This window comes from Lissotriton vulgaris, chromosome 4_1 (genome assembly GCF_964263255.1).
Source record: "Lissotriton vulgaris chromosome 4_1, aLisVul1.2, whole genome shotgun sequence".
NCBI classification, from domain to species: Eukaryota; Metazoa; Chordata; class Amphibia; order Caudata; family Salamandridae; genus Lissotriton; species Lissotriton vulgaris.
The window spans coordinates 212,102,946-212,247,124 of record NC_141691.1 but is presented as its reverse complement, the minus strand read 5'-3'; positions in this window follow the sequence as shown (position 1 = coordinate 212,247,124).

Genomic DNA, 144,179 nt, shown 5'->3' with positions numbered 1-144,179 from the left:
GTGTCCCAACTGGCCAGGAGGACATGACAGTTCACAGACTGCACACAGGCACTGTGGTGGCAGGCCTGAGACAACATTTTAGGGTTACTCAGGTAAGTGGTCCCCACTCGCCAGGCCTAACCCTTCCCTTTCTGTACACATTGGTCACCCCTATGGAAGGCCCAAGGTACCCCCTTGGGCAGGGTGTAGTGTATGTGAAAGGTAAAGCATGTACTTGTGCAGGTGACATGCTCTGGTAGTGAATTACAGCCATTTTCATGTTTCACTATTGTAAGGCTATCTTTCCCCGTAGGCTATCATGGGGGTTGTTGGCTGCAGTGGCTACCAGCATATCTTCCCATAGGAGCAAGATAGGACATAAGAGTCTGGTATCCCTGAACTCAGAATTTAATAACACAGCTTTTAGGAGAGGTTATTTTTAAATCCTGTGTTTGAGAGCAGCACTTTTAGCAAGTTGCTGTTCTCTTGTCTGACCCTTCAGTGTGCCTTGACCTGTTTGTGAATTGGCTGTCTGGTTTGAAAGTGACAGGGGCTGGGAGCCCCCGGGAGGCTGGCTGAGTCAGCCGTAGGCTGAATGACTGCATCTGCCTCTTGAGTGGTGGGAGGGGATAGCACCTGGGCCTGAATAGGGCTGTGCCTGCCTTCCACAATGCTGGCTCCACCTCCTGCTGGGCAGCTGACGATTCTGCCCCTCTCCCTGAAAGGAAAGGAGCGCCAGGAAAACAAAGTGCTCAAGGAACACCCAGAACTGTTTCAGACCAGGCTCAGAGCCCTCCTGCACAAAGGGATCGAAAACGTTTAGGGGTATAGGTACAGGACCCCTGACTATGGAAAATTAGATCATCCTGAAATCAAAAAGGAACCTCTGCCAAGGAAAAAGCTGAAACTGAAGAAGGAAGACTGTCCTGCTGTTGCTCTGCTGGAATGACCTGCTTTTGCTTTGCTACCAAGGAGAGCGGAAGGACTTTGCTTTTGGTGCTGTGTCCCCTTGCTTGAAGAAATCTCCAAGGGCCTGAGAAGAGCTAACTCCCTGTTAAAAAGTCCCAGGAACAAAAGGACTTCACCCCCAGCTTCCCTGAACTCTGCTGAGAGAGTTCTGTCCTTCCTAGAGTGCTTGGGCCAGTTGTGTTGCCCCTGGAAGTTGTACCTGTGTTGGGAAGCTGAACACCAAGCTTTTAAAGACTTTCTGCAAGTTTTGTCACATCGCTCGTGGAGCGCATCCCCGACAGTGCGAGGAAATTCCCGCTGCTACGATTTTCATCGCAGCGTCATCGCATCCTTCACTTGCGGGACGCACCAGACCGGTGCGGGAAGATTACCATTGCTGTGAGTGTCGTCACAGAGCCTGTCGTCGCTGGGTGAGATCGTCACACTACTTGCTTGCGGACTGCATCACGTCGCTGCCAGTGTCGTCGCAGAACCATCGCATCGAGGAGCTGCGAGGGGAAGATCACCGCTGGTCTGCGCATCGTCGCCTCGGAGATCGTCGCAACGCCAAAGATCATCACATCGTGCCTTTGCAAGCTTCTTTAACTACGGAACCTCCGCACCGGAATCCATACAAGGTCGCATTCCTTCCCTATACAGACCGGAGTCACCGCATCACACCCGCTACATCAAGCGGGGCTGTCACATCGCCTCCCCAAGGTCTCAGGAGCGACGCTTCACTTGTTTTCCACTGCACCAGTTTCTGTTTTTGATTTTTGTCGCCTTTAAAGGTACCGTTGGCTAAACATGACGCAACTGTGAACTTTTCACTCAACTGTGGATTATTTTATCGCAACTTTAAGAACTCTTTTGCAACCATATTCTTGAACTGTGTATGTTGGATTTTTGTAATTTTGGTCTTGTGTAGTTTAGATTAAATACCTTTATTTTTCTAAACTGTTTTGGGGTCAGTTTGAGGTGTTTTCACTGTGTTACTGTGAGTGTTTGTACAAATACTTTACACATTGCCTTTGATAAGCCTTGCCTGCTCGTGCCAAGCTACCCAGAGGGTGAGCAGAGGTTATCTAAGAGTGTTTCCTCCTTACCCTGACTAGAAGCAAGGGTCCCTATTTGGACAGTGGTACCTACCTCTGCCAAATAGAGACCCCCAGTTCTAAGAATGATTATGAGGTTTTACATACTGTGTTATGTTTTATTTTTATCTTCTACTGTGGTTTAGGTTTGATTTATTCCCTACTGCAGTTTATGCTAGTAAGTTTATTTCCTAATGCGAGTTATGTTTAGGAGATTGTGGTCTACTATGTTTAGGCATATGAGGTTGGCGCAGAATAGATTTCTCGCTTTATTTAAGACTGCAGGAGGCAGACCCAGGAGTCCCCTGCCCAGCAACGGAGCATCGGCGTCCCAGCGTGGACAGCGGCAAGGTGAAGAGAGGCGGAGGGTAGACCCAGGAGCCCCCTGCCCGACGACGGCCGAGGACAGCTGCGAAGCATGGCAAAGGTATATTCTGGGAGCCTCTGCCTCACGGACAAGCCGGGGAACTGAATCGAGTGACCTCGGCATTCTAGGAAATCTGGGAAAGAGGTGGGGCGGAGCAGCCCTCTGAGCCCCAGGCATCGGAAAAGGTGGCGAGAAGCGGAGCAGACCGGTGGCATTGATAGGAGCACACCGCCTCCAAAGGGGGACCGGGGATCCAGTGAAGGAACGACCGCCACGGAGTGAAAGCATTAACGGTCCACTACTGAAGGTGAGAAAAACATCGGCAACTTCGCTCAGAACTGGCGGCGAGGCGCTTTTGCTATACAACTAGGAGCCTTGCTTGCTTTGCAAGGTTTATTATTTTGGGCATGAGGATGTTGATTGATGAGATCTTTAATTACTGCTGAGGATATAGATGGTCACTTCATGTAAATTACTGTCCAAGGAAAGGCAGTCACCATTTAGTGAAGCTAATTAGCTGCCTTGGTGGGTCTAGTCTTTGGAGTGTAATGGAGTATAAGAAAACAGAGCCAGGACTTGATTACCTGGAAATCAGCAGAGGTCCTCATTGGTTGCTCTAAGGGAGAGAAGTGAACAGAGGACTACACCATAGAGTAGACAATATAGAAATAAACAGAGGACTTAAGAGAAATACAAATAAACAAAGAAGTATAACACTCAGATTCGATCTCACTAACAGAGACATAGGACTGCATTTCAGGTAATACTACTGGTACCCATCTTGGAAGGGGCAAAATACTGAAGAAGAAAAAATAAAAAATAAAATTAAAAAACTTGGCCTGTAACTATGTTAGGACAACACTTTAAACTGGAGGGAACAAACTCATACACTATAATTTACCCACCTTCTATCTCTAAAAATGCCTCCAAAGCATTTAAACACAACCTGCTCAGATCAAATCCAGAAACACTTATACTTGACCCCTCCTTTAACTTAAGATTGGCACGTTTATTAACAACTTTATCTTCTTTTTGTTGAAAATGGCCAAATGGAGAAGCGCAATAAATAACCTACTGAAAATACAGGTAACTAAAAACATTCCTTATGGAACAAAGTTGATCACAACCCCTTCTAGGAATTGTAGGGCCACATTAAATATCACGTGTTATAACAATGGCACGTTTCTAATTCAAGCGGCCAATAAATATTTAGAACGCTTTGACGAAATGTTTTCTACACTATAAAACTACGTCCTCAACAGCCCCTCTGCAAAAAGAACCCATCCTAACAGTAATGCCCAAGCTAACACAGTGCCACCAGGGAATATACTGACTACAGTTGAAATTGACAGGGAATCTGAATCTAATCGACCTACCCAAATTAGTGTGAATGACTGCAGCAACACTAGGGAGGTAACTCAAACTCTACATCAGGAAATCAGGAATTCACAGACTAATGCTAATGACAGCACCTTCGCACTAATCAGCAGAAACGCCTATACGGAAATTCAATTATTACGTCAGGGTGGCAACTTGAGTAATAAGGACTCTGAATCTCATCAGACAGACCTTGCTTTGGCATTTAAAGTCATCTCTCCCAATGCAGTACAACGCCTTCGTCATGATTCTAATAGAGAAGCAGACATGGACAAAAACTCACAACTAACAATTGTTCCACCGTCTCTCGACTCTAACACCCATCCTACCCTTAACACCGATATCGTCCCACTCGCAGGTACCGACAGTAAGAGGGAAATTACTCAAGCAGATCAAGATCAAGTAAACCACAATGGAGCATTGGGAAACCTCAAAGGGAGGCAAGGAACTATCCCTAAGCATAATGTAACTTGCTCAGACCATATAGGATAACCAAAGCGAAACTTACCAGTGAGTCTCACAATCAACAACCTTCTAGAACACCCGATAGTCGAGACTCGATAAGGTCCAGAACCCCTCAAATAATAGTGATATTATAGACCTCAGATCACAATCATGCAAAACCTACAAAGCCATGCTCGCCGCCATTAAAGATATGAAAAACCTGTTACGCTTATCTGAAAAATGGCTTGCAAAAATGGAGGCTCTTCAATCTACCTCCCCTGAAAAGCACTTTAAATACTGTTCCACCCCTATGGCGTTTGCGAATAGAATTTCCCATCCTAGAGAACAACTCAACTATCTGTCTGACAGCGAGACCCTCTCCATTGTATCCACATATGAACCCATGTCTACCTCTCAAACTAAGTTAGAAGAAAACAAAAATATTCCAACGATCATAACGAACGCTTGTAGAATATCTCAGACCAACATTAGAAGGATCAATACCAACAATCTTACGAAAGTCTCATTAACTCCTCTAGAGTCTTTGCAACCATGAGCACTGAGCAGAAACATATTCGTTGTGCTCTACTCAACTGTCGCTCAGCGAATAAACATGCGGCAGACATAGCCGACCTCATACTCAACCATGAAATGGACGTAATCATTCTAACGGAAACATGGCTCTCTGACTCTTCGTCGCCCTACCTTGACCTCCTTGTCCCCCCGAACTACCAAATTATGAGGCAGGACAGAAATATCAGGAAAGGCGGAGGCATCGCTTGTGTACATAGATCTGACATTTCCATCACAAAAATACAGGCTGATCCCTTAGAGTCCTGTGAATATCTAGGCATATCTTTAAGATCAGCAGATAACCAGTACTGCAAACTCCATGCACTATAGCACCCCCTGGGTACTAAGACCTAATTCATCAACCAGTTGATAGAAATCATTACTTCTAACGCAAATCTACAGACAAACAATATTTTTAGGAGACTTTAACATTCATTGGGAAGATCAGGATGACAATCAAATCACCCTGTTGAAAAATGTCTTGGATTGCCAATCTTTAATCCAAGGATGCCATCTCCCCACCCACAATAAAGGGTCCATATTAGATTGGATCATAACTAAAGAAAAAGCTATTGAAATCATTGTAACCACACCGTACGACTGGTCAAACCACCACATAATTACCTTTGAAATTCCCTTCAGAAAATCTAAATCGTCCAGACAAGCTACTAAACCCTAAAAGTGGATCAGGGATACTAGAGGAATTATTAAGGTAAACCTAGCCGCATGCTGCAAAACTGATCTGCAGCCACCCAAGAGCATGGTTGACGTCAACGACCTCACGCTGCATTATAACAAAACTATGTCTAGCATTATGGAGAACAAAGCCCGACTAAAACTGAAAAGGTTCTCGGAGAAAGACAAAAATCCATGGCTCAATGGTGCCCTTAATGAAGAAAGAAGGTCAATGAGACTAGCAGAACGTAAATGGCGTCAACACCCTTCTTCACCTCATATAACCATACTGAGACATTCCAGGAAAGCATATAACAAAAGCGTCATTAAATCTAAAAAAAAAATATTCAGGAAAGAATTGGATAGCGCAATAAATAGACCTAGGAAACTCTTCGATCTTCTTAAAGAACAATCAAACAAGGCGGCCAAAATGGCTCCCGTCATTTCTAAAACTAACTTAAATAACGAAGATTTCTCGGTCTTCTTTTCAGACAAAGCTAACACACTGGAGAAGAAACTCAAAAAAGCAGCAGATGAAATAGAAATGGAGAAGGGCCTGGGAGATAAATGCTGGAGGTACTGGAAACAGCCAAACCCAAAAACAATGCCAGTTGGTCAGATTTTATACAGGTCAGTAAACTAGACATTTCAAAGATCATGGCGACATTGAAACCAAACAATCACTAAAATGATCCCCTACCGGCGAAATGCTGGTCCTCCATAAACCATATGCTAATCCCGTATTGGACTAAGGTCATCAATGCCTCACTTTCACAAGGTCAAATACCGACCTGCTTAAGAACAGGTCAAGTCATCCCGTTCCTAAAAAAAACCGACTGAGAACCCCTCAGATCCGGACAATTTCAGACCGGTAACCAACATTCCCATGTTGGCCAAAATTCTGGAAAAATGTGTCTAACAACAACCGAGCACACACATCTCTGATTTCAAGCTCCTAAACGATTGCCAATCCGGCATCCGCCCAAACCACAGCTCGGAAACTGCGATTCTACACATAGTTGATGACGCCTTACTGGCTCTTGACCAGAACGAAACATGTCTCTTAATCTTGCTAGACCTATCGTCAGCCTTCAACATTGTGAACCATGCATATATACTTGATCGACTGAAAAATAGGATGGGCTTTAAGGGTACAGTGCTAACCTGGTTTAGCTCCTTTCTGGAAAATAGATCCCAGAAAGTCATTGTTAACCAAACCCTTTCAAGCGCAACCAGCAATAATATATGAGTTCCGCAAGGCTCAACGCTATCTCCGGCAATTTTCAATCTGTATGTAGAACCTCTTACGGAAAAACTACAAAAAGTCAACATTGCTTTCCATATGCATGCTGATGACACTCAGCTGTACATCAAGGTCGCTTCATCGGATAACATAAAAACAATGAATCTAGCTTTAACGAGAACCCTACTATGGCTAACTAAGAACCACCTAAAGCTAAACCCTCAGAAAACTGAATTCCTACTGATCACTCCACATAAATGTAAAATTACGATTGCAGAGTGGTCCAACCTCATCACTGCTCTAAATTGCACTCCGAAGATTATTGAATCAACGAAATCCTTGGGTATCATTCTGGACAAAAACCTTAACATGTCAGCACATATCAACGCAATGGCAAAAAACGCCAGGTTTCACTTAAGCTACTTAAGAAAGCTAAAACCTGTTATAAATAAAGCAGACCTCAAAACAGCAGTTCAGGCATTGGTCATTCCAAGAATTGAATATGGTTGCACAACATTAGCAGGGCTCCCTAAGATCTCTACAGCCCCATTGAAAGCTTGTCTTAATGCAGCCACAAGACTTATAGCGGGTTACAAAAGATTCGACCATATTTCTCCTCACTTGAAAGCTCTCAACTGGCTTCCGTTCGAAGCACGAATCCAGTTCAAACTGGCATGCATCACCCATAAAGCAATACACAACAAATCTCCAGTCTATCTCACCCAGAAACTCACGCTGTTGGGAGGGTCTCGCTCCTCCAGTAGCAAAGCGGATATACTACTGAAACCTGCATGTTTCCATAAGAAAAAAAACTATGACAGAGCATTCTCAGGGACAGCACCGAGAATTTGGAACGCCCTCCCCCCGGACATAAGAAGAATTCCTTCCATCATAACATTAAAAAAGGAAGCAAAACTGTTTTATATGAAGAAATGTCTTCCCTAATACCTTACAGCTGAACTATATATATGTCATGCTCAACGTTGTTCGAATGCTCACACAAGCCCATCACTGTTAATTACTGGACCTGTATAGTCAGGTGTTGTCTTTAAGTTAATTACTGAACCTTTCTATTCATGTTTTTGTTTTATTACGTTAATTACTGGACCTGTATATCCATGTTTTGTCTAATTGTGTTGTACAGTGCTAGAGGCGTTATGATAGGTCATCTGTTGAACATTACTTAGATGACTATGCCTTTCGTAATTGTAAATGTCATTAACGAGTAATGGATCTGATTATGTATGGATCGGGATGTTTTATGGCCCTGTAAAGCGCTCTGATACCCTGTACAGGGTCATGTTCGCTCTATAGAAAACACCAAAAATAAAATAAATAAATAAATAACAATGGCTATTTCTTTATATATCCTTGTGTGGAGTTCCTTTTGTGGTGTTCCTAGTATGTTGTTACTGTGTGTGTTGTCCAAATGCTTTACACATCACCAACAGAATAAGCCTGACTGCTCGTGCCAAGCTACCAATGGGGTGAGCAGGGGTTATCTTTGGCGTGTAACGCCCAAGCCCTGATTAGAGTGGTGGTCTCTGTCTGGCTTTGGCGCAAGCCTTAGCCAACCAGAGATCCCCATTTCTAACAGGGATCATTTCCAATAGTAGTGACTTATTGATCAGCTCCCAGCCCTTCGATTGTAGGCAATAATGGAATTCTCTGAAGAGGTTAGATTTCAAAGGATCATCAGGGAACCTGATTTTACCTTCACCGACAGGGATTCCATGTCCATGTGAGTGAGTTGCATCGTCCTGCAGGAAACTTTCCGGAATATCAGGTGGAGCCTTCTCCAGACTGAATGTGCTATAAATTCGTTCCACCTTGCTTATAAAAAATGTAGCCAGTTTCTGGCATTTTGAGTTTGAAGATATACTGCTATTGACAGCTGATGGTATTTTTTGTATTCCTTTCATAAGTGCAAAATATATTTTGGTTGGGTTGCTGCTAGTCGTGATCAGATTGGCATAGAATGTCACCTTTGTCATCCAGACCAATTTATGGTGAGTTTTAACAGCATTTCTATAGACTGTCTCAGCAGTGGAATCATAAGATCTTTGCCAGGCTCGTTCTAGGATCTTACATTTTTTCCTTTCCGCAAAACTTATACATGGATATATGTGCATGAAACTTGGTAATTTTTTAATGGCGTATAGAAAACCTCTACATATAAATACCCATATATGCATATTCGAAACAGTAATATTTACATGGTCTGATGTGCATATTTATCTTGTGGTGAAGGATGCAGATGTTTTCAGGGCTTTTCCTAAATTTTTAGTTTTAGGCATAAACTCCTCTATATACGCACCTATAGGTATCTTGAATCAGTAATATATCATTGTCTGATATACACATGTATCTTGCTGTGTAATATACGTTTTTTCACTTTTATCAATATATATACTTATAACAGAAAGCATAGATGAATAGTACAATGACACATGAATAAAACCACTCTCTATACAGTGGGAAGTACAGTATGTCATGCCACAGTATACTGTTGTGGTGCATGCACAGATGTGTTGTGAATGTAGTTGTAATGAAGGGAAATGCCGGCCCTTGAGTAATCTTCTGAATTGAAGGTGGCTGTCAGTGATATGCAGATAACTACAAAGTGTAGATTTTTAGAATTATAATTGTTAAATTCATTATAGCCATGGTCTCAGTTCTGACTTATCAGAGAGCATTTATATTAACATAAGTGCTTTGTCATTGCAATTACATGGGTATTTGTGTTGGCCTTTCATCTAGTGCTCTGCTCCTTGACGTAGCACATAGTAAAATGCACTCCGGGTGGCTTGTCAAAATGGCCAGCAGATGTGCAAACCATCATCACAGAAATTCAATGGATGCAAATTTCTCTAATCCATATTTGTTTTGTATGGATTAAAAACTCGTCTCGGTTTCACTACTCACAATGCCATATTATATGTTCTACCTAATATGTTTCTTGGATCCCTACAAACTTCAGGAAATGAGTCAACAGATGTCAGCTAGGAAAAGTCATCAGAAACCATGTTTTTGGCTTCCGTTTATGTAAATGAACGTGAGCTCGTTAAAAAGTGTCAAATGTTTGCCCTTAAGGCAAAAACATGTATCCTAGAGGAAGACATTGGGGCTGTTTCAGGATGCTTATAACTCGGTAACAGAATTTGATTTCACCACTTTCAACATGGGTTTGATCGCATTTGTCAATCCCGAGTTGTAAACTAAATGACCATTTTTTTTTTAATTAACTCAAAAGTGTAAGTTTGCCTCTGGGAGTCAGGCCCAGAATCAGCACTGTGGTAGCCCCAGCAGGAATTCTGCAAGTGGAGATAGCCGAAGAATTCAATGAATGTATCTAACAGGTTGTATTCTTGTTGCAGACCCCAAAGGCAGAATCCATATCCACAAAGAACTTCTTTAACATGTTTTGGGTTGTAGTAATAACAAGTGCACACGGCAAAGGCAATGGTCTGTGAGCGATGCTTTGACTCATCTCAGGTGCGCTCATTTTACCAACCCCACAAATGGGTATCCCTGAGTGAACATGTTGGGGCGACGGTAGTGAGATGGTGCTGAACAAGTGACTTCAGATCAGCCACTTATCTATGCAGGTAAATCATCCACTGAATAGATGTACTTTCAGTATTAATCTCTTTTTGATTAACAAAGAGGATTTTGCCTGCTCCAAATCACAAATATATCTGTAATATTAAAGTGTACTAAATGGAGTTAAAATGCTTGACTCATGTGTAAATGGAAAGATTCTTTCCTAGTTTGTTCTGACGTTTTACGGTCATGTGTGCTTGAATAGCTCTCGCATGTTTTATATTGTACCCGTTCGAGATCCATAGGTCATCCTTTCTCTAATGTCATGACTAATAGCCTGCTAACATTTCCATTTTTGTATTTTGCAAAGCATGACTAATGTACCGGGGTGCGGTGTGGTGTAATCGAGTAATTATTTGCACTTGGAGTTTTCAGTGATCTGGATAATTTTAGATGAAATCGCATCAGCAACAATGAAGGAAAAAGGGATATTTCATTCGCTGTCGCATTAGAAATTAGATGTCTGACACATATACATGTTTTCTCAGATGGTACATAATGGAGACTTCAGGGATGAGTAACTCTATTTTCTCTCACAAGCTTCATACGGATGCGGTTCTGTGTGCGCGCCGCATGGCCGAGCACAGAACACATTCCTGCCTTTTAAAGTCTGATTCACGTGAGAGTACATGAGGGATAACACACCTTGCCAGAAGTAAAATGGTTCTTCCTTTCATACAAAAGAAAGAAAACATTGTGTGTGCATATCAGTACAACACACAGAGGACGTTTCATGATGGGCTTTGCGGCGCAGCTCCGAGCCGAGTGCCTGTTTTATGCGCCTGCAGAGCTTAAAGTGAATTCAGGGAAAGGAAGAAAAATATCCACAGCTATGGCGAAGATCATAAAAAACGTAGTTTTTCCTAGAGAACACTCACCCAGCAGGGTTGCCCCTTGATAGCATGCTTCATCATTGGTGTTCATCCCGATCCTCTGCGGATAGAGGCAGGCCCGGACTGGCCGTAGCGGGCACCGGGCAATCCCCCGGTGCACCGCTGCAAAATCGGCCGAAAACTGGCTCTGGCAAAGCGCTGGGCGGACCCCACCCCCTTCCCGGGGGAAGGGGGGGGGGATGGGGGAGGGGGTTGTGGGGGGGAGGGGTGGGGGCGGTCAAGCACTTAGCCAGGGCCGGTTTTGGTTCCCAGTCTGACCCTGGATGGAGGTGTGCTACAACCAAACAGATACGCGGGAGCATTGTAGAGATAACGTCTATGATGAAGACTTTATTTGGTGAGGGGAGTGGAAAAGATGTGCTATCAGGTTAAAAATGTCTGACTTGTAGGACCCTTACTCTATTCCTGCCTCTAGTCGGTATAGATAAAACAGGTGGTGATGTTTGAACAGGTATTTGTAATGGGTTTAACTCTTCAAGGTGGTCAACATGTTTCGAGGCTTTCCCCCAATGGCTCTTCTTCTCCGTGCCGTCCTCTAATAGGATAACTTAGTTTTTCATGCCATCCGCAATTCACATAAAAATTGTGAATGAACCCTAATGATGAAGCATGCCACCAAGTGGCACCCCTGGAGGGGGAGAGTTCTCTAGAAAAAACGATGTTTTTTCTGATCTTTTCCATATCATTGGAGATTTTTCCTTTCTTTCCCTGACTGTTTTTTTTTCTATTTGTTGAGTACATAATTGCGAGGAGGGTGAACCCAGTCTTTTTCCTTTTCCTCCCCTTTTGGACAAGTAAAGTGAATTCAATCAATCCAATATTTTTCTGTCCCACTGCTGTTTTTTTTTAGACAGTAAGCACAGCTGAAAAAGTGAGAGTCAAGCCTTACTCACTGTTTCTGAGCTACACTATCTGAAAATAAAGCAGTAACTCATAGCGATATTGGATTACATTAATGTCCTTTAAGCCATGTTAAGAGTCATATCATGATGGGCTTTCCTAACTCAGTGCAAAGCCAAGCTCACCTCTGTGCATAAAGTCAGTTAATGTGACCTGCTATTCCTCCAGGTTAGTGCATTATCTCAGGCACATCAGTTCAGAAAGAGACAAACCATGCTCATACTTCCAAGCTATACTATCCGACAAGAAAGCACTCATTGTGAGAAATGTTGGTTAAATCTGTATATTTAACTTATTGTGATGTTTAGTGATAGTTATATCAAAATATTCACCTTCACAATGGTCAGTGATTAGTAGTAGATGACAGTTACTCTCAATGTCATTTAGCATATTTATACAAGGTGTCTGCTCTCGCTCCCTCAATCCCAAATCAAAAAAAAGACCATCTACCATAGCACCGGAGCAAGGCATTGATATTGAACTTCTAGCATCCTTCAAATCTTGCAGTAGTTCCTTCACAATGACCATTGAGGTTGTTATCACAAAGAAAAAATAATTATTATAATCATGCCTGGAAGAGGTTGCAACGTCAGAATGACTAGATATAAGATGTACAAGGAATCTCTCCCCTCTACTGATGAGGACAATCTTCATTCCAGCCCTCGAATATTCTCCTCAATTTATTCTGCACACCCAAACAGGATCTTTATTCAGCTTCAGATGTCTGTTTGCTTCCAAATAAAGTCAGTGATCTTCATTATTTGTGAATGATGATGGTCAAATCAGAACTAATGGAAGTCAATAGTTGTCTTTGATACTGTGTCAAATTATGACTTGCTTTAGACTAGAGCATTCTGTTGTAACTAGCATTATGGTCTTTACATTGCCTATTCTGAATAGATTTTTGAGTCTGGCTCCTTAATTGGAAGGTGGCAAGTTAAGCTGACCAAATTTGATCACAGTAGTTTTGAACAAGAATTACATTTTGCCCATTTAAAGATTGCTTGTGCTAGAATATCCACAAACCAATCACATTGAACATTTTGTATACATTGGAACCATAGGAGTTTCACACAACTCTGTAATGCCACTTCATCATAAATAGCCTCAAGATGAACTTCCAATGTAGGGTCCCTCCAGAAAGGTATCCAGAAGGTTACTGGTCCAAAGCACATTTGCCAGATGATATACTTTTGACCCAGTCCTAATTAGAGGTGGACCAGTGGGGTCCAGCTGCAAGACATGACTTATACCTTGTGGAGTGGCGTGGCTCACTAGTGGAGTGGTGTGGCTCACTGTTAGAGGCGGCAGACCCGGAAGCAGAGGACGGCCTGGGACCAGGGTTCAATTCCTGACGCGGCAGGGTCGTGGACCAGGGTCAGCAGACTCGATAATTCTCGCCTCAGTGCCTACTCTAACCAGGGATCACACTCGGCAACATTGGGAATTAGCTTGCCTCATCTCCACAACGGCCCCCCACATACGCTGGGGATGCCTGGTTTCACCTTGGAGATACCCAGTAGAGACCATCTCACAGGGAAAGCCAGGACGGGTTCCCCAGTGGTCTACAGCGCGGAGATACCCCATGTGGGGTGATTCATGCGCTTTATAAGACATCATTACTTTACTTTATATCTTTGGTGTCATATAGTAGTTATGGGGTGCATTTACTATTATTTCATTCAACGCAGCACAGCTAGGGAATGTGCTGCAATGTGTTGAAAGTACAGAAATGCTCTAGATTTTCAAAGATATTTATGATTTCTGCTCTCTCCTTGCAATTGCGCACTGTGTGCAGCCTAGAGCCAATGCAGGCACCACACTCTAACCATATTGGCTGCGTTTCTGCTACCCAATAATAAAGAAGCTAATCAAGGGCATATCAGGTAAAATTTACATGCCCGTTATCTCACATGACAATATTTGGTAGTTTCACCTAGTTTGCCAAACGCCACCCTGTTGTGAACCCTATTTATTTATTTGGGGTCACAGCCATATAGATCATTTAGGAAATCTCCTAGGAGGAATAATATGTAGCATACCTTCTTTGACAAAAGAAGAATGGTCAGTTGTTTCTCACTCTTCACCACAATAAGTTATGCTTATTCGGATAAGTAGTGTGAGGAATTAGACAACCATGTCAGAGTAATGCATATCTACAGGAGGATACTGTGTACAGGTACTGATTCCCACACTGGCCACTGTAACAATAGTAGTCACACATTTGGGGGGCGGAGCTTGCTCAAGACAGAGATGGCTGCCTGAGTCTTGAGCTCCGCAATACCGGGCATTTATCCTTCAATTATCCAGCAGCTCTCTGCTATTACATAGCTACTTACTATAGAATCGGATGTCGGAACACTGCCGCAGAGTGAAGGGCTGTCCCAGAACTTCCCCACCCCAGTGCTTACTGTGGTATGGTCAGGCTCCGATGAAGACCCTTCAGGCCTCTGATCCCCGACCTACCTTGCAGTGCGGGGCCGAGTGAAGTATGTGTGGGAGCGGCGGCAGGCCAACCAGATAGACTGGCACCAGGACCCCGAGCTCCAATACTCGCAGTGGCGTGAGCGCTGAAACTGAGGCATCGAGAGTGTAGGAAAAAGCCTCAGGCATAAGCAGGGTGAAAGGCGGGCGGCTGAGGGACCTCCTGGCCGCTGATCCCCGGGCTCCCTTGCAGTAGGGGGGGAGCACCTTCAGCAAGCGTGCGGCAGCAGAACAATAAGACTGTCCGGAATCCTGGGCCTTGAGTTCTGCTGCCGAAGCGACGTAAATAACACTCCCGGGGTACCGTGAGCACAGGAGGGGGCCCGGGCTGAAGTGCGGAGCAAAACGAGCTGCACGAGGGCAGATTGCACTGACGGAGGGAGGTCATTATGAGAGAACAGCCATTTTTCCTCACAGCGTGAGGCCCACCACTGATTGGGACTGGCTCCCCGGGTTAAAAAACAGGCCGCAACCTGTGGTATATGACCGTGTTTTTTATGAGAACTGAGGAGGGACCTGAGCTGGGGTACAAGTAAGGCAGAGCAACTACAGCACCCACCTGTCTTGCGCTGAGGATAGTGCGGTAGCCCGCGATACGAGACAGGGCACCTCTTAAGAAGAGTGCTGCGGGGGCTAAAAGTGTCAATATCCGGTGAGATCACCCCGTGAGTGGCACTGACACTGAGGGGACTGGGACCAGAAGACACAAAGCATTGCAGCCCTTCACGATGACAGGGGACCGCCAACTGGTGCGCTGGTGACTACTCAGTGCTGGGAGGGAGACAGCAGGACGGGATCTATATTAGCGGCCCCACATCGCCCGTCAAGGAGGAAAGTAAGTTGTAGGCGCAGAACAATAATCTCAGTGAGAGGCCGCGGCAGACCCAACCGGTCCCCCTTGGGTACACAACTGCACCACCGGCTTGGTTCTTTGGAGTAGGCACAATAGTGGGATGTCCCCTTGGTGTGAGACAGCAGCTGAAAATTTTTGCAGACCTGTTACTAACACGTCCAATAGAGTAGAGTCCAGCAGAATTAGAAAACAGTAAGGAGTGAGACTGGAAGACCACTTAGGGGACCGGCACCTGCGAGGAGCCTAGGGGCAAGACGACACTAGAGACTGTGCAGCAGGACGGTTTGGATCTGGGAACTGGCGGACTTCTAAGCAGCGACATAAATAGTCCCCCCACGCTGGATGCAAGATAACACACTGGTACAGCAGGGTCCTTCCCCCCGATACGGGATTGTGGCAAAATCTGCAACTGCAGCAGTGACAGACCTCAACTCGGCCTCCTATCGATTCGGCCCCTTAGGCAACACCATGGACAGTCCTACTACGATTCACGTACCTGTGACAAGAGAAGTCACTAGGACCACTGCTCCCATGGAGGACAAACCGGATATCCGCAGTATGCTGCTGTCCATGGAGAAAGGCCTACAGAGCGGTATCACCTCACTGGGCACCAAAATCGATGCCCTCTCATATCGGATGGACAGATTGGGAGAAAGGCTGAATAAGCATGCCGAGAGGTTAGATATATCTGAAAGGAGGCTCACGGAAGTCGAGGAGGCGCAAACCACACTAGACACTGACCATAAACAGCTTGGGAGGGTCATACAATTATTACAAGGTAAAGCAGAGGCTTTGGAGGTCCGCTCGAGACGCTGCAACCTATAGATCACGGGGCTGCCGGAGACAATGCAAACCGGAAACATGAAACAATTTGTGGAGAAGCTGTTTTTGAGCCTTCTGGGGGAAGAGGTCTTTTCCAACATGTTTGTAGTAGACAGAACACACCGTTCCTTAGGGCCACGACCGATGCCAGGAGCTCCGCCGCATCCGATAATAGCAAAACTGTTAAACTACAGAGACAGAGATGCTGCTTTGCGGACGGCAAGGGACAAGCAAGAGCTGACATATGAGGTATTGTCTATATCACATTTCCCTGATTTTACCGCATGAGTGCAAGAGGCACGGAGACAATTCACACCCATGAAAAAACATCTGCGGGACCTGGGCCTGGACTACGCCATGCTGTACCCAGCCAAAAATTGGGTAAACAAATAGGGGCGCTCCCACATTGTTACTGATCCGAAGGCACTTCAGAAGGCCATGAAAGGCTGGACCGAAGAACAGAGACGGAGCCTGGAACGATAACTTCTGGACGATGCTACTGGCGGTTTTTTGGAAGAGCAAGACTGAGACTCATTGCTTTGCATGGTGCTTATAAGTATCACAGGGACGAGGGGGCGGGGGAGGGGAGGACACAGGGAAATGTGTCGTTATTGAACATGTTGGTGAAGGTAACCAATCTTCAGTGGCCTCTCTTATCTATGCAATTGCGCTGGAAGGACCCACTGAGGTTTAGTGGGTTATTTTAGATATTAACTCTGGGATGCGATCTTAGATGCAGCACAAATCTGAGGGGTAGCAATTTTGAATGTAATCCACCAGAGAGGAACAGAGGTCTGATAGGGGAGCATATCTTGCGAGCTGCAGGCACTATAAGGCAGAATGTGGAGGTTGAGTTGAGGAAATACCTGTGTTTGTCAGAGAGGAGTAAACAGAGCAACCTCTGCATGTGAGTGTAAACACCTGCACAGTTAACTAAGTTTGAGGGGGGAGTGGGGCGAAGGGGGAAAGTTGCAAGGGATGTCGTTCGACCGAGTTGCGGTTGGTCTACCGGGGGAGGGGGGAGGGTTGTGGTGGGTAGGCGTAAAGTTGTATTTGATGTTAGAGATGTCAATTGAGCAGATGTATGACGCACACAACACTGGTACACCTTATTAGATAGGACACGTTTCCGATTACTGGTGCGCAGAGTACGCTCCTGACACAAAGATGAAAGCTACAATTCTTAACTGTGACGCTGCCCTGCTTTCGGGATGTGGGCTAAGAAGCTGTGTAGAACGCTCAACATTGACAAGCTGCCGGCCTCAGGGTTGTAGGCGTTAAGCTGTGTATTCCAGTGACAATTTTGAAATAAACTTACAAAAAAAAATTAGTAGAAACACACAGTTGTTACAATAGAACTTAATTCATAATTGACTATTTTGCATAAATTGTATGTATCATAATTATGCTATTTATCACTCAGCAGTCACAATATAAAACAAGGTGAATATTAGATTTCCCTCAGCCATTTTACATCACACATTCCTACTCTCTCCATAAGATTAGTCTAGTCCCTACCTATTATCTATATCTATATCTATATAACTATATATATATTCACTGAAAAAACCATAGGTTTCACACCAGTTATAGTTAGGAATTAGCATTTAAAAAACCTATTAAATTCACTGAAAAAACCATAGGTTTCACACCAGTTATAGTTACCTGGAAATTTTACTGACATAAAACCATTGAAATTCCACGTTATAGTTAGTTGGACTTACTATAACTTGCGCGCCTGCAATGCACTGCTGATGACGTCACATATTACATCACTCATGACATGGTCAGTGAATTTAATAGGTTTTTTAAATGCTAATTCCTAACTATAACTGGTGTGAAACCTATGGTTTTTTCAGTGAATTTTATAGGTTTTTTAAATGCTAATTCCTAACTATAAGTCTCACTTTATAAGTAAGACTGTTAACGCTCTAGTTGTTCTTTAGAACACTCTGGTACATTCTATCATTGGGCTATAGTTGGGCAACATATGGCTGATATTTAAGCTACATTTGTTTTTTTTTTGTCTCTGGTGGCCATCCTTGGGCTACATTGGGCTACATTTGGGCTTCATTTGGGCTCTAACATATATATAGCCCAATGTAGCACAATATATATTTTTTTCAAAGTTAATTTTCGTAAAAACCACTTGAGTATAGCAAAGGCACATCGGGCTACCAGTCCCTACAATTTTTCCCATTTTTTTTTAAAATTTATTTATTTATTTATTTTTCCTTGGAGCGCTCCCGGTGCGCGCCCCGGTGAGCGCCCCGGAGAGTGTACTCGTTTGAAGCGCCCCGGTGCGCGAACCGGGAAGCGTCCCGTTAGCGCCAATGTCGCGAACGAAAACATGATCGTGACGTATCGCATAGCCACGTCCGCGTGATACGCACGGCATAAACGCACCCGGAAGCATTCCACGCGCTCACGCGACGCGCCCCTGGGCGCGCCCAGGGCGCGTAGCGTAAGCGCGTCGGGTCATGTGACCTGAAAATAACACTTTTGATTGGTTCACAACAGTTTTGTTTTCCAAATGATGAAAGACCCCACCTTTTTTCCTCATTTTCACTTTGTTGTTTGAGTGAAGAAGACCTGCATTCTGTGAGAAATGGCTTCACTGGTAGCAGCTGCAGGTGCATCTGCACCACCACCACCTCCACCACCACCACAAGGACCACCACAAGACCACATTGGTGGTCATGAAGAAGAGGAGGACGAAGAGGAGCAGGAGGAGAGGCAATATCTGCCTGAGGACAATCCCCCATACAAACCCAAAGAACATTTTATTTGGGAGTTTTTCAAAATGCTAAGGGGTGCCAAAAAAGTAAATGCAGCAAAGGTGACTTGCCTCATCTGTGACCAAGGACTGTCAAGAGGGAACCCAAACAAGAAATATTCGTTTGGGAACCACACAATGATAAGGCATATGCAGAGGAAGCACCCAAACAATTATTTTAAGAGCAGAAGTCAGGCAACTGACCAAGAACCCTCCCCATCCTTCTACTTCAAGCACCCCCAACCAACCCACTCCATCGGGTGCAGAGGCTAGGGAGATGGTCCCTAATGTCCAAACCAAGTTTTCAAAATTTACATTTGTTTGCATATATTGCAACAAAACAATATCATATGGTGAGCAGAGCATCACTTTACTTAATCGAGCTGCAGACAACCATCACTGCAGCAAGCAACCTTATTTTTTTTCGATTTTTTTACTCCAGTTGAGCTGTTTGCAATTCCCTGTCTTTTGTTTCACTCCAGAAAAACTACAAAAAAATATAAAATTGTTCTGAAAATCCACCAAAAAAAAAATGTTCCAAAAAACAAAAAAAAAATATAAAACAACAAAAAGAAAAAAAAACAGTTCTTTTCAGAACTACCTCCAATTTATATGAAAATGCTACATTTTTAAAGAACTGTCTTCCTTTTTCCCCCCATGGTACGCTCCCCGGTCCGCTCCCCAGTGCGCGTACCGGGCGCTCCCCGCGAAAATCGGAAAAAAATAAATAATTTTATGCCCCGCGGGGCCCTTTTATGAACCCACATCAAACCTAGGAGGTCAGGGGGGGGTCTACCCCTGCCCCCTTATGGTCATTTCCCCCTTTGTTTTTGCCACCTCTTGTGTCTCGATCCTACCGAGACACAAGATGGCGGCCGCTCCGGACTGTTTGGAATGTTTACAGACACCCGAGAGCCAATCAGCTTTCTGTGCGCAAGTCGCGTGGAGTGCCTGGAGCGCTCCCCGGAGCGCGTACCGGGGCGCTGCCATAGATATATATATTTTTTTAACCTAAATTACTCAAAATCCACTGGAGCACATATCTTGAGACATAGCAAAGGCACATCGGGCTACCAGTCCCTACAATTTTGCCAAATTTGGTGTAAATCCATTCAGCCGTTCGGGCTAATAGTGAGGTCGACCGCCCTATGGAAATTAACATGGGGAAAATGCGTTTTGAGACCCCCCTTTTATCTCGGCCCCCACTTGACGCATCCCCCCCAAACTTTCAGGGAAGGACCGGAGCTCGACGAGGCCATTTTGAGGCCATGGAGAAGTGGGTTAGCGGTCATGCACGCCGCTAGCGTTAAAGCCCCTGAAGAGAAGCATATGGAGCTTCGAAACGCGTCGGGCAGATCCATTACAGAGCGGCATCTGCAAGTGGATTCCCGTCCTCACCTACACATAAATCAAGCTGCTGCTCGTGTGCTACTCAAAGGAGGACAACCTTGGAGAGATCATTTACATGCGGCCGTCCAGCCGCAGAGTATGCACCACCCCGCTATCCTTGGGGGTCACGGCAGTGAAGCAGCAGCCGTAGATGGAATCAAAGACTGGCACTCTTGCGGGGTCCATACAGGACTTGATTTGTGCTTTCCACACCACACTTCCCATAATGCACAGTCTCATTCGAACCTCCCATTGGTGGGTCTGTCATATGGAAAATGGAGAAGTGGGTTAGGGATCACGCACGCCGCTTGCGTTAAAGCCCCTGAAGAGAAGCATATGGAGCTTCAAAACGCATCGGGCAGATCCATTACGGAGCAGCATCTGCAGGTGGATTCCCGTCCTCACCTACACATAAATCAAGCTGCTGCTCGTGTGCTACTCAAAGGTGGACAACCTTGGAGCGATCATTTACATGCGGCAGTCCAGCCGCAGAGTATGCACCACCCTGCTATCCTTGGGGTCACGGCAGTGAAGCAGCAGCCGTACATGGAATCGAGGACGGGCACTCTTGCGGGGTCCATACAGGACTTGATTTGTGCTTTCCGCGCCACACTTCCCATAATGCACAGTCTCATTTGAGCCTCCCATTGGTGGGTGTGTCATATGGAAAATGGAGAAGTGGACTAGAGGTCACGCACGCCGCTTGCATTAAAGCCCCTGAAGAGAAGCATATAGAGCTTTGAAACGCGTCGGGGAGATCCATTGCGGAGCGGCATCTGCAAGTGGATTCCCATCCGCACATACACACAAATCGTGCTGCTGCTCGTGTGCTACTGAAAGGTGGACAACCTTGGAGCGATCATTTACATGCGGCCGTCCTGCCGCAGAGTATGCACCACCTCGCTATCCTTGGGGGTCACGGCAGTGAAGCAGCAGCCGTACATGGAATCGAGGACGGGCACTCTTGCGGGGTCCATACAGGACTTGATTTGTGCTTTCCGCACCACACTTCCCATAATGCACAGTCTCATTCGAGGATCCAATTGGTGGGTGTGTCATATGGAAAATGGAGAAGTGGGTTAGCGGTCATGCATGCCGCTTGCGTTAAAGCCCCTGAAGAGAAGCATATGGAGCTTCGAAACGCGTCGGGCAGATCCATTACGGAGCGGCATCTGCAAGTGGATTCCCATCCTCACCTACACATAAATCAAGCTGCTGCTCGTGTGCTACTCAAAGGTGGACAACCTTGGAGTGATCATTTACATGCAGCCATCCAGCCGCAGAGTATGCACCACCCCGGTATCCTTGGGGGTCACAGCAGTGAAGCAGCAGCCGTACATGGAATCGAGGACGGGCACTCTTGCGGGGTCCATACATGACTTGATTTGTGCTTTCCGCACCACACTTCCCATAATGCAAGTCTCATTCGAGCCTCCCAATGGTGGGTGTGCCATATGGAAAATGGAGAAGTGGGTTAGCGGTCACGCACCCTGCTTGCGTTAAAGCCCCTAAAGAGAAGCATATGGAGCTTCGAAATGCGTCGGGCAGATCCATTACAGAGCGGCATCTGCAAGTGGATTCCCGTCCTCACCTACACATAAATCAAGCTGCTGCTCGTGTGCTACTCAAAGGTGGACAACCTTGGAGCGATCATTTACATGCGGACGTCCAGCCACAGAGTATGCACCACCCCGCTATCCTTGGGGGTCACAGCAGTGAAGCAGCAGCCGTACATGGAATCGAGGATGGGCACTCTTGCGGGGTCCATACAGGACTTGATTTGTGCTTTCCGCACCACACATCCCATAATGCACAGTCTCATTCGAGCCTCCCATTGGTGGGTGTGTCATATGGAAAATGGAGAAGTGGGTTTCCGGTCATGCACGCCGCTTGCGTTAAATCCCCTGAAGAGAAGCATATGGAGCTTCGAAACGCGTCGGGCAGATCCATTACGGAGCGGCATCTGCAGGTGGATTCCTGTCCTCACCTATACATAAATCAAGCTGCTGCTCGTGAGCTACTCAAAGGTGGACAACCTTAGAGCGATCATTTACATGCGGCCATCCAGCCGCAGAGTATGCACCACCCGCTATCCTTGGGGGTCATAGCAGTTAAGCAGCAGCCGTACATGGAATCGAGGACGGGCACTCTTGCGTGGTCCATACAGGACTTGATTTGTGCTTTCCGCACCGCACTTCCCATAATGCACAGTCTCATTCGAGCCTCCCATTGGTGGGTGTGTCATATGGAAAATGGAGAAGTGGGTTAGCGGTCACGCACACCGCTTGCGTTAAAGCCCCTGAAGAGAAGCATATGGAGCTTCGAAACGCGTCGGGCAGAGCCATTACGGAGCGGCATCTGCAAGTGGATTCCCATCCTCACCTACACATAAATCAAGCTGCTGCTCGTTTGCTACTCAAAGGTGGACAACCTTGGAGCGATCATTTACATGCGGCCGTCCAGCCGCAGAGTATGCACCACCCCGCTATCCTTGGGGGTCACGGCAGTGAAGCAGCAGCCGTACATAGAATCGAGGACGGGCACTCTTGAGGGGTCCATACAGGACTTGATTTGTGCTTTCCACACCACACTTCCCATAATGCACAGTCTCATTCGAGCCTCCCATTGGTGGGTGTGTCATATGGAAAATGGAGAAGTGGGTTAGCGGTCACGCACGCCGCTTGCGTTAAAGCCCCTGAAGAGAAGCATATATATATATATATATATATATATATATATATATATATATATATATATATATATATATATATATATATATATATATATATATATATATATATATATATATATATTATCAGTTTAAATTGTTATTACAATTCCTTAACTCTATATATGCCTTGCTATGTAAGTAGCCAGGAATACCTCATGGAGCCATCAAGTCTGCAGTCCAATAATGGTATTTCAGTATGTCCCTCTACCAAGCAATCCTTGTGTCTGTCCAACCCAAGTTGTATATGCTCTTTTTTACCTTCTCCTCCAATGATAGTCATATCATTGCTCCAGGACACTAACAGTGCTTTTGTAAGAAAAGCATGTGGAAGGCAAGAGAATGCTGCCATTTTATTTCTTTCAAAACTCGATTTGTGGGCCGGGTGGTAGCAGTTAAGGTGGCTATAGAGACCAAAGATACTATCCCTTTTTTAAGTTCTCCCAGTGGAGCCCCCTCCCAGGTCTCTACACTCTACTCAACTAGAGATTGACCACTTTGTATGAGCAGACAGGAGGCCTCGCTTACAAAGAGACCTTATTACAGGCACCCATGGGAGAGGTCTGGAGGTGCCAAATCTGCAGGAGCATTACAGGGCAGTTCAATTTGTGAAGTGGTCATGCCCTGAATCTGATGAGTGGTGGCTTTTCATGGACAGGGCAGTGGCAAGACAATTCCTATGGCAGATTCCGTTTCTTCCCAAATTGGCACACCCCAAAAGCTTATACCTCTCACCTATCACGAAGGCCCCTCTCACGACATGGGAAAAATTTGCTGGGAAAAGAGGCCTCACTTCATTTCCCTCACTGCTGATATCTGAAATATTCAGCCTCCTTTGCCCCTCGGTGTCTATTAATAAATCCACGGGTCAGAGGAGATGGAAGTCCAAACTGGGTCGTTCCTTTCCACAGTGGGAATGGGAGAATATTTATCACCATGCACGCCATACAGCATGTGCACCCCATACAGCCTGCATTGTAGCAAGCATAAAGACAGCCACTAAAGCAGCCACTTATTGGTATCTCAATCCCCCCAGATTCCATTGGGGAAATAACAGGTGTAGCCCTCTGTTCTGGCATAATTGTGGTTCCCTTGGTACTTTGACATACCTGTGTGGGACTTCCCCAAGATTGCCAGCTACTGGATGCAAGTACTGGATGATATTGATGCTCAAGTCAATACACAATTGCTCCGCTTCCAAGCTTGCATTATCTTAGGCTTGCCTAATTCTCTTACATCCTCCCTTAAGTACCGTAGGGGGTGACAGATTGGTTTGACACTGGGAGGAGCCCTGCAGAATATCCTTACACATTGGGGGTTGGGTGTTTCCCCTCTCTGGTGGAATGGTTGCATTGCCTCTGGTATATCCTGAGTAAGGAACGTTTTTCTCTCTCCCTATCAGATCTTTGGTGTCCGTTGTAAACACTGCTCACCACTGAATTCCGTGAACTTTCATGCCCAAAAATACTTGTGGCTACTGAGACTCATGGACTCTCCACTTGCTGCACCTCAGAGGTAGCAATGGTGTTACAGGTGGATGGCTGGATGAGCTGGTTCGCAGGTGAGGAGGGGGGCAATGGATTTGAGGCTACGGGGGAGTTTCCTTATTTTTTTTTTATGAGAGTCCTCCTTTAGGATTGTCTCCTGCCTTGTCTTGGTTTTTCTCCCCTTTTCTTGATAAACCAATAAAGAAACTTGAACAACAAACTTGATTTGTGAGAGGTTGGAGGGCCTTGCACCTATAAACATTTTGTGAAGGCCTGCATGTTTTTGGAGAATGGAAAGTATCATTTCTGTATTTTGTTAGCATAGGTAAATTCAACTTACAGCCAATTTTGCATACACTGTAGTATTAGGGTAAGAAATTAGGTTATTGACTGGGGAGGATGGAAGCCCCAGTCAGGCAACAGCCACAATCCTTGTCAAGGTGAACCACAAAAAGTCACTAAACTAACACTGTGGTAGCTTGGCACAAAGCCTGGTGCAAAGCAATTAGACGTGACTCGGAGGCCATTTGTACAGTATTCATGCAGAACTCGAGTAATAATAAAGGGAAAAGAAAAATCCCAGACCAATTTAGAAAAATAGATTACATTTCATTAAATAAAATGATACCACAAACACAAAAATCAAATCAGTATCACTGGAGATATTCAAATGGCAATTTTCTAGTGAAAATAGTGCCTATGTTCATAAAAGCACAAAGTGCCACTCACGGTCCTCTCATCGTACTAGACCGATGGGAAGTCACAAGTTGAGGCCAACTGTGATGGAGTGCGAGTTGGATACAGGGAGCAGGTCAGTCCTGCTGAAAAAGTTACCTTCTCAAAGTTCTTTGCAAAAAATCACATTTGCTGTGGCGAAAGCCACAAGCAGAGCATTGCGGGTGGCCATCACTGTACTGTGAAAAGAAGGCAAGTCGTCGCAGGCTGTCATCTTTGTAGTGCAAAGAACTAATTGGGAGTTGCAGACAATCATTGCTGGAGCTTCGGGTTGGTGGTCACTGCTGTCTGTCATTGCTGTTGTACGGAGCCCAGATTCCATGTTCCCGGTCATCACTGGAGATTTCTGAAGTGCAAAGAGCAGGTTTTGCAGGAGCTTTGTTGGCGGTTTTTGTAAGAGGCAGAGTCTCGGTGCAAAGGGCCCCGATCATAGTAGCAAAGGCTTTCACTTTTTCATCTTTTGAGGAGCTCAAACTGATTCCAGACAAAGTTCCAGGACCTGAATGGCACTTATTGAGGATCAGGAACTCACTCCAGCAGAGGCCTGCAGGGGTCAGGCAGATCCAGTTGAAGGTGTAGTGCAGCAGGTCAGCATGGCAGTTGCAGGGAGGGCTCTGGAACTTGTTGTGTCCCTTCAGATCACACAGAAGGTTAGCCAACTGACTGCTGGAGTCACTCAGGTTAGCCTGGGATATAGATAAGCAGGTGAAATCTTCCCTCCCAGGCAGTAAGACAGTCATCAGCTGCAGGGCAGTCCTCTTGCAACAGGGCAGTCCTTGTTCTGTTATATATACAGGTCTAGAAGTGTTCTGGTGAGTGGCTCTGGAGTTCCAATATTTATACCTGGTACCAACCATTGTGTGCAGGACTTCCTGACCTACCCATCCCCCACATCTGGTTCTGGAATGTTATTTCCCTGTCCAGGTTCCAAACTCTCTAGGGGTAAAAAATGGCAGGGCCAGCCTGGTGTCAGATTCCTTTCTGTGTTCAATAGGCAAGCCCTTTAAAGTGCAAGTGGGGCAGGGTATAGTCATCCTGTCCACACCTAAGCCCCCTTTGTGTTACTGTTTGGAAGCAATACCTAAACCCCAACAACAAAGTCATTCACAGTCATGTGACCCATGACACTGGCAGAAGGCACAGATGGTGGGGACAAGAAAATGGCAACTTTCTAAAAGTGGCATTTTCAGAATTGTGACTTAAAATCCAACTTCACAATGATAGAGGATTTAAAATTACAATTTATTTGAGCGTAAACAATATAAAGATATCACTTAAGGTAACCCTGTGTTAGTCACTGGAGAGATAGGTTTTGGAGCAGTGAAAAAGCAACTTGAAGAGTTTTTCTCTGCAAGGACATGTCTACATTTTAAATACAATGCACCCTGCCCTACGAACACTTAGTGCTTAACTTAAGGATGCCTTGTATTATGAAAAAGGAAGGTTGATGCCTGGCAAAAGGTTTATTTCACCAGGTCTAAAGGGCAGCTGTACGACAGACTTCATTGGCAGACCTTAAACATGTTTTAAAGGTCTACTTTTGTAGGTGGAACAATGATTGCTGCTAGCCCACTAAATTTACAAGCCCTTTGTACATGTAGTACCCTTTATTAGAGATCTAAAAGTCATTTCAAAGTGCCATTTACCTGTAGGCAAATTGTGTCATGTTTTAAGGTGAAAGCACAAGGACATTCCCACTGATTAGCATTGAAAATGAATCAGCAACAGAAGGCGCAAAGTTGAGGGGAGATATTGCACAAAGGCCAGGACCAACAATTACCATAACATGTGTGCTTTCTAGACCTTACATCTGACACATTCACACTATATAGAGTTAGCACTCTAGTGTTGGCATACAATCAGATATGACTTGTAGGTAACATGAATTTATTACCAAGACACTCGAACCAAACACAACAGCCCTTCGAAGATTTTCCTTAAAAAAGGCTTTGGCCATGGTAAAAGTTTCCAAGATTTTCAAGAACTTCTGTCAACTACATAGTAACATGTCCCACAGGGAATCATTTTAAAGTGAAGTATTTTAATAAAAAGTGAGAAGTGATACAATTTCATTCACCCAGGCAGCTAGGTGCGGTAGTACCAATGTTTGTCTATAGCGGTACACCTCTTTATTCATAGAGGTGATGAAGAGCTTAAGAGGTGTACAAAGGTACTTCCTAAGCCATGCCTTAAGGTAGGAAAAATAGAATGCATGTATGAGGGCATGAGATGTTGGATGCATCTCCTACACCTCCCTTCTAGAAATCCTGCAACACTATAATGACTAATCTGCCAGGCTGCTGGCCTGGCTAGTCAGGCAGGAGTCCAAAGCTCACCCCATCATTGAAGAGGTCACCCTCATGGGCACTACCGCCTGCACACAAACTGATATTTTACAGACATTCGACGATTACTATTAGTACATATATAGGTCACCACTGTATGCCTCGGTGGGTCATTCTGATGAATTCCTAGCAGACATTACTCTCCCAAATATCTCGGCTTCCGCTCAACTCTCCCTAGATACGGCAAGAAAGGCAACTGATGTGGAACAAGGGATTCGTAACCTTGCCAGGAACAAAACAACTGGGACTGTACGATCTACCCCTGAAATATTACAACAGTCTCTCATCATTCTTGGCACCACGCCTTGCAGAAAAGTATGATGCTGCATTAAGTACCAGTGAGCTCCTGCATTCAGTGCAGGAGTCCCTCTTGATCTCCCTCTCTAACCCAGATAGAGACCGCACACTGCTGACATCTTACAGCATGCCCATAGCCAGTCTCGGAGCCAAATATAAAATCTTGATCAAAGTCCGCGCAGAATGATTCACCGAAATCCTCACAGAATTTGTACTCAGAGACCAAAATGTCTTTGTTCCTGGCAGTAGCACCTCTCAGAACATGTGCCCTCTCTTTCAAGTACAAGACTAAGTAAGAGGACAGGTTCTCAATCTGGCAAAGGCGTTTGATACTCTAACATGGCATTACATTTTCACAATACCCACCCGCATGGGGATCAGGCCCAGGCTCTGGCCTACACCTGAATACTGTACTCCAATCCCATCTCACGGATTCACCTGGGTCACCTTGTCACAGCCCCCTTACCGGTTGGCCGTGGTACGGGACTGGGATGCTCACTTTCCCTGCTGCTATCCGGGCTTGAAATGGAACCCCTTGCCATACGACTGTACCAGGAGGTTCGGGAGTGGGGTATCTCACTCACAGCAGGACACACTTAGTCATCCTTGCCGCACCCTTTGGGAGTTCTCAGAGGGGGGACCTGTCCCACACCCGGTTCTACTGACCATCTTCACCATGGGCGATAGCCATCACCTTATTAACTGGCTTTATAAAGCCATCCGCGAGCTGGCGGACACTCCCCTCATTGCACTGTGACAAAATTGGGAGGCTGCTGCATGACAGGGAATGGGAGTGGGTGTTCGATTTTCCCAAACTGGTCTCTCATAATTACTGTTTTAAAAGTGTACAGCTCGTTGTACTCCATAGGGCATAATTAACCCAGCTCAACTAAACCACTACTTTCCCAAGGCGCAGATTGAATGCCCATGCTGCTGAGCTCCTGACGCAGACCGCTGGCACATGCTGTGGTCATGTCCTGCGCTACAGAGTTATTGGCACTCAGTTGATATCACCCTACGAGAAGTCACAAAGCTACCAGACATGTACACATGAGAAGCATGCTCACTAGGCACATTTAGATGTAAGAAACAGCACAACTACTCACCGCTTAATGACCCTATCACTTCTCCTTGCCAAGCGTACACTCATGCTACACTGCCGCTCCCCCACAACCCCCAACAGTGCTCGCATGTCATAGAACAATACACAAACGGGATGCAGAAGAAGAAGATACCCTCTGCTATGCGGAGGCTCGCTGACAGCCGATCCTAATCACGCACTTCCTTGGAGCTCGATAACTGCAACCACCATGCACTAAACCTGGGAGGTCGAATCCTCTCAAATTTACTGTATTCTGACAACCTTGTAATAATTAGCCCCACTCTGGTTGGCTTGCAGCACCTAAAAGACACCATGAACAATTTATCTGCCAAGAATGGAATAAGTATTAATTTAGACAAATACAAAGTGATGGCACTAAATCAGAAAAAGAATGCACACAGGCACCGCTGGGAATTGGGGTGACTCCCACTTGATACTGTTGAAGAATTCAAGTACCTGGGCATAATATTGGAGAGTGAATGCACGTACTCACAACAAAAAGGAGCCATAGCAGGAAGAGAGACTGCCTTGGCGGTTGCATTAAAAAATATTAAACATAAAATATCTGGCCCAAGCCTCACTCCTTTAGTACAGGTGATTTGAGTGAGGTTCCTCACCACTATTACCTACGGAAGGTAGTGCCCAAAAGAAAGAGATGCAGGCATTTTGGACAGTACGGTATCCAAGTCAATGAGAATAATATTCAACCTTCCGAATTATACCTTGCCGGCACAAATAAGGATAGAGTTTGGTCTACAGAATCAACAAACAGCGCTCAAGGGAGCCTTCGTCAAATGCTGGCACAAACTAAAGGGAGCGGAGTCAGGGACTTTGAATGAGTATCTTTGGTACGCAGCCATGACCCCCTTACAAGCTTCAATAGACTGTCTGGTCTTACGTGATCCTTGGGAGAACGCTGGGTCCCACAAAAGCTTTAAAAACTGGTAAATAGAATGGTAAAACTATAGGGGAGATTTGCAAAAAAAGTAACCCATCTGTAGAGATGCGTCACTTTCCCTGCGCCACCCTCAGAACTCTTCAGCCACCATGCATGCACTGTATTTACAATACGGTGCACCATGGTGCAAGGATTGACAGATGCATGAGAAATTATGACGCATCTGTTGGGGCAAAAGTCATGCATTGCTGGACTCATGTAGCAAGCACGACACAACTCCAGCAATGCATTTTGAGGCCTATTCCCACTACACTGCGTCATTCCTTATGCCTGCTTCAAGCAGGCATAAGGTTTTGACAAAGTGGCATCCTAGATGTGATGCAATGAAATGTTGTAGATTTCACTGTGTCACTTTTACGATGCTTTCCTGCCTGGGAACGCCAACCCTGCATACATTACACATGACGCAGGTATAATGTGACACAGGACTTTACAACGTGATGCATTTCCCTGGATGTGTCACGTTGTAAATTGGCTGCATTTTGTACGTTGCTGCTGCCTCACAAAAGTGACTCAATGGTGCACAAAAGGGTTTCAAGGGGCTTGTAAATCTGCCCCTATGTTCCTTGTAAAGGACTAAGCCGCATTAAAGGGCACATGGTTGGTTTGTCATACAGAGTTACTCAAGATGTTCCCCCCAACCATACCTAGATGCAGGCTTCACAAGAGCAACGAAAGAAAGATTCCTGAATATTAGGCTGGGCATTCTGCCATCATTGCTGCATCTGCCCCCATGGAAACGACCACAGTCAACAACTCAGTGTTGATTACTAAAGATTTTAATATGATTTATTTGTATATTGGTGTTTTACAGACACAATGGCCAAAACGAATTGCACTTACTGACACACGACTAAAGGTTTCAATTTAGACAATTTGTATATTGCTGTTTTACACACATAAGGGTTTTTTAAATGCAAATCATGGTTGTATGAATTTGGAGATAATTTAAGACGGCTGTTTTGCTATGCAATGGTTTTATGCAATCAAGCAAATAAAGATTTTACTTACTTACTCGCGTACTTCCAACAGGAGGTAGGAAATGGTGAACACACATTGCACTCTATAAATGCACCATAACCGCTTACCCACTTGGAGGTTGCTACACCAGCACCTACCCACAGTCCTCTTCCTCCCCCCATACACGGTCATCACAGCCGCTTATGTCAATCCACCCATCCCCGTCACAATGCCAGGCTTGCCCTTCACACACTGCAAGCCCGGTCACCCACCTACCTCTCGTCCAAACTTCTATGCGTGTCACCAGTTGCACAGTTGTTACTATCTACATTTGCTTAAGTTCAATGTATAAAATGGACGTTATGTTGTTTGCTAAACACTCGGACAGAACCAGAATGGATATCCTGTCCGGCATTATTGCCCCTCGCTGTAAGTTGTCACATCCTAATATTACTATATATACTTACAATGTAAAAACCATAAAAAAAACAATAAAAATATTTTCCCCCCCAAAAATGAAAAGTTGGGTGCATTATGAGAAGCTTTTACTCGAAGAGCTGAAGTCCCATCCTCAGTGGCTTGCACTGATGAGGAGGGAGTGACTTGATTTGTTAAATTACATTGGGTCCATAGTGTGCGAGGAAATAATCATGAGATCGTACATGAATATCTTACGATTGATAAATGCAGGTGTATTTGAGTTTTACATCAAATTGAGGTATGTGTACCATTGATTAATTGTATTCTATCCAATTTCTACAGCTTTGTTTTTTCTGACTGCATTTCAGGTGTTGGAGCCGGAGTCTCGTGCTTCCCTACCAAGCTAAAATTGCAGCCAGGCTGCTGTTTTATCTTTCCTAATAAACCTTTAACCTTTAACTGGATTTCCACAGAGTGTTTTGCTGTTACTCCTCCTATTTAGGGCCTGATTACGATGTCAGCCATATTTCAACTGACGGCCTTCCGTTATGATGCGGAGGCGGTTGGAGGCAGCATGCAGAGGGAGTGGCTGCTGCTATTTAGACGGCTCAAGGAGCCCGTTAGTTTAGTGTTAGGAATGTAATCCCTTCCCAGGCACCGCTGTAAGGATTATGATGTCCCTTTTGGTCTGCCTGCTTTCAGACAAAAATGGACTTTGTGGACCCCTAGCAGGGCCACCGTCCCTCCGCAATCTCCTGTGGCACCCTTCCAAATAGCCATGCAACTTATAATGAATACATTTCTTGTCGTAGTTTTATATAGCATGATCTTGACCCGACGGTATCAGAGAGCTTTACATGAGCACCAGTTGCTTTACAGATGGATACATAAATGTTTTTGTTAGGCACAGTGGGCCTTATTTATGAAGGCCTTGCGCCACCGGTGCGTGTCTTTTTCCCATTTTAAAAGTCACGTAAAAGTGGCGCAAGACCTTCATAAATAAGGCCCAGGTAGTTTAAGTGATTTGCCAGGAATCGCAGGATGTTGAGCACCCCTGCCGAGACTCAAACCTGGTTCAGCATTGAGGTTGACCACTCTAGCCGTAAGGCCACATCCTCTCCCCAAGCACCATGACGTGTTTGCCACATGGTACATGGATGTTTGCAAACATCCATTTTCGTAATGCGGGTTGGGCAGCAGGCGTTTTCCATCAACTGCACAAGCTGCATTTGGTAAATGGATGTTTACAACCGCCTCATGGGCGGTTGCATCCAAATTTGTCTAATGGAACTACAGACTGCTTGTTGGTCAGTTTTCATTCTGACATGATGCCGGTCGGACGCTCGTCTGACCGGCATCGTAATTAGGGCCAATGGCCCTAAAGTCTGTTTGCTTTTGCCTTTCTCAGTCAGTCAGTCAAATATCTTCATTCAGCTGGCTTGCAGCTATAAAAGAATACACCATAAAAATATTTAAAAAACGAATAACAAATATGCTACAGACAATGTATGGTACACTTCATGACAGTGGTAGTTCATATTCAAAGTGCACAGAGGTGATTAATTAACTTAATATTTCAACAAAATAGTGCATGACCTATAAACAGCGTGTAACAAACTTTGTGATAAGCCCCTGTCCCATGGACCATAGAACCCATAACTAATGTATTAAAAACCAAGTAAAAGGAATCATTTCCCAACAACATTACGTAAATGGACAGCTGTAGAGATATATTTGTAGACCACTGGACAAACAAATACATTTATCATTTAAAAGCTAGAGGTGGCTGACACTTCCTGATATTTAACATTTGAACAATAAAATTGCACCTTGGCTTGGAATAAAGTTCACAAAACAGGAAGTGGAGCGTGCTCTGTGTAGATTTAGAATCACAAGGGCAAAGATCCAGTTTAGCATCACAGTAGGCTTTAAGAGGATTAGAAACCAGAAAGTGTGAGATGCCAAACCTGAATCTAATGAGATAAAACAATTTAATGTGACAGAAATCAAAAGAAAGATTAGGCTCAAGACCTGGAGAACGTACTAGAAGCAAGTTTTCAGAGATTCTCCTTTTCACCATCTCTCGGCACCGCTAGACAACTATAAATAGGTCAAGAAGGCCTTTTCCAATTTGTTTTTTGGGCTCGTTACAATGTGCACTGGGTTGTGAAACAGTTGGAGCCCCATTGTCTCCAACTCTTTTTGTATGTATTCAAACCACAGTATCTTCAGCATGTGATCCAGTTTAAAACAGTCTAGAATAATTGCAAGATTAAGGGCTGGCTCCTTTTTTGCCCAAATTGAATGCCACCATAAAATTAGTGCAGTTTGTCTGCGAAAGGACAAAGGGGTGAAACTAGGTTAACTGTGACAGATGGTAGCGGGGAGACTACTGGGGACAGTCAACAAGCTTTTCATAAAGTTGCTCTCAGCTGCTTGGAGACGAGCCGGATTGCAGATGCCCCATTCTCCAGCCCCATACAAGGTAACAGAACACGAGTGTGCCTTATAAATATTAGTTATTGAAGTAATCAGTCTTAAGCCTAGCTTCTACGTGAACCTGAATACAGCCTCCAGGTTTTGATTAAAACTACTGACCCTGGTCGGACGAGGCAAGATGGCGCCCGAACGCCGAGCGGTGTCGGACGTCTGAGCACTGCTCTCCACTGACCCACAGGTTTCCTATATGTGAGCACCCAGTGGGACACACGGAAAGGATTGTTAGCTGCTGCAACTGAAATAAATGAACACGCGAGCGGTATTTTCTCCCGTACCTGCTTATGCTGAAAAGCTGGAAGACGCCTGAAGACTTTGAAAACACCGGGCACTTAACGCTGTAACTGATTACAGCACTGGTAGAGCTGACGAGATTTGCAGAGCGTGGTGGGCGTTTTTTTCAAACAGCTGCCGTGAGTGCTGCAAGCTAGTTACGTTTCTGAACGCTGCGAACATCGTGTCCTGAGAGGCACGGAAAGAGAGAGTAACAGTAAAAAGCAAAGGAGATTTGTCATGGTTCCCAAAGGCACACGCAAAAAACGAGAACCGGAGACCAGCACAAATGTGAGTATGAGTGCTGTTGAGAAAGATGGGAGCATGGCTATGCAGAAGAAAACAGTGTGAGTGGTATCAGTGGAAAATTCTCATGCAGCTAAACAAATGATTACTACTTTGTTTATGGCAGCAGAGGGAAAAAAAACGGAAGGAAGCATTGCGCAGCCCTCAGACAGCTTTATCAGTAGTTAATGATGTCAATGGTGAGCTTAATACACTTGTAAATGCAGGAGAAGAGCTGCAAGGTGGATGTATAACAAATGTACAAATGTAGCGCCGCAAATAGTAGTAACGCCAGCAACTGCCGCACCGGTAAATCAAGAATTAGCTATCAGTCCCTCAGGAGGTGTCTCCAGCTCCGGTCAACCGGGGGGGCTATCGTAGATTTGGCAGAAGGGCTTAATATGATAAATCCAAACCAGGAAACAAAATTAATTAATGAGACAGAGTCACTGGACTTTTACTCCGTCTCTGAGAACTCTGCTTCTTCATGTGAAGATCTAGCCGCTCAGTACTCAAAACAAATGCGTTTGGAGGAAGGTGAGAGCGAAATTGACGAAGAAGATGACGCAGACGAATATGTTGAAGATAGCCCTAATACAGTGAGAGGTGAGGGAAATGCCTCCCTAACAGAGGGAGCTACAGGAGGTCGCCAAGAAGACTTTACTGACAATATCACATTAGCAACGATTTATCAGACTATTTTAAGTCATATGGACAAAACGGAGCGAGATATTCAAAATTCTTGTCGGAAGCTACAAAGCTCTATACGCAGGCTGGCGAAATTACACTCGGACTTTGGGGAAAGATTCACTGAGGTTGAGACCAGAGTGTCTAATATTGAAGATGCTCAAAAAACAAAAGGTGTGGAGGGTCGAGGGGATAGTTTAACGACCTGTCTACTCACTCCCCATATTAAGGATACATGACAAAAAAAGAGTAGACCAAGTCTGAAAATGGTGTGTATCTGAACAAGCGACCGTGTAACAATTGGATATCTATAGATGATACCAGAGACTGTTGCGTTACAGAGGTTTGAAAAAATCCCATCAGACCACCCAGTTGGCGGAATATCATCATTTGGGGATTTATAGGTATTCAAACCCTTTCCTGACCATTTAGTGCCAGGGTAACATAGAAATTCTATGTACATCGTTCCTCAATGTAAAAGTGTTGATAAAGTGCAGTGCTCAAATTATAATAATAAGTAAAATTGACTACTAAGACTAAAGAATTTTTCAGTTAGTGGTCTGAGTGTCAAAAGTTTAAAAACACGTCTGGCAGTTTGAGATGAATACTGCCCAGTGGCGCTAAGCAAGATGGTCGACATGTTTCAGCCAATAGGGGGACTACCCCGGCTTTCTTCAGGACCTTTCATATAAGCTTGCTACTGCAACTGACAGTAATATGTGATATGAGGAACATTGGAAATTGTGCTTATGAGAAGTCACATATCTACCAGGAACCCTGCGTTTCCCAATGTTCGCTGGAGGAAGGGAGACAGGGCTTCTTCCTATCGTGAGACAAAAGATAACACAATCAAACAGGACAGGGTCACCCACACACATCCGCATGAATACACATACACTGTTCAGATCGACACACATGCGTGAACAAATTATATTCCGCTTTATTAGGACAAAAAACATATTAGCTACATCACACAGAGGCATTTCCTCATAGTGATACTCACCCAGCTTTGTGTGGGTGATGACCCCACCTCACCCGGCAACCGCTCGGGAGAATGAGGCCCCGCTCTATATTTGAATTTATTTGAATTTGAATTTGAATTTGAATTTGAATTTAAAATTACTTCTAAAGCGCACGTATACCTGCGGTTTCTTGGCGCTATTACTAACAGGATCCTAAGTTAAAAAGCTGGGGGAACAGCAAGGTTATTATTCGAAAGAGTGTAGACAAAGGACATAGTAAGTGAACGACATCTTCTATGCCTAGCCAAATTGCTCTACACAGTAACCTAACAAACGTGTGAAGGAAACCCAAATATCAGACCACTAGGTTATCTACTCAGAGGTTAGCAGTGAAAAAATAAAAATATGAAAAAATGAGGGGCTCCAAATACTAAAAGGTATGCTTCCCAGTGCGCCTTATAGGCACTATTAATTATCTCTGGATTATCACCTTATCAAACACAGTGGAGGCATTCATAGATGACATGAGGATAAAATGTAAATATAATCATAGTTGAAAACCGACAGTCTATAAACAATTTATAAACAATATAGAGCCCTCCTGTTCTTAAATTGCCCATCTGTTGAGGTTCATATTAGGTAACCCACAATAGAGTGTGATGGTGAAGGCAGTTTCTGCTGATAATACTAATGGTGAGTATGGACTAAATTAACACAACAGAAGCGAACTGCTTCTTACCTGTCCGTCGGTGCCCCTTGTATTTAACGAGCGGAAGTGGAGGTGTGTCCCATTACGCCCGCCTTCATTATGTAAAGGAACCGCGTTTGGTTAATCAGTCACATGGGGACTGATTTCGCGCTAAAAGTAGCGAGCTCTAATTATCCAAAATTCGGCATGGAGGGAGTGTTTAGAAAAGCGCCTCTGTGCCAGGTCAGGAGACCGATGCTGTAACTGGCGAGTACACCTGCGCATGCGCTAAGCGGTGACCGCTGTTTACCAGCGTCTGCGCACCAGACGCGGGAATTCCCTGCCAGTCTGCAAAACCCTTGTGCACACGGAAACGCCGCCCCCCCTTCCCAAGGGGCGAGCGCTGATTAGAGGAAACAGAGAGGGCAATGTAAATAAAATACATGGCATGGAAAATACGTCGATTAGTCTTGTTGGCATTTGCGCTGTGCACGCATGCCCAAATCGGAAGACACTTATTCTTACGATATATGCAAGTCGAACGGTAAACACACTCTAATAGGGGAAAAACCATGTCTATAATGCACTAATAATGATTGTGTATCAGGGGCAAAGACTATTTCAGTCTGAACATACTGGAATCAGAGTGTGAAAACCAGGCAGCGAAACTTGTATGAAATACACATGTTAATCCTTAATGAGTGTATAGGATTGACTAATTAAAGAACAAAATAACTGTAAAAAATATATTAAATCAGTTATGGGATTAATGTGAAAAAGAGTATGTAAAGGTTGGGCTGGGTCTGTGTAGGGTAATCCTCACAATTAAGTTGGGTGAGCTACAAATGTATACGTAAGGTGTGTATACATAATACAATGACCCGCAGCAAGAAGCTGCACTTTATACTCAAAAAAACAAAAGGTGTGGAGGGTGGAGGGGATAGTTTAACGACCTGTCTACTCACAACCCCATATTAAGGATACATGACAAAAAAAGAGTAGACCAAGTCTGAAAAGGGTGTGTATCTGAACAAGCGACCGTGTATAATTGGATATCTATAGATGATACCAGAGACTGTTGCGTTACAGAGGTTTGAAAAAATCCCATCAGACCACCCAGTTGGGGGAATATCATCATTTGGGGATTTATAGGTATTCAAACCCTTTCCTGACCATTTAGTGCCAGGGTAACATAGAAATTCTATGTACATCGTTCCTCAATGTAAAAGTGTTGATAAAGTGCAGTGCTCAAATTATAATAAGTAAAATTGGCTACTAAGACTAAAGAATTTTTCAGTTAGTGGTCTGAGTGTCAAAAGTTTAAAAACACGCCTGGCAGTTTGAGATGAATACTGCCCAGTGGCGCTAAGCAAGATGGTCGACATGTTTCAGCCAATAGGGGAACTACCCCGGCTTTCTTCAGGACTTTTCATATAAGCTTGCTACTGCAACTGACAGTAATATGTGATATGAGGAACATTGGAAATTGTGCTTATGAGAAGTCGCATATCTACCAGGAACCCTGCGTTTCCCAATGTTCACTGGAGGAAGGGAGACAGGGCTTCTTCCTATCGTGAGACAAAAGATAGCACAATCAAACAGGACAGGGTCACCCACACACATCCGCATGAATACACATACACTGTTCAGATCGACACACATGCGTGAACAAATTATATTCCGCTTTATTAGGACAAAAAACATATTAGCTACATCACACAGAGGCATTTCCTCATAGTGATACTCACCCAGCTTTGTGTGGGTGATGACCCCACCTCACCCGGCAACCGCTCGGGAGAATGAGGCCCCGCTCTATAGTGTAGACAAAGGACATAGTAAGTGAACGACATCTTCTATGCCCAGCCAAATTGCTCTACACAGACGTGTGAAGGAAACCCAAATATCAGACCACTAGGTTATCTACTCAGAGGTTAGCAGTGAAAAAATAAAGATAGATGCACCTCAACAGATGGGCAAATTAAGACCAGGAGGGCTCTATATCGTTTATAAATTGTTTATAGACTGTCGGGATTCAACTATGATTATATTTACATTTTATCCTGATGTCATCTATGAATGCCTCCACTGTGTTTGATAAGGTGATAATCCAGAGATAATTAATAGTGCCTATAAGGCGCACTGGGAAGCATACCTTTTAGTATTTGGAGCCCCTCATTTTTTCATATTTTGATTTTTTCACTGCTAACCTCTGAGTAGATAACCTAGTGGTCTGATATTTGGGTTTCCTTCACACGTTTGTTGGGTTACTGTGTAGAGCAATTTGGCTGGGCATAGAAGATGTCGTTCACTTACTATGTCCTTTGTCTACACTATAGAGCGGGGCCTCATTCTCCCGAGCGGTTGCCGGGTGAGGTGGGGTCATCACCCACACAAAGCTGGGTGAGTATCACTATGAGGAAATGCCTCTGTGTGATGTAGCTAATATGTTTTTTGTCCTAATAAAGCGGAATATAATTTGTTCACGCATGTGTGTCGATCTGAACAGTGTATGTGTATTCATGCGGATGTGTGTGGGTGACCCTGTCCTGTTTGATTGTGTTATCTTTTGTCTCACGATAGGAAGAAGCCTTGTTTCCCTTCCTCCAGCGAACATTGGGAAACGCAGGGTTCCTGGTAGATATGTGACTTCTCATAAGCACAATTTCCAATGTTCCTCATATCACATATTACTGTCAGTTGCAGTAGCAAGCTTATATGAAAGGTCCTGAAGAAAGCCGGGGTAGTTCCCCTATTGGCTGAAACATGTCGACCATCTTGCTTAGCGCCACTGGGCAGTATTCATCTCAAACTGCCAGGCGTGTTTTTAAACTTTTGACACTCAGACCACTAACTGAAAAATTATTTAGTCTTAGTAGTCAATTTTACTTATTATTATAATTTGAGCACTGCACTTTATCAACACTTTTACATTGAGGAACGATGTACATAGAATTTCTATGTTACCCTGGCACTAAATGGTCAGGAAAGGGTTTGAATACCTATAAATCCCCAAATGATGATATTCCGCAAACTGGGTGGTCTGAAGGGATTTTTTCAAACCTCTGTAACGCAACAGTCTCTGGTATCATCTATAGATATCCAATTGTTACACGGTCGCTTGTTCAGATACACACCATTTTCAGACTTGGTCTACTCTTTTTTTGTCATGTATCCTTAATATGGGGAGTGAGTAGACAGGTCGTTACACTATCCCCTCGACCCTCCACACCTTTTGTTTTTTGAGTATAAAGTGCAGCTTCTTGCTGCGGGTCATTGTAGTATGTATACACACCTTACGTATACATTTGTCGCTCACCCAACTTAATTGTGAGGATTACCCTACACAGACCCAGCCCAACCTTTACATACTCTTTTTCACATTAATCCCATAACTTATGTAATATATTTTTTACAGTTATTTTGTTCTTTAATTAGTCAATCCTATACACATGTTAATCCTTAATGAGTGTATTTCATACAAGTTTCGCTGCCTGGTTTTCACACTCTGATTCCAGTATGTTCAGACTGAAATAGTCTTTGCCCCTGAGACACAATCATTATTAGTGCATTATAGACATGGTTTTTCCCCTATTAGAGTGTGTTTACCGTTCGACTTGCATATATCGTAAGAATAAGTGTCTTCCGATTTGGGCATGCGTGCACAGCGCAAATGCCAACAAGACTAATCGACGTATTTTCCATGCCAAGTATTTTATTTAAATTGCCCTCTCTGTTTCCTCTAATCAGCGCTCGCCCCTTGGGAAGGGGGCACGGCGTTTCCGTGTGCACAAGTGTTTTGCAGACTGGCAGGGAATTCCCGCATCTGGTGCGCAGACGCTGGTAAACAGCGGTCACCGCTTAGCGCATGCGCAGGTGTACTCGCCAGTTACAGCATCGGTCTCCTGACCTGGCGCAGAGGCGCTTTTCTAAACACTCCCTCCATGCCTAATTTTGGATAATTAGAGCTCGCTACTTTTAGCGCGAAATCAGTCCCCATGTGACTGATTAACCAAACGCGGTTCCTTTATATAATGAAGGCGGGCGTAATGGGACACACCTCCACTTCCGCTCGTTAAATACAAGGGGCACCGACTGGCAGGTAAGAAGCAGTTCGCTTCTGTTGTGTTAATTTAGTCCATACTCACCATTAGTATTATCAGCAGAAACTGCCTTCACCCTCACACTCTATTGTGGGTTACCTAATATGCACCTCAACAGATGGGCAAATTAAGACCAGGAGGGCTCTATATTGTTTATAAATTGTTTATAGACTGTCGGTTTTCAACTATGATTATATTTACATTTTATCCTGATGTCATCTATGAATGCCTCCACTGTGTTTGATAAGGTGATAATCCAGAGATAATTAATAGTGCCTATAAGGCGCACTCAGAAGCATACCTTTTAGTATTTGGAGCCCCTCATTTTTTCATATTATTATTTTTTCACTGCTAACCTCTGAGTAGATAACCTAGTGGTCTGATATTTGGGTTTCCTTCACACGTTTGTTGGGTTACTGTGTAGAGCAATTTGGCTGGGCATAGAAGATGTCGTTCACTTACTATGTCCTTTGTCTACACTATAGAGCGGGGCCTCATTCTCCCGAGCGGTTGCCGGGTGAGGTGGGGTCATCACCCACACAAAGCTGGGTGAGTATCACTATGAGGAAATGCCTCTGTGTGATGTAGCTAATATGTTTTTTGTCCTAATAAAGCGGAATATAATTTGTTCACGCATGTGTGTCGATCTGAACAGTGTATGTGTATTCATGCGGATGTGTGTGGGTGACCCTGTCCTGTTTGATTGTGTTATCTTTTGTCTCACGATAGGAAGAAGCCCTGTCTCCCTTCCTCCAGCGAACATTGGGAAACGCAGGGTTCCTGGTAGATATGTGACTTCTCATAAGCACAATTTCCAATGTTCCTCATATCACATATTACTGTCAGTTGCAGTAGCAAGCTTATATGAAAGGTCCTGAAGAAAGCCGGGGTAGTTCCCCTATTGGCTGAAACATGTCGACCATCTTGCTTAGCGCCACTGGGCAGTATTCATCTCAAACTGCCAGGCGTGTTTTTAAACGTTTGACACTCAGACCACTAACTGAAAAATTCTTTAGTCTTAGTAGTCAATTTTACTTATTATTATAATTTGAGCACTGCACTTTATCAACACTTTTACATTGAGGAACGATGTACATAGAATTTCTATGTTACCCTGGCACTAAATGGTCAGGAAAGGGTTTGAATACCTATAAATCCCCAAATGATGATATTCCGCCAACTGGGTGGTCTGATGGGATTTTTTCAAACCTCTGTAACGCAACAGTCTCTGGTATCATCTATAGGTATCCAATTGTTACACGGTCGCTTGTTCAGATACACACCATTTTCAGACTTGGTCTACTCTTTTTTTGTCATGTATCCTTAATATTGAAGATGAACTAGTAAAACAAAAAACTGTTACTGAAAATTTAAATGCTAATAAGGAGGATATACTTTGGAAAATGGCCAATTTTGAAAATCGCTCTCGACGTAATAATCTTAGGATAATGCAAATTCCGGAGGGCAAAGAAGGACAAGACCCACGCAAGTTTATTGTGGAACTGTTTCAAAGGGCATTCCCTAATCTGAAGAGCTGGGACTAGGATCGAGAGGTTGAACGTGCCCATAGAAATCCATTTAATATTCAACTTAGGCCTGGGGAAAATGTCAGCAAACCCAGACCGATTTTGGTGGCCTTTAACAGTTTCCGGGCTAGAGAAGATGTTTATATGAATACCAGACCAAACAGTAAAAGCAGGGGGGAAGGGTTTACCTTCTTTGCGACACCAGACTACAGTAAATATACGATGGACACTCGATGGCAGTTAAGACAATTGGTGAACCCTTTTAAAAAAAAAAGGCGCACAAGCATACATCATGAACCCTGCTAAGTTGAAAGTCATTTATAAAGAGAATACTCGATTTTTCACTAATGTGGCAGCAGCTAAAGGATACTTGCATGATTTAAAAGACTCTTAAAATGCCGTTTATATATGATTCAAAAATACCTATGAAAAAACATTAGATAGGAAGATAGTTTAGTAGTTTCCACTGGCATATGTTTAGAAAATATGTAAGGTTGGGTATAATTTTCATTTAATGATGAATGAAATGTTAACTTGTGGGGCAAGTCAGTGGAGATGTGGAGCTCAGTACCATCACCAGGACCAGGAGTCCGAAAGCCTCGGTAATGGAGGGGGGGTGAGGGGGGAGGGGTTTTTGGGGGTTGCTGGTGGAGGGGGGCACTGGGGTTAAAGGGGGAAAAATTCACGTTGGGTCCTAATGACTTTATAGAGAAGACAAAGAAATTAAGTTCTAACAAGAGAGTATTAAATAAGGGTAGGATGGGATACAGGATGGGATGTACTAAAGTAATTACTGACTACGTAGAAGATACAGAGGACAGGAAATCAATATAATGGGTAGTAATATCAAAATATGTTCCTTTAATGTCTCCGGCCTCAACAACATAAATAAAAGGAAAAGGATTGCATCTGAAGTTCGTTTTTTGAAACCAGATATCTTGTGTTTGCAGGAAACCCACCTTCCCTGTGAGAAAAGAGGGCTAGCTACCGAGTTAGGATATATAGTTTTGGCGGCATCTAAGCAAACAAGTCTGATAAGAGGGGTAATGATTTTGATAAGACCGAATCTAGGTACACTTGTACGCAGCTTAGCTGATAAATGGGGTAGATGGGTGATAGCAACATTAAATCTAGGAGGCATAAATATAACAATATGCTCTATATATGGATCTAACTTGGATGAGGGGGAAGTATTCAGCTATCTAAATTCTGAGCTGGCTAATTTGGGTTCTCCCCTAGTGTTATGCGGTGACTTAAATATAAATTTGGCAGGGGGGGAATTAGAGGATGGCCCAGAGAAATACAAGGGGCGTAAACCTAGTGTATTCAAGGCACTATATAATTTAGTTAAAGATCACGCGTTGGTTGACATTTGGAGCAAAAATTTTCCAGCACTTCCTGGGTATACTTATTATTTTTCACCACATAGAAAGTTTGTCCGGTTGGACTACTTCTTTACTTCAACTAGTATTCAATCATATACTAAGATCCAACTCTATCCCAGGGTAACATCGGACCATTCCCCTTTAATAGTTAAGATTACCAAAATCGGTGAAATGCGACAAAACAGGAGCTTCTCGTTCGATAGGAAATTGTGCTTGGATGCACAATATAGAGAGCACATGGGTAAATGGATAGTAGAGTTTCTACAGAATAATATGGGTTCCGCTAATATTGAAATAATATGGGATACCTGGAAAGCTTGTTTTAGAGGGGAGGCGGTGAGCTTTGGACTTTATAATCAAAATCTACAACAGGGGAAGATGCGGGAATTGTATGATCAGTTGGGTAAAGCAGAAGAAAACCTGATAAAAGAAATAGAGAAGAGAGATATGACTAAAATTCAGGAATATGAGGGGATAATCGCCAAATGTCATGCCAATATTACAGGAGTCTGGTGTGAGGAAATAGCTAAGAAATATTTAATTTACAGAAGATACATCCATGAGTACGGAGAGTCTATAGGAAGGGCATTCGCCTTAAAACTAAAAATGAAGGACTCTGCCCGTCAAATTAAGAAAATGCAAGATAAAAATGGGGCAACGACTGAAGACCCAGAGAAAATACTGGAAATACTATATCAATTTTATACTGAATTATATACATGTCAACCTAATCCCTCTCCTGAAGCTTTTTTTGCAGGAGGGTATATTCAATAAATTAACTACTCTTGAGGAAGAATTATTAGATCAACCTTTCTCAATAGAAGAACTGGAAACAGCAGTAAAAAATATTCCGAATGGAAAAGCAGCCGGTCCCGATTATATCCCAGGGGAAGTGTATAAATGTTTTTATGAACCTTTAAAAAACTTTATTATGTTGGAGACATTTAGAATGGCACAATTGGGGAGGGCCCCACAGTCCTGGGATGATGCTTCAATTGGAATATTTCCTAAAAAAGGGAAACCACCGGAACAACCGGCCTCATACCGACCCATATCTTTGCTAAATTGCGACAGCAAAATCTATTCAAAGATGTTTGCAAATCGAATATCTAAGGTAATAACACCATTAGTATCACTGAGCCAACATGGGTTTATCCCAAATAGAGGGACCATATCACATATTAACAAAGTGATCACTTTGATAGATATAGCAGAAATTGAGAAAAGAGACTTGGCGTTGATACTACTCGACACTGAGAAAGCGTTTGATTGTGTAGAGTGGGCATATCTGTGGGTAGTAATGCAAAGAATGGGATTTGGTAAACAGTTTTTAAGAGCTATTAAAACATTGTACCGCTCACCTAATGCGAGAGTTATAGCTATAGGAACAAAATCGGAGAAGATAATTATTACAAGAGGTACTCGCCAGGGGTGCCCTTGCTCTCCACTTCTTTTTGCGTTATCAACCCATTTTTATTAAAACTTTCACAATCACCATACATTAAACCATTTGTAGTCTCATCTATACCCCATTCAGTATTCGCATACGCGGATGACATCGCCATTACTACCACAGACCCAAGAAAGGCTATGACAGAGATTGAACGTCTGGCTATTGATTTCGGAAATAGTTCTGGCTACAAATTAAATGCTGCGAAAACGCAGGTGCTTTGTTCAGATTCTGTTCAATTTAATGATCACAGGGTCACTCACGAAGTGATATATTTAGGTATTATGATTAAATCCCATACACAAGAGATAGTAGAGGCTAACTGGGATAAAACTATGTTACAAATTAAACAATCTTTAGATAGGTGGGGGAGACTTCAATTGTCTATAATAGGGAGAGGCAATATCATTAAGATGAATGTATTAGCCAAAATCCTATATATATATCGCAGTATCCCCTTAGAGATATCCTTAAATCGTATATACAAACAGCAAAGTTTATGTACAACATTTTTTTGGACACCCGGTAAAACAAGACGAGCAATGAAATGGCTGACCCTTCCTATTGAGAGAGGAGGGCGTGCGATTCCGGATTTTCTGTTTTATTAATATGTTTGTTTTTTACAAAGAATGAGAATATTGTTGACGGGAGAACAAATTGAGGATCCGGCAGAATCCCCGTCGATATTTTATTTATTACTAGGGGAACATGCGAAGGGATGTTTGTTAAAAGAATTGGAGGGGAATTACTACAAACACACCCGATTTAAGGTGCTTGAATCTGTATATAGAGTTTTGAGAAGGGTTGTAAGGATAATGAAGTTGGAAAGAATTGTGTATCATACTCCCTTTTCTGTGGAAAAAATATTACCATCAATATTTTGGGACAATGTAACAAAGGAATGGGGGAGAAAAAGTTTGAGTAGAATTGGAGATCTATATGACACCGATGGAATATTCAAATCTTTTTCTAATATTTTTACCAAATTTCATATATTACAGTCATCTTTTTTTAAATATCTTCAAATTAGACATTTTTGCTTAAAGAAATTAAACAGACCCTGCCCTAATGGGATAATAGAGGCTGTCCAATCAAAAAAAGATAGGCATGTTATATCGATTGCTGGTGGATTATAAGCCAGATGACCTGAACAAATATAATGTATACTGGCAGAATCAACTAGAGGAAACTGATTTGAATATTGCGGATTATATCTTGATGGCCAAGGATATATGTTTGTCTGCCAATTTGAAAGCGCAGGTATATGAGACAATATTCAGATTATACTATACCCCTAAACTCATGGCAACATGGGGACCTATGTATGATGGAAAATGTTTTCGATGCGGAGGGGAAGATGCAGATATTGTTCATGTTTTCTATGAATGCTCGAAATTATCTTCCTTCATATCAAGCATAGAAGAATTTATCTCCTTGGTCATCCACCACCCAATTAAAATATCCCCAGCACTTATGTTAGTAGGGGGAGGGCAAATCGTGAATGAAAATGAAGACATTTGTAAATTTAAAAATTTCTTATTTATGGCTATGACTATAGCTCGATTATGTATAGCTACAGAATGGTTACAACTTGAAGCTCCAACGTTTGAATTCTGGAGAAGGAAAATGTTTAATATATATGAATTAGAATGGAATTTGTATGCTCTGAAGGGTATTAGAAAAAAACGATTGGGTATATCGACTTGGGGAATACTCAAAGAGTACTTAGAGGATTAATCGTTTTCTTTTCCAAAGGGAACCCATCCTTCCCACCTACCTGCCATAATCACATATTATTGTAACAGAAGATATTGATTGTTTAATGTCATATAAAGCTATGAACGAACTATTTGTATTGTAAAATGACCCAACGATGGTAATAAAATAATTAAAAAAAAAAAAAACTACTGACCCTTGTTTCAACTAGATGGTGCCAAGTGCTTTTCTGATCAAACTGGATTCCCTAGTACGAAAACTTTGGGACATAGGACAGCCTTTCATTGTTAATAAAACATGATTTTAAAACGGGGGAGATTTACTTGCCACTGTAGTGAAGGACATTGTAATGTTAGTCTTTAGGCCCAGTTCGGTCATTAAATCATTAAATCTAGTTACAAGCTTCTATAGGCCCACACTGGTTCTGGACATTAGAACACCGTCATCGTCATAAAGTAATGCTTCAAGATTTCTAGTACCGATTTTAGGAACATCCACATTGCCTTGATTAATGTAACTTTCTAGGTCATCAATATGCAGTCAAAATAAAAAGGGGGCAAGGAAACACCCTTGACGAACCCCATGGTTCATATTAATGGGAGCTGTAAGTTCCCCACCCGCTCTGTACCTGAACGTCCCAGTCATATCCTGATGCATCTGGGCTAAAAAATGGACTAAAGATCGATCAGTGCCCAAATCCAGTATTTTTACCATAATCTCCCTCTCTGCACCCAGTCAAAAGCTGATATAAGATACATGAACACAAGATAAAGGGATCCGGTCTTGGCTAATGTGTACTTGCTTATGACCAGGTGCAAATTAAGACACTGTTCAACTGTTCCCAGGCCCCTCCTGAAGCCATATGGTTCGTCCAAAAACTTCCCACTTTCGGCTACCCTGGTCTCCGAAAGATCTAGTATGACCCTGCCCATCAGTTTACAAGTGCAATCAATTAATGAGATCGGGCGGTAGCATTTTGGAACTGACCTGCCCTCTTTTTTAAAAACTATGATTATGGTGCCCAATGATTTGGGTTGAACCAGGGAAGCTATACAGCTTAAAATATTGGTCAACAGGGGGAGCCACAGGGCAGGATTGGCCCCAAAAAATCGGCAGGCACACCAACCGGGCCAGATGCCTTGTCTTTAACAGTTTGATTAAATGCCCTTTCAACTACATCAAATGTTGCATATGCCAGCTCTGAGGTCCCATCATTTATTGTGGGACAGTACTCACCATTAGCACTATATTGGCTGGAGACGTGTTGTATCCAAGCATCTGGTATAATTGTGGCATCAATGCTACTGTTGTGGGAACTTTTGAAAAAATTAGAATTAACAGTTTTCCAGGAGAGTCTAGGCTCTTTATTTTGATATACTTCATGCAATTATTCCTAGGCCTCTTTTCTTATATCCAGTTTACATTTCTCAAGGACCTGTTTATATTTATTTCAGAGATGTTTTACCACTAAGTTATCCCACATTTTTTTTTCAGTGCCTTCATAAGATTATTATTAGATTGTGAACAGTCACTATTGAACCATTTACATAGCTTCTGGGGTCTTGGTCTATTGTCACTTCAAAAAGCAGCATTTATGGCCTCATTTATTACGGTCAAAAGCCTTTAACAAGGATGGGGGATTTATACTACATTCCAGGCACTCCAAAATGTGTCTCATGTTGGTGGTCAGAATCCGTTGAAGAATGGAATCTGGATCTACAGAAGACCACTTGTGCAACAGGCCTTTATTTTTATTATAAGATATGGGATATAGAGTACTTTTCCCAGAGAGATAGCCAGTTTGGGTCTCTAAGCGAATGGCCAGAGAAAAGTGGTCACTAAAGCAAACCTAGAGGACAGAAAAAGTCACAGATTGAGGCTTAAATATTCGGAAAGGGCAATGAAGTCAATGAGAGTGCCTTGACCTCTGCCCGTAAAAGAAACATGATCTGGGCCTACTGGTTGGATGAGATATATTGTAAGAAAAAGAGAAAACTTTGAGAGCAGAAATTAAAGATGTTCCCACATGGATTATGACAAAAATGGCAACCACCATTCTTGACCCCGTCTACAAAACAACATGCAGACTGCTTTGACAGGGGACATAATTTACAATTAAAATCACCCCCCAGGGAAAAATGAAATCAGTGTTAGTTCCTGTATGTGCCTGCTTAGTGATTTCTCTAAGTCCTCAGCAATGGCAGTATTATTGGTAACAAAGTTATTATGATAAAAATTGACAATGACTAGTGTTACATTCTGTTTAAAAAGAATATTATTAATTTTGGAACGGTGCTGAGTGAACCTGAGTCTTGCCTTCTCTATCTAATAATGTTGTTGCCACTAAAGTTAATATGCCACACTTAAGATGCAATTCACATACATTCACCCCAGTACAGAGATCTGGTCCTAAATCACTGGGGTGAATGTATGTCATTGTTCTGCATTCTGTCCATCAATTGTTTTTGCATTTGTCACCCCGAGTGGGATGGATATGCTCAGACGTGAGTGCCATGCTCTCCACACCACTGGAGTCAAGCTATCCTGGCTGATAATGGCTGATAGCCAGAAACCGCTCCTAGGATGCTTGTTTCCGGTCCAGGAAAGACATGGCTTGGCAGTTCGGGCTGGACTGTTCCCATGAGGCACAGGGTCAGGGCTGATTTGCATATGGCCATATCTGAACTGGGGTGGTGTGGAGTGCAAAAAACGATGAATTTAGGCCCAGATCTCTGTACAGGGGGGAATGTAAGACATTGTTCTGCATTCCGTCCATCAATTGTTTTTGCATTTGTCAAAGGCAGACTGAAAGGGTAATCATAATGCCAATGTCAGATCCTCCGTATGTTGCCTCCGACCACTGCATCATAAAGCGGTGGGTGGAACGCAGGGGAAGATGTCAGTCTACCTGAAATTACACCGTTTATAGTATTACACACAAGCCTACAAGAATGTATCTCCAACTCCCATACAATTTATGACAATAAGAAATGCATTGCAGGTGGCGAAAAAAGGGGCATGGAAATAATCATTTATTGATCTGAGGAAGGAGAATGGTCCAATGGCAGGGTAGGTGACTTCCATGAAAGCAGTTAATGTGGACCGTAAACATTATTTCATCTTACCATAGAAGTTTCAATGATTATCAAACTCTTAAATAGCTTGGTAATCCAATGATGTCTATTTTAGTCACTGCTAATAACTAGTCTGAAAATCAGGGCAAGGAAATTAAAGCTCTAGAAACGTTTCAACAACCCAAATCATCAAGCTTGCATTGTCAAAATACAACCGGCGATACAGCATGAAGCTGTTTAGTATATAGTGATGAGTCTTTTGTAAAATGATAACTATATAACATATTATCATCCCGAGCTGTTCCTTTTGCCTGGAAATCATGGAAAGCATGTAAGTAAGCGGGGGTGTTTTTTTTTCCTTTTTTAAAAAGGCTTCCTTATTAAAAGCTAAACCCAAAACAAATTCCACAGTTTGATTAGAACACAGGAAGGATGATAAAGTGCCTAAGCCAAAAAACCTTTGAGGCAAGCAATACCACCTACAGGAAAGGATCCTATTTACAGTAAATGCATCACGTTCCACCTCAAAATATCAAACATCCATGCTAGACTGCATTACTTCCCTCCCCCCAAAAACATTCAGTCACTACAATGTTGAACATTGTGGGTTTTCTTAAAATATTCATGAATGCAGGCTGGAGAGTTTTTTGTTTTTTACTATCTCCAATGTTACCTTGCTCCCAAATAAATTGATGGAGGATCAGATGAACCGGGGTTACCAACCTTTCCATAAACCTGCTCTTACAACTGTCAGAAGGGTGTCTGAATCAAGGCCTGTTAATACTAGTTGGATCAGATGTTCTCCGTTCCCTCTATTGTTGAACTAAGCAATAGTCTCTGCCACAAAGCCTTTTCTGTTTTGTCATCATTATTAAACTTATATATTAAGAAAATTGTTTACTTTGAGGCTCGTTGGGAGAAAATGTAGCCTGCATGGCCCACCATTGGTAATCCCCTCAGTGCACTACAGTGTAGCGGTCAAGTGTGGTATGCGATGCAGACATCCCTATGTTGGTGCGCATTAGCGCCTCTACTGTTCATAGCTCCATGGGGCAACAGGAGGTCTTCTCAAACAGGTCAGCAACGTGTCTACATGTGACCTGGCAGACTTCACCGCCAGGTAATTGAGATTGCCAATTCCTAATTGTCTACTGCTAAGGCCCAGCAACTGTAAAGCACCTCTGCATCCCAATCCAGATCCCTGAAGCAGGCAAAGAGAGACCTTCGGCCCCCAGGACTGTCCGTGCTTTCAAAGTTTTGGCTGCCATGGTGTTGCAAGGAGGGCGCTATGAAAAGTGATGCATCACAGGTTTTCCTCAGCGATGTGCCTCTTTTCATGTATGTAGCCCTGATTCTGGATTTTCTCTTCCCCAGGGACTTTGGCTGGTCAGCCAGACTGTTGCGGGGTTTGAGGCGGTTGTTGATCTATGTTGCACTTGTCCCTGGCTGTGCCAGTCTGCATTCCATAGTTTTTCTTTTCTTTTTTTCATTGGAGGAAGACTTATTGGCTATTGTTGCCTCTAGAGGCAAAAAAGGTGACGTTTTGCTGACTAACATGAGTTTTTAACCTGCAAATTTGCCTTTAGTCAGTTTCTGCCAGCTAACATCAAAATTTGTATCGCCTTCACACTAGTGTTAGGTGCAGTTTTGACCTAGGCTACCAAAAACGATTGCGTTGTATTGTAAATACATTGCTAACAGGGTGATAACTTTTCTTGATAGGCCGTATTAAGAAAACTGTTGGTAACTAACGCTAACGCCAGTTTGCGGCAGTTCTTGTACATATATCCCTAAATCTGAAACTTCCATGGTGAAGTCTGAGTGTATTATCCCAAAACAAATATGAAACGATTATATCAATGAGTTATATAAAAACAAATCCTGTAAAAATGGATTTAATGGCCAAAGGATGCTACGAGCCTGAAACTGGGCTAATTAATATATTAAAGGTGGGCCCATAAGCAAAAATAGTTGAGGATTTAAAAGCATCTCGAGAAGTTGGCTCCGATTGCTTAATAGTTATTCTTTTTAAAACAGCTGCTATCATGTAGGCTCCTACTTTAATCCCTTTTTTAAAATCGGTCAATGCTGAAGGAAATCAATCTTGAAGAATGGGCAACACATTGTTACTGTACGAAATTGGGTTACAGGTTGAAGGGTTGAAACTTCAGTTCCTGTCAGGAATTAACATGAGGTCAGCATGTGCTCAGCCTCTGCTAGCTTGTCACAAAAGCAGCCAAGCTTAACTTACAGACAATGAGTAAAGTATTCATTCAGCACTGTAAATAGACAATGACAGTGCTAAGTTTATTCTGTGATTACTTAAAATCATTGCAAAATACATAAAACATATAAGTATCATACAGAAAAAAGTGCAATTATTATATTCCATAACAATATGAGTGAGTATTTATAATGTTATGGTTGCAGAGTGAAACTAGGGTAGGTGGTGGCAGCTCCTACTTGACCACGTTTGCACTACAGTGGCAGTCGGTGCGCTGGATCATTTTACTTTTAATCTGGTATTATTACATCTGAATTTTTAACTGTGCTCGAGACACGCGCTAAGGCGCTCACGCTCACTTTTAAAATATTTTTTCCTGATTGTCAACATAACCTGCTAGCCTTAGCACTGTTTACCTGTGATCCACACTCTCTGGTGTAGAAGGTGTGCCTCCCCTGCCCCGTTCCACCACAGCTTGCTTTGCCGATTGTGTGGAGGGCAGGCGGCCATCTTGGGGGAAGTCATGCTTCCCCGACCGCTGCCACATCGACTGGTGGCAGCAGTCTAGCTGGGGGAGGGAGGGTGTTGCATAAATTGCACATGTTATCCCAGACGCGCACCTCTGTCTCTTCTCCTGGCATTCGCCCCCAGAAGATTAGTCTCCCAGCACTCTCTGATGCTTTACTTCAGGCCCTTCCAATATTGGGTTCTGATTTGACAGGGGCAGTGCATCGCTTTCCCTACTGTTGCACTCTCTGGAGTGGGAATAGTAATTTTTACTCATACGCTATCCAACGCTTTCCCTACTGTTGCACTCTCTGGAGTGGGAATAGTCATTTTTACCCCTACGCTATCCAACCCTTTCCCTACTGTTGCACTCTCTGGAGTGGGAATAGTAATTTTTACCCCTACGCTATCCAACGCTTTCCCTACTGTTGCACTCTCTGGAGTGGGAATAGTAATTTTTACCCCTTCGCTATCCAACGATTTCCCTACTGTTGCACTTTCTGGAGTGGGAATAGTAATTTTTACTCCTACACTAACCAACGCTTTCCCTACTGTTGCACTCTCCGGAGTGGGAATAGTAATTTTTACTCCTATGCTATCCAACGCTTTCCCTACTGTTGCACTTTCTGGAGTGGGAATAGTAATTTTTACTCCTACACTAACCAACGCTTTCCCTACTGTTGCACTCTCCGGAGTGGGAATAGTAATTTATACTCCTATGCTATCCAACGCTTTCCCTACTGTTGCACTCTGTGGAGTGGGAATAGTAATTTTTACTCCTACGCTATCCAACGATTCCCCTACTGTTGCACTCCCTGGAGTGGGAATATTAATTTATACTCCTACGCTATCCAACGCTTTCCCTACAGTTGCACTCTCTGGAGTGGGAATAGTAATTTTTACCCCTACGCTATCCAAAGCTTTCCCTTCTGTTGCACTCTGTGGAGTGGGAATAGTAATTTTTACTCTTACGCTATCCAATGCTTTCCCTACTGTTGCACTCTCTGGAGTGGGAATAGTCATTTTTACTCCTAGGCTATCCAACACTTTCCCTACTGTTGCTCTCTCTGGAGTGGGAATAGTAATTTTTATCCCTCTGCTATCCAACGTTTTCCCTACTGTTGCACTCAGTGGAGTGGGAATAGTAATTTTTACCCCCACGCTATCCAACGCTTTCCCTACTGTTGCACTCTCTGGAGTGGGAATAGTCATTTTTACCCCTACGCTATCCAACCCTTTCCCTACTGTTGCACTCTCTGGAGTGGGAATAGTAATTTTTACCCCTACGCTATCCAACGCTTTCCCTACTGTTGCACTCTCTGGAGTGGGAATAGTAATTTTTACCCCTTCACTATCCAACGATTTCCCTACTGTTGCACTTTCTGGAGTGGGAATAGTAATTTTTACTCCTACACTAACCAACGCTTTCCCTACTGTTGCACTCTCCGGAGTGGGAATAGTAATTTTTACTCCTATGCTATCCAACGCCTTCCCTACTGTTGCACTTTCTGGAGTGGGAATAGTAATTTTACCCCTACGCTATCCAACGCTTTCCCTACTGTTGCACTCTCTGGAGTGGGAATAGTAATTTTTACCCTTACGCTATCCAAATTTTTCTATAATTAATTTTAAAAATATTAAAAGTATATTTAATTTTTTATATTTTTTACATTTTATTAATTTTATTGTTTTAGGTTTGTAAATGTAATTGTAATTTAGAATATATTTTATTAATTTATAAATTAGTAAAATTATTACAACTTATTTTTCAGTACATATATATTATATATTTACTGTATATATTTAATTAATGTATTATTATATATGTATTAGTTATTAATTTTAAACATTATTGGATACTTTTACCTATCTAGATTTTATTTATTAGTGTTATTTACTTTATTTTACATTTATATTTTAAAAGAAAAAAAACGATATTTTTAACATCGATATTTTTAACACCTATATTATTTTTTCGATATTTTTGTACTTCCCATGTTGTATATAGGATGTCGATATTCTTGCCCTCGATATTTTTGATTCGATATTCCTGTAGGTCGATATTTTGTTGTTCGATATTTTGTCAGTGATCCCTTTTAAAATGCCTGCTTGAAACATTTCAGAATGGTTGTTAAAAATCAGAGAGGGGCAGATTTATTGAAAGTTTAATGTATGCTGGGATACATTGGGATACACCTGACAGCCTCCAACATAGATGTATTTTTTTGCAGGCTTATAAAATTCAGCATAGCTTGCTCGCAGCTTTGGAGTTAATGCCTATGTCTCCTGTAAGCAGATAATATCTGCTTTGTCAAGAAGTGCAAGCGCAGCCTCACTTTGTAAAATCGAATGGGCGTGTTATCAAGAACGGCGGTAATATTATCGCTGCTTTACCGGCAGGAAGCGACAGCTAAAGTGGTGACAATAGGCTTGATAATATGCCCATGAAAATTGCAATAGAAGCCCATGTTCACACCAGAACATGGGTTTCCATGGGAATTCAAAAGGGCATATTATCAAGCCCGTTATTGCAACTTCGGCTTCAGTTTTCTGCCGCTAATGCGGCGATAGCTTTATCGCCGTTTCTTGATAATATGCCCCTTAGTGATTCCGGTCACGTTGCATTATACAATGAGGAATAAATCAATTTGGCTTGCCATGTGGTGAACTTTCCTTCTCTTTGTGCTAGGAATAGGTCGATTCCCTTTGAGCCAGTCTTGCAGCGAGCCTGTCACAAATAGCGGCAGACGATGTATGCCGGGATGCTCTACCAGGGAAGGTGGTGTCCTCCATCTGCGCATCGCCTCAAGGTTTCTGTGACCACAATAATTCTGACTAGGTGGAATGAGATGCCCTAAATCTTGATTGTGAAGGATGTTTCAGGTTAATAGATTCATTGGAGCTCGTACGTTGATTATTCACATATTTTTCAGTCATTTTGGCAAAGAAAGTCAGGAGCAGGATGGGTCTATGATTTTCCAAATGCATAGGGTCAGCGGAACGTTTCTTCCGTAGGGGGAGCACAGTTGCATGCTTCCATTTTTTAGGACAATAAATAGGGGTGGGAGCGCACACCTCTCTAACAAAAGTCGTGGTGTTAACCCTACTTTACTCAATGTTAATACAAAGGTGCAATAGAGAACACTTGCTGTCTATCAAGTGTAACATCAAAGTACTATAAATACTGCCAGACACGGCAGTAAACACTGCGCCCTGTTCAAGAAATGGTCCAAGGAGACCCTCCAATGCTGTTCAAACGTTAATCAAATGTTAATACAAACTCCAACAATTCAATGGTACTTATAGTACTATTTTATATATGCAAGAAAATACGTTTTATAAATTAGCACATGTTGTGCTATATTGCATTAGTCAGTAGTATTACATAAAAATCTCAGAATCAAAAAGGTCATGTTGTCATTACATCGTGAACCACGTGCGTCAATACATAACGAAAACAATCAATAATGTCCAAATGAAAAATGATTAATAAACAGAAGGTTCAAAACAGCCTGATGGATTTCGGGACAATCGCGTCCCTTCCTCAGTGGCAACCTGTAAAAGGAAAAGTGGACATCACACATAGCAAAGTAACATGGTAATATAGTGAGCACTTACAACAGACTACAACATGAGGATACCATAGCATCAAAGCTGCAAGTGTGATTGAGCCCAAGAATATTTGGCCATTATCAAACAAATGTATTATGCCAATGAAATAAGGGAAGAGAGAGGATCCCCCATGTGCTAAAAAGAATGTGTCACAATAGGAAACAACAACGGAAACATCATCATGGAGATGTGAAACACTGCAACCCCCAAAAAGAAGCATAAAACAGTGTAGGCCCCATGGAGTTTATACAACCCATGCACCCAGAGTCTATGAGTTATGTACCTGGCTGAAAACGAATCCTTAACTCTGTAGAGGATAAAACCGAAGTTGTAACAAGGGAACGGATACCAAACTATGAGAGTTATCATAAATATAAACGCCAGAGCCTCCTGCACCATAACCAACCTGCAGGGTAAAAGGTGTTTGCTCGGAGAACAGATGAGAAAATGCCAACAACAAGCTGCAGGGAAAAGTAACAATAATTACACAACAGAGTAGGTAAATATCCACCACTAGATGTGCTATATCTAAAGGAAACTGCAGATACATGAGAAACTCACCAGCGAAAAGACGTGGTGAGTGGGGCTGCTCCTGTAGAACAAGACTGGTAAACTAGTAATCGGGACTCTCTGGTCACAAGGAATCAAAAATTCACATCCTGAAACAATCGAAACCGACACATTAACCACCAATAGCTAATGCAGGCAAGCTGATGGTAACTAGATTTTAAAAAATGGTAGCACCCAAATGTACAAAAACTCACTGACTCAGGAGCAGGAGGCTAAAAGTGCAGCAAAGATTCAGTTGTGGGGGGAACAGCAGATAAGCAACTCAGCGGGCTTAGCTGGGGCTTAGTGGTACACCTCGTGTCTTCAGCTCCGATGCACAGTCATGTTGCAGGGGCTCTGGTTGCTTCTGAGAGCAATGACGTCAGCCAAATTCAAATAGTAATACAGTAAAGACACAACACAGGAAAATCAAACACCAATTTAGAAAAATAAAGTAAAATTGAAATAATATTTGAGACCCAAATAACAAAAATCCAATCACTAGAGCCAGAGATATACAATTTAAAAGATTTAAGGTAAGTACAGTGATAAAATGCATGTTCTTTAGAACTATCCGATTGAAGTATTTCTTCAAGTATAAACCCTTACCAACCCCTCAACCAGAAGATACTGCTTAGTAATCACAGAAGCTATCAGAAGAACATTCCAAATAGCTTACTTAGGACCTTGCAGCTGTTGCATCAGGACTTGTGGGTCAGGATCAAGATCGGAGACGGCTCACGACTGTCTCGACCAGTACCAACAAAGCAATGCCTCAAGCTAAGGAGTGTCCTTGCTCCCACACTTTTCAATCTATTCCTGTCTGATCTTCCAGCAGCCCTCAATCCAGTCAACTCACATCCACCCAAGATAGGTAGCCTTCATCTGTCAAATCTTCTGTACGCTGACAACCTGGTCCTTCTTAGTCATATCAAGACAGGATTACAATGTCTTTTGGATGCAACTGTCACGTAATCTAACAAGGATGGGCTACAGATAACAAGAAAGCTAAAATTCTTGTGGTCCATATATCAGGGCCCAAAAATACAGCATGGTTCCTAAATCAGGAAAGAATAGAAGCAACCAAATGCCATTAGTATTTAGGAGTCTTTTTTAACAACAATGGCAGATATGCGATCCAGCTGGGTGAATTGAAAAATAAAGGAATTGCGTTGTTGTTCGCACTTAAAAATGAAATGGACCAACTTTTGCACCAATCCTCCAGGTGGCCCAGGCAAAGGTCATTCCAACTCTAACCTACGGGTGCGAGGCTCTAAAACAGCTGAATAGTGAGCTATTAGATAAAACAGTCGCAAACATTTACAGAACTATCTTCCAGCTACCTCCTTACACGTCACCAGCACAAATCAGATTGGAATTTGGAATCTGTAGACAGTCACTGGACTGTATGGCGTCTTTTTTAATAAGCTGCCACAAGCTGAGGGCGTCAAAGGAAGGCAGCTTGGCGAATTACCTTTGGAGCCAGCTGGACACAAGTTGATGGCAGGCAGGGAACCGCTATCTGTCCTGCTGCCTTAGCACTCTTGACCTGAGCAACCTCTGGGCCCTACAAAGCCAACACGAGTTCAAGAGGCTAGCAAAAGTCAGTGTGAAACAACTTTCTTCAATAGAAGACAGGGCCAGCCTGTTGGCACGAAGTCACAGTTGGATAACCCTTCGCACCTATCCCAGTTGAAACCTCAGAGCTACCTAACGACCACCTTCAATGCACATATTAAGCTCCAGTTCTTAAAGCTGAGAATGTGGGTGATTCCTATGAACTGCCATCTCCCTAAATTGAAAAGAGATTGTGCTCGGGAAACGTGCCGGCTCTGCGGTCGACATAGGGAAGACATACTGCATGTGCAATGCTTGTGCCCTAATCTCCTAGAGGATAGAAGAACCCTATTACAAAGGGGTTGGATCGATAAGGATGTTAGATCTTGCAGGGGAGCAGTGCTAGCCTTCTTCAACCCTGGGAACACCATACTAAACTGCGCCTTGGTCAGGTTTATGGACCGCTTCACAAAAAAGCTAGAGGTTGTAGGATGTGTCTAAGCTCCAGTCTATTTGGGATTGCCATCTCCTTGTCTGAACACAATCTATCAAAAGCCAAGGACAGTGCATTTGTAATAGAGTTTTACACGTCATGATGACGGCTGTCATTTATTTGTATGCAAAGTTTTTAATCATATTACCTATTTTATATACAGTAATGTTTCTCTAAAATGTTGATTGTTGCAAGGGTTTTACCAAATCACGCAATAAAGTTACAAAAATAAGTTATAATAATGGTGGAATCCCTGAGAAGGATTCAGGATGAGATATGGCAGATCACACAGCATGCATTAAATTATGGGATTCTAAATGCTAGCGAACATGAATCTTTGAATGAGGCACTTATACATACCCTGATCATATGCACCCTATCGAAGATACACAAAAGGCTAGAAAAACCACCAGGACGCCCTATAGTGTTGAGCTGTGGGTCTGTTCTAGAACCCATCTGTGGATACATTGATAATCATATAAGAGACAGAGTTCCAAAGTTCAAGTCATATCTGAGGGATAACATGTAATGTATTAATGAGATAGAGGATGTCCCTTTTGAAATTGACCAGGACATATTAGTGACTCCAGATATAGAGTCACTGTACATAACCATACCATAAAATGAAGTCATTGAGGCCACACAGGAAGTCCTTAACAGACAAAGTTGAAGGTATATGTAACTTCATCACCACCCTCATGAATGTGACGCTCAAACAGAACTACTTTATGTTTAAAAACTCGTTTTTTCTCCAAAAGAAGGAAGTAGCCATGGGCTCATGCTTCAGTTCGAAATGGGGAGGTCAGGGAATGGAAGAAATGCATTGCTGACATATTCCTGTTTTTGGCATTGTGTTGAGGAGGAATTGTTAGAGTTCATACAATGGATCAACTCACAAAGTCAGGATCTTAAAGTCATGGCTATTTATAGTCAGGTTGAAATTAGCTATTTGGACTTCCTGCTAAAACATGATAGTGGTGTTTTATACATGACCCTTCATAAGAAACCCACTGACATGACAGCATTACTTAGATACAGCACCCACCATACCTGAGCCCTCCAGGACAATCTCCCCTATGGACAATTTTTGTTTCTACGTAAAACATGTAACTTAAAGATGAGTTCTTTAAAAAGACAGGTGAACTCAAGATAAAATAACTCGAGAAAGGTTACCTCAAGAAAATAGTAACCAGAGATATAATACAGGGCTGGTTTTGTCTAAGAGAAGCTACCCTTACCCCCAGAACAAGGGAGGGCAATATAAAGATCGTCATGATAACCACCTTCTCAACCACTAGTCCTGAGGTACAAATAATTGCCTGAAAAAAATGGTCATAGGTGAACAACACATGCAAGGATTTAGCCCTCTTTGAGTTCAAGTCCAACAAAAACATCAGGGACCATAATGTCAGGAAACATAGAGAACGCCCCAGGAGTTTGATCAGTGTGTTGTCTTCCATATGTGGTGGAACATCACAATTGTGAAGGTGTGTGGTATGTGTCTTCACCTCAAACACTAAAACCCTAGTCACGTATGATAGAAAGTTTACACTAAAAGCATTCTCGCACTGCATCACCATAAATGTTATTGATGTGGTGAGATGTCCTTGCATGAAAACGTATGCATGCAACATAGTGCAAATGGTGAAACAATACATCCCCCAGCACAGGAGCAGGATCTGTTATAAGGTGGAAGGTGCACCCCTGCTAGGCCACTACCAGGAGCTAAATCACACAGAGAATGACCTGTACCAGCAGACGGTGGAGGTTTTTACGCTGAATATCTGCGGAGGTAATATCAGCAATATACTCAACTGCAAAGAATGCAAGTGGATGGATTTGTTAAAAAGTAGAGCAAATAGTTCTGACAGTTACTTAGCATTTATGTGATTGATTGGTCCACCTGTCAAGATTCTGGATCTTTCACAGTGGTTGTAAGGAGCTGTGTATTTTTGTGAACAGTTCCCTCAGTTGTCTGTGTAGGTCAATTATATCCCTCATACCACCCCGAATGGAGCACATGGCAAACCAAATCAGAATATGGACACACTAAATGGAGGGGGCAGTGAAAAGGGAACAAATGTGCTCACGCTCATAGGCTTCTGAAGGGTTGCACAGTGGTTGAGACCATGACACTGGATACAAGGACCAGGTTTGTCCCGTAAAATTGATATTCTAGAGTCTGTCGCAAAAAGTCCACTTTGTGGTTTAAGGGGCAGCAAAGCAGAACAGACATCATGAATGGTCGTCTTTTAGATCGATGATCCTACCAGGCATCACCAACAGTCATTGCTAGAGATTCGCATTGGCTATCACTGTGGGATGTTGATACTGTAGTATAAAGTCCAGATCTTGCATTGCTGGTCTTTGCTGATGGTCAGTGTAGAGTGAAAAGATGGGTTCACTGGACCTTTATAAGTTGGCAGCTAGATCTTGGTATAAACATGCCTGTTTGAAGTCGCAAAGAGTCCAAAACTTCAGAACTTCTTCTTATCTTGGAGAGGGAGCTCTACTGATGGCACACCAGGGGTCCAGTTTGAGAATGGCGCACTTTTCACATGCCCCTAATGGGTGCAAATATCTGAAACATAATAGTGTTAATACACATTTGCTGTTCAGAAAGTAAAAACCAGAAATATTCTTTCAGATTCAAAGTTCATGAAAAAGTTTGTTGTACCCACAATGAAGAAAATTCAGTTTCTTGAAGACGTTGTCTTTTAATAACAATTTTCTTGCTTGATTTTTTCTCTACACATTACATCATGTACATGTGTTCGTCACAGCATCATATTCAGTCAATCCCAATGCATTTCGGTATTAAAATACCTTCGTCAGGGGAATACTGTAATTGAAACCAACAAAACATAAATTGTCTTAAACCTGTAATACAGGATGTCCTCGACCAACCCCGTGTTCCTGAAGTCATAGTGTAATTTTGTCACAATAAGACCCAAGTCAAAATCAGTGCTCTCATCCCTGTGCTCCTAACATGCAACCACAATGGTGTACAGTCTACATGCCAGACTGCCCAGTGTCTCAGGAAAACCTCATACCAACCATTACCAAGTGCCCACTGCACATCTAAATGTTCATACCTGAACTAACTGAGCCGTATGAATACCGCTATATCCAATGCGCTTAGCTTCCTGTCTGAAAAACAGGATCATGTCAGCCTTAAATCAAAATTAAAACAACTGGCGTCTTGTGATTACCTTGCTTTCAGGTCTCCGTCTACCTTTGATCGCCAGTCAAGCCCACTAACACTTGATTACTCCACTGTCCTGCATCCAGGTATCCGCTCGCTGGTAAACTCTCTAAACTCTGTAACCAATACAATATCGTGACAATACACTCTAAATGCTTCAACTACTGATAGCGGTCTGTGCCATAGTGCGACAACCGCCGCTTACCTAACTTCACCGCACTCGAACCGGCATCACTCCGACTCTGGCTCCATGTGTCGAACTTCCTGCCTCCTTTGAATCGCCACCTCCCTCATCATGAACACAAAAAATGGACTGCTATTCTGATGTTATGGCGACGCCATCTTAGACTAGGTAAATCAAATGTATATTACAGTGTGCGAAAAGCCGCTATTTCTGACCAGTGTAACTGAAAAGTTTCACCATAAAAGTGAAAATAAAAACTTAAAGGAATATATCATGAACGTGCTGGTATAGGATGGAATCCCATGTGGAGAAAGTTACGGGTTACCACGCACCCCTAGATAATAGCTCTATACGATGTTATACCTACTCAATCTATCGCTGTTATGTACTCATGTGGTTCCGTAGCTAGCACACTTTTATTGATTCTGATTTTGAATAAATAATGGTTGCAGAAAGTGATCAAGAAACTTTTCTAATGGTTCATGCAGTGACCCACATCCTGCCACAATTGGCCTGAATGGTAGGTCAACTGGGTTTTTGTGCACCCAGTTGACCATGGGCACCATGTATATGTGCGGTCGTTTTGGATATTGTACCGTCTAGAATCTGTAGGTTTGATCATCTATCCATTTCATCCCTTTGGCTTTGTCAAGAATAGTCTTTAAAGTAGTTTGGAATCGAACAGTTACATGTTGATACCAATCGCCAATTGTCTCAAAGAGAAACGTACTGGATCCGGAGTTTGAATACGCTTGAACCATGTGGTCGCAATGACCAAATAGAATTTATGTGTTTTTTATGATTGGATGTGTACCAATTAAGAAACTGTACTTTGCCATGCAATGTAATTTTGTCAAAATCAGAATCAATCAAAGTGTGCTAGCTACTGAACCAAATGAGTACATAACAGCGATAGATTGAGTAGGTATAACATCGTATAGAGCTATTATCTAGGGGTTTGTGGTAACCCGTAACTTTCTCCACATGGGATTCCATCCGATACCAGCACGTTCATGATATATTTCTTTAAGTTTTTATTTTCACTTTTATGGTGAAACTTTTCAGTTACACTGGTCAGAAATAGCGGCTTTTTGCACACTGTAATATACATTTAATTTACCTATTCTAAGATGGCGTCCACCATAATATCAGAATAGCAGTCCGTTTTTTGTGTTCATGATGAGGGAGGTGGCGATTCAAAGGAGGCAGGAAGTTCGACACATGGAGCCAGAGTCGGAGTGATGCCGGTTCGAATCGGTGAAGTTAGGTAAGCGGCAGTTATCGCGCTATGACAAAGAGCGCTATGAGTAGTTCATGCGTTTAGAGTGGATTGTCACAATATTGTATTGGTTACAGAGTTTAGAGAGTTTACCAGCGAGTGGATACGAGGATGCAGGATGGTGGAGTAATCAAGTGTTAGTGGGCTTGACTGGTGACCAAAGGTAGGCGGAGACCTGAAGGCAAGGTAATCACAAAACGCCAGTTGTTTTAATGTTGATTTAAGGCTGACATGATCCCGTTTTTCAGACAGGAACCTAAGCGCATTGGATATAGCGGTATTCATACGGCTCAGTTAGTTCAGGTATGAACATTTAGATGTGCAGTGGGCACTTGGTAATGGTTGGTATGAGGTTTTCCTGAGACACTGGGCAGTCTGGCATGTAGACTGTACACCATTGTGGTTGCATGTTAGGAGCACAGGGATGAGAGCACTGATTTTGACTTGGGTCTTATTGTGACAAAATTACACTATGACTGCATGTACACGGGGTTGGTCGAGGACATCCCGTATTACAGGTTTAAGACAATTTATGTTTTGTTGGTTTCATTTACAGTATTCCCCTGACGAAGGTATCTTAATACCGAAATGCATTGGGATTGACTGAATAAGATGCTGTGACAAACACATGTACATGATGTAATGTGCAGAGAAAAAAATCAAGCAAGAAAATTGTTATTAAAAGACAACATCTTCAAGAAACTGAATTTTCTTCATTGTGGACTTTGAATCTGAAAGAATATTTCTGGTTTTTACTTTGTGAACAGCAAATGTGTATTAACACTATTATTTTTCAGATATTTGGACTTATTAGGGGCATGTGTAAAGTGCTCCATTCTCAAACAGTATCTGTTTGTTAGTTTAATTTGTTACTGACCAGAGCCAGTCAGTCGGAGTGGCAGCACCGCTTTTTGTACAAAGATTAGGAAGGTATCTTGTAAGATTAGCATTGATAAAAAATTAGGTGTGCAGAGTGTCACATTCTCTTTAGTGATTTATACACCAGGGGTCCAGGACATGAGCGCACCTCACTCCAGCAGAGTCTCAGTCAGGTCCAGTTGCATGTCCAGGTGCAGGTACAGTTGCAAGTCAGCTGGGAGTATGCAGGGAGGCCTCTGGAGCTTGCTATATCCCTGGAGCTCAGAAAAGGAGGTCATTCAGCTGACCCTCAGAGTCACTTCAGCCTGGGATGAAGGGTGCAGGTCCAGTCTTCCTTCTAAGCAAGCAGGGCAGGCCTCAAGCAGCAGTGCAGCAAGGTATCCTTCTTCTGTAGTATCCACAGGTCCAGTAGTGTACTGTGTAGTGTTGGGTCTGAGGGTCCATTATTTACACTCTGCCAGATTTGAATTAGGAGACGTTCTAAAGGTTTCCGCCCCAAAAGAGCTTTCAAATTCTGCCTCCTTGTCCTTTCTCCGGCTTGTCTGGGGGCACAATTGACTAGTGAGAAATCATTTCTGAGTGTACTCAGGCACTGTGTTTGTGGTGTGCAAGTGTGATAGGTGACAGTACTGCCCCCTTTGCAAGTCATTGATGGTCCATCCTAACCAACATCTATTTTCCCTTTCCTTCACGGTCTTGGAGCAAAACACAAAGACAAACTGTCAGCTACGTTTGCATTTCCTGCTGAGGCCACTGGTAATCTGCTCAATGCAGGGGCTCTCACTCAGGATGTAATGTCCAATGTGAGTATAACAGAGCCTGGGCACATTGGGACTAGTAATCCCATTTTGGGAAGAAACTCCCATTGTGCTCAAAACGCATTATAAATCAGGTGCAGATTGTGCAAACATGCTAAAACCTGCCACAAACTGCTGGAGAACAAAGAAGTAAAAGGTCAGTGTGTGCACCCAATAATCGGGGGAAATATGCACAATTTGAATTTGATTCCAGTCTCATAACTAAGTGCAAAGTGTGCACATAGTAATCAGAGCATTTTGTTCTAAAGCAAGTTACTAATTGTAGAAAGGTGGACTGCTGAGCGCCCCATGGTTCCGGAAGCACAGAATACTTAAGACGCAGCACCATTCAGTCACTGTTTTTGAGTTTTTGAGTTTTCATAAAAGGCAAACATTACAATACTTTTTAACTCCAATACTGGAAGCACGTTTATTTGCTCACAGTTTGCAAACACTGCTTTTGTTAGCTCATTATTTATTTTCCTTTAGTGACGGGGAGACTGGGTGATTTGACCAGAATCACAGAATATTTGTTAATCCGACACCAGGACTCAACCCTGGTTTCCCAGATCCAAAGTTGGCGGATCTGACCATAGCACCAAGTCTTCTCCCCACTTGAACCTACAGAGACCCTACCATGCTATAAGTCAAACAACTGTCACAGGACCCGGAAAAATAGAGAGACAAAACAACTGAGGGAGAAAAGGGATGAGAGCCACAAAGTGGGGTGAGTGGAAAGAAGAATCAGACATTAATTGATAATTGATGAATTGATAAGGGAGGGGAACTGTTGAATTGGGAGAGGAAAACACTAGGGGTACATGAAGGAGTTAGAGGCAAGGGTGCAACAAATGAAGTAGGGTGAGATGGCAAGATACTGAGACCAAGATGAAGGTGAAAGAGTAGGAGATATACAAAAGAAGAGTGTGATGTTGGCTAAGAGGGAGAAAAAAGAAAGATAAGAGAGGAAGGAGAAAACGACAGCAGATGCAGGGAGATGAGGGAGTGAGGCAGGGGAATTGAAGTAAAAGACAAGAGGGTGAAGAGGGATGAAGGAGTAGGAGAATGGAGCTGTGGGACAGTTAAAGATTAGAAAAGAGGAAGATAGCAAAGGGAGGAGAGTGGGCTTCAGAGTGAGAGAATGCTGGACACGCATGCAGACACATCCCGGCTGTGACCCAAAGTATCTGAGTCTTTACACCCAACATGTGAATTAGAACTGAGAGCTGCATTTAAGGGATGTGCATTCCACCTCATCCTTGCCTATTACGTTCTTTGGTTCAGCACTTCAGGAAAGTGGCAGTTATTTTACAGCTCTTTGTACACATTGTATTTCAGGAGAGAGAGTCGTTTCTGACCAACTTAACTTCCTTGTTTGGCTCATGATAAAGTGGCACTCAAAGTGTCAGACTAAAGGTATTACAAGAACAATGAGAACGTGAAAACATGGCAGCTCTGGATTTGTGATATTTATCTTTTTACATAGACCTCATAACTGGGTTTACTCACATTAATGTGTCACTAGAAGTGTCACACATTTTGCACCGGAATGTCTTTAAGCACGAACTCTAAGGCCCTGCTAGCAGGCCACCTCCTCCAGTGAATACTGACATGTATGGTGCGATATTTAACCGTGCAGAAAATGTATCAGAATCAAAATCAAGGACATGTTTTCCATACCAAATTATGCATGTATTGTTAGTTTGCAGTACTTTCCTCCCAGTACATTTTTGCTGGTTTTACCCTGTGAGATTTGGTTTACCTGGGGGGGAAATGTGTGTGTGTGTGGTCAGGGTGTTCTTAACAGCATTGTAGGCCTGCAGGCAAAGCAGTGCACCGGGCACTACCTACACAAGTTTTTCTACACCACTTAAAGCCCTGGAAACAACACCATGTCACAGTCACATCACATCCTGGCACTCTGCATCACGCATGACTCATGACTTCTACGTTTTCAGATTGCCTATGTGCAGGGGCATAGTGTAACCTCCCCCACCCCTCCCCTTGCTTTAGTAACTACAGTGAGGTGAAGTTCTTGATGGGCCTATTCTGTCTGCAATTCCGCCAACAAAAGCTCAGCTCATAATGTGAAAAGGTGGGAGCTGAAAAGGTGGGTGAGCAAATAAGAGAAGGAATGTGTGAATGGCTGGATGGATTAGTGAATGGATGAATAAAAGGGTGAATGGATAGATGATAAAAGAGGCTGGATGGATGAGGGAATGAGTGGAAGTATGGATGAGAGAAAAGGTAAAAAGATGGATGTATGGGTGCAAGGGTAGATGGATGGGTAAAAGGGTGGGTGGGTGTGTGAAAGGATGGATGGATGAGTGAAAGGGTAGATGATGGGCGCATGAATGGATGGATTGATTGATGAATTGATAAGTGAAAGGGTGAATGGATGGATGAATGAGTAAAAGGGTGGCTGTAAGGATTGATGAGTTAGTGAGAGGGGGTAGATGGACAAAAGTGTGGATAGATGAGTGAAGAAGTGAAAGGGTGGATGGATGAGAGAACTGATGGATGGATGAGTGAAAGGATGGATGAGTAACAGGGTCATTGGATGTATTCATGAATGGATCTTAGATAGGTGGGTGGGTGGATTGATAAGTGCAAGGGGGTGGAGAGAGAAAGGGAGGATGAATGACTGAAAGGGTGAATGGGTGGAAGGATAAGTGACTGGGTAGATGAATGAGTAAGTGAAAGGATGGCTGGATGGGTGTAAGGGTAAATGGCCGGATCCATGAGTGAATAGATGGATGGGTGAAAGAGTGGATGGATGACTGTACGGAAAGGGTGGAGGGATGGATGAGTGAAATGATGGATGGAAGGATACATGGTGGATAGGTTTGCAAATGGTTGAATATGTTTGGATATAGATGGGCACACAGATGGAAGGACAAAATGAACGGTGAAAGACTGAATGATGGATAAAAGAAAGATTACACCTTCTAGCACCCATTAACATAAGTAACATTTTCTATACATTGACTTTCACGTTTATATGAGTCATTGTCTCTATATAATGTGTGTGATGTAACACACTCCGAACCCTGCCCTACATACTTGGGATGAGTATTATTATAAAAGAAATTAAACACACATGAGAGACGGTCTATGTGTGGATGAAGGGCATCATTGGAGTGTGGTTGCAAGGCTGGACTGGCCGGACTGGGCATCAGGTGTTTCCCTGGGAGGCCGGAAACGGGGGAAGGGGAGCAGTTTTGTTACTGGGGGCTGGCACTGCAAAATTCCTTGTATATACAGTAGTTTTCAATCAACAATAAAAGCGGCCTCACTTATATTCAGGTGTGCTTCACCATTGTCTGGGGACTAATATTCCTGCTGGAGCGAGATGCAAGTTTTGAATCGTCTAAGGTAGCAAGCTGTTGGCATACTGAAAAACCGTGAAGTGCACGATTGTCTCAACCTAATATAAACTTATTTTAACTTGTACCTAAGTGGTTGTCTATTTTCTTACTTATATACTATTGCTCGACCTCTTCTAACGTGTCAGTAAAAATTACCTTTTGTCCCGAAGTTTTGTCCTGAATTTTGACCTCTTGTCCTGAATTTTTGTCCTGAATTTTGATCCTTTGTCCTGAATTTTTACACTCACCGTCCTGAATTTACACCCATGCCAGTTGGTCACCCTATACACAACCACTCACAGGAGGAATACAAATGTTTAACGTTAAATTCTGGACTGCAAAGGGGTCCTACACTCGTGGGGCTCTGGGGCAACTGCACAGCATGCCCATGCCTTAAGACGGCACTGTGGTGGGAGTTTACCGCATAACTCATAAATCTGACCACTGCACCAAAGAGGTTTGGCAGGGATCAGAATGTCTCAGCCCACCTGGAATCAACAACTATATCTTTCCTTCTCATCTGCCTGCCACTTCCCTGTGTTCTTCTTATTGTTATGATGTAACCTGCTCTTCTTATGTTTACAGCGCTCTGCAATCGCCAAGGTGACGACTGCACTATAAAAACCCTAAAATAAAATACCATCTAAAATAAACACTTGCTTTAGGATGTCTCGGTAATTAATTGAGTTAAACTTCCACATAGCTGGTTTATAAATCTGACCTGTTTGCATGGAACAGGACCTACTAGAATCCTGTTTAACATAATTTCCATTTCTTTGTTTTGTTTCTATGGCAACAAAGAGATTGCTTCCAAGTTCCTTAAGTTTAAAAATAAAATTCAAGCCTAGGGAACATTATAATTACAATAGAAAACGCACTTTCTCTTGCTGAATTTAATTGTCGTATATATTGTAATTATTAAGTCAAAATTAAGTGCTGCTGGAAAAGAGTTGAACTTGGCAGCCGTATGTTAACTCTTTTTGTCGATTAATAATCTCGTAACATTTTGCAGCACAAACTCAACTTTTTGATATTCTGAAGAAGAAATTATTTGCTAAAGTTTTTAACCCAGAGTTCAAAGTAGTAATGACACCTAATGTGGAGCGCATGACGAATAATTGTAAACATATTTGTGTAGCATTGCATGAAATCCCCCACACAATTATATGTATATCCGTTGGTATTTCATAAGCCTTTAAATCGGTAGTCATTACATTGTAGTCACTACCTCGAAAGTATCATTCCATCAGCAGTACTTATATCTGGAGAGCCTTAGCTTCACATTATTAAAGGTATGTATAATGTTAGCATATATTTGAATGTACACATTTCTACTTTTGTGTACATATGCATGTGTACTTCTGCCAATTAGAGACCACCCTTTCTTACAGTATCTATACATTTATATAAAATGAAATGAAAATAAAATGTATAAAGCATGACACTCACTTGGTGGTGTCTAGGCACTAGCGAACACGGACATGCTAAAAAAAGATCTAGAAGATACTAAGATTATGTACGAAAAAGGCATGTGTTTAGATTCTTCCTAAATTCCAGTAGATTTGTCTTAAGTTTTAGTTCTATCCGGAGTAATTTTCACAGCCTCAATCTTCATAAGATGAATCCTTTCCCACCCTGTTGTACTTACTGCTCATCCAGTGGTGTGGAATATTGGTGTGGATGATGTTGCAGAATGCTGGATGCGTGAGGCTGGCACCCCCACCTTCCTTCTACCCAAAAGCAATGAAGAAAAAGAAAGCACTAGAAATTGCAAAACAAGAAGAAAGAAAGAAAGAACGAAAGAAAGGAACATCAAAGCAGAATGAAGAAACAGAAGTTAAGTCTGTACAAATCTTCCAAATAGGGTGTGGTCTTCATAATCTGAGAGGCCGGGAACACTTTCACCACCATCAGTAGGAAGATCAGAGGCGAAAAAACTGGAAGCATCTCCTGAACCCTCGTCCCTCCTGACCTGAAGTCCAGAGGAGGACAGTTCAGCATCACTCATCAACATAAAACCATTCAGATGATCACCAGAATGAACAGAGATAGGTTGATTGACCAAAGAATCCACACCCGCACCTTGGCGATACACAGCAATCTTGCGTTTGTTCCACTTGTTGCCATTGTTCCGAAGCACATAACTGTCAAACACTTGCTTGACCTTAAAAGGGCCAGAAAGACTTAGAAGTGTTTCCTTCTTCAAACTTGCGTGCCCCTGGTGCATCTGCCCAAGGCAAAATTCACACTTCATTTTCCTAAATGCGATTCGGAGGTGGAGTGCTTCATGAGCCTGCTTCCTTGGCCAACTCGAGCGTTATTTTGCTAACTGGTGTGATAACAAGTCATTATTGGTAGTGCCATTAGCAAGTTTTTTTCCAACTTTTGTTTCTGGGTCATGTGTGGGTGTCAAATACTGATCTCAGAGGTATTGTTAGCAGGAGTATTTCTTTTACTTGCATCAGTGTCTTTTGCGTCTGGTCTACCATCAGGGGTCTAAAATGGGACAGAGTACTGACGTTATGTATGTCCTTCACCGGTCTGTTGTTTAAGTCGACTAAATCAAACTGGTTTTACAAGCAGAACAGGCACTATGGTTAACCTCATGTCTCTCTTGTGTCTGATAGATCAGGCGGAGCTTAGCGCCAGATCGTTTTACATGGGATTCATAGATTTTAAGTCAGCGTTCGACAAAGTCAATAAGGACAAGCTGTGGCAGAAGCTTCTTGCTCTGAACATCCCAGATGGTCTACAAAGAGCCTTACAACTACTGCATCAGGACACATGGGCCAGGATTAACATTGGTGACGGCTCCAGACTGTCAAGACCAATTTGCACAACATAAGGACTGAAACAAGGATGTGTTTTGGCCCCCACACTTTTTAACCTATTTTTAGCAGATCTCCCAGAAGCCCTTAATACAGCAAATTCTCATGCTCCTAATCTAGGCAGCTTACAGCTGTCAAATCTTTTATATGCAGATGACGTGGTTCTCCTAAGTAGCACAAAGGTGGGCTTACAAAGATTTATGGATGCAACTGCTGCATACTCACATAAGAACGAGCTTAAGATAAATAACATGAAAACAAAAATATTGGCGGTTCGCCAAGGAAGGCCAAAAAAGCTGACATGGGTCTTAAACTCTGAAAGAATTACAGATTCCAAATGTCACAAGTATCTAGGAGTGCTCTTCAATACTAACGGAAGATACAAAAACCACATGGGAGGACAGAAAAAGAAAGGTACAGCGCTAGCATTTGCTCTCAGTTACATCCATAAGAAATTAATTGGTCCAACATTCGCTCCAACACTACAGGGGGTGCAGGCAAAAGTCATCCCAACCCTAAAATATGGAAGCAAGGTGCTTAAGGGATTGGACAGCGGTCAATTAAACACAATCATAGCAAAACATTTTAGAACAGTCTTCCTGTTACCATCTTTCACGTCACCGGCACAAATCAGGCTGGAAGTGGGCATCTGCAAACAAACATTGAAAAGAATGATGAATTTCCTAATGTGCTGCCACAAGCTGATGTTATCAAAAGAGGGCAGTTTAGCAGAACACCTATGGTCCAATCTGGATACAAAACGATGGCAAGCAGGGCATCGATATCTGTCAAGCGGGCTAAAAACCTTAGGCCTGAGCAGTGTATGGGACCTACATGTCAATCAATAAATCAATCATAGCATTTATATAGCGCACTACTCACCCGGAGGGTCTTAAGGCGCTTGGGGAGGGGGGGGGTCCGCTACTGCTCGAACAGCCAGGTCTCGAGCTGCTTCCTGAAGGTGAAGTGGTCTTGGGTCAGGCAGAGGTGGGTCGGGGGGGAGTTTCAAGTCTTGGCGGCCAAGTGGGAGAAGGATCTTCCTCCTGTTGTGGCTCTTCGGATGCGGGGGACGGCGGCAAGGGCGTGGCTGGTCGATCAAAGGTGGCGTGTGGGAGCGTAGAAGTTGAGGCGGCTGTTGAGGTAACTCGGGCCTTGGTTGTGCAGGGCTTTGTGTGCGTGGGTGAGGAGGCGGAAGGTGATTCTCTTGTTGACCGGGAGCCAGTGCAGGTCTCTCAGGTGTCTGGAGATGTGGCTTCATCTGGGGATGTCGAGGATGAGTCTTGCTGAGGCGTTCTGGATTCGCTGGAGTCTCTTCTGGAGCTTGGCGGTGGTTCCGGCGTAGAGGGCGTTGCCGTAGTCCAGACGGCTGGTGACGAGGGCCTGGGTGACCGTCTTCCTGGTCTCGGTGGGGATCCACCGGAAGATCTTACGTAGCATGCGCAGGATGTTTAAACAAGACGAGGAGACGGCGTTGACTTGTCTGGTCATGGAGAGGGAGGAGTCCAGGATGAAGCCCAGGTTGCGTGCGTAGTCTGTTGGTAAGGGTGCGGAGCCCAGGGCGGGTGGCCACCAGGAGTCGTCCCAGGCGTAGGGCGAGGAGCCCAGGATGAGAACTTCCGTCTTGTCCGAGTTCAGTTTCAGGCGGCTGATCATCATTCATTCGGCTACGTGTTTCATCCCTTCGTGTAGGTTGGCTCTGGCGGCGGCGGGGTCGTTGGTCAGGGAGAGGATCAGCTGTGTGTCGTTGGCGTAGGAGATGATGTTGAGGTTGTGTTGGCGTGCGATGGCCGCAAGGGGGCTCATGTAGACATTGAAGAGGGTGGGGCTGAGCGAGGAGCCCTGAGGGACGCCGCAGATGACTTTGGTGGCCTCTGACCTGAGCGGGGGTAGGCGGACTCTCTGTGTTCTTCCAGCGAGGAAGGAATGATCCATTCCAATGCCTTCTCCTGGATTCCGACGTTCCTGAGGCGCTGCACTAGGGTGCGGTGGCAGACAGTGTCGAATGCCGCGGAGAGGTCTAGGAGGATGAGGGCCGCTGTTTCTCCGTTGTCAAGCAGGGCACGGATGTCATCGGTGGCAGCGATGAGGGCGGTCTCGGTGCTGTGGTTGGCCCTAAAGCCCGACTGTGAGGGGTCGAGGGATCCATTCGTCTCGAGGAAGGCGGCCAGCTGCTTGTTGACTGTCTTCTCGATGACTTTGGCTGGAAACGGGAGGAGCGAGATGGGGCGGTAGTTCTTGAGTTCGGTGGGGTCTGCTGTTGGTTTCTTTAGTAGAGCGCTGAGTTCGGCGTGCTTCCAGCTCTCAGGGAAGGTTGCGGTGTCGAAGGAGGCGTTGATGATGTTACGTAGATGGGGTGCGATGGCGGCGTTGGCTTTGTTGAAGACGTGGTGAGGGCAGGGGTTCGGTTGGAGATCCGGAGTGGATGGAGTTCATTGTGCAGATGGTGTCTTTGGGTTTTGATTGGGGTCCAGGCGCTGAGGGTGGTGGTGCTGGCGTTGGTACGGTCGTGGGGAGCGTTGGTTGTGTGCTGAAGCTGTTGTGTATGTCAGCGATCTTGTTGTGGAAGTAGGAGGCGAGGGAGTTGCAGAGGTCTTGGGGTGATGTCGTTGATTCCGGCGTTGGGGTTGGAGAGCTCTTTCACGATGTTGAAGAGTTCCTTGCTGTTGTGTGCATTGTTGTCCAGTCTTTCCTTGAATGCTGTTTTCTTGGTGGCGCGAATCAGTTGATGGTGTTTTCGAGTGGCGAGCTTGAGGGTGGTCATGTTGTCCGGTGTTGGGTCTCTTCTCCAGGCTTTCTCGAGGGCTCGGCAGTTCTTCTTGGAGCTCTTGAGTTCGTCGGTGAACCATGGGGCCTTCTTGCTGCCGGGTCTGCTGGGCAGGGTCCTCAGTGGGGCGAGGTCATCTGTGCAGTTGCTGATCCACTTCGTGAGGTTGTCGGCGGCCTGGCTGTGGTGAGCTGGTCGGCCGTGATGTTGTTCCAGCTTCTTCGTGCAACCTGTTGCTGGTGGATCGTGGTCCTTGTGAAGCTGAAGTGGACGCAGCTGTGGTCCGTCCAGTGGAGTCCGGTGGCGTGGCTGAAGGCGATATCTTTGCTGGATGAGAAGACGGCATCGAGTGTGTGTCCGGCGAGGTGGGTGGGGGTGGTCACCAGCTGCTTGAGTCCGAGGTTGGCGAGGTTGTCAAGCAGGGTGGTGGTATTGTGGTCATTGTTGTTCTCCAGGTGGAAGTTGAGGTCCCCGAGGAGGATGTAGTCAGTGGAGGGGAGGGCGTGCGGGCTGATGAAGTTGGCGATGTCTTCGCTGATTTGTGTGCGGGGTCCCGGGGGACGGTAGATCAGGGTGCCTCTGAGGGTGGTCTTGGGGTCGGTGTGGATCTGGAAGTGCAGGTGTTCGGCGGTTGTCAGGGTGTCGTCGGTGTTGGTCTTGATGCGGATGGTGTTCCTGTGGATGATGGCGATGCCTCCTCCCGTCTGGTGTGTTCCGTCCCTCAGGGTGATCTTGTAGCCCTCCGGGATGGCGATGGCGATGTCGGGCGCTGAGGATGCGTTCATCCAGGTTTCCGTGAGGAAGGCGACGTCTGGAGATGTGGTGTCGAGGAGGTTCCAGAGTTGAACGGCGTGTCTGTGGACGGAGCGGGTGTTGAGCAGGATGCACTTCAGGTGGTTGCTGCTGGTGTTCGGCTTGGTGGGTGCTGGTGTAGTGCAGGTCCGGATGCAGGTGAACTTGCAGGCATGGCAACTGAAGGGTCCGTGGGTGCGTCTCGGAGTGGCTCGGTAGCATCCCGGGGCTCGTCCGGTGTTGAGTGCGTTGAGGGTGGCGGCGTCGTACGTCCGGTGGGTGGGGTGGCCTCTGCGGGGGCCAGGGGTCCTGGCACTGGGCGCGGTCCAGGCGCGGACGGGCGTAGACGGGCTTACCTTTGGCGCACCTTTGGTGCTCATTCGGTGCTCCCGCTGCGCGGTCGCTCTGGGGACATCATAAGAAGGGAGCCGGTCGGGAGGGTCTGCGGGGAGGCGGTAGCAAGAGCCAATCGGCTGGCGGGGGTGGGGCCGCGGGCTGGGGCCGCGGGAAAGCTGGAGCGGGCTCGGCGGCCCTCGGGTGGCTGGGGCGGCGGGAGGCTTATGTGGGCTCGGCGGCCCTCGGGTGGCTGGGGCGGCGGTAGGCTGGTGTGGGCTCGGCGGCCCTCGGGTGGCTGGGGCGGTGGGAGGCTGGTGTGGGCTCGGCGTCCCTCGGGTGGCTGTGGCTGCGGGAGCAGGCACAGGCAGGAGGAGTGTGGGGGTGACCAGGCCGGAAGGCGCAGTGGTCACTCCCTGGTTCTGGTCAGGCTCCCCTTAAGAAGGGAGCCGGTCGGGAGGGTCTGCAGGGAGGCGGGAGCGAGAGCCAATCGGCTGGTGGGGGGGCGGGGCCGCGGGCTGGGGCGGCGGGAAAGCTGGAGCGGGCTCGGCGGCCCTCGGGTGGCTGGGGCGTCGGGAGGCTTGTGTGGGCTTGGCGGCCCTCGGGTGGCTGGGGCGACGGGAGGCTGGTGTGGGCTCGGCGGCCCTCGGGTGGCTGGGGCGGGGGGAGGCTGGTGTGGGCTCGGCGGCCCTCGGGTGGCTGTGGCTGCGGGAGCAGGCACAGGCAGGAGGAGCGTGGGGTGACCAGGCCGGAAGGCCCAGTGGTCACTCCCTGGTTCTGGTCAGGCTCCCCTTAAGAAGGGAGCCGGTCGGGAGGGTCTGCGGGGAGGCGGGAGCGAGAGCCAATCGGCTGTTGGGGGGGCAGGGCCACGGGCTGGGGTGGCGGGAAAGCTGGAGCGGGCTCGGCGGCCCTCGGGTGGCTGGGGCGGGGGGAGGCTTGTGTGGGCTCGGCGGCCCTCGGGTGGCTGGGGCGGCAAGAGGCTGGTGTGGGCTCGGCGGCCCTCGGGTGGCTGTGGCTGCGGGAGCAGGCACAGGCAGGAGGAGCGTGGGGTGACCAGGCCGGAAGGCGCAGTGGTCAGCCATAATGAGTTTAAAAGGTTAGCAAAAAAAAGCACAAAAAAGCTCTCCTCAATAAAAACAAGGCGAGCCTTGCAAGAAGAAGCCATGGTTGGATGACCCTGACCTCTACGATCAGATGACACCTCAGAGATATTTAACATGTACCTTCAATGCACAAACTAAACTCTGTATTTTAAAATTAAGATTGGAGGGCATTAACTTGTCCTGCCACCTTCCCAAATGGAAAAGCGAACAAGCCCCGGAGACATGTCGATTTTGCGGCAACCATAGGGAAGACATATTTCATGTGGTGTGCCTGTGCCCCTGAAAGAAAGAAGGTTCCTCCTACAGAAGGCCTGGAATAACAAGGAAGTCAGATCATGTAGATCTGCAGTATTAGCCTGCTTTGACCACAGAACACACATTTAAATTGAGCACTGGTGAGGTTTATGGACTGCACAGTAAATAAACTAGGGAAGGAGAGATGCCGATCACTACCTCAGCCAGAGGTGCAGATCCATGGACCTCTACAAATTATATAAATAATAATTAAGACCTATCGCCCTGTGCACCCTGACATAAGACAACCCATCGGAACTGCAAAAGCACAATTGACATAAATAAAGGGCTGTGCGCACAGGCTAGACACCTTTAGACTGCAAAACACAATCTTGGTCACAATTATCTTGAAGGGATTGTTTTCAAAGGTACCTGCGGTGCTGGGCACAAATAAGAGAGCTTGGACATGTGGAGGGCTGGGCATTCTTTTATCACTGTTACCAGGGTCCTACTTCTATCCAACTCAATAAGTGTCACATTTTTATCCACATTTTTATCAATTGAATAAGTATCAAAACATTTTATCTCTTGTACCGTGCAAAGGTTTTTTTAAATCATGCAATAACATTTTCTTCTTCTTTTCATACAAAAATAACTATTTGAGGCAAGTGCTTACTTTATATATGGCTAGACTATCCAGGCTTACCATCAGCCATCCCTTCCAGTCCATCCCTGTCCTTGTGGTAGCTGTCCCCCATCAGGACTCAGAGGAGGTCGGCCAGATCTGCACACGTTTTTTGGTTAGGCCTTTCCCCTTCCAAAGAGAGTTCTCTAAAGATCAAATGTGCTGAAATGTGAAAATATTTTCATATTGATTAGGTTAGGGCAGTGAGTGTAATATGTATGGGTAGTCATTAGAGTGTCAATATATTTTAGGGATTAGTTGGAGAGCACAAGGGCGCAGGATGTAACAGCCAGTAGTGGTGGATAGTTGGAGAGTGAGTGGGAGGACAGATAGTTTCATTAGATGTAGGTGTAATTTAGGGGTTACATATTTCACAAGTGGAGTTATGAATGTGAGCGGAAGGGATTGTTGATTTCAGTTTTTTAGGCCTTTTGTTGTACTTCTTCCTGGCTTTCTAATATAATGTTCGTATGCAGTAGGATTCGCTGCCAAGAAAAGGGAACATATGTCAGTGCCTCTCAATCATTGTAACTTTGCCCTTCTGCAGGGTTCATTTGCAGGAGTACATAAGCATATGTGCATTCTTAAGGTATTCTGGCTGTTATTTACGTGCACATGTTTTTGTCCATGAACTCGTTTCCACGGTGTTACTTCTGTTGTATATTACAATAACTTCTCTGGTGTTTCCAATTACAGCGCTTCTCTCTATTATTACTGTGGGGATAATTGCACTTGTTAAAGGAAAATATTGCTTTGATGAAGAAGTCCTTCACAGACTGTCACTAAAGGGAACATGGTAACGTTTGGTTGAGAAATTGGCCGGATATTAGCTTAACATCTATCAGCTGCGGTGGGATGTAGGTGTGGGCAAATGTGCATCTGCTCTGCTGTAAACTAATACGGCTTCAAATTTAGGCCACAGTATCCTCTTCCCCATCCCCTCTCAGTCTTATAAGTACTAGTGCTGAGTTGTATAATTCAGATGCAAATGCACAGTGGAGCACCATATATCGTTATTGCAATATCAGGAAGTAACTGGCCTCACTGACATTACAAGGCAGTTTTGTGTGTTTATGATCTTAACATATGACTTATTGTGCGTTTAGTGGTCGTTCTGAAGTTTAATTATTTGGAAATAATCCGTTTGTATTTTAGTGAAACTGGCTGACTTGATATTGTACATGCCATACGTTTTGTTGGTGTGAATGTTTTCCAGTGATAACCGCCGGCTCTGGAAATTAGAAATATTTAGGGGCCATCTATTTGTGTCCTTATTAGTCTCTGTATATTACAATTAAAGAAAACAGGTGTTTGTACATGCGCTTTACAGCATACAGTAATTCCTGAAATGGTAACATAAGGGGCCATATTATGAAAGTGCTCCGGGGGTACAAAAGGCGTTTGCCCCTTCTTTGCAACCCACTGGGGCACTGTGGGCACTGTGGCATTACAGAAGGGGCCACAGACACTTGTGCGGCCCCTTGTAAGATATAGATGGTGCAGGTGCACTTAAAGGAACAGCGCTTCCTTCAGCATTGTCCATGCAAATGAGGGAATCCCTTTGCCTCTGTGCCCGTTTACAGACGCGGGCGCAGAGGCGAATACACTCTCAGGAGGTACACTGACAGTCTGCCACCTAAAAGGTGGGGCACTCTCAGTGTGCCCCTTAAGGGTAGCCCTCTGGAGGGGGGATAGGGGGACTCCACAGACTGCCCCTTGCAGGTGGGTTCAGTCACTCACTGCACCCGCCTTCAACGGGATCTCTAATCATACTTAAAAGTTCCGGCGGGTTGTTGCCTACAGAGAGAAACACGTAGTGGCTCCTTCAAAGCCTCTCCGTATTTCACTTGAATGCCCTGCCCCCAGGCAGCACAAGTTTGCAGCTGCTCTAGTGGAGGTGCATTGTGGGCCACATTACAGAAAAGGCGCATTTTCATTGTTTCCACCAGGTGCACCTTTTAACCCCTCCCCTGCTGATGACGGAACCGCTCCGTCATCAGCCCCGGTCGCGCTGTGCTGATGACGGAGCGGTTCCGTCACGGCCAGCTCGGCACGCCTGCGCGGCGCGGATTCCGCGCCTGCGCTAAGCGTTCTATTGAGCGGGTGGGGCCGTGACGGAACTGCTCCGTCATGAGCACAGCGCAACCGACGCTGGTGACGGAGCGGTTCTGTCACCAGCATGCGCCCGCCGCTCGGCCGCCCTCCCCCCTTAGCACTGCGGCGGAATAGCCGCCGCAGTGCTAAGGGGGAATAGCCGCCGCAGTGAAGGGGTTAAAAAGTGCACCCAGCACAAACAACGAAAAAATGCCCTACTAGGATGAATACGCTGCCCCAGGAGCAGTGCATTCAGGTGAAAAATGGAGCGGCTGCTTTGAAGCCACTCGGCATTTTGACAGTGCAGGAGGCAACCCGCCTGCAGTTTTAATGGGGATGTCACCCCCCTCAAGAGGACTGCTCTCGGGGTGCATTCACAGTGAAGGTGGCTCACTGTAAGTGTGCCCCCGGAGAGCTTCTTTGCCTCTGCTGCCGCATCTGTATTACAGAAGGGGCCACCCATTGTCTGTGGACCCTTCTGTAATACCAAAGTGCAGGAAGGCGTGCAAAGTGGGTGCATCCATGGCACTTTCTGTAATTCGGCCTTCTATGTAATAGGGCGCACTTTCTCTGAACTTTATTTATTAAAATCTGATAAAAAAGGCTAATCTGGAATTCCTTGGATTCAAACGTGTCTGAGTTCCCAGTACTTCACTCTCTAAGCCATACTGCCAGTTCTTTAATCATAGTGGTGGGCTGTATTTCCCTAATTGTAAACCAGTGTGCAGCATTCAAGATGGAACGCATACCACGTTTGTGCACTGTGTTCGTTCGCACACTCTTCAATCAAGCGTTCTTACCACGCTCATTAGGTTCAGGTATAAACGCAATGGATGCTTGATCACGTGGACTGAGGGGTGTCGGATCAAGATTAGAAACCGTCTCATTCGTTCCGAGAGCACTGTAAATAACATTGCAAACGTTTCCCCATGGTGTAATCTAGTTTCAGTAGCACAGCTTAGGCCAATGTTTTCATACTGCTTCGGTGTAAGATAATAAATGTGCTGATTACACGCAGTAGACATTTTGTGATATGTTTTAATTTACTCATCGGGTTCAAACGACCCCCTTGGTGTGTGAGCGAAATTCAGTGAGGATTCCTTGGTTATTACAAATATGGCCTTTACTGCTCCTAAGCTCTTTTACATTACCGCACGACTTAACTTCTGTTAAGGACATACACGTCTATTAAATTCCTTCCTTAGTAACCCTACGCCGCAGAAATAAATACATATTCGTTTAAAACAATTCTGCATCTTTCTCTGCTGAATTAACATATTATCCAAGACAATCCCTCAGGATCAGGAAATACAATAAATAGATTATTCAGAGCGACTTTAAGAGACTCAACTTTTGCTAAAGAAACAAGAAGACAAAGAAGCTGCAGAATGGCAACAATATTAACAGATTTTTTAAGTATTGACAGGGATAAGGAATGGTAGAATTGAGGGTTAAAGAGAAACCCTTAATAACGGCGCCTGAAAGATAATTCCAACCTGAACAGAAGGAGATAGTGTCGGTGCATTCCCAAAGTGTAATTAAGAGGGAGTCTCTCCATTTACAGAGGAGTGCTGCAGAACAAATCATTGTCTGTAAATGAGAAGGTATGAGACCAGGCATGTTCCCAGGTACAGGATGGTGGTACTGACATTTAAAGGAGAAATAATTTAGCAAATGTTTAAAATGAGTTATAAAACTAAAAGATTAACACATACTCAATTGTTAATAAATGGACTGCTACTTATTGTAAAACCGATTACATAGTTTGGTTTTGTGAAATGCTCAGAAGAGACTGTCAATAGCAACATAGAGAGAGCAACCAAAGAGCCATTGAGTGTTACAGTCTCAAAAGCGGTCAAAAATCGTTGTGACTTTCTAGGGCTTTCTAACATAAGCCTTCTTGCTGTGTGTATTACATGTATGCCCTCCCGGTGATTTAAAAAGCTCAGCTGATTTTTGCAATGCATGATTCACTTAGAAGCAATTCAATGGTGCTACATTATTGTTTATGAATATATCTTTTAAAAGTAGAAATGGCAGTAGTGCTAGCAGCAAAATTAACCAGAGAAATAGCTGAGAGGGATGTGAAGGGATATTGTGTATTTGAGAATGGCTTGGTAGTCTGGAATTTTAAGGCATGATTTATCAGAACATAGGGAGGCCTACAAATATGAAAGGATTTCAATATATATGTGTGTATGTGTGTGTTTTACCTACTGCTGGTCGCCAGTAGGTAATTATAGTTAGGACATTGTTTCTATTCAAAAAGCATTTTTTTTTTGCTAATATCTTTGGTTCAGTTGGACGAATCTTTGCAAAACTTTCAAAACTAACGGCCTGCTTAATTCAGCTGCTGCGTTGCAAGTTTTGGGGAGATTCGTCAAGCGGGGGCAAGGGGGGCAAAGAAAAAAGGGGGTCCCAAAACACAATTTCTCCATGGTAATTTTCACAGGAAACTTTAGACATGGCTACAGCCCGAACTGTTCAACGGAATTACACTAATTTTGGCAAAAGGGTAGCTCTCGGTTCAGAGAGCAGTCTTTGTTAAATGGTGTAAATCCATTCAAAAGTTTCTGAGTGATGTAAACTTTTCTCAGATATCCATGGGGCATATTATCAAGAATGGGCATTACATTATCGCCACTTTTATCGGCAGGAAACTGCTGATAAAGCGGCGATAATGGGCTTGATAATATGCTCTATGAATTGCAATCGAAGTCCATGTTAGATGTGAAGACATCTAACATGGGCTTCGATTGGAATTCATAGATCATATTATCAAGCCCATTATCGCCGCTTTATCGGCAGTTTCCTGCCGATAAAAGCAACGATAATGTAACGCCCATTCTTGATAATATGCCCCCATATCCCTGTGGAGGATCGGCGAACCCTCCTGATCATGAGCCTGCAATCTGATTGGCTGCCAACAGTTCCAACCAGGAAGTGTTGGCAGCCATCAGGTGACTCAATTGTACTGAGTCACAAGAAAAAAGGTAAAAAAAGGATTAAAACCAAGAAAAGTGGGCAGTGTAGAAACACCCTGACCTCCTAGGTGTGGTCAGGGTCCCACAAGGTCTCACGGGGCCCCAGAAGTATTTTTTCAAAGTTTTTTGGCGGGAGTCCTGTAGGGTCCATGAGTTCCATAAAAAAAATGAAGCGCAGTCTTACTCACTTTTTTTCCTTTAAGCCCCCGGGTTGGCCAGGTCGGCAATGCAAAATTATGATGCGAGGGCCCATGGGGGCCCCTCTAGCCCTCAGGACTGCCACCTCCCCGGGGCTTTATGTTTTCAAAATGAATGGGGAGCTCCTGCCCTCTATGGAGCCCTGGGGGCTGCCATCTCCCTGAGGCCTTAATTTTTTTTAATTTGTGCGGGGGATCCCTGGGAACAGCCACGTCAATGGGGGTCTGCTTAAAAAATAAAATGTATGGGGGCTTGAGCTCCCCCACACAGCACCTGGGAGCACCACCTCCATTGGGCATACATTATTAAATGAGGGGCTGTTGTAGGCCCCCGGCTCCAGGGACCACCACCTCCCCGGGGCTACACAGAAGATGTGAGGGTGGCCAGGCAGTCAACCTCAAGGAGCCAGCTATGGCCCCGGGGATCGCCACCCCCTCATGGCCACCTCTGGTAATGTCCTGCCCTCGGGACATTGCAGTTTGATATGACATGGCGGGAGCAGTGCTACCGCTGTGCCATAGCAAAGCCTGCTTTGCTTCATGGAAGTGAGAGCATTGAAAATGCTCTCGCTTCCATGAAGCAAAGAAGAATTCATTTTTTACGCAGCGAGCTGGATGTTTGAAACACCCTCTGCCCAAAAGCAGTGCTGGCTCAAGCTGGAGTCGAGAGCCGGCAGCGACTGCAGGGGCCTTGGGGCTCCCCCATTGGTCCCTTAGGACCTGGCCCTACCCCGGGGATGGGGTGCCTAGGGCAGTATAAGTCTGGATAGGGGGTCTCGCAGGCCCCCTCCCCATTTCACTCTTTAAATGATAAGGCCTGGCCGCTGGGTATTGGGTCCCCAAGGTTAAATGCACCATAGGAGAAGGGGCTACGTGCCACCCTTAAAAAAAGTATAGATTAAAAAGAAATAGTGCATGCACCAGGTGATGGGGTCCCTGGGTCAACAGTGGCCCAGGGAAGGGGGCCACGTAGCCCCCTTCCATAAAAAAAAACAAAAATAAAAAGTGCCCAAAATGGCCCTATTGTTGTGGGAGGCATTAAATAATGTTTTTTTCTCTTGTGGTAGAAGTTGCGACCCTATTGCGGTTCTCAGCGTGGCCCCCCAAGTATAATGTTGTGGTGGATTCGCCGATCAACCTTAAATAAATAATTAAATAGTATACAATTCAGAAGGTAGTGTTGTAGCTGTGAACTTTTTTACAGAGGTAGTGAGATTGAAGTTCATAATCACATTAAAATTGACCGAGTTAGAAAAAGTACTAAAAAATATAAATTCAAAGTTAAAGTTGAAAAGTTGCATGTGTCGTAGTACACTGAATTCATGCCTTTATTTGCGGATTCTCAATGGGTTTGCGAATCCGGGAAATATTAATAAAGAGCATATATGTTTTAAAATATATAAGTTTCACTGTTGGGTTACAGGTTGTCCCTAAGAAGAGCAGTTGTGTTAATTATGACTTTGTTCCAGCTACATGTAAGTTTGGATGCACAGCTTAAGGTTGTTGAGAAACACTCTGGGGGATATGTACAAGGAAGTGGTGGATCGTGGTGTTAGGTTCCTTGGCTTAATGCTGTGCTCCGTCACTTCTGAATTGCAAGGCTGCACCATATTTAGATGAAGGTGGTGCAGCCTCGCGTTTCCCCCTTCAATGGCTCTAAGTTTAGCAACTTAGCACCAACGCAGGCATCCTTTCACAATAATGCAAGGGTGTCTGAGTGCAGGGATGATTGTTTATGTGTAGGAAGGTGTCCCTTACTGCACATAAACAATCAGTTTCATGTGAGCTGCTTCATGCAGCACTTGGCTTAATGCTGTGCTCCGTCACTTCTGAATTGCAAGGCTGCACCATATTTAGAAGAAGGTGGTGCAGCCTCGCGTTTCCCCCTTCAATGGCTCTAAGTTTAGCAACTTAGCACCAACGCAGGCATCCTTTCACAATAATGCAAGGGTGTCTGAGTGCAGGGATGATTGTTTATGTGTAGGAAGGTGTCCCTTACTGCACATAAACAATCACTTTCATGTGAGCTGCTTCATGCAGCACACATGAAAGTGTCAAAATTGCATTTTTTGTAAAGGTTTGTTTGTGTACAGGAAGGGATATCTTCCTGTACATAATCAAATCATGGCTTTTTGCATTTTCCATGTGTGCTGCACAAGGCAGCACACATGGAAAAAGCAAAAACTAGGAGAAATAATGCATTTCTCCTTGTTTCGCCAACATAAGGCCAGGATTTACCTGGTCTTCGTTTTGGCCCTGCATCCTATGTAGGCCACCCTTGTACACAAGGGGCAGCATCAAACTCAATGGGTGTTGCAGTGGAATGCCCACCTCAACTCCCACTGCCCACCTCTTTCACACAAAGCATAGCATAAAAGGTGACCTTATGTACGAGGCAGCGTTAAGCTAAGTTAAGTGGCTTAACACTGCCTTGTACATAAGGCGCAGGCCCCTATCGCCACCACAACGTCAATAAAAGTAATGTTGTGGTGACGATAGGGGCTTGTACATAGGCCCCTCTGTTGCTTTAATCTGCAAAGTGAACTCTATGACTTTTATAGATGTTATGCATGTCAAAAGGCAAATTGTTTTAGATGGAGCCCATGTTATGATCTCCGAGGTAAGCAGAAACAGCTTTATTGACATGCTTCCTAGCTTTGTCAATTTGTGGACAGAATTGATTTGACCACTTTCATTTCTGTCTTTGGCATATATTAGAGTATACAGAGACAGGGTGAGGGAAAATCAACATCAGTTGTATAAAGGTATCCTTCATTAGGATATCCAATCCTACCACAGTCCATGTGTCTAGGTCATTACCACCACAGTGCACAATAATGAGGTTAGGGGGTTGGAGATGCAGGAAGCCTAGCAGTGCCCTATATTCCATACTGTGAGTATTTTGAAGGGATGTGTGGTAGGAATCAAAAGACGTCTGTAGTTGAGTAAGTCAGTTGGTAGAATGAGAGGTATCTAAAATGGTGGACAAGATGCTGTTTTACAAAAAGCAGATAACTGATCAGTTGTTCATAAACAGTTTGTACTAAGAAAAATGGGATGCATGTTACTTTTCTGAACAAGCATATTTCTGATTGGTTCTAGAAAAATGTTTGAAAGGTACAGTAGATAGGATCAGCTAATATTTATGAAAAGGTAATAATAATCCACATTTGTAATAATCCACATTTGTAAAGTCTGAACAATCACCCGTGAGGGTCTCTAGGCGCTGGGGGCTGTCAGGAAGATTAAGCAAGCTATTGGAAAGGGAAGACCACTCGGTCTCCCCGAACGTATGAATGGGTGCCCCGATCCCCCCGGGAAACCGTTGTGGGCGGGGAGGCGTGTCTCGGCTGGTATGCCCAAAGCGGCATAGCCGGAGCACGCCCTTCCCGCCCAGAAGGGGTTGTCCTAGACACCCGCCCGGAAGTCCGCGCATGGATGGGCGTACCCGAGGTGGGCCCCCGCCCTCCCGCAGATGGATAAATAGAGAAGGAATCCAACAAGGCGTCCTCTTGTTCCAGTGCTCTGAAGGCTGCACCACTCGTCGCTCGTGAGCCCTCGAAGGAACAAGCGGCAATTTTGAGAACTTGTAGTCTTTGTTGTTTCTCTTTCAGTGTCAGGCGTGTTGAAGATCTAGTACCTTGTGGATCAAGTCGGACGGAGTAACCGAAGGCATGTCTGGCAAGAAAGCGGGAAAGAGCTCCGAGATGGAGAAGATGCTACGCACCTTGGTGAACCGAGAAGCGGTGATGGACCGGAAAATGCGTAAAGTGGATTCGATCGGTCAGGGCTTAGCGGCCATCAAGAAGCAGATGGCAGCCCAGAACACCCCCTCGGGCGGCCTAAAAAAGTCATAGGGCCGGCATTGCTGGATGTCGCCCCAGAGGGTAAGGGTAAGAGGAATAAGGGGAGGGCGGGTTCCAGGGAGGTCCCAGTCCCAGAAGTGCCTCCATCGAGCCCGGGCGCAGACAACTCAGTCATGCCGGTAGATAGCCCGGTACCAGGTCCGGATGTGGGTTTACCAATCCCCGTAGTGATAACGCCAGTTGAGGATGACCAAATGCCCCTGGAACTGGCCCTTCAGTTAGCAGCAGTTTTACCTTGGCTAAAGAAGAGAGCAGGGGGATCAGTGGTTGCGGGCGATCCGGCTGAGGAAGCCAGACTAATTATCGAGCAGTTGCGGCAGTCAAGGGATGCTGGGACAGCGAATGTACCTTCTCTTCCCCCGCAGGTAACGGCAGTGGTCACGACGGATGGTCGAGCGAAGACAACGGACACGGCGGCCGAACCCGGTAAGAGACCATTGCCATTGGTGGGGGAGAGTTCAGTGCCTTCAAGGCGGGAAAGTTTGTCCCAGCACATTCCGGCGGCCACGAAAGAAATGATATGGGGGGACAAATACATCAATATGTGTTCACTTTTGACTGACCATCGTGAGGTAGAATATGCAAAGACCCAGAAAGATTTGTGGCACCCCAGCGTATGGCAGGCCAAGATGGCGGAATTCAGGGTCGATGAGACCATGGTGAACTGGGTCAGGGCCTTTTCTATTTTTACGGCAGTAATGGGGGAGCGTAAACCTGAAGTGTTGCCCGACTTATCATGTTACCAAAACAGGATCATGAATTTTTATGCAATGTACGGGGGAAATGAATGGAAGGGTTATGACGTTAACTTTAGAAAAGCAAAAGAGTTTAACGAGGCTTTAACATGGGATTGTCTGGACACGGTGTCGTGGCATAATCAGCTTTTGCCGGGACCGGCGGGTACGCCGGTGCCGAGCACGAGCGTTTCTGGGACATTCCAACAGAAGCCGGCACAACCGTTTCGGGCGAGCGCGGGAGGGGAGTCACATCCCAGATCCGGCGGGAATGGAGGCAAGCGAGGGGTTTGTTGGGGTTTCAACAAGGGAACCTGTAACAGGCCTCAGGGAACGTGTCGGTTCCGGCATGCTTGTTCGGGCTGTGGGAATTCCTCACACCCAGAACTTAGCTGTAGATCCAAGTCCAATGGTGCGGGAGGAAAGGGGGATCCAAGCAGGATTGAGGTGGTGCCTTGGAAGCGAACATCTTCGCCCATTGATATCTTGGCTTTGACCCCCTGGCTGAACCAATACCCAGATCATGTATCCGCCGGGATTTTGAGGAATGGCTTTCTGTATGGCTTCGAAATCCCGGCGGGAAATTTTCGGAGGAGCCCCTTCTGTAAGAACCAACTGTCTATTCAACATAACCCGGCGGTGGCCGCCAAGAAAATAGCGAAAGAGGTCAGCTTGGGACGGGTGGCGGGGCCATTTGCCTGCCCGCCAGTTGCGGACTTTGTGTGTTCACCTCTAGGAGTGGTCCCGAAGAAGGACCCGGGGGAGTATAGACTCATTCACAATCTGTCGGCCCCTAAGGGGGCCTCGGTGAATGAGGCTATTTACCCTGAGGTGTGCTCAGTTCGATACGCATCGTTCGATGATGCCATCGTTCTGCTGAATCGCCTGGGCCCCGGTGCACTGTTGGCAAAATCAGACATCGAATCGGCATTCAGGTTGCTCCCGGTGCACCCTCAGGACCAGCGCCTGTTGGGATTCACGTTCCAAGGGAAGTATTACATGGATAAATGTATGCCCATGGGTTGTTCAAATTCATGTGCCTATTTTGAAATGTTCAGCTCCTTTTTGGAATGGGCGTTCACCGAGGCCACAGGGCATAGACAGGTGATGCGCTATTTAGATGACTTCCTTTTTCTAGGTCCGGCAGACACCACGGAATGTGCGCAAACACTGCAGGACTTCTGCACACTCATGCGGGAGTTTGGGGTCCCATTGGCGCCAGGTAAGACGGTGGGGCCATCTACCTCACTGGAGTTTCTGGGGATTGAGCTCGACTCAGTGGAGGGGTGTTTCCGTCTGCCAATTGAGAAGGTGGCCAAGTTCAGGGCTTCCTTGATACAATGCCTCCGTAAGGACAAGGTGACCCTACACCAGTTACAACAGACAGTGGGTCAGCTTAATTTTGCCTTAAAAGTGATACCGATGGCTCGCCCCTTCTCACGTTCCATTGCACAAGCTATGGTAGGCCTCAAAGAAGGAGACCACCGCACTAGACTGTTGGCAGAGGTTCGCCAGGACATGCGCATTTGGTTGGCATTCCTGGCGGATTTCAATGGTCGAGTGGCGTGGAATAAACCCCCAGCATCATCTGACGAACTGGGCTTGTGGACTGACTCGGCTGGGAGTGTGGGATTTGGTGCGATCTTTGGAAACCAATGGTCGGCGCAAACATGGCCGGCCTGGTGGCATTCAAGTGGTCTAACAGGTAACATTGGGTTCCTGGAGCTGTTCCCCATTTGGGTAGCTCTGTTGGCATGGCCGGAAGACATTAGGAACCGCTCAGTGGTGTTTTGGTCAGATAACATGACGGTGGTCGAGTGTATTAATCACCAGGCGGCACGATGCAAGTGGATCTTGAGACTGTTGAAAGAAATTGTATTGCGATGCATGAAATTGAATGTACAATTCAGGGCAAGGCATGTGCCGGGTGTCCTGAATAATGCAGCTGATGCACTCTCTCGTTCACACATGCAGGCCTTCAGGGGTTATCTACCTACAGCGGAGCTAGTGGCCGTACCGTTCCCCCAAGCACTATGGCAGATCGGTGCCCCGGATTACAGGACCTCATGGCAGCCAGTTTAGCGCCCAGGACGAGGAAAGCTTATGAAGGAGCGTTCCGTGCATACTGCGCCTTTTTAAGGCCGGTAAGGGGACATAGCTGGGGGCGGGAGGAGTCCTTCCTCGGGTTTTTGGTGGCGCTTCATAAGGAAGGCCGATCGGCGGCAACCGCCAACAGATATAGGGCGGCAATATCCTTCATGGCACAGCTACACGGGATACGAGACCCGACGGGTTCCTTCTTAGTTATGAAGGCCCTCCGGGGTTGGCAGCGCCTGGAAGGGCGCAGGCAAGATAAAAGGCACCCGATTGGGCTAGACAGGTTGACAATACTACTAGCTAAACTGGATGAGACATGCTCATCGCCCACTGAGGTAATTCTGTTCCGAGCGGCGTTCGCTTTGGCATTCCATTGGGCCATGCGGGTAAGTGAACTCGTAGCAAAGAACAAGAAGGATGTGGAGGGAGGTCTATGCAGGGATCATGTTCAATTACGGGGTGATTCTCTGTTGATCTCGATAGCCAGGTCCAAAACTGACCAGGAAGCCTTGGGGAGTAGTGTGGTACTGCAGCGCGCCCGAGGGAGCCCCAGTTGTCCCCTAAGGTGTTTAGAGGAATACCTGGCACAGAGATCGACAACTTGGGGGGGGGCCCTGCTTAGACACCAGGAGGGCCCCCCGCTGACGAGATTTCAGTTTTGGAGGGTGCTGGCAGTTACAATTGCTGTGGCAGGCTTGAATCTGTGCGATTTTGGGACCCACTCATTCAGAATAGGGGCCGCTACTGAGGCTACGGCTCGGGGTCTGGGTACGGAGGAAGTGAAACAGTTAGGCCGTTGGTCCTCGAACTGTTTCAAGAGGTATGTGCGACTGCACATGTTGTAAAAGACTGATGAAATGCACTCACGCTTGTTGTCTTTTGTTTGGATTACAGTTTCGCAAGCCTGTGACGCGGGGTGAAAATTGGGATCGGCCCAACACCAAAGGACCAGCGGGAAAGGATCGCCGACTGGAGATCAAGTGGTATGGGTCGTGGGCCACTCATACGTGAGGCGTGCCGGGGACATATTCAAGGCAGGTGACGCGATCCATGCACCTGAAGAGTATGGGATCAGGGTGTCCTTCCATGGGAAGGGGGGCCTCTGTTTTGACCAGTTTCAGAGTTATATGGAGGAACTGTTAGGGCGGCAAAGGTCACCGCCATCTGTAATCATAGTACATCTGGGAGGCAACGACTTAGTAAGGCTGGGAAGACCGGTATTGCTGGAGCACATATTGTCAGCGGTCAGTTAGTTGTCCAAGAGGCTTCCAGGGTGTACGATTGCTTGGTCCCACATGATTCCCAGAAAAGTTTGGCGGGGGGGCTGTCTGGGTCGGCATTGAACCACTCGGTAAAGAGGGTCAACAACTAGATTGAGAAACTGTTTCGCTCTACGCACTTACAAAGCATTCCTCACGGGTGTATCCGGGGTGATCACTATTATTTGAATGATGGGGTGCACCTGTCCAGGACTGGGAATGAATTACTCATAGGAGACTTCGTAGCATGGCTAAGGGCATTGAGGAGACATGACCTTTAGGAGGTTTGGGGTGGCCGGATAGTCAGTCAACTATCCGGCCTGTGGCGGTAAGGTCATGATCGGTGAGCAGTGATTTCAAGGTCCCTAGGGGGGGCGCCACCCAGTACGGATGGGAGCGCCAGGAGGGAGGCGGCCATTGGCCCCTCCCACGGGGGGGGGGCACCCACTATGGATGGGTCGCCCAGGGGGAGACGGCCATAGGCCCCTCCCAGGGGGGAGACGGCTATATGCCCCTCCTAGGAATTTCCCGGGGGCCGGATATCCGCTCCGGCGGAAGAGAGTGTGGGGAAGGGGGGGAGTCCACGCTGTCCTTCTTATGGATACCTCGCACGAGAACTCAGACTAACTTTAAGATGGCGTCGAGTGAAAGGGGGCCCCTATGACAAGGGAAGTTACAGTTGGCAGCAAGGGTAAAGCCCTCTGCGCATGCGCCACTCACACCATGAGGGCGGGAATTTGGTACAGGGATCTGACACCGGTTAAGACCTTGCCGTTGGCCCTTAATGCTAGGATGTACAATTTTATTTTAGAATGTTATGCATTTTCAGGATGCTAGACTCGGTTAGGAAACCTTTGTATTAGAGATTTGTTAAGGTTAGCCAAAGAACTTGTCTTCATCAAAATGTAATGGAAGATAAAATTGTACATGATTCATGAAACGTTTAATTTAAAGTTTTAAATTTTGTTTCATATTTTAATAAATACGGCCGGGGGGGGTAACTCCCCCCCGCCTTCCAAAAGCTCAAACCTGTGTCTGTCTCCTCCCATGGGGAATTGGTGTTGGGAGGGGGTGGCGGGCATCCCGGCCCATATGGAAAGGGAAGACCACTCGGTCCCCCCGAACGCATGGATGGGTGCCCCGATCCCCCCGGGAAACCGTTGTGGGCGGGGAGGCGTGTCTCGGCTGGTATGCGCAAGGCGGCGTAGCCGGAGCACGCCCTTCCCGCCCAGAAGGGGTTGTCCTAAACACCCGCCCGGAAGTCCGCGCACGGATGGGCGTACCCGAGGTGGGCCCCCGCCCTCCCGCAGATGGATAAATAGAGAAGGAATCCAACAAGGCGTCCCCTTGTTCCAGTGCTCTGAAGGCTGCACCACTCGTCGCTCGTGAGCCCTCGAAGGAACAAGCGGCAATTTTGACCCACCCACCAACCCCCTTTTTTGCAATTTTTTGAATAAAGTAATTGTTGGTGATCATTTCGAATGTATTAAAAAGATACAGTAATTTTTTGCATCATGGACGTATGCCTTGGTATACAACTGGTACAACAAAGTTTTTACCACGCATACCATTACAACGCATCGCGCTGGGGGGGCGCTCTAGGATAGGGAATAAGTATAATTTTATATCCAACACCTTCCCTAGTGTCCACGGGGACTGGAGTTGGAATATAAAATTATACTTACCACTATCCAGCACCTCTAAGCGCTATGCGTTGTAACGGTATGCGTTGTAAATACCACGTTGTAATGGTATGCATGGTAAAAGTATGCGTTGTAACGTCATACATCCGTATGCCTTTGATTGAATAGATGTTTGTAGGCCTTTTTTCCTTTGTAGAAACGTAGAAGAATGGAGCAAATAAATTGTCTTGTGTTTTAGGACTTTTTTCCCTTTGTAGTAATGTCTAAATTGTTGAATTACTAAACTGTGGCAGATTAGGTGTATTTTTCTTTCCTTAGTAGGTAAAACAACTGTCGTATTTATTCTGGTCGGGCGGTAAGGTCATGATCGGTGAGCAGTGATTTCAAGGTCCCTAGGGGGGGCGCCACCCAGTACGGATGGGAGCCCCCGGGGGGAGGCGGCCATTGGCCCCTCCCACAGGGGGGGGGCGGCACCCACTACGGATGGGTCGCCCAGGGGGAGACGGCCATAGGCCCCTCCCAGGGGGCAGACGGCTATATGCCCCTCCTAGGAATTTCCCGGGGGCTGGATATCCGCTCCGGCGGAAGAGAGTGTGGGGAAGGGGGGGGGGGGGGGAGTCCACGCTGTCCTTCTTACGGATACCTCGCACGAGAACTCAGACGACCTTTAAGATGGCGTCGAGTGAAAGGGGGCCCCCACGACAAGGGAAGTTACAGTTGGCAGCAAGGGTAAAGCCCTCTGCGCATGCGCCACTCACACCGTGAGGGCGGGAATTTGGTACAGGGATCTGACACCGGTTAAGACCTTGCCTTTGGCCCTTAATGCTAGGATGTACAATTTTATTTTAAAATGTTATGCATTTTCAGGATGCTAGACTCGGCTAGGAAACCTTTGTATTAGATATTTGTTAAGGTTAGCCAAAGAACTTGTCTTCATCAAAATGTAATGGAAGATAAAATTGTACATGATTCATGAAACGTTTTATTTAAAGTTTTAAATTTTGTTTCATATTTTAATAAATACGGCCGGGGGGGTCATTCCCCCCCGCCTTCCAAAAGCTCAAACCTGTGTCTGTCTCCTCCCATGGGGAATTGGTGTTGGGAGGGGGTGGCGGGCATCCCGGCCCATATGCCCAGAGTCACATGGTGTTGGGCTAATCTGCTACCGGCACCAGGGATTGAACCGTGATCCCCAGATTCCGGAGTCAGTCGCCCTGGCCACGGCGCCACACCTCACCTGCTATTTGCATTTGTAAGCTAGTGTACAGAATTTGAAAATATGTTGAACTTGTGACCTGCTGGTACAGTTGAATGTTGCAGAAAGTGGTACCATGGAAATTAGGATTAAACTGAATGGGGGAAGAGTTGAAACTTAACTGTGGTTTTAAAATATGAAATACTAAGATATATATACGTGACATGCCACTAAATTAAGATTTCCCTATTCAGTTCTATGTTTAGAAGTTGAATGTTCTTAAAAAATAATACTATATTATATGAAATGGTTTTTTGAACTCTCGTAAGGGTTCCCGGCTCCATTGTGACGCTGAAAGCGGCACCGGGATGGACTCGCAACTCCAATAAATTACAGAAGCATATTGGGAAAATCTATTAGGAGTGTCTGATATTTTCTTATTCTGCAATAGTAATTCAGAGGTGAGATACAAATGTGTAGGTGTGTCATGCATTATGAAGGAATGCTTCAGTGTTTGTACTGATATTTTTAACTTTGTAGTGCATTATTTGCAAAGCTTTCAAACCATTAGGGAAATGTGATGTTTGAAATATGTTACCAAATGTATGAACATGTATTGAAGTCTGTTTTATTGTATTGAAATGAAAATTGAAATAGGTTGTATATAGTAATATGTGTCCTTCCTGTGCCTATAATAAAAGTATTACAGAGAACTGAGGTTTAAACATGTTGCCAGATGTATTAAACTATATCCCACTCTATATAACTCGCTAAGTGCAAAACATCCATTACGACACAGGCATTACATTGGTGCATGTGTTGTTATGGCTTGTATTTTGATAGCATTCATTGTAATGAAAGCTGTGTTGTGAAAATCGCGTTGTAAAAGTATGCAGTGTAATAGTTTGCGTTGTAACATCATATATACTTGAAATAAGTTTAAAATGATAAGACTTACAATAGTGACATGAGAAGAGTTGGTCTTTCAAATTTGCCTAAGCCTTAGTTTGTGAGGTGTCAGTGAATAGTGAAGCTGCAAGAGAAAACTGCGGTTTAAGACATGTTGGCAGAGGGATTAGTAATAAGGCTACCTTGTACGAGTCTCTGAAAATGTACAATTGAACCAGGCCGTATAAATTTAGGTGTCTGCTTGCAATTGGAAGTGCACTCTAATAAAGTTAAAGGTCTGTGTGTTCTTGTGACTCAGGTATGTATCTATTTGTACATGTATTGTTACACTTGCTGTACGTCTGAAGATGCTAGCTTAAAACCTAGTAGCTTCTCATACATGTGCTTAAATCTTCTCAGTTATGCTCCATCATTGGAACCTAAAACAGGGAAGCTGTCATCAATTGATTTTGCAAAAAGGTCTCATAGGAAGCGTTGTGTACTCACTTAGAGATTTTAAGAAAAATATTGAAACTGTTAGCGTAGAGAGAGAGGAACATGAGCCAGCAGTCATTGTAGTAAATGGTGTTCCAACAAGAATGACGTAAAATAGTGTTAATTTTTCCTATCCCTCTATGATTCCGTGTAAGGATTTCTCAAATTCATATAGTTGTGTGGATCAGCATTCTTGTTGTGTCTGAGTGCGGCAATAAACGCCAAATGAACAGGAACAGCTGTTACATACAACTTAAGAAGAACAGAAGTGTCAAAGTACATTAATGACTACAATCCAGTGATTTTGAAAATGTGGAATGCAAACATGGATATTCAGTATGTCGCAGACAATTCAATTGCTGTTGCTCGTTATGTTACATCATATATTACAAAATCTGAAAAGTCTGGAATGAAAGAAAGATGGGAAGAAATTGCAGTTTCAGCTTGAAAATGCTTTCCATAAAAAGACTGGATTCTACGAATGTTCAGATCGCTTGAGCTCAGCCAGTTTATATTCAAAGTCAAGAGGAATAATTTGGATAAGTCTAGGTCTTGCCTCCCCCCAAATAGAGTTTTGAAATCTTTCCATGAAATTGAGGGGCACATGTACAAGCCCCTTGCACTGCCAGAATGTCACTTTGTGTGACACACTGGAAGTGCATTTCTCTTCTCCATATTCACAAGGACAGGAAAAGATACTCTGCATGGCTGTTCCTGTCCTCATAAATATGGCCCCTTTACGCTTTGTGTGAAAGGGGTGTTCCAAGGGTGTTGCTGTGGGTGTTCCCACGCAACACCCATGGAACCATATACATTTCCAGATTTACGAGTAATCGTAAACCTGGAAATGCGTCTGAATGCTACACCTCCTCAGGGGTGGCATAGCAAGGCGCAACGAGGAGAAATGTTTTGATTTCTTCTCATTTGTTCCTCTTTCAATGCATGCTGCATTCTACAGCATGCATTAAAAGAGGAAAATGGGTGCAGTAATTGCTTTTGTGCCTTCCTGCACAAAAACAATCTCCCCATGGCGCATACATCGGGGCCTGCGCCTGCACAAGGCAGCTGTTTGTGCGCCGGCGCAAGGGAGAGCACAGCAATGCGACATATCATTGTAGGTATGTTGCATTGATGGGCTCTGAAAGAGCTGCAGCGTCGCGGAGGAAAAGGGCAGGTGGTGCCATGCTGCGGCACTTTCTTGTAGATCTGCCCCTGAATTCTTAGCACAGTATGCGCCAGGAAGTGCTGATTTTGTCAAAGCTAATAAGTTGGATATATGCTATCCAAAAAGGAGTCCACATCCTGAATGTTAGAGCAAATATAACAGAAGGAGAATATGCAGTAATTGGATGTGATGGATGTTTAGTGAAATATTTCAAAGGGAATCTTATTAATTACAGAAAACTGAAATGTGTAACTGCAGATAAGAGATAATTTTTGTATTTAGCACTTCTGCAACTGTTCAAGCCTTGGTGTAGTGAAACAGAATTACTTGGAGATTTTGACTGTTATGAAGATTCTTTTAATGCAACTAAAGGCACCGGGCCAGATGTACAACCGTTTTCTGTGGTAGTAAATAGGTATTCTGCACTTTCACAACTAGAAAATAAGTCTGACCAATGTATAAACCATATTATGCGAGTCGCTAACCTATTAGTGACTCACAAAATATGGTTTAAGACTTGCTATTAGGAAGGGGCATGACAAGGGCATCCCTTCCTAATAGCGAGACTCAAACCTATGTATGATTGTTTTGTGACCGCAAAGCACTCGCAGTTTACCACCCTTTTCAAAAGGGTGGTAAGCCACTCGCAAACCTCTTCAAATTCAATAAAATGTATTATTTTACTATGCAACTCCTACAGAGGTCCACAAAAACACACCAACAATTAAAAGGACAAACTTTACATTCAATACCAAATTCTTCCTTATACATTGCTATAAAAATGATATCAAACATACTGAGCGATGTGCAGATAATGCTTTAAATACATAAGACAGTGAAAGAACCAACCAATAAAACATTCTTACATCAAACATACTAAGAAATGTGCAAACAGTGCTTTGAATACATGAAACAAACATCTTTCTCTTTGAGAATGGGTTTGCAAATATTTTTTAAGAGCAGACAGCGGTCCCTTGGACCACTGCCTGCCCTTAAAAAATGAAACAAAAAGTTTAATTTCTATTTTTTAAATACATTTCATTTTCCTTTAAGGAAAATGGCCTGCATTAAAAAAAATAAACTGCTTTATGAAAAAAGCAGTCACAGACATGGTGGGCTGCTGACCCCAGCAGGCCACCATCCCTGGGAGTGCTTGCCATTCCCAATGGGGTAGCAAATTGTGACAGCCTCAGTAATATTCATGAGGTATGCCAATTGCGAATGCAAACTATGTCTGAGACACTGTTGTACATTAGGTTTAGCGAGTCGCAAGTTGCGAGTCGCAATTTTGCGCAATTTGTAACTCGCTACACTTAATGGTCATACTTCTGGCCCAGCAATCAGTGCACAATTTTTCCAGCTTACCTACACATGTGAAATGATGAGATTAAACAAGAAGGTACTATTTCAGCTGAAATAGCTAGATAAAGTTCAGAAAGCAGTAAACGTTCTGGTCCACTGACTCAAGACCCACTGGGACAAACAAGTATTGAAAATGCAGCAGCAATGGCCATGAATGAGGTAGAAACTACAATGCAGGAAGCACAGAAGGATATTGTTCAGTTTGTAAAGTTAGACGAACAACTAAATACAGAACAAAAAGGAATACATGAGGTGAGCAAGGTGTTAAACTTAATGCTTTTGTTTGTACAAGTGTGAATGCAACAGATTTTAAAAACAGATTAATTGTTCTGTTTGGAGGAAATCATTTAATAATATTTGGAAACTTCCTACAATTTACTCCTGTTAAAGGACAACCTGTTTTTGAAACTCTACTCCATGATGAAACAAGGAAATCTTTGGGAAGTAGTGGGAATGTAAATATTTGGTTACACTTTGAATATAAAAAAATTTGTTAAATAAATTTGACAAGCAAGTGATGAAGATTATGGAAATATTGTTAAAGGCAGAAGAATTGGTATGTTGACGGGACATCATAAACAAGCTCTAGAAAGTCGGCTACTAAGGAACTTGTATACATCTGACAAAACAGCTTCAGAAGTAATGTACAATATGCTTGTAGAAAACAAGTCTACAGTTTGTCTAATGCCTACATTTAATGAACAAATTCTCAAACTGGAAAAACTTCAAATTCTGAAACTAAAGCTATTGACAAAATCAAAAACCCGAAGTAACAATTCTTCTTATTGAGAAACTACAGGCTGAAATGGATTATTTTGAAAAGTCTGTATCTAAAACTGCAGGAATAGAGAAAAGTTTACTTGTATGTAAAAACTCTTGAGTAAATTTGCGGCATAATGTGAATGTAAAAAAAGGATTAGTAAATGGAGCAATAGGAAAAGTTGTAGATTTTGTTAATTTTCAAAATAGAGATGGAATATCATTTTTGATTATAAAATTGATCAGATTGATGAGGTAAGACTGATTGGGCATTGTACTATACGTTTTTTGCTTGTAACAACAGTTTCCCCTGTCTCTAGCATATGCAGTAACTATTCATAAATCTCAAGGTTTAAGTATAGACAGAGCTTTTGTAAATATTGAAAGTACGGTTTTCAAAAAGGGAATTGCGTACATTGCAATATCTCGAGTAAGAACATTGTCCGGTTTGTATTTGATAGATTTTTATGAGAAAAATATTAGTGCTAATGCAAATTGTATAACAGAGTACAACCATTTAAGAAAACTTTATATAGTGAATATCCAATATATGGGAAATGTGTAGTGTGTCCAAAATGGAAATATGTCAAACATTCTACTGAGGTTGAAAACAAGAAAACTATTGAAAAGAAAGCTGAAGGCGTAAAAAAAAAAGTGGAAAGTGTTAATGACATTATAGGATACTAGTTGCAAAACATTTCAGGTATCAACTGTTATGCTAATGTGATTCTGTTATTATGTTTCATTTCCCACATATTCATCATAAAATCATAGAAAATCATGAAAAAAGATTTTATTCTGCACAACATTATTTATTTCAATAGTTGCTAAGTGACAAAAGTAAAATGCATACTGCTTCTGCCACTTGACATCTTCTAGATATATGTACTGGCTCATTGACAATATGCATTGATAACATATTTGGACTAATTTACAAATGGGACCATAAGTGGGAAGAGTTTTCATTTAGTTCTACCAGTCAATTACAATCAGAAAGATTCGTATACTTAACAATACCTGATTGCAAATCAGTACCTTTTACTCAAATTGATGAAAAAAGCAAATTAGGATATGAGATGTTCGCATTGAAGATTGGAGATTTTGTCTACGTTACATATAGAAAGATTCGGAAAATTTGTAATTTTAATGTTACAACTTTGAAGAGCAAATGGAAGAAAATCGAAAGCAAAAATAACAGATTTTAAAGAAAGTCAAATATCTATTTCAGGAAGAACTTATATAACTGTGGTTATTATTTGTCATGATGGACACCTACTACAACATCTGGACACTATACTGTTTATTGAAAGTGTAACAAAGGGTTAAAACATTGCAATGATACCCACCTGAAATTCAAAGCTAGATTGCCTTCTCAATTAGCAAATTCTGATATGTTATTTTTTAGGTCAAATGTTTGAGTACATCATTCAGCCTATTGGGGGAGATGTCAACAAACATTAAAAAACAGTGCAATCTATTAGTGTTCATTACTAGTGTTTTGATTATTATTTGACCTATTTGATATAACATTTTGAAAAATTGTGTTTAAAAGTAAATAGTTTATATTGTTGTTATCAATATTGTACCAGAAGTAAATGAAATTGTACATTTTTTTATCGTATTTGTGATAAAAAAAGAGTTGGTGTAGCTGTTTAATGATAATGCTACATTCAAATCACTCTGTATGGTGAGGGCATGTACAATCTGAGAATAGCAAAAAAGGGCAATTGAGAATGTTATGTAACTGTAAATAAATGATGTGTTCTCAAAAAAAAATATTATAATTTCAGTAAAATATTATCATTAATTAACGTGTTTTCTTTTTCTTCTTTATATTAGGAACAATTTCAATGCTGTTGAGGACAATAGTACTCAAAAATAGGTTTACAGAATAATTTATCTACATTACTTAAAAGGCAAGAGTATATAATAGAATATTCATGATAAATTGAACAAATGTTTACAATTTATTTATATGTTATTTGTTTCTAATATAAATCATCTACACGATTTAGGCTATTGTTAGTCTCAGCATGTTTCTGAAGATATCAATGTGTGTGTTTGTGCCTTTTTCTAGTTGCATGATACATAAAAAGAAGCATACACATAGTACAATATATTTGTTTCACTACACATGATTTGAAAATGTGCATACAAGAAGGGGGCATATTATCAAGGTGGTTTATCTCCGCTTTTTTGGCTTTAAAAGCCAAGAAAGCGGAGATAAAATTATCTCCCTATTACCTAGCTGTCGCTAACACCAGTTAGCGACAGCTAGTAGGAGATAGTGACCATCTTGGGCCCCGCTTTGCATGTCAGTGATATTTATCAATAATGACATGCAAAGTGGGCGTGCCAAGATGTTAGCGATTAGAAACAGTCGCTAACATCGCTATCTTCTATTACCAACTTTTGGAGATATTCGCGATAAACGCGAATATCTCCAAAAGCTAACACATGCCCCTGAGCAATTCTTAGCCATGTTATCCAATGGTAGGTGGATAACATGGCTAAGAGCATTAGCTCGGTAATGCCTGAATATCGCTGACTTTTCAGCGATATTCATGCATTGCGGCCGATTTTTATCGCATTTTCGATAAACCTTGGTAATACCAAGGTTTATCTGCGATAAAAATCGCCGCAGATCGGCGATACATTTTTGTCTCTAACCAAGCAATAGCGATAATTATCGCTATTGCTTGGTAATATGCCCCAAGGTGTCTGTATTACTTTCTCCTCCTTATACAGGACAGGTAGGTGTTCAAAGTGCTTTTTATTATATTTGAAAATTTGATAGTTTTGAAGTTTGATGTATCTTCTCATTTGAACAAGTATTTTCAGATATATTATAGAGCTAATAGGCATAAGGTGTAAACAATAGAGTCTACTGTATATGGTACAACCCATGCACTCATACATTGATCCACATACTACCGGTACACTTATGAATCACATAGCGACTAGCTTTGCACTCATTCATTTACTCAGGCAGTACCTATGCACTCATTCATTGACTCAAGCATTATCAATGCTCTCATGCATTCATGGAAGGAATATATTTGCACTCATCTCAACAGTCCTACACTAATCATTGCACTTTTCTATTTGTTCATGCATTATCCATACACTCATCGATTCACTCAGCCACTACTCATGCACTCGCCCAATCACCCAGACACTACTCAGGCACTCATCTCATCAAGAAGGTACTACCCATGTACTCATCCAATCACTTAGGCACTAGTCTTGCGGTTAGAAATTCACTCAGGTACTAACCATGCACTCCTCTATTCACTCAGGCATTGTCCTAGCACTCAACTATTCACTCAAGTACTATGCATGCACTCATCCAATCACGCAGGCCCTATCCTTTAATTCAACCAATCATTCATGCAGTACCCATGCACTCAGGCATTACTCATGCATTCATCCAATCACCCCGGCATTACCCATGCAATCATCCAATAACCCAGACACTACTTTTCCACTCATGCATTTTCTGATACACTATTCAGACACTCATTCAATCATTCTAACAGTTTCATTGCACTTATCCATTGACTCAGGCACTATGCATAAACTCATCTAATCACCCAACGAAAGTTTCAGTGCTCCGTCCATCATCTCCTTGTGTTTACTTTGTTCGCCCTAAGTTGGCAGGGTATGCCCAGACATGGGTCCCGTGCTCACTTTGCCACTGGATTAAAGCTAGCCTGGCTAATAAAGGGTGTTACCCAGAAAACAGTCCCAGGATGCTTGTTTCCGGTTCAGGGAAAACCTGGCTTGGCAGTTCAGGCTGGACTGTTCCCATGAAGCACAGGGTCAAGACTGATTTGCATATAGCTGGGTCTGAAATGAGGTGGCAAAGTGAGCTAAAGAATGATAATGGATGCAACCCAGATCTGGGACTGGGGGTGAGTCCATCATCTCCATGCACTCATCCAATCACCCAGGCACTATTCATACATTCTTTCAATCATCCAGATGCTGTCCATACACTCACACAATCACCCAAGCACTGCCCTTGCACTCATCCATTCACTCAGGCACTACCCTTGCACTCATCAATTCACTCAGGCATTACTCATGCACTCATCAAATCACCCATGCACTACCCTTTAACTCAACCATTCATTTATGCAGTACCCATGTTTATTGTTGTTGTTGTTTATTGTAAAAATTTGATAAAGCACTAGCTTGACCCATAGGTATCAGAGCGCTTTACATACACCCTGTAAAAAACAGACGGAAATTGCAATACATCGTAGGCAGGCAGTAAGGAAGCAAACCAGGGATAACAAAAATACAGCATGAAAAATAAGGTGGTTAACACAGTCCGGTCACAAACTATCCTTGAATGTCAAGAGAGAGGAGTAAACTATTGAAGTCTAGGTTAGTTGACGTTGGTCAGGAAAGTCGTTGTTAAGGAGATGGAGTTTCAGGTCCTTTTGAAACAGGAGAAGGAGGGGTTGTGAAATATTCCAGTAGACTGGAAAGTTGATTGTAGATACTTTAATGATAGGAGACAGCTTATACAACCACCATCAACCAATGTCTGACTCCAACTACCCAACCCCGTCATTTTCCTTGTCTGGACTTTGTGATCTCTTTCCAGAAGAATCTAACATGGAATCATTAATATTTTTAGGTGAAGCTAATTGTGAAATCACTTCTGAATTCAAAACCTTGCATAGAGAAATCCGCCTAAAATTCCATATCTTCAACTCTTACCGCATTGGAAAATACTTCAGTTACTTTGCATGGATCAGACCATTTATTCCATTTATTGCCAAAAACTCTACCAAACTTGACTCGCACAAAGTCTCCTACCTTGATCTTCCCACTACAATTGCCTAATGGCAGGTGACTACCTTTCATCTTTTCCTGATACTTTAAAACCTTGTCTATGACCTTAGAGGAGTCAAATTAAGCCTCACAAGGAATTTTAACCTTCATCCACCAAGGAAGAAGTGTAGAACCAGGTTTCCTACCTCTCAGCATCTCAAACAGAGATAGACACGTAACAGAATTGGGAGAAATACGATATGACAATAATGTCGCACGTAGTGTTTTCTTCCAATCTAAATTATTTTTAACAGCCAATTGAATTGATTCTTTAACAAGTCTGTTAAAGCGTTCTGTTTGACTATTAGCCTTGGGATTATAATTTGACACTCTTTTATGCACAATACCACACCTTCCAAGAAAAGACACAAATTCTTTGCTAATAAACTGCAGACCATTGTCCGACACAATTTCTGCAGGAATGCCTTCCCTACAAAAAACTTCGTCCAAAAATTCAACCACTTGTGTCGATCCGGTCTCGTCAACTATCTTTAACTCTGGCCATTTCGAGAAGTAGTCAATCAATACCAATGCAAAAACATCCTTGTTTGTTGATAGGTCAAGGGGACCAACAATATCAATCCCTAACTTCTTCCAAAGACATGTGACAAATTCGATAGGAGAAACGCCCACCGCTTATGGTTTAACAGTTTAACATGAACTAACCCATTTATCGACCATTCTAGCGACCCCAGGCCAACAATAGAACTCACGAATACACCTCTTAGTACTAGAAATTCCCATGTGGCCTTCATGAGCCATTGAAATAATTTTTACTCTCAACCCGAATGGAGGAACTATCTTGTCTCCCCTGGTTATAAAACCATGATCAAACATGAGTTCATCTTTTATTTTATAAAAAGATAAAACATCACCAGATAGATTTCGTTCTTGAGGCCAACCTGCTGCAAGTAATTTGCTACATTGGATAAATTGGTATCATTACACATCGCTTCTCTCCATTCAGTTTCTGAAATAATATCTGACACCTCTCCACTAATTCCACCATTAACATCATCAATTGTGAAAGCAACATCCATATCCCTATTGAAATTTGCAATATCAATTGAATTAACTGTTACACCAAACTTGGCAAAATGGTAGGGCCTGGTATGCAGATGTGCCTTTGCTATGTTTGGTGAAAATCCCTCCAGTAGTTCTTGAGAAAATTGAATTTGAAATTTATCGAATGGCATTTTCTATGGGACCTTTAGACACGGCCACAGCCCGAACGGCTGAACGGAACTACACCAAACTTGGCAAAATGGTAGGGACAGGTATGCAGTAGTGCCTTTTCTATATTTGGTGAAAATCCCTCCAGTAGTTGTTGAGAAAATTGAATCTGAGCAAATTATATATCTATACACGCTCACCGTACGCGCACCGTATGCGTACGGTACGTGCACCGTACGCGTACGTACCCTTACGTGCACAAGCGAGTTTCTGATTGGCTGGCAGTCGACTGTCAACATTCCAAACTGTCCAAGCCAGGAAGTGTTGGCCACCATCTTGTTTTTCAGGAGAACTGAGGCACAAGAGAGCCCAAAACAAGAGTGGAAAACACAAAAAGGGGGCAGGGTAGAGACCCCCAACCCTCTAGCCCTCATCAGGGGGTCCTAAAAAGACCCCCAAGGGCAAAAAAAATTGAAAAAATTGCGGGGTAGGCGCACCGTACGCATACGGTACGCGTACCGTGCACGTACCCCGCGATTTAAAAAAAATATATATTTTTTTTGCACTTGGTGGTCCTTCTGGGACCCCCTGGGAAGGCCTAGGGGGTCAGGGGTCTCAACTCTGCCCCCTTTTCGCGTTTTCCACTCTTGTTTTGTGCTCTCTTGTGCCTCACTTCTCCTGAGAAACAGGATGGCTGCTCAGGTGGTCCCAGAAGGATAATAACATATGTAAACGTTATCCGCTAATAGAATTAGCATTTATAAAACCTTTGAAATGTATTGAAAAAAAATCTAGGTTTCACGCCTGGTATAGTTAGGAATTAGCATTTAAGAAAACTTGCAAATTCACTGAAAAAACAATAGGTTTCAAGCCTTATATAGTTAGGAATTCGCATTTAAAAAACCTTGCAAATTCACTTAAAAAAACATAGGTTTCAGGCCTTATATAGTTAGGAATTCGCATTTAAAAAACCTTGCAAATTCACTTAAAAAACCATAGGTTTCAGGCCTTATATAGCTAGGAATTAGCATTTAAAAAACCATTGAAATTGCTCCTATATAGTTAGTTTTACTAACTATATTTCGCGCACCCGCAATCCACTGCTGATGATGTCACATATTACATCATTCATGACATGGTCAGTGACATCACTGATGACATCACTGATGACATCTCAAATGACATCACTGATGACATCACTGATGACATCTCATTTGACATCACTGATCACATCACTGATGATATCATTCATGTGATAATACGATGCACCTCCTCACACTCTAATATAACCTTTGATATACCCAGTGTTAAATACAGACTACCATTCTTGAAACCATTGACACACCAATACCAGTTACTACATTCGCACTCACTGATTCCTAGGTCTACAGACACATTCACTCATTCACCCATAGAATCACTCATACATACAGTCACTCATCAAAACAACACTATCATATGCACGCATACACCTATACATACACTCACACACTGCCACTCATCCATGGAGTTACTCACACACCTAGTCAGTCATGCAAAGAATCAATCACACTTCCATTTCCTCAACTATACAGTTATACACACAACACCTTACTTATTCAAACATATACTAATACATACTTACTCTCTTATACAATCACTGATACAAGTACACAATGATCCATACAGCCACTCGCACATTCACTGGCTCTCATGTATAGTCATTTATATATGCCAACTCTCACATGCACTGTGTTTTACATATGTACTTACTTGGACATGTAGCACTGAGATATCCATTCACTCACCAACTCAACCATGCACACAGTCAACCGTCCATATAGCTGTTTCCACATGCACTCTTGAACTCATACACCTAGTGAATCAACTGCTCACACATCTATGCACAGAGTCACACACCTCCCAGCCACCCACACACACACTCAGTCTCCCATTCAAATACTTGGGCAACCAATCAATAACCCATATAGCCACTCATATAGCTACTGATCAACACATGCGGCAGCTTACACATTAACAGACATACTGATGCACACATTCAGACAGTTTAGTCACTAACCCATGCATTTAGTAAGACACATTTAATCACTCACTCATACAGTCAGTCATGCACCTACTCAATCCTTCATCTAGACACTTATACATCCACTCATTCTTCAATATGTAAAACATACTTAAACTTTACAGAAGCACAGTCACTGGATGATGTCATCATTGATGTCATCAAATGAGATGTCATCAGTGATGTCATTTGGGATGTCATTAGTGATGTCATCAGTGATGTCACTGACCATGTCATGAATGATGTAATATGTGACATCATCAGCAGTGGATTGCGGGTGCGTGAAATATAGTTAGTACAACTAACTATATAGGAGCAATTTCAATGGTTTTTTAAATGCTAATTCCTAACTATATAAGGCCTGTGTTGGCTCCTGCCCGACTATGCCCATGCACTGCAGGAGCGAAGAAAGCCCCGTTCCTCTGAACCTACCACTCCGTGGCCCACACCATAGATAGTAACATGGGCCAACGGACTAGCAAGGGACAGGGGGCGGGAATGAGGGAAAGACAGACAAGGGATCCTAGGTCTTCTCTCCTAGGGGAAGGGTCCTTCTGCCGGGACCACGTTACTCCACGTACTGTATCACAGGGGACTGGCTAAATCACCATCTGCCACACAAAAAATAGAACAACAGATGTCAGCAGTGTAAATACATCAGTCCTCTTTCTCATCTCATGCACCCACATACCACCCCATTACACTCCTCCTTACCACTTAACACTGTGATAATCGCCGGGTGGAGTACTCCGTCCTGGAGTATATACGATGTCCAACAGGCAGGCAGGGGGCAAGAGGGCAAAATCAGGGAAAGCAAGGGCTAGGCGGCAGGGGGGGATCACGCTAAAGGAAACTTGGGACCAATGGGGGTCAAAGGGAAAAGGAGGAAAAAGTCGTAAAAACAACTGAAAAAACCTCCGTTTGGTGGTCCGCTATGAGTCTTCCTTGCGTACCGCCAAAAAGGAGACCAAACCAGGTCAACACGGGGAAATAATCACAGCACAACACAGGCTTCGTTGTGCATTAGCCAGAACCCGGAAACGCCCAAACCGGCACTCCGCCTCCGCACAACGAGATGGATAGACTGCACAAGAGGCGGAAGTGCGGGGCAGCGTCAACAAGACAAAACAACACCAGGAACCACCGGGTAATCCAGCCGGACCACCGATTCCCGCAAGAAGCGCCGGAGCCCCAGACACTCCTTGATCCCAGCCGGGATAAAATGACTCCAACCACACAAAAGGTAAACACAAACACAAAACGAGACAAAACAAAAGTACACAATACCAAAGCCCAGGAGCAAACAAGCAATGAAAAGGGATCAAGGGAATTCAAAAAAGAAGGGGGGACAAGGAATATCAAGGGATTATCAAGAGTCAAAAACGAAACGGGAAATATCACGAGCCCGTGAATGCTGCAAAGTTCCCAAGGTACTAATACAGCTCCCAGCAAGAACCAGGAACCACAATTCAAGATAACGAGCACCGGGAACTGGGAAAATCAGCCTTTTAACCCCACCTAGCATCACATGGGCTCTGTGTACATGGCAAGAGAAAGAGGACTACGGGGCAGGATCCTAACAGTACCCCCTCCCAACGATCCTCCCCACAGGGCAGGGTTTAGACGGATGTTGACGATGGATCATACGGACCAGACGAGGGGAGTGCACTCCTCCAGCCGGCTCCCATGTACGGTCCTCAGGGGCATATCCTTTCCAGTCTATCAAATAGAAAAGACGACCCTTACGTCTTTCCGAATCCAGGATAGCCCGGACCTCATACTCCTTCTGTCCATCCACAATTATAGGGGGAGGAGGCGGTAAGACCTGTGAAGATGGTACATAGGGCTTCAATAGGGACGTATGAAATACGGGATGAACCCGATAGTCTCCGGGCAGATCCAATTTCATAGCCACGGGATTTATGATCTGTGTTATCGGGAATGGTCCCGCATACCTAGGTTGTAATTTACGGGATCCCCCAAACCTCAAGTTCTTCGTAGCCAACCATACCTGGTCTCCAACTTGATAACCAGGTGCGGGGACACGATGTTTGTCCGCCTGCAACTTCATAGCAGCCTTAGCTGTCAACAACTGCTCCCGGGCGATCTCCCATATCTTGCCCAGACGGTTACACACATCATCTATGGCTGGCACATGTCCCGTGGGTTGAATAGCCACCGCCCTAGGATGATAACCTAAAGAACAGTAGAAGGGTGTCATGCCTAAAGCTGAGTGCTGACTGTTGTTATACGCAAACTCGGCAATGGGAAGAGCCATAACCCAATCGCAAGCCAGCGATGATGTTAAACACCGAAGATACTGTTCCATAGTCTGATTGGTACGTTCGGTCTGGCCGTCAGATTGTGGATGGTATGCAGATGACAATCTGACGTCCACCCGCAACACTGAACACAATTCCTTCCAAAAATGGGAAACAAACTGAGCCCCCCTGTCCGTCACCACTGCAGAAGGCAACCCATGAATCCGCACTATAGAAGACATGAAAACCAAAGCCATCTCTCTGGCTGTAGCAATCTTCGGAAGAGGGACAAAATGAGCCATCTTAGTAAACAAATCAACCACCACCAGAATAGCAGTGAACCCAGAAACAGAAGGAAGGTCGGTCACAAAATCCATACTGATGGTGTGCCAAGGAGAAGGAGGCACCTCCAAAGGTTGCAACAGACCCGATGGCTTACTATGAGAGGGCTTACTGATGGCGCATACCGGACAGGCCGCAACATACCCCTGAACATCTTTGGCCAACGAATCCCACCAAAACCATCTTGTACACATCTCCTTTGTCTTAGGGATCCCAGGATGTGCCACCAAGGCAGATGAATGACACCACTCCATGACCTGATCTCTCAATGTAGGGGGTACAAACAACCGATCCTCATAATACATCAATCCATCCTGAACTGATGCCTGGGGCAAGGACAACCATGGAGTAAGATCCATCTTACGCAGTTGGTTCTTTACCGATGCAGTAAACACCTCCCTTTCCACTGCCCCAACAATCCTGTCTTCAGATATCATAGGCCTACTCTCCTTCCCCTGGCCCTGCTCTTTGGGATCTACATGGATACGGGACAAGGCGTCGGATTTAACTTGCTGTGCTGCTGGTCTGTACGTAATGATGAAATCGAACTCATTAAAAAAAAGAACCCACTGCATTTGGCGTGGCGTCAAGGCTCGCGCCGAGCGGAAAAACTCCAGATTTTTATGGTCCGTATAGATGGTAACTGTGTGTCGTGCTCCCCACAAATAATGTCTCCATTCCTCAAAAGACAGCTTAACTGCTAACAGCTCCCTCTCAGCCACGGTATAATTGCGCTCTGCAGGCAGCAAGGTTTTGGAGAAATAAGCAATAGGATGCATATAACCTGTCTCGGCCACTCTCTGGGACAGCACTCCACCAACTGCACACAATGATGCATCCGTCTCCACAAAAAAGGGTAGAGCCGGGTCAGGATGGATTAACACTGGTGCCGATGTAAACGCCCCCAACAACCGTTGAAAAGCCCCCTGCGCCTCTGCAGACCACTCAAAGGACACCCCCTTTTGCAGCAGCTGAGTCAGGGGAGCCACAATGTCCGAGAAATGTGAGATAAAACGCCTATAAAAATTGGCGAATCCCAACAACACCTGTATATGCTTTACGGACGTTGGAACAGGCCAGGTGATGATGGCCTCGATCTTTCTTGGATCCATCCGAACCCCTCCGGCAGACACCACAAACCCTATGAACTCCACCTGCGTGGTGCCAAACTGGCATTTTTCCAGTTTTGCATAAAGATGGTGCTCCCGCAACTTGCGCAGAACCTGGATCACGTGTTGCTGATGCTCGATCCCTGTCTCAGAGAAGATCAGGATATCATCCAGATACACAATCACGCTCCGATCCAAGAACTCCCGAAGTACCTCATTTATGAAATACTGGAATGCCGCTGGCGCATTGCATAGACCGAACGGCATTACACAGTATTCATAAAGGCCATGCTTTGTCTTAAACGCTGTTTTCCACTCATCCCCAGTTTGCACGCGCACCAGATGATAGGTGCCCCGCAAGTCCAACTTGGCGAACACATTTGCGCTGCGAAGCTGATCTAGTAACACGGGGATGAGTGGAAGCGGGTATTTGTTCTTGACAGTAGCCTTGTTTAGCGTGCGATAGTCCACACACGCCCGTAAAGTACCTTCCTTCTTCGGAATAAAAAAAATAGACGAAGAAACAGGCGAACACGATGGACGGATAAACCCTAGACGCAGCATCTCATCGAGATACACCTTCAGGTGCAACTCCTCCGGCTCAGAGAGAGCATACACCCTACTACAAGGAAGAGGCGCCCCGGGAATAAGATCGATCTTGCAATCAAATGATCTGTGTGGGGGCAAACCCTGCGCCTCTTCTGCGTCGAATACCTCCCTGAACTCCTGATATTGCAAAGGTACTGTGTCCATGTCAGTGGCAGCACAGGACAATGACAACTCCTTTTCACCTGCATCCTTATAGCAGTGCTTTAAACAATACGAGGAATCAAGAGACACTAGCCTTTGTACCCAATCTATCCTGGGATTGTGCTCCTGCAACCATGGCACACCCAAGACCATCCCAAAAGAGGGAGCATCAATGAGGTCAAAACACACCATCTCTGAGTGTCCGTTCTCACACACCAGACATAAAGGCACCGTCCGCTTTGTAATAGAGCCCGATGTCAATTCGGTGCCATCGATCGCCCGCACAGGTTCAGGCTGGTCTTTTACGCAACATGGAACATTCAATTTCTTAGCCAGCGTGATGTCAAGGAAGTTCCCTGTAGCCCCCGAATCCAACAATACCGATACCGGCACTCTACTCTCTCCACACAATACCAGATGAGCATTAATAATGAAGTGCCTAGGGGCCCTGTCTACTGCTCCAAGCACCTCATACTGCCGCTCCTTCCTTTCATGGTACAAACAGGCCACCCTCTTTCCATAAGAGGATCCAGAGGGTTTCACGGGACATTCCCTTGCAAAATGCCCACCCTGGCCACAATACAAACACAGACCCATCTCTCTCCTTCGTTTCTTCTCCTCATCAGACAAAGGCCCCCTTACTCCACCTATCTCCATTGGCTCAGACACTCCCTTTGTCTCTCCAGCTCCCAGGGACTTATTCTCGGGCTTCACAAACCCTCCCCGTGGCGCCTGATAACGACTCTTCTCCCCCCGTCTCTCCGCTAGGCGATGGTTCAACTTGACTACGAGATCGATAAAAGCCGCACAGTCAGTTGGGGGATCTACTACCTGTGATACTATGTCCTTCAAATCTTCGGACAATCCCTGATAAAATAAAGAAGTCCTCTTATCTTTGGGCCAATGTGTCTCCGACACCAAGCGATTGAAGGTAGAAATGTATGTTAATAGGTCCTGACGTCCTTGCCGCAATTTCAATAGTTCTGCGTCACTTGCCTGCATAAAGGCGTGTTTTGCGAACAAGCCACGCATCAGTTCTTTAAATGCAGGATAGTTGGTGAGTACCGGGTCATCCCTATCTACTAGGGGTATAGCCCACTGTGCCGCTGTACCAGCCAAGTATGATATCGTGAACGCCACTTTAGCCGAATCATTGGGAAAAGCAGTTGGTTTGCACATAAAGTGCAGTTGGCATTGATTCATAAATGTGCCAAATCTGGCGCTATCCCCTGCAAACCTCTCTGGTGGTGCCAATGGGACAGGAACAGGAGTGTTAACAGTAACTGCTACCGGTACCCCCCCACTAGCTCCCTGCCCTTTCCCACCAGAATATTGGAAAGTGGCTGGATGTATCACCTGAGCCTGAGGAGTCCTAAGCTGCACCCTTTCCCTACTAAGCAGTGCCCCAACCTCTTGCTTCATAGCCACATTCTCTTGTCGCAAATCATGGATCTGGCTCTGGAGGGCAGTCAAAGCACCCATGACATCCTGTAAAGTGGGAGTTGTACCGGCCGCACCCCCCAGGTCCTCATCCATCGTCGCTCAGGCAGTGCAATTATTACGTGGCTCGTTATTCTGTTGGCTCCTGCCCGACTATGCCCATGCACTGCAGGAGCGAAGAAAGCCCCGTTCCTCTGAACCTACCACTCCGTGGCCCACACCATAGATAGTAACATGGGCCAACGGACTAGCAAGGGACAGGGGGCGGGAATGAGGGAAAGACAGACAAGGGATCCTAGGTCTTCTCTCCTAGGGGAAGGGTCCTTCTGCCGGGACCACGTTACTCCACGTACTGTATCACAGGGGACTGGCTAAATCACCATCTGCCACACAAAAAATAGAACAACAGATGTCAGCAGTGTAAATACATCAGTCCTCTTTTTCATCTCATGCACCCACATACCACCCCATTACACTCCTCCTTACCACTTAACACTGTGATAATCGCCGGGTGGAGTACTCCGTCCTGGAGTATATACGATGTCCAACAGGCAGGCAGGGGGCAAGAGGGCAAAATCAGGGAAAGCAAGGGCTAGGCGGCAGGGGAGGATCACGCTAAAGGAAACTTGGGACCAATGGGGGTCAAAGGGAAAAGGAGGAAAAAGTCGTAAAAACAACTGAAAAAACCTCCGTTTGGTGGTCCGCTATGAGTCTTCCTTGCGTACCGCCAAAAAGGAGACCAAACCAGGTCAACACGTGGAAATAATCACAGCACAACACAGGCTTCGTTGTGCATTAGCCAGAACCCGGAAACGCCCAAACCGGCACTCCGCCTCCGCACAACGAGATGGATAGACTGCACAAGAGGCGGAAGTGCGGGGCAGCGTCAACAAGACAAAACAACACCAGGAACCACCGGGTAATCCAGCCGGACCACCGATTCCCGCAAGAAGCGCCGGAGCCCCAGACACTCCTTGATCCCAGCCGGGATAAAATGACTCCAACCACACAAAAGGTAAACACAAACACAAAACGAGACAAAACAAAAGTACACAATACCAAAGCCCAGGAGCAAACAAGCAATGAAAAGGGATCAAGGGAATTCAAAAAAGAAGGGGGGACAAGGAATATCAAGGGGTTATCAAGAGTCAAAAACGAAACGGGAAATATCACGAGCCCGTGAATGCTGCAAAGTTCCCAAGGTACTAATACAGCTCCCAGCAAGAACCAGGAACCACAATTCAAGATAACGAGCACCGGGAACAGGGAAAATCAGCCTTTTAACCCCACCTAGCATCACATGGGCTCTGTGTACATGGCAAGAGAAAGAGGACTACGGGGCAGGATCCTAACAGCCTGAAACCTATGTTTTTTTAAGTAAATATATATATATATATATATATATATATATATATATATATATTACCTACTGGCGATAGCCAGTAGGTATATATAGTTAGGATTTTTTTCCTATGAGACTTTTGAAAATTCTATGTCTAATAACTTTGGCGTTTGTGGACGGAATCGGCTGAAATTTTCAGGAAAATGGCACATTTTGTTTCTGAGCAGCTCCTGAAAATTTGGGGGGGGTTCGTCAAGGGGGGGCCGAGAAAAAAGGGGGGTCCCAAAACGCGTTTTTCCCATGTTAATTTCCATAGGGCGGTTGGACTCACTTTTAGCCCGAACGGCTGAATGGATTTCCACGAAACTTGGCAAAATTGTAGGGACTGTTAGCCCGATGTGCCTTTGCTAGGTCTCAATATATGTGCTTCAGTGGATTTTGAGAAATTAACGTTTAAATCAAGATATATATCTGTAACAGCGCTCCGGGCAGCGCTCCGGTTCGCGAACTTTTCGCGTATCGGAACTTTGCAAAGCGAAGCTGATTGGCTCTCCGGTGTCTGTCAACATTCTAAACAGTCCGGTGCGGCCGCCATCTTGTCTCTCGGTAGGATCGAGAGACAAGAGGAGGCCAAAACAAAGGGGGAAATGAAGGAAAGGGGGCAAGGTAGACCCCTCCTGACCCCCTGGGATTGATGAGGGGGATATTATAGAGCCACGCCGGGCCCAAAAAAAAAAAAAAAAAACATCCGATTTTTTCGCCGTAGAGACGCGTCTTGGTTCGCGAACCGGGCAGCTAACCGGGCAGCTAACCGGGAAGCTAACCGTCAGTGTAACCAAAAAAAAAAAAAAAATCCGATTTTTTCGCCGTAGAGACGCGTCTTGGTTCGCGAACCGGGCAGCTAACCGGGCAGCTAACCGGGAAGCTAACCGGCAGTGTAACCCAAAAAAAAAATCAGATTTTTTCGCCGTAGAGACGCGTCTTGGTACGCGAACCGGGCAGCTAACCGGGCAGCTAACCGGGAAGCTAACCGGCAGTGTAACGGGAGTCTGAGGAGTAGCTGATTGGCTGTCAATATTGTAAACAGTCCGGAGCGGCCGCCATCTTGTCTCTCGGTAGGATCGAGAGACAAGAGGAGGCCAAAACAAAGGGGGAAATGAAGGAAAGAGGGCAAGGTAGACCCCTTCTGACCCCCTAGGATTTATGAGGGGGATATTATAAAACCACGTGGGGCCAAAAAAAAACAAACAAAAAAATCCGATTTTTTCGCCGTAGAGACGCGTCTTGGTACGCGAACTGGGCAGCTAACCGGGCAGCTACCGGGAAGCTACCGGGAAGCTAATCGGCAGTGTAACGGGAGTCTGAGGAGAAGCTGATTGGCTGTTATCATTGTAAACAGTCTGGAGCGGCCGCCATCTTGTCTCTCTGTGGGATCGAGAGACAAGAGGTGGGAAAAAAAAAGGTGTAAATGAATGAAAGGGGTAAGGCAGACCCCTCCTGAACCCCTAGGATTGATGAGGGGGCTATTAAAGTTCCCTGGGGGGTGAAAAAAAAAAATTTGCGATTTTCGCGGTAAAGGTGCTTCCTGGTACGTTAACCGGGCAGCTAACCGGCAGCGTAACGGGAGTCCGACATATTGTGTTTTTTGAACGTTTGTGATATGTGCACGTGTGGATTTTGTCTAATTAAGGTTAAAAAATATATATATATCTTTAAGCGTGTTCTGGCGCGCTTACGTTTTGGGTTTGGTTTGCGCTGCAGAGACGATACGTCACGGTTATGCGATGCATCATGAGGCGTCTCACGGGCTACGTGATACGTCACTTAATAAAGAATATATTTTACAGCTATAGATATTAGCTTTTAAAAAACCAATGAAATTCACAGAAAAAACCATAGGTTATAGACCATATATAGTTAGGAATTTGCATTTACAAAACCTTGAAAATTCACTGAAAAAACCATAGGTTATAGACCATATATAGTTAGGGATTAGCATTTAAAAAACCTTATTTTATTTGCACAAAACCATTGAAATTCCATATATAGTTAGTTGCACTAACTATATATCGCGGACCCGCAATCCACTGCTAATGATGTCACATATTACATCATTCATGACATGGTCAGTGACATCACTGATGACATCACTGATGACAACACCCAGTGACTGTATGTTTCTGTAAAGTTAAAATATGTCTTACATATTGAAGAATGAGTGGATGTATAAGTGTCTGGATGAAGGATTTAGTAGGTGCATGACTGACTGTATGAGAGAATGATTAAATGTGTCTCACTGAGTGCATGGGTTAGTGATTAAAGTGTCTTAATTTGGCAATCAATATTTATGTTCTTCTGTAAACTGCTGCATGTTTAAATCAGTAGCTATATCAGTAACTATATGGGTTATTGAATGGTTGCCCAAGTATTTGTATGGGAGACTGAGTGTGTGTGTGGGTGGCTGGGAGGTGTATAACTCTGTGCATAGATGTGTGAGCGGTTGATTCCCTAGGTGTATGGGTTCAAAAGTGCATGTAGAAACAGCTGTATGGACAGTTGACTGTGTGCATGAGTATATTGGTGAGTGAATGGATATCTCAGTTCTACATGTCAAAGTAAGTACATATGTAAAGCACACTCCATGTGAGAGTTGACATATATAAATAACTGAACATAAGAGTCAGTGAATGTGAGAGTGGCTGTATGAATCATTGTGAACTTGTATCAAGGATTGTATAAGAGAGTAAATATGTGTTAGTATATGTTTGAATAAGTAAGGTGTGTATAACTGTATAGTTAAGGAAATGGAGATGTGATTGATTCTTTGCATGACTGAATAGGTGTGTGAGTAACTCCATGGATGTGTGACAGTCTGTGAGTGCCTGTTTACACTGAGTGTATCAAAGGTTATATTAGAGTCTGAAGATGTATTATCACATAAATGATATCATCAGTGATGTAATCAGTAATGTCAAATGAGATGTCAGTGATGTCATCAGTGATGTCATTTGAGATGTCATCAGTGATGTCATCAGTGATGTCATTTGAGATGTCATCAGTGATGTCATCAGTGATGTCACTGACCATGTCATGAATGATGTAATATGTGACATCATTAGCAGTGGATTGCGGGTCCGCGATATATAGTTAGTGCAACTAACTATATATGGAATTTCAATGGTTTTGTGCAAATAAAATAAGGTTTTTTAAATGCTAATCCCTAACTATATATGGTCTATAACCTATGGTTTTTTCAGTGAATATATATATATATATATTGGTGGACCTGGGGTTCCCAATCCACATGGGGTAGTCTGGCGCAGAGTAGGTAAGGCTAATCTCAGAAGCAAATTGTGTACAGTTTGCATCACACCACACCATGAACAGTAACTCAGCGTCTAACCACCAGAAAAAGAACGATTCTACACCTGGTTGGAAAAATACGATTTGTTTTATAAAAGTTCTTTAAGTTATCTTGTTCAGTTAGTCATATCGTGGGGTCATACATCAAGCGCTTCCCCCATCAAATTTTCTGCATCAAGGGAGTTTCAACAATACAACTTACCCTACAGACAATGGATTCAACAAGTACACTTATTACTTGAAGTTGCAGGCAGTTTCTTGGTTGTTTAGATAGGGCTCAAAAGGAAAAAGAAAACATCTTACATCAAATCAAGTTAGCGAAACCTTGCATTAGCACAGTCTGGATACCATTTTGTATAACACATTTAGTTAAGTTGAATTATGTGCTTGCTCAGCAGGTGCCGGATTTATCCCCTCCTGCTAGGATAAGAGCAGACAGGAGTTTCAGTCAGATTCATACATTTGTTTAGAAATCTCGCCAAGCGCTGGCCCCTGTTTTACTTTACTGTCGAACCAGCGATAGCTCTAGGTCTAGTAAATCTCTACTTTCAGTATGTCAGTCTTCGCTAGAACGTGCTCCCTTGGCCAGTACGAAAGTTTCATTTGGGTTCATAAGGGGAGACCAACCACTAGGACCTGTGGCGTCAACTCCCGGTTCCAAGACCCTCACAGCCCCCAGATCCCGGTTTACTTATGGCAGTATAGTTGATTATTCAGACCCAGCTGACACAAGCAGCTGGAGACATCACCTCACCACTAGCAACTCTTCCTCTAACGTCTGTTCCCTCTCTGGCAAGGCCGACTCACTCTCTGGGCCTGCGCGGGAGGAAAGACGGTTCCGCTCCACGTACCAGCTGACTCCTCCTCAGCCCGATCACTTCCCGAGGCACTTCCTTGACTTCCCTGACGAGCCGCGCTACTGGGCCTGCACGGGAAGAAAGTGTCGGTGTTTCAGCGCCGCCCCTCTGGTACTCTGACAAGATCTCTGCTGGGCCTGCGCGGGAGTCAGACGCCTCGGGCTATGCTACCTCTTCCTCAATAATGACCTCAACGTTCAGCAGCAGCTCTGACGGCGCCACCAATTCAGGTTCCTCCCTATCTGGAAAGGGGACGTATCTCCCACCCGGGCACCTCTAACCCTGATGCTGCAGAACAGGTGGTCCTCACCGCTCAAAAGGTCCCTGGCAATCTCGTCCCTGGAAGAAGGGGAAAGTGGCTTCTGGTCAGCGCTCCACAGAGCAGGTGAGGGGACAGTCCTTATCAGGTATGGATTTGTAACGGAAACGGGGGATGGTGACAATGGCTCACCGTTCCTTCTTTACCGGGTTCTCTCAGGGTCGGTAAACTGCTCTTCCTACCGAGGGACAAAAGGGGCAGTACTCTTGACTCAGCACTGGCCCCGACAGTCACTTGATATTGTTCAGTGGAAGTGTCAGGTTCTCCTATCCTGTAGATATACCAGGGCAGGATTCAATAATAGAATGCCTATGCAGGGTCAGATCTAAGGGCAGGGGCGATAACAGCAAAAAGGGCTTATCCCCAGAGCAAAGTCAACCCTTTCAGTGTTCCACCCCTCTGATGTCCCAGCCTGAACTCCAGCTAGCCCTCCAATGTCACAAAATGGCCGCCCAAGTTCTGGCCCTTTTATGGAATGGGCCCTGGCTACAGGAATCAGCTGGAAGGTTCTAGAGCCTTCCCAGAGTAGTCCTATGGCTCAGGTCCCTGAGGTAAAAAAATGTGGCAGGTACAAGCCACCATTTTGTGTCTATGTATTCACCATGTTAAGAGAGCACCTAGGCCTCAAAAAGGTTTTAGGAAGAGAAGCACTCCAAACTCTGGGGACAACACCAAAAAAGATTATAGTGGACGCAAAAATAACAGGTCTAACATATATATATATATATATATCTATATATATATATATATATATATTACCTACTGGTGGTCGCCAGTAGGTATATATAGTTAAGAATTTTTTCCTATGGGATTTCTGAAAACTCTATGTCGAATAACTTTGGCGTTTGTGGACGGAATTGGCTGAAATTTCCAGGAAAATGGCACATTTTGTTTCTGAGCAGCCCCTGAAAATTTGGGGGGGTTTTGTCAAGGGGGGGCTGTGAAAAAAGGGGGGTCCTAAAACACGGTTTTCCCATTCATTTTTCCATAGGGCTGTTGGAATCACTTTTAGCTCGAACGGCTGAATGGATTTACACGAAACTTGGCAAAATTGTAGATATGGTTTGCCCGACGTGCCTTTGCTATGTCTCAATATATGTGCTCCAGTGGATTTTGAGAAACTAATGTTTTAAAAAACAGATATATCTGTGACAGCGCCCTGGTTAGCGCCCCGGTTCGCGTACCTGACGCGTAACGGAACTTCGCGAAGTGAAGCTGATTGGCTCTCCGGTGTCTGTCAACATTCTAAACAGTCCGGAACGGCCGCCATCTTGTGTCTCGGTAGGATCGAGACACAAGAGGTGGCAAAACAAAGGGGGAAATGAGCATAAGGGGGCAGAGTACATCCTCCCTGACCCCCTAGGTTTGATGAGGGGGCTTTAAAAGGGCCCCGCAGGGCAAAAAACAAAAATGTTATTATCGTTTTTTTTTGCGGGGGGAGCGCCCGGTACGCGCACCGGGAAGCGGTCCGGGGAGCGTAATATATGGAAAAAAGAATGAAAGAATGTTCAAATATTGTATGTTTATTGTTTGTTCTTTTTGTTGTATTTTTTTTATTTTTTTTTCTGTAAGTACTAATGCAGAGTCTAAAAATAAATATACACCGTTTCCTTTGTAGATATCTTGCATGTTGTTACAGAAGTTATTGTGGTATATGGAATTCATACCATAGTCTGTCAGGAAAGCAGAAACAATATGGAGGCAGGAGATGATAAAGAGATGTTAAATACACATTGGAGATACTATAGTGGGAGAAAGGAAGTAACTATGAGCAAACTTACTATATAACACAAAAAAGTTGCACAGTATATTTTAAGTCTCAGTTTATATTTTATCTTTTGGGTACTATTTCATAATTTTCATATTAAAAAGAATAATGTCTCAAACAATTTTAACTTTTAAAATTTAAATTTATTGTTCTGATTTTTCAAAATGTAAGAGAATTTGTAACATTAAATCATCAGGAATGTCCTCCTTTTCATTCCAAGAATCACATTCACATTCTTCAGCACATTTTAATAATTCTTGGTCTTCTGATTCATCCATAAAGTCTAGTTCTTCTTTTTCTTTGTTTGGATTTCTTTCAATCTTAATCTCAAATGAAATTGTATTTTCTTTTTGCTGTGCTTCCATATTCTTGCTGTAAATTGCATAAAAAAAATATATCAGTGGAGATAGGGCACTGTTGGGTTTAAGTTCAGACTGGTGCTTGTGAGTTTTTAACAGTGAAGTAATCTTTGGGCAGTGCATGGTTTCAGGCAGGAAGTAGAACTATTAAAAAGTGCCTGTGATGAAGCCTAAGTAAATTCATAATTATACCACAGAAGCCTAACTCAAACAATAATTTAAATAATTAAGGGCCAGATGTAGGTAAATCCCATTTACCGATTATGAAATACCGAATTGTACCGATTCGGTATTTCAAAATCGGTAAATGGGATGTAGGTCCCAACATCTGGATTCGTTACCGAATCCTTAACAATTCATTAATTACCGATTCGGTAAATACCGAATCGGTAATGCCCATTCATTCCTATGGGCTTTGAAGCCCATAGGAATGATTAGGCATTACCTATTCGGTATCTACCGATTCGGTAATTAATGAGTTCACAAGGGTGCAGGGGGTGTCACTTTGACACCCTCTGGCACACCCAAAACAGGCACAGGTGCCATGTGGCAGGCATACCTGCCCTAAGGGCAGGTCTGCCTGTCACATGACATAGGTGTGCATGCACACATGTGCATGCACACCGGAATCGGTATTTTACCATCAAATTTGATGGTAAAATACCGATTCGTTAAGGCTCCTGGGACTCTGAAGAGTCCCACCTACATATGGGTGGCTTCAAATCGGTAAATTTACCGATGTTTTATTTTACCGAATCGGTAAAATTACCGAATCAGTAATTTTACTGATTTGGTAAAATATTGCCCCCTACAAGCCAAATCTTGTAAACCGGTCGGTAACGGCCGAAAATACCGATTTTCGGCCGTTACCGACCGACCTACATCTGGCCCTTAGTCTTTCTCAATGACTAACTCTTAAAGAGGGACAGTATGTAACTATCTGAAAACGTTTTCCTTATTTATTTAAAGTGCATAACATAGTTCTCCTTTCAAATTTTTTAAATTCTATCTTACCTTTGAAAAAGAAGTTAAAGTTGACAGTGAAAATGCTCTTGAAATGTACTTCAGGAAGTAGTAGTCAAAATGGCTGTGTTTCTCTCTCTTTCTTTATATATATTCAGGTACATAACCAATCAAATGTCTTGAAATAATAGTAGAAAATGAAAGTAACATTTTAATTGGTTGTCAATTCTAACACTTCATATGTGTTTCTGTCATGTAATTTACCTCAGGATATTTAGTCAGGCCTACAGCATAATTTTCTCAATGGAATTCCATCAAATTTGGGTAAATGGTAGTGACTGATATGTAGTAGGGCCTATTCTATATTTGATGAAAGTGTCTCCAGTGGTTTTTCTGTAAATTACTTTCCCACCTTTTTTTAGCGAGCGCTCACCAGTTTGCGCCCCGTATGGCCGGGATACCCGTCACCCCCTCCCAACACAAACCCCAAGGATGGGGAGACGGACACAGTTCTTGACTTTTGGAAGGCGGGAGGGAGTTACCCTCCCGGCCGTATTTATTAAAATATGAAACAAAATTAAAACATTAAAATAACAGTTTCATATCATGTACAATTTAATTTTCACATTACGATGTTTATTGGCTAACCTTAACACATCTCTAATACAAAGGTTCTCCTAGCCGATTCTAAACATCCTGCAAATGCATATTCTCAAAATTAAATTGTACATCCTAACATTACGGGCCAACGGCAAGGTCGTAACCGGTGTCAGATCCCTAATACCAGAACTCCCCCCCTTACTTGTGAGGGGCGGGCGCACAGAGGACTGTACCTCTGTGCCAACTTCCAATTTCCCTTGTCTTAACGGGGGCCCCATATTTACTCGACGCCATCTTAGTGGTCGTCCGAGGACTCGTGTGAGGTGTCTAGAAGGTAGCGTAGACCCCCCTCCCACCCCACACTGCTTACCACATCCGCCTTCGCGGATGTCCTGGCCCCGGGAAATTCCCAGGAGGGGCCCGTAACCCCTCCTCCCCTGGGAGGGGCCTATGACCGCCTTCCCTTTTTCGGCGGCCCCATCCTTAGAGGGGTACCGCCTCCCCGTGTGAGGGGCCAATGGCCGCCTCCCCCCGGGCGCTCCCATCCATAATGGGTGGCGCCCCACCTCTAGGGATCTTCCAATTACTGCTCACCGATCATGACCTTACCGCCCGACCAAAATAAATACGACATTTTGAACCTACTGAGGACGGAATAAACGGTTATACTAGATATTACACAATAACCTTTATTTACACAAGTAACACCTCATTCAACTAGCTGTGATACTTCGCCTAAGAACATGCTAAATAGCAACCATTTTATTATCCTCCAAAAAAGACAATCCAGACTTTATTAAAACAACCTGTAAAAGAGATAATATCACCGTTAATCGACTTTATTGCAGTACTAATCGTTGCCATAAGGGGCTAGTGGGTGGGTCAAAATTGGCTCCTTGTTCCGTCTCGGGCTCACGTGCAACGATGAGGTGCAGCTTCCAAGCACAGGAACAAGAGGATGCTTCCTTAGATTGTTGCTCTTTTATTCTTCCTCGGGAGGGCGTGTACCCTCTTCCGATCCGCCTACGGGGCGTGGCCAACGGTGTAGGTGTCTAGGACAACCCCTCTTGGGCGGGAAAAGGCACACCCCGGCTACGCCGCTTCGGGCATACCAGCCGAGACACGCCTCCCGCCCAAAATGGTTTCCCGGGGGGGTCAGGGCACCCTACCATACGTTCGGGGGGACCGAGTGGTCGCCCCTTTCCATATGGCCGGGATACCCGTCACCCCCTCCCAACACAAACCCCAAGGATGGGGAGACGGACACAGTTCTTGACTTTTGGAAGGCAAGAGGGAGTTACCCTCCCGGCCGTATTTATTAAAATATGAAACAAAATTAAAACATTAAAATAACAGTTTCATATCATGTACAATTTCATTTTCACATTACGATGTTTATTGGCTAACCTTAACACATCTCTAATACAAAGGTTCTCCTAGCCGATTCTAAACATCCTGCAAATGCATATTCTCAAAATTAAATTGTACATCCTAACATTACGGGCCAACGGCAAGGTCGTAACCGGTGTCAGATCCCTAATACCAGAACTCCCCCCCTTACTTGTGAGGGGCGGGCGCACAGAGGACTGTACCTCTGTGCCAACTTCCAATTTCCCTTGTCTTAACGGGGGCCCCATATTTACTCGACGCCATCTTAGTGGTCGTCCGAGGACTCGTGTGAGGTGTCTAGAAGGTAGCGTAGACCCCCCTCCCACCCCACACTGCTTACCACATCCGCCGTCGCGGATGTCCTGGCCCCGGGAAATTCCCAGGAGGGGCCCGTAGCCCCTCCTCCCCTGGGAGGGGCCTATGACCGCCTTCCCTTTTTCGGCGGCCCCATCCTTAGAGGGGTACCGCCTCCCCGTGTGAGGGGCCAATGGCCGCCTCCCCCCGGGCGCTCCCATCCATATTGGATCCCACCTCTAGGGATCTTCCAATTACTGCTCACCGATCATGACCTTACCGCCACAGGCCGGATAGTTGACCGGCTATCCGGACCCCCCACAAACTCTAAAGGTCATGGCTATACATACTCTTTAACCAAGCTAAGAAGTCTCCTATGAGTAAGACATTCCCCTCCCGGGACAAATGGACCCCATCTTCAAGATACATATGATCCCCTCGAATACATCCATGTGGAATACAATGCAACTGGCCTGAACGAAACAACCTACTAAGTTTGTTATTAACTTTCTTTACCGACTGATTCAAAGCTGACACAGAGAGGGACCCCCGCCACACCTTTCTAGGAATCATGTGTGACCATGCAATCGTGCACCCTGGAACCCTTCTCGCCAACCAACTCACTGTGGATAAAATTGACTCGAGAAGTACTCGTCGACCAATGGTAACCAAATCATTGCCCCCGAGATGTACTATGATTACAGACGGCGGTGACCTCGTCCGCCCTAGCAGTCCCTCCATAAAAGTTTGAAACTGGTCAATACAGAGTCCGCCCCTTCTGTGGAAGGTCACCCTGCACCCGTATTCCCCAGCCACGTGAATCATGTCACCTGCTTTGAATACGTCCGCGGCTCGCCTCACGTATGAGTGGCCAACGACCCACACCACTCTTCCCTCAGCCGGTGATCTTTGACCGCTGGTCCCCAGGTGTCGGGTCAACTGCACAGTCCGCCCCGCAAAGCCTGCTCGCGAAACTGTAAACCAAACAGAAAACAAGAAGCGTGAGTGCATGACATTAGCTTCACAACATGTGCAACCGCACATACCTTTTATAACAATTCGAGGACCAACGCCCCAACTGTTTCACCTTTTCAACACTCAGACCCCTGGCTGTAGCCTCTGTAGCAGCCCCTATCCGGAAGGAATGGGTCCCAAAATCACTCGGGTTCAAGCCCGCTGCTGCGATTGCCATTGTCAGCACCCGCTGGAACTGAAACCTAGTCAGTGGGGTGGCGTCGGTGTGCCTCAGCAAGCTTCCCCCCATGATGCCGCCCTCTGCGCTAAATACTCCTCCACGCATTTTACCGGGCACATGGGAGACCCTGGAATCCGCTGGACTACCACACAGTCCCCGATCGCTCCCTGATCGGTCTTGGACCTGGCTATTGAGACTACCATCGTCTCGCCCTTAATTTGGATGTGTTCTCGACACAGACCTCCCCCCGTATCCTGCTTATTCCTCGCTACCAGTTCGCTCACCCGCATAGCCCCATGGAATGCTAATGCAAAAGCGGCCCGGAACAGCACTGTCTCTGATTGAGATGAACATGTCGCAGGGAGTACGGACATTAACAGGGACAACCTTTCCAGACCTATCGGGTGCCTCTCATCCACTCTACGACCCTCAAGGCGTTGCCACCCACGCAGAGCCTTTCTTACGAGAAAGGACGATGTGGGGTCCTGGATGCCATGAGCCTGCGCCATGAAGGCAATGGCGGCCCTGTGCCTATTGGCTGTTGCCAGTGTTCGGCCTGCCTGATGTAGTGATACCAGAAATTTCAGGACATACTCCTCCTGCCCCCAATGCTCCCTCCTAGCTGAACCCAAAAACTCCCAATAGGAACGGAACGCCCCTTCATATGCCTTCCTTGTCCTGGGTGCTAGACTCTCTCCCACGAGGTTTTGTAATCCGGGGCACCGAGAGACCAGAGAGCTTCAGGGAATGGTGCCGCCACCAAGTCCGCTGAGGGCAGAAAACCCCGGAAGGCCTGCATGTGGGAGTGAGAGAGTGCATCAGCCGCCTGGTTCAGTACCCCAGGCACGTGTCTTGCCCTAAAGTGGACGTTTAGTCTCATACACAGCAGGACAATTTCTTTCAGTAATCTCAGAATCCATTTGCAGCGTGCTGCCTGATTATTGATACATTCAACAACTGTCAAATTATCAGACCAGAACACCACAGTGCGATCACGAAACCCTTCTGGCCATGTTTTCAAGGCCACCAGAATGGGGAACAGCTCAAGAAACCCAATGTTACCTGTGAGCCCACTATCGTGCCACCACGTCGGCCATGTTCGTGCCGACCATTGATTACCAAAGATGGCACCAAAGCCCACACTCCCCGCCGAGTCGGTCAACAACCCCAGGTCCTCGGAGGAAGCTGGCGGTTTGTTCCATACGACGCGACCGTTGAAATCCGCCAGAAATGCCAGCCATATGCGCATATCCTGGCGAACCTCTGCTGACAGTTGTGTTCGGTGGTGACCCTCTTTGAGGCCAATCATAGCTTGTGCGATAGAGCGGGAAAAGGGGCGAGCCATCGGTATCACTCTCAGGGCAAAGTTAAGCTGACCCACAGCCTGCTGCAACTGATGGAGAGTTACTTTTTTCTCGCTGAGGCATACTTTAAGTGAGGCTATAAATTTTATGACCTTCTCCTTGGGCAAACGGAAGCACCCCTCTACCGAATCGAGCTCAATTCCCAGAAACTCGAGTGAAGTAGATGGCCCTACCGTTTTGCCTGGTGCCAGTGGCACGCCAAAATGTTTCATGAGATTACAGAATTCCCTCAAAGCCCGTGCACATTCCGTGTCCCCAGCTGCCCCCAGGAACAGAAAATCATCAAGGTAATGCATAACCTGCGTAAAGCCCGTGGCTCTGGTGAACGCCCATTGCAAAAAAGTACTGAACTTCTCAAAATATGCACAAGAGATGGAGCATCCCATCGGCATACATTTATCCATGTAGTAGCGTCCTTGAAACACAAAACCTAAGAGACGCTGATCGTGTGGGTGTACCGGGAGCAACCGGAACGCTGACTCGATATCTGATTTAGCCATCAGCGCTCCGGGCCCCAGGCGATTCAACATGGCGACGGCCTCATCGAACGATGCATACCGCACCGAACAGACTCCCGGGTCAATCGCATCGTTCACCGAAAGACCCTTAGGAGCGGACAAATTATGGATTAACCTGAACTCACCCGGGTCCTTCTTGGGGACTACTCCCAATGGTGAACAAACAAAGTTAACAACCGGCGGGTTTCCATATGGACCCGCAACCCGATCTCGGGCCACCTCCTTTGCAATCTTTGCCTGTACCACCGCCGAATTTTGTTGAACCGATAGTTGGTTCTTACACTGTGCTTCCCCCCGAAAATCCCCCACCGGGATGCGGAAACCATATGAGAAACCGTCTCGCAACACCCCGGCAGAGACATGATCAGGGTATTCGTTCAGCCAAGGGGTCATTGCCATGATATCAACGGGAGTAGGTAACGGTGCCCCTCGGTCGATGTTAGACCTGTTTGGCCCCTCCTCTACCTCCTGTATCACCATTCTTGGCTCTGCACGAACTCTCGGGGTGTGAAGACTGTCCGCACACTGCACACTCATGCCTGAACTTGCATGCCCCTTGAGGCCTAGTGCACTTGCCCCTGTTAAAGCTCCAACAGACCCCTTTTCTACCCGAGTTCCCGGCATTCTTTGTGTGCTCACCACTGTTGAGGCCCGCCCGAAAGGGCGCCGCCATAAAATGGCGGGAAGGCTCTGCCCCGTTCCCGCCGAAAGAAGACGACTTCGTCATGTCTGGCATAACCTGCTTCTGCCAAGAAATGGAGTCGAAACAATCCCACGTCAGAGATGAGTCGTGCTCCTTGGCCTTACGAAATTTGTTATCATAACCCAACCATCGATTGCCTTCATACGATTCATAAAATTCCATTATACGTGTCTGGTAACAAGCTAATTCCGTCAATACTTCAGGCCTACGTTCCCCCATGATTGCAGTGAACATTCCAAACGCTCTGGCCCAGTTAGCGATCGTTTCATCTACCCTGAAACCCGCCATTTTTGCACGCCATACACTCGGATGCAACAACTCTTTCTGATTTTTAACGTGCTCTATCTCATAGTGATCGGTCAACAGCGAAAACATGTTCACATATTTATCCGCCCAAATCCTTTCTTTCACATCCATAGGGATATGTTGAACCACCTTTTCCCTCCTTGAGGGTAACGATCCCTCCCCCGCCATTGGCAACGGCTGCTTACCCGAACCAGTAGCTGGATCTGTTGTTGCTGTCTTTCCCACGCTCGACGCCGGTTGTTCCGAGGGATTCTGCGGGGAAACAAGAGGACAAGGTGCCTTTGCAGCATCTCTCGATTGCCGTAACTGCTTCATTATTAACCTGGCCTCCTCGGCCGTGTCTCCCGGCGCCACAGCACCCTCGTTGCTCTTGCCTAACCACGCCGCCAACTGGGCGGCCAGCTCGGGAGGCATATCCCCCTCATTAACGGGTGTAACTACCACAGGGATCGGCTGTCCCTCGTTCGGGCTCGAACTGGGGCCTCCACTGGACTGACCGGGCTCGCTGGAGGTGACTCGGGAACTGGGGCTTCCCCCCCTGCTGCCCTATTCCTGGCCCTTTTACCTCTCCCGGTAGGGACTACTCCCGGCAATGCTGGCCCGATGACTTTCTTCGGTCTACCTGTACCATTCATTGCCGCCATCTGCTTCTTCATGTTCGCCATGTCTTTCACCAGCATGCGAAGCATTTGTTCGGTCCCCACCTTCTTTCCGACCTTCTTGCCAGGCATCGTTCACGGCTATCCGACTCGAGGTCCTGGATCCAAAGCTCCGGAAACACTGAAAGGAGAAACACAAAAATTACAAGTTCTCAAAATTGGCTCCTTGTTCCGTCTCGGGCTCACGTGCAACGATGAGGTGCAGCTTCCAAGCACAGGAATAAGAGGATGCTTCCTTAGATTGTTGCTCTTTTATTCTTCCTCGGGAGGGCGTGTACCCTCTTCCGATCCGCCTACGGGGCGTGGCCAACGGTGTAGGTGTCTAGGACAACCCCTCTTGGGCGGGAAAAGGCGCGCCCCGGCTACGCCGCTTCAGGCATACCAGCCGAGACACGCCTCTCGCCCAAAATGGTTTCCCGGGGGGGTCAGGGCACCCTACCATGCGTTCGGGGGAACCGAGTGGTCGCCCCTTTCCAGTATGCGTACCGGCAGCGTTACCGCAGTCCTCCATTTTGTGTGTTGGTAGAATTGAGACACAAGATGGAGGGGAAACAATGTTCGGAATGGGTAGAAGGGGGCACGGTAGACACTTTCTGACCCTCTAGGTTTTCTGAGGAGGGGTTAGGACGCTCATATAGGCCCCAATTTTTTTTTTAAATCGCGCGGGGAGCACCCGGTACGCGCACCTGTAAGCGAACCGGGGAGCGTACTTTGTTGAAAAATAGTGAAAAAAGTTAGAAAAAGATAAACGTTTTGAATGATAAGAGGTAGGGTAGCTCAGAAAAGAGCTATTGGGTTCTGTGGCTGATTTAGGTACCTACAAGTAGGTTTCAATGCACAGTTTAAAATTCAGGAGAAATATTCTATTCCCCTCATCTAAGAAGTGCACACCATCTCCTCTGTAGATGTCTTGCATGTTGTAACGCAAGTTATTGTTGTATATTGAACCCATTCTAAAGTCTCTCATGTAAGCAGAAACAGATTTATTCACATGTTTCCGTGCTTTCTCAAATTGTAGACAAAATTGGTTGCACCACTTCCATTTCTGTCTTTGGCATATATTGCTTGCTTGAAAGCATTTCCAGACCAACCCCAGTCATAGTCCCAAAATCATTTCCACCACAGTGCACTATTAAGAGGTCAGGGTTTGGCAGATGCATAAAAAATTATAATAAAAACATATAAAATATATTTTTCATTTAAAAGAAGAATAAATTTTACAGCTTTTGATATTTGCAATTAAAAAACCATTGAAATTCACTGAAAAAACCATAGGTTATAGACAATTTATAGTTAGGAATTACCATTTACAAAACCTTGAAAATTCACAGAAAAAAACATAGGTTATAGACCATATATAGTCAGGGATTAGCATTCACAAAACCTTGAAAATTCACTGAAAAAAACATAGGTTATAGACCATATATAGTTAGGGATTAGCATTTACAAAACCTTATTTCACTCACACAAAACCATTGAAATTCGCATATATAGTTAGTTGCACTAACTATATATCGCGCACCCGCAATCCACTGCTGATGATGTCACATATTACATCATTCATGACATGGTCAGTGACATCACTGATGACATCACTGATGACATCATCCAGTGACTGTATGTTTCTGCAAAGTTAAAATATGTCTTACATATTGAAGAAGGAGTGGATGTATAAGTGTCTGGATGAAGGATTTAGTAGGTGCATGACTGATTGTATGAGAGAGTGATTAAATGTGTCTCACTGAGTGCATGGGTTAGTGACTAAACTGTCTTAATTTGTGCATCATTATATCTGTTGTTCTGTAAACTGCTGCATGTGTTGATCAGTAGCTACATGAGTAACTATATGGGTTATTGATTGGTTGCCCAAGTATTTGTATGGGAGAGTGTGTGTGTGTGTGTGGGTGTCTGGGAGGTGTGTGACTCTGTGCATAGATGTGTGAAGAGTTGATTTACTAGATGTATGGGTTCAAAACTGCATGTGGAAACAGCTGTATGGGTGGTTGACTGTGTGCATGAGTGTATTGGTGAGTGAATGGATATCTCAGTGCTACATGTCAAAGTAAGTACATATGTAAAACACAGTACATGTGAGAGTTGACATATATAAATTACTGTGTATAAGAGCTAGTGAATGTGTGAGTGGCTGCATGGATCATTGAAAACTTGTATCAGTGATTGTATAAGAGAGTAAATATGTGTTAAAATATGTTTGAATAAGTAAGGTGTGTATAACTGTATAGTTGAGGAAATGGAGGTGTGATTGATTCTTTGCATGACTGACTAGGTGTAACTCCATGGATGAGTGACAATCTGTGAGTGTCTGTTTACACTGAGTGTATCTAAGGTTATATTAGAGTCTGAAGAGGTTCATCGTATTATCACATGAATGATGTCATCAGTGATGTCGTCAGTGATGTCATTTGAGTTGTCATCAGTGATGTCATCAGTGATGTCACTGACCATGTCATGAATGATGTAATATGTGACATCATCAGCAGTGGATTGCGGGTGTGCGATATATAGTTAGTGCAACTAACTATATATGCGAATTTCAATGGTTTTGTGTGAGTAAAATAAGGTTTTGTAAATGCTAATCCTTAACTATATATGGTCTATAACCTATGGTTTTTTCAGTGAATTTTCAAGGTTTTGTAAATGCTAATCCCTAACTATATATGGTCAATAACCTATGTTTTTTTCTGTGACTATATATATATATATATATATATTCACTGAAAAAACCATAGGTTATGGACCATATATAGTTAGGTATTAGCATTTACAAAACCTTCAAAATTCACTGAAAAAACCATAGGTTATAGACCATATATAGTTAGAGATTAGCATTTACAAAACCTTAATTTACTCGCACAAAACCATTGAAATTCGCATATATAGTTAGTTGCACTAACTATATATCGCGCACCCGCAATCCACTGCTGATGATGCCACATATTACATCATTCATGACATGGTCAGTGACATCACTGATGACATCACTGATGACATCTTAAATGACATCACTGATGACATCTCAAATGACATCACTGATGACATCACTGATGACATCTCATTTGACATTACTGATCACATCACTGATGATATCATTTATGTGATAATACAATGAACATCTTCAGACTCTAATATAACCTTAGATACAATCAGTGTAACCAGACACTCACAGACTGTCACTTATCCATGGAGTTACTCACACACCTAGTCAGTCATGCAAAGAATCAATCACACCTCCATTTTCTCAACTATACAGTTATACACACCTTACTTATTCAAACATATAATAACACATATTTACTCTCTTATACAATCCCTGATACATGTTCACAATGATCCATACAGCCACTCACACATTCACTGGCTCTTATGCACAGTTATTTATATATGTCAACTCTCACATGTACTGTGTTTTACATATATACTTACTTTGACATGTAGCACTGAGAAATCCATTCACTCACCAATACACTCAGGCAGACAGTCAACCGCCCATACAGCTGTTTCCACATGCACTTTTGAACCCATACATATAGTGAATCAACTGCTCACACATCTATGCACAGAGTCACACACCTCCCAGCCACCCACACACACACTCAGTCTCCCATACAAATACTTGGGCAACCAATCAATAACCCATATAATTACTCATATAGCTACTGATCAACACATGCAGCAGTTCACAGAACAACAGACATAATGATGCACAAATTAAGACAGTTTAGTCACTAACCCATGCACTCAGTGAGACACATTTAATCACTCACTCATACAGTCAGTCATGCACCTACTAAATCCTTCATCCAGACACTTATACATCCACTCATTCTTCAATATGTAAGACATATTTTAACTTTACAGAAACATACAGTCACTGGGTGTTGTCATCAGTGATGTCATCAGTGATGTCACTGACCATGTCATGAATGATGTAATATGTGACATCATCAGCAGTGGATTGCGGGTGCGAGATATATACTTAGTGCAACTAACTATATATGCGAATTTCAATGGTTTTGTGCGAGTAAATTAAGGTTTTGTAAATGCTAATCCCTAACTATATATGGTCTATAACCTATGGTTTTTTCAGTGAATTTTCAAGGTTTTGTAAATGCTAATTCCTAACTATATATGGTCTATAACCTATGGCTTTTTCAGTGAATTTCAATGGTTTTTTAATAGCAAATTTCAAAAGCTGTAAAATGTCAAGTACGTGGTAGGTAAAAATATTTTCGTATTTATGCACGCTGATGTGTTTCAACGCTGCCCCCCCCTCCTCTTTTCTTTTAGGAGTATTCTCTCTTTGCAGATAGGGAAGGGTAGGTAACACAGGCCTTTGCCCCCGTTGTAATCCGTCGTGCCTGCTTCCCTCTCCATTTGATTGATTGTTATCCTAGCATTTATTGTTTTGGAATTGGTTCTCTTTGGTTCATTCTCTATTTACAAACAAGCACAGACTCGCAATACTCTGTTTAGTCTTTGCAGGTAGTGAAACATTGTTAAAAAAACAAAAGGAATCAAGCAAAATCAGTAGGCCACTAATGGGATCTCTTTTTGACCTCGCTAAAATAGAAACATTATGAACAACCCCTCATGACAAATACGAAACTAGTGAGAGGAACTGAGCTCGACACCATGATGGCTGCAAGACAGCTCGGCTCCGCCGCCCACCCCACCCAAAATAACGACAAACACTATGTAAATATTATAAATATATACAACACACCAGCAAAGTAACAGGCTAAAACGTTTTATTAAATAACTATTTACATGGCAGCCTGCTGCAACATCGATCCAAACAAGCCTTTGTATTTTGGGCTCAAAATAAACCATCAATAGTAAGATTTTCATAGGTGAGTGTAGGTTCATGGTTTTCCATCCACAGACTAAAAGCCTGGAGTGGGAGTGAAAGAAAAATAACTAGGTAAGAAGGAAGGCAGAGGTTGTGGGAAGGACTCTGGATACGGTATGTTGCTTGGTCCCTGAGATGCTTCGATGTCACTGCCTTGCACAAATGGCATAAGTCCTGGATGTTGGGTGCAATAGTTAAGGGTTCCGAGCAACGCTTATAACACTGTCTGAAGCTTATTTGCACCTGCTGCAGCTTCACTATTCTCAAAGTAAATGGGGGCTGTTTGTGGACCTGACTGCATTGGAAAACAATGTGATGCGGTGCCTCCCTGAACCACTTGACGGAGGCCCCCAAGATAATTCCGCCTGCTCCACATCTTGTCCCACAATCCGTTTGACCTGAAGACACGTCCTGCGGTGCCCTGGTCCGACCATCACATATACCTGCGCCAGGAGACGGCATGGGTGCAGTAGAATGGAGAGGCGGCGCGAACGAGCCTCCCCCGCCTCCCCAGGTGGAGGTTTCTCAGCTACACCCCAGTGCTTCACTCGACCAGCTGACTTGTGCCCGCTCTTGCGACACAGTGCCTCGCTCGGCCAGCTGAATTGCGCCTGCTCTTGCTATTACAACGTCTCACCCGCCATCCAACGGAATTGCACCCAATCTTGCGGTACAGTGACAGGCGGCTGCTACGGAGCTCACGAAATGGCGGTCGGCTCCACAGTCTTGGGCCTGGCCTGCAAAGATGGCTCTAGGCAACCGTGGAACTCGGACGCTTGACTGCTAGGGCATGGGCCCCATTCCCAAAAGAGTCCCCTCAGCCTTGAAGATTCTACAACAGTCACCGGGACCCCCGACTCCCGTAGACTTCCGGTGAGGAGCGTCTGCCATGATTGCTCGCGGAATGGCCACGGCGTAGCCATTGAGATGGTGGTGCTCTCATGTTGACGCCAGCTTCAGTCTGAAACATCCAGAAACACTGTAGACTACCAATTCGATCAGTTCCGGTGGAGCCCCAACGTGACCCGGTAGAGAAGAACTTGCCCTCCCCTCTTTGACTGATGGTTCTTGTTGCCTGTCCCTTCTCTTGTCATTTAACAGAACTTTTTGGACTGCTGAAAGGTGTTGTGTTCCGACCGCTGGTTGGTGGAGACATTTTGACTATATTCTGGACCTGCGTTGTCGCGTAATGCGTCATATGACGCACCGCATTAGCGCACCCGGAAGTGCTCCGGTGCGCGAGGCGCAGCTTCCCGGAAACGATCCAGAGCGCGGCGCGCAGCGCGTAACGTAAGCATAACAGGTCATGTGACTTGTTAATAAAACTTTTCATTGGTTCATTTTACTTTTGTTATTCTAATGATGAAAGGCTTGGTCATATGACCTAAAAATAACGCTTTTCATTGCTTTCGAACATTTTTTTTTCCTAAATGATGAAAGCCCCACCTTTTTTTTTCTCGCTCTGACTTGTAAAGCAAAGGACCCAGATGCATTTACAGTTTATCACTAACAATGTTCCAGGCTAATGTATTTTCCCGGGAAATTTACAACTGTCCTGCAAGTAAAATATTCCTATTTCGAGAAAAAGGGCGTTTCTTCGTCCCATGAGGGAGCCGTTGAGCAAAAGAGGCTCGGCCTGCTGTCTTAGTCGCTGATAGGCATGAATATCGGATTCTTATCGATCACTTTATGTTGCAGGAGTGGAAAACACAACAGCCCTTGACCATTTATCTTTACTGCGTTCCTGCGTATTATACCTTTCAACCGTCATGTAATCGGGCTGCTTTATTTCACTTGCCTTTTACTCATTCAAAAACAGTGGCTATTATTTAAAACTATACCAAAAAAGGTACTACTACCATGTTTTGTTTTTAAAACCTTTATTGTGAAAATGTCAGTATACAAATACGGGCCTATAACCACATGGGCCGGCCACGGAGCAAACTGGAATCGTATATGATGAGGGGACATTTACACTGTAGAAGAACGTAACGAGCGGGCCATTAGGTTGCAAGAACTAAGGTGTCTAACAGTTGCGGAATCGGGGAACGTACACTTTATAATTAAAGTACGACAGGGCCAGTTACTATAAAATTATCTAGATATACATTTGCGGGCAAGTACCATGAGTGACGTTAATTCAAACTTTCAATAGTACAGTAATCAATAACACATCAGAACTTAATATCAATAGGGATGTCCAAATGTTCAATCAATTCTCGTCCCCGCCCGCTATGTGCTTCAAAACTGCATACATATCTCGTGATATCAAGGTTGGGCAACCAGTACACAACAAGGAGTTACGAGTCCCATTTATACCGGTGCCATTTTGTGCGAGGCCGGGCAGGTCCAGGATATAGTCAAAATGTCTCCACCAACCAGCGGTCGGACCGAACACCTTTCGGCAGTCCAAAAAGGTTCCGTTAAATGACAACAGAAGAAATAGGCAACAAGAACAATCAGTCAAAAGAGGGGACGCTTTCGTGAATGGGGCCCATGCCCTAGCAGGCAAGCGTCCGAGTTCCAAGGTGTCCCAGGGCCATTTTAGTGGACCAGGCCCAAATCCAAAGAGCTTGCCACTATTTTGAGAGTCCTGTTGCAGCCGGCTATCGCTGCACCACAAGAGTAACCGCAATTCAGCTAGATGGCGGGTGAGTCACTGTACCGCAAGAGCGGGCGGAACTCAGCTGGATGGGGGGTGAGGCACAGTGCCGCAAGAGCGGGCGGAACTCAGCTGGAAGGCGAGTGAAACGCTAAGAGGCGCCCCACTGCAGATGAGGTGCCTCCACCTGGGGAGGCGGGAGAGGGCCGTTTGCGCCGCCTCCCCCCCCCCCCGGGCACCCCACGCCGTCTTTCCGCGCAGCATTGTAGGATAGCCACACCAGTGCGGCAACTTGCTGGACACCACCTCGGTGCCATCCGGATCTCGGCGCGTTCGAGTCGCTGTACCGCAAGAGTGGGAGGAAAACAGCTGGATGGCGAGTGAGTCACTGTACCGCAAGTGCGGCCGCAACTCTGCTGAACGGCGAGTGAAACGGCAAAGGGCGCCGCACTGCACATGAGGTGCCTCCACCTGGGGAGGCGAGAGAGGGCCGTTTGCGCAGCCCCCCCGGGCACCCCACGCCGTATTTCGGCCCAGCATTGTAGGATAGCCACACCAGTGCGGCTACTTGCTGGACACCACCTCAGTGCCATCCGGATCTCGACACGTTGTGCTGCCTTCGGCCTATTCGCACATCGGTCCGCTACTGACGCCGCCTCACAGGCCAACGGGTTTTGCAGGCTTTTTATAGCCCAAAGCCGCATAACAGGTCATGTGACTTGTTTATAAAACTTTTCATTGGTTCATTTTACTTTTGGTTTCCTTATGATGAAATGCTTGATCATATGACCTAAAAATAACACTTTTCATTGGATTGAAACATTTTTTTTTCCCAAACGATGAAAGCCCCACCTTTTTTTTTCTCATTCGGCAATCCAAAAAGGTTCCGTTAGATAACAACAGAGGGGACAGGCAACAAGAACCATCAGTCAAAAGAGGGGAGGGCAAGTTCTTCCCTACCGGGTCACGTTGAGGCTCCACCGGAAGTCATCGAATTGATAGTCTACAGTGTTTCTGGATGTTTCAGACTGAAGCTGGCGTCAGCATGAGAGCACCACCATCTCGTAGCTCCGTCGTGGCCATTCCGCAAGCAATCATGGCAGCCGCTCCCCACCAGAAGCCTGCGGGAGTCGGGGGCCCCCAAGACTTTTGTAGAATCTTCAAGGCTGAGGGGACGCTTTCGAGAATGGGGCCCAAGCCCTAGCAGACAAGCGTCCAAGTTCCAAGGTGTCCTAGGGCCATTTTAGTGGACCAGGCCCAAATCCGAAGAGCCGGCCGCCATTTTAAGAGTCCTGTGGCAGCCGCCTATCGCTGCACCGCAAGAGTGGGCGCAATTCAACTAGATGGTGAGCGAGACGCTGTAGCCGCAAGAGCGGGCGGTAAACAGCTAAATGGCGGATGAGGCACAGTGCAGCAAAAGCGGGCGGAAAACTGCTGATTGGTGACTGAAACGGTAAAAGGGCGCCCCACTACAGCAGACGAGCCTCCACCTGGGGAGGCCCGTTCACGCCGCCTCCCCCCCCCCCCGGGGCGCCCCACGCCGTTTTTCGGTGCAGCATTGTAGGATGCCAAAACCAGTGCGGCAAGTAAAGGACATCACCTGGGTGCCGTCCAGATCTCGGCGCGTTGTGCTGCCTTCGGACTATTCGCACAACAGACTGCTACTGACAAGACACAGTGCAGCAAAAGCGGGCGGAAAACTGCTGAATGGCAAGGGGGTGCCATCCAGATCTCGGCGCGTTGTGCTGCCTTCGGACTATTCGCACAACAGACCGCTACTGACCATTGTTGCTGTGTTTACATTTTTTTTTTAACGTGTTTACTGTTTTTGGTGCTTTGTATATATTTATAAGTTATTAAAGTGTTATAATCCTACTACTTTGTTGGAGTGCTATATATTTTTGATGTGACACATAATTGTGAAGACTTTGATGTACAAAAAGGCATCCCTGGAATCTTCCGCTTCAGGCTCGGTCCCACACACCCTCACAGTGAGAATCCCCTCCCCAATCACAATACAGGATCGTTATCAGATAGTAGGAACGCGTGTGGTGTGACGGATCTCATGGGGTGGGGGCCTTGATCTACTGTAACTCCTTTGAAGAAGGGTGATTCTTTACAGTTGAGGCCATAAACTACATCCGCAGGGCTAGGTGATAGCCTGGGACCGGCCTGGACAATCAGACACAAAGGAAGAGGAGTGTCAGAGGGTGCAGTAGTGAATAGGGTGAAAGGGAGGTGTCGGGCGGGCACAGGGTGTGATTCTCAGGGAAGAGCAGCGCAGATGGGGGGAGGTTTATGGCCCATGCATAAGAGAGAGAGCGGGGGTGACCAATGCGTGGGGGAGATGCTTGCAAGGGTGGGGAGCCATGCTGAGGATCGGCGGCGTGCAGAGAGTAGGTCTGGTCAAGGCATCTAAAATGGCTGCCGTGCACGACAAAAGTGTGGCATTGGAAAAAAAGCAAGATGGCGCAGACAATGTTTATCAATACGGATTAATTTATAACAATTATTTTTAACAAAATATTTACTCGCAGTGTCAAAATGTCGGTCAACACTTCCTGATTTCCTTCGAATCGAACGTTAACAGACGTCACGATCGGCGTCGTGCAGAGAGTGGGTCTGGTCAAGGCATCTAAAATGGCTGCCGTGCACGACAAAAGTGTGGCATTGGAAAAAAAGCAAGATGGCGCAGACAATGTTTATCAATACGGATTAATTTATAACAATTATTTTTAACAATATATTTACTCGCAGTGTCAAAATGGCGGTCAACACTTCCTGATTTCCTTCGAATCGAGCGTTAACAGACGTCACGCAGCAAAAAAAAAAAAAAACGCTCACGCGCAGCCGCTGGAAGACAAGTATCAACATATATGAGCATCCTCAGCCACCCTCAGAAAACATAGGGGATCAGGATACGTCTCCTGTAACCCCTTATACCCATTTCTCACATTGTTTTTCCTCCATCTTGTAATTTAATTAAAACAAAACACAAAATGACGAATTCCCGTTTCGCGTCCCGATTCGCTACCCGGTTCGCGAACCGGAAAGCGCTTCTACCGCAAAAAATCAATTTTTTTTTATTTGCCCCACGGGACCCTTTAATAACCCCAACATCATTCCTAGGGGGTCAAGAAGGGTCTAGCTTGCCCCCTTTCATTAAATTCCCCCTTCGTTTTTCTCCTCTTCTTGTCTCTCGATCCTACCGAGAGACATGATGGCGGCCGCTCCGGACTGTTCAAAATGTTGACAGACAACGGAGAGCCAATTAGCTTCGCAAAGCTCTGTAACGCGAAAAGTTTGCGAACCGGAGCGCTACCCGGGACGCTGTCACAGATATATCTGTTTTTTTAAACGTTAATTTCTCAAAATCCACTGGAGCACATATATTGAGACCCAGCAAAGGCACATCGGGCTAACAGTCCCTATAATTTTGCCAAGTTTCGTGCAAATCCATTCAGCCGTTCGAGCTAAAAGTGAGGCCAAACGCCATATGGAAAAATGAATGGGAAAAACGCGTTTTGGGACCCCCCTTTTTTCTCAGCCCCCCCTTGACGAAACCCCCCCAAATTTTCAGGGGCTGCTCAGAAACGAAATGTGCCATTTTCCTGAAAAGTTCAGCCAATTCCGTCCACAAACGCCAAAGTTATTAGACATAGAATTTTCAAAAGTCCCATAGAGAAAAAATCCTAACTATATATACCTACTGGCGACCGCCAGTAGGGAATATATATATATATATATATATATATATATATATATATATATATATATATATATATATAGCAGCAACAACCCTTCAACAACCGAACGTCGGAAATGAAGGGACGGACCACAGGAATCAAGCAGGAAGGTCTTTTATTTAACGCCCTGCTCCGCTGCGACGCGTTTCAAGCACAGCCTGGCAATCGCTAGTAGGTAGATATAGTTAGGAACCATTATCCATAGGAAATCTGCAACATTCTATATGGAATAACTTTGGCGCCACTTGACAAATCTATGCAAAATTTTAAAAAACTGGTCTGCTCCTGTCCTAATAGTCTCAGGGTGTTTCGTGAAGCGGGGGCCAAGAAAAAAGTGGGTCCCAAAACGTGTTTTCCCCATGCAATTTTCCATAGGAACCGTACATCGCGGCTAAAGCCCAAACTGCTGAACGGAATTACACCACATTTGGCAGAAAGGCAGACCTTGGTTCAGACTCATGCTTTTTGCTTAAATTGTGTAAATCCATTCAGTAGTTCTATGGCCGCGCTATTTCCACGCACCCTAAGGGCACCCTGCCATGCACAAGCTGTATTCTAATTGGCTGACAACACTCCAACTCAGGAAGTGTTGGCAGCCATCTTGTGCCTCTGTAGAACCGAGGCACAATAAACCTAATGAAAAAATGTGCAAAATGCGAAAAGGGAGCAGGGTAGAAACACCCTGACCCCTTAGGCCTGCTCAGGGGATCCCACAACGGTCCCGAGGTAAAAATATTTTTAATTTGTTTTTAAAATCGGCAAAATCCCCGCACTGGGTGCATGGATCCTGCCGATCAAAAAAAAAAACGACGCGCGGGCTCCTGCGCTTCAGTGATAATTAGCACCAGGGGAGGCCAAATCCTGGGGGCATGTTAAAAATAAAGTGTGGGGGGCCCAATTCCCCCCACACTGCCCCCGGGACTGCCACCCCCCCGGGCAAAGTATGAACAATTGCAGAGGCAGATGCCCCCGCAGCCCGGGGGACCGCCACCACCCGGGGCTTAATAGTTTAACGTGAGGGGCGACTAAGGCCCCCCAAGACACAGGGACTGACCCCCCCGGGAGTCGACTTTATGAAGATTGCGGGGGGCACACTGCCCCCCGCAGCCCCGAAGACCGCCACCCCGGGAGGTTTAAAAAAAAGAAATACCCTGTGTTGGAGGCTCAAGCCCCCCACATACCTCAGGGACCACCACCTACCGAGAGCAGTAAAGATTACAATTGGGGGTCTGTGATGGACCCTCAAGCCCTGGGGACCCCCACCCATTGGGGCTTTGTAAAACAAGGGAGGGGGCCGCGCGGCCCCTCTCCTGAAGCCTTGTTGTGGCCCTGGGGACCACCACCCCACAGGGTGTCCTGTGGGGTGGTGGTCCACAAAGCCACAGGGCTTTGCTTTGCTCTTCCAATAGCAAAGCAAATGGATTTTCCACAGTGGGATCTGCATCTTAGCAGCTCCCCATGTGGAAAAGAAATGCCGGCTCCCACAAGAGGCGGGGAACCAGCGGGACCCAATTGAGAGGGCCAGCCCTGGGGGGTGGGGTCCCCGGGGATACAAGTGGCCCAGGAGGGGGGCCATGCACCCCCTCCCCAAAATGAATTAAAAAAAATGTAATAAAAAATAAATAAAAAAAGGCTGGTCCGGTGTAATTTATAATTTTAAAATATTAATTAGGGGGCAGGGAAAAAGGAGGGCCACACAGCCCCCCTTCTTAAACAAAAAAAAAAGAAAAAGACCAGCATCGCTCCAGAGGCCACGCCCCCTTCTTGTAGCACTCTGCAAAGGCGCCCCCTGTCGCGCTTGCAGAGGGGGGAACATATTCCACTTGAATACTGGGGGTCCCTGGGGACCAACTAACCCACCAGAAACCTCCAGTATGTGCCGGGGAGCTATGTTGAAGAGAGGTGTTCTGAGGCCACGCCCCTTTTTACACCTCTCTGCAACGCAGCTCTGTGGCGCTTACTGGAGGTAGCTGGTGGGCTAGTTGCACCCCAGGGACCCTCAGTATTCAAGGGGAGTTAATCCCCAAACTTAAAACGTGCCACAGGCGCGTTTGGACAGTGGTGAAGGGAGGGGACGGGGCCTGAGCTCACATGTGTGCAAACACATCCTGTGGCGTGGTATAAGTTGGGGAATTCATTCCTTGTCAATCCTTAGGGTCCCTTGGGGCCAACTAGCCCACCAGGTACCTCAAGTAAACACCATGGAGCTGCTTTGCAGAGTGTTTTAAAAAGGGGCGTGGCCTCTGAACACCTTTCTGCAACGCAGCCCCCTGGCGCATACTGGAGGTACCTGGTGGGCTAGTCCCTCAGGAGATAACTTGACGCATCGGCGGGTGTGTGCGGTGCATCCAGTCGGGGGACTTGCAGCTCCAATTTGATGCAGGCGGGCCAACAGCTGGCTATCATGCAACCATCACCCGGTCCAGCATTGCTCTGCACTTATCCCAAGCATCGAGGCAGCAGAGGGGACGGCGTGCTGGATGATCCTCCTGGGGTGAAACACACAAGATGATGGACGGAATGTTGCACAATGACAAAACATTCACCCCAGTGAATGTTTTGTAGGTGGTAAAACATAATTATGTTTATATCACGATGTTCCATAAGAAATTTGCCCACTTGGGCGGAACAAGGTGTAACTTTGAAAATTTGAAAGAGATGCCCTGGGTTGATTTGAGTTGTACCCAGTGGTGCGATAATTGTGTCCAACAGACAAGACGAGCGAGCACAGTGCCATCGAATATAGAAAGTATAGCGACAGTGTGCGCTGCAGAAGAATTGAAAATTGTAAATATTTGTTAAATAATTTTTTATTCTGGTTATTTTCCATCATTTATTCATGCAATGAATTCCGAGTTTGTTATTAGAATTTTTTATACTTTACCATCAGAATTATGCATATAATATTGTAAAAACTACGAGTCTGTCTACACTTTTCATTGTTTTTTAGTACAACACGTGACACGTATCATAATGAGTTTAAAAATGGCTGCTTCTGAATTCGTAAATATCGGTGAGCAAGGCTGCAAGGACAGCTGAAACGTGTTTGCTTCAGGCCGAAATAAATAAATTTTGAGCCAGCTACACATGGCGTTGTGGTTATCTTTTGGCAGCAACAAAGGTAACGTGCATTGCATATAAATATATATATATATATATATATATATATATATATATATATATGCAAGATGATTGGTTAAACACGATCATCATGTTGAAATTTTGCATATTTTGCACATATGAATGGACTTATGTTTATAGATAGACCCATTGAACCTACAGCTTCATTTTGCACAACGCGTCAGCATTCATGTTGTTATTTGCACATTAATTCACCAATGTGAACCAAAAGAAGGTGACAATTGCGTTTTTTACACAAATCATATTAGTATCATATGATTTTTTTTAAATGAGCTCTGCATTAAGTAATATGTATTATTTATTCCACAATTTTGTAACAATATTTATTGCGAAATTTGCACATATAACTAAGCATTTATGCTGCTATACTCCAAAAATAATAATAATGGCAATGTTTATTTCTGTCAAGTATTGTAAGATACAAATTATGTAAAAAACGATAATCCAAAAGGATATGAGATTCCGTGAAATTGCTTGTTTTGCACAGAAGTATTTTTTTACTGTTTATGGTCACGTGGTTTTGAAATGTGAGAAAAAAACGTGTATATATAAACCAATATTACTGCATGCCGGTTATGTGAACAAGGGTTACCCAAAACGGGTCATGCTGAGTGAGAAGGAGGGATAATAAACCTACCTGCGAAACTCCACACTGCCTGGTGGTCCGTTGTGTCTGTGTTGCCATCCTGGAGAGACAGAAAGTATCTGTATATATATATATTTAGCAAGAATGCCCTGTTCATCCTGAGAGCACACAACAGGGCTTCTGCTCTCCAGCATATCACATCATCTCACTTTCATGCTCTGCATTAATTAATTGATTGCCGACGCGTTTCCGGGCCAACAGGTTCCTTCTTCTTGGGCTGCACGAACTGAAAAGGATACACGCACTGTTGATATCCGGTTTTTATTCATTAATTCAAGCCCCTCAGTGGGCGTGGATTTAAGTTCATTGACACTGAAGCATTTTGGGGCTTGAAGTCCTTAGTGCATGTGACACTCTTCACTTTTAGTAAGTTCCGATGTCAGTTCGTAAATAATGCTGTCCATTTAAATCTTAGTAGGCTGCTTTGCATTCTTGCGCAATGTTTTAAATTGAAGTACTGTACTCTTGAGTCTTGCAAAGTTGGAGACTCGAGTCTCTACCCTCGGGAATAAGCGTCTCGCACCCTGTGGGTTGATGGTGCCACTCAGCGCGGCCGGGCCGCTGCGTGAATATTAGATTTAGCAAGAATGCCCTGAGCATCCTGAGAGCACACAACAGCACTTCTGCTCTCCAGCATATCACATCATCTCGCTTTCATGCTCTGCATTAATTAATTGATTGCCAACGTGTTTCGGGGCCAACAGGCTCCTTCTTCTTGGGCTGCACGAACTGAAAAGGATGCACGCACTGTTGATATCCGGTTGTTATTCATTAATTCAAGCCCCTCAGTGGGTGTGGATTTAAGTTCATTGACACTGAAGCATTTTGGGGCTTTAAGTCCTTAGTGCATGTGACACTCTTCACTTTTAGTAAGTTCCGATGTCAGTTCGTAAATGATGCTGTCCATTTAAACCTTAGTAGGCTGCTTTGCATTCTTGTGCGATGTTTTAATATGGCCGGGATGCCCG